The following is a 144,179-nucleotide window of genomic DNA, read 5'->3' as shown; positions in this document are numbered from 1 at the left end:
CGTCTTGGGCAGCGCAACCATGGAACTGTACAGTTCTCTATTCTTGGGGGTGTCAAAAGAGTGACCAGCAAAACTACTTTCTTGAACTTCCAGAGGGCGGACTTTGTTCTGTTCAGGGCGCTTGTAGCACGGGTCCTTGGGAGTTTCTTCTTAAGGGTAAAGGGGTCCAGGAAGCCTGGACGCTCCTCAAGACAGAAATCTTAAAGGCGCAAGAACAGGCTGTCCCTGAGTGCCGTAAGGCGAGCTGCGGGGGTAGATGACCGGTGTGGATGAACAGGGAACTACTGTTGAGAGTCAGGGAGAAAAAGAGAGTTTACATCCTCTGGAAGAAAGGACAGGCTAGTTGGGGAGATTACAAGGAAGTAGCTAAGGTATGCAGGAAGGAAGTTAGGAAGGCAAAAGCCCAACTTGAACTCAGATTGGCCACTGCAGTAAAAGACAATAAAAAATCCTTTTATATATATATCAATGGCAAAAGAAGAACCAAGGATAATTCTCATCCTTTACTTGATGCAGCAGGGAATGTGGCCACTGAGGACAAGGAGAAGGCTGAGGTCCTCAATGCCTTCTTTACATCTGCCTTTAATAGCCAGACCAGTTATCCTCTGGGCATTTTATGCCCTGATCTGGAAGTCTGGGACGCTACTCAGAAAGCACCCCCAGCGATTCAGGTGGAGACAGTCAGAGACCTCCTCCTCCATCTGGACTGTCACAAGTCCATGGGACCGGATGGCCTACACCCCAGGGTGCTGAGGGAGCTGGTGGGGGTGACTGCCGAGCTGCTCTCGGCCATCTATCAGTGCTCCTGGTTAACTGGAGAGGTCCCAGAGGATTGGAGGCTGGCTGATGTGACTCCCATCTTCAAGAGGGCTGTGAGGAGGATCTGGGGAACTATAGGCCTGTCAGCCTGACCTCGGTACCGGGGAAGGTAATGGAGCAAGTCATCTTGGGTGAGATCGCACAGCATGTGCATGGTGTCCAGGGGATCAGGCCTAGCCAGCACGGGTTCATGAAAGGCAGGCCGTACTTGACCAACCTCATCTCTTTCTACGACTGGGTGACCAGACTGATAGATGAGGGAAAGGCTGTTGATGTAGTCTACCTAGACTTCAGCAAAGCCTTTGACATGGTCTCTCATAGGCTTCTTCTGGGGAAACTAGCCGCCCGTGGCCTGGACAGGTACACACTCCTTTGGGTAACAAACTGGCTGGAGGCCGTGCTCAATGGGTGGTGGCTAATGGAGTGAAGTCCAGCTGGCGACCTGTTTCAAGTGGTGACCCCCAGGGGTCAGTACTGGGGCCTATCTTGTTTAATATCTTTGTTGATGACCTGGACGAGGGGATTGAGTGTACCCTCAGTAAGTTTGCAGATGACACCAAGCTGGAAGGTGGTGTTGATCTGCCTGAGGGTACAGAGGCCCTTCAGAGGGACTTAGATAAGCTGGATCGCTGGGCTGGGGTGAATGGAATGAGGTTCAACAAGGCCAAGTGCCGGGTCCTGCACTTTGGCCACAACAACCCCATGCAGCGCTATAGGCTTGGGGACGAGTGGCCGGATGATTGTGAAGAGGAAAGGGACCTGGGGGTGTTGGTTGATGCTCGGCTGAACGTGAGCCGACAGTGTGCCCAGGTGGCCAAAAGGGCCAGCGCCATCCCGGCCTGCATTAGAAATAGTGTGGCCAGCAGGAGCAGGGAGGTGATCATCCCCCTGTACTCAGCACTGGTGAGGCCGCGCCTCGAGTACTGTGTTCAGTTTTGGGCCCCTCACTACAGGAAAGACATTGAGGCCCTGGAGCGTGTCCAGAGAAGGGCAACCAAACTGGTGAGGGGTCTGGAGCACAAGTCTTTTGAGGAGCGGCTGAGGGAGCTGGGATTGTTTAGCCTGGAGGAGGCTCAAGGGGAGATCTCATCGCACTGTACAGCTTCCTGAAGGGAGGCTGTGGTGAAGAGGGGTTTGGCCTCTTCTCCCAGGCCAAACAATGAACAGGACACGGGGAAATGGCCGCAAGTTGTACCAGAGGAGGTTTAGGTTAGACTTAAGGAAGAACTTTTTCTCTCAGAGGGTGGTCAGGCACTGGAATGGCCTGCCAAGGGAGGTGGTGGAGTCGCCATCTCTGTCAGCGTTCAAGAGGCGTCTGGACGAGGAGCTGCGAGATGTGGTTTAGTAGCTTGTGGTAGCAGTGGTAGTGTGAAGACGGTTGGACTAGATGATCTTATAGGTCGTTTCCAACCTTGTGATTCTATGATTCTATGGAAGTAGCTGCCATTCTCAGTGAGGTCTCAAGGCGTTTGTCAGAGATTTCAGATACGTTTCTCCTGCACTTCCTCCTTGAAAACGGGTGCTCACAACTGTGCGTACGGCCTACAAGTGGTGACACGAATACGGTGCGCTGTGATGGCGCCGGGCAGGGACGGCTGCACTGCAAGCTGTGCTGGGCCATGCGGGCCAGGGGCCACGGGTCAGACCCTGACTTCTACCCTTTGCGGGAGCGGGATTGTGGAACTCAGTGATGACTCGATACGAGTTAGCAGCGAAGTCCAACTTTAATCAGTTAACTCAACAATATACACACCAACAAGTACCCTTGGCCGCGTATGACTGGTTATACAAGTCTGCGCATAACCTATCACTGCGCGTATCTGATCACTGGGTGAAAGCTGTCACCGTGACAACACGGAGCCTGTCACCGTGACAACGCAGAATTCCCCGGAGCCGCCTATTTTTTCCTGCCAAACTCCTCATGGGACACAACTCAGCAATCACTTGTTTACCGTAAATCCTCACAAACTCACCATGTCCCCAACATTCCCGAGGTGGCCCCGCTCCCCAAGCCACCTCTCCACAACCCTTCAGCTCTCAACCTGATCGTGGCTGTTTTTCAGAGGCAGCTCTTTGCAGTCCCCGTTGATTAACACGGAGGGCAGCTCTCCTGCCTCCCCTTCCGTGCCTTCTTTCTTCCAGACATCTCGTGGCGCTCCATTGTAGCGTCCCAGTGTGGTGGTTCGTCTCACCGCACCGCTGTGACAGGAGTTAGGTCATAGTTTTCTGATTGCACTGTAGCTTGTGACTCCTCCTACTTATTAACCGTGCTGCGTGTGTTGATGTGGAGATGCTTCAGCTGGGCTATCAGCCATGTTACCTTCTTGGAGAAGCCATGCTGAATTCCTCCGTTACAAATCTGAGGTTTGGCCATTTCCAAAAGTGACAGTGTTTCCAGGCTCTTTTCTATCGCTTGGAAATACACCCCCCTTCTCTCACCATATCCAGCTTGAAGCTCCATTAATCAGTCCAGCCAGCGTGCTGCCCAGAATTCTTGCCCCTCCTGGTCAGCTGCGTTTCATCCAACATCAATACGCCTGGTATCTCGAAGCTGTGTCCAGGAACACACTACCCATAACCCTGAGCAAGACACCATGGAGATTAGGAAGAATTTCTTCCCAGGAAGAGCGGGGAGGCATTGGAACTGGCAGCACAGGGAGGTGGTGGAGTAACCGTCCCCAGAGGTGCTCAGGGAACACGTGGACGTGGCACTGAGGGATGTGGTTAGTGGGCGCGGTGGGGATGCGCTGACGGTTGGACTTGATGATCTGAGAGGTCTTATCCGACCCTAATGATTCTATGGCTCTATCACACCACCAGCCATTCACCTGCTGGTTTGCCTCCTTCTTCCTGGGTCACAGTCGCCCAGCAGGAAGGTCGAGGAGAACTCTACCCATCTCCCTTCAGATTTTGTCATCTCTTTGTTGCATGTTGTCATGTGACCCGCCTTGAAGGAAAAGGAATGGATAGTAGTTGTCCGTCTTTATCAGACCCCACGACCTCTTCTGCAATTCTCTTCATGAACGCAGGCGCCTGGCAGATGGCAAACCTACTCGGAGAGATCATTAGGTGGCAGACGGCTGCCTGGATGCCTCTCAGCAAGTAGCCTCCAGTTGCTAACACCTTTTGCCTTTTTCTGCTGACACTGGTTTAGAACCGGTGGCACGAGTCCTTGGCTGGACCAGCTGAACGTGGCTGTAACTTCCTGGGTTCGAACTGTTACCTGCACACCCTCATCTCGTGTCTTTCTCACCCCACAGCCTCTCAGCTGTTGCTCCAAGGCACTTCAGGGGAAAGGGAGTGGCTCCTCCTCCTACTCGGAGCAGAGATGCGGATCCAGTTTCCCTCATCTTGTGAGCTACTGCCGTCTGCCTTCTCAGGGTTGGAAACGAGCTTATCTTCTTTGCCTCGCAGGGACTTATGGCAGGGCCGCAGGTCTGCCTGTGTCACTGCACGACGCTAAGCATCAGTCTCCCTCTGCGTTTCTGAATGAATTAATGAATAACAATGGGGTATCTGGTAGTTGACTCAGTAGCTTTTCTTTCACTCCTAATTAACCTGTCCTGCAGGTTCAACGTTTGCAGATCATTTAACTCCCACTGCTTTATGTGATGTTATGATGTGGAATACCGACAACAAAAATCACAAAACCACAACACTTGCAGTGGCAGGCAGCGCGCTCTGCAGACCACGCTCCAAGACACAGTAGAAGAGAGCAGCTATTGCCTGCTCAACGATGTTTTCTTTGTCAAGGCGAGAGGGAGAGGCCGTCCTGCTTGGATGCTCTGCTGGGAGCGGCTCAGCTCAGGGCTGGGACTTGTGGGGCTCGTACCCCACCTGTCTGATTCCTGTGCCCGGGAGTCTCCCAGTGCGTGGGGTGCTCCTGTGCCATGCACGTGCCCTGTGTCTTGTTCAGCACCCTGGAAATGGCATTGAAGAGGGGCTGGTGCTGGCCACATGCAACAGCAGAAGCATTTTGCTTTGCAGTCTTGCTTTGGGGTGTAGATGTGCCCAGACCACAACACCCACGGACAGGGAGACTCCCGGGCACCAGGATCAGATCGGTGAGGTACGATAATATAACAATATAAAAGCTGGACCCTCTTGCAGCAAAGTTGGAGACCTCATCTGCGTGAGTGGATGTGTTGTGGAGGACCTCGCAATTGCCAGGAAAGGCTCTCAAAATCCTCGCTGCAACCAGAGCTCCTGAGTGACTGCAGATCTGGTTGATGGTAAAGTACTGGGGCAATTGGTGATTTATCTTTCTTAATCCCTATAGTTAATCTTATGTAGCAATGGTTTGGTTTGTTGCCTTGTTCTCTTTTATTCTTGCTGTATCATTTCATTTACTATCTCATTGTTTTCAACGTAGGTAAAGACAAACTCACTTTGTTAACTTGGTGCCTGTGCCCCTTGTGCTCACCCCATCTACTGGCAAAACAGGCACTGATGGAAATGGATGGGACGGTATATCTTTCGCTAGAAAGTTAAAGAAAAGCAAATCGTTACCATCATCATTCACATCTGACTCTCTTGTCAACATTAACTATTTTGGCAGCAGTTCAGTTCATAATCATATTTGCATTGCTTTTGTATGGTATGCTTTTTGTGTATGCTTTTTGTATGCTTTTTCAGGAACAAATACCACACTGTGATGACCATTGTAATTTGTTCTTCCTTAAACTGGTATTTCACAGGCAGGAAATAAAGGCAGAACATGGCCCTACGATGTTATTTTGCTGCTAACTCATGCAAAAGGGGAGAAAACATGCAACGTGCATACTGACCGGCAAACACAGCCACTGATGGAGATGCTAGTGCAATTTCAAAAAATATGTCACTAGAGAAAAAAAAGCGTTCTAGTGATTGGAGGGAAGCATTCATCCTCATAACAAGAGCCATGAACTATCAACAGGACTAAGTCATCTGAACTTCCACATGCACCATCTCTTGTATTGTTGTCAAGTCTGTAAGTTGATAATATCGTACGTAAGAATCTTTCACTAAAGATCTGTTCTAGGTTTATGCTAATTATATGGGAAATAAGCTCGTCTGATGGACACTGAGTCGTGATAATGTAGATGCATATTTTACAATTGCACGAAGATGACTAAAAGTAAAGAACTTTGTGTTTATATCTATATTGTATTGTCTCAGTTTCCCATAAGACATCTCAAAGATGAAATGGATGATGAAACGTCATCAGGTAAGAAAACAAACAGAAGCTCTTTCTTTCATTCTGACTGAGACATACTGCTGTCCGTTGTTGAAATCCTAAGGACAGCAGAGAAGCTCAAGATACATGCATATGTTATGCAAAGCAAACCTTAAATGACAGCATGATTGTTTTAAAGTCTACTTCAGAATAATCCAGTTTATCAAGAACTTCTAAACTCCTGACTCCACATTCACAACAACCTTGTCAGAATCAATGGGACTGCAGCAATGATTTGTGGTTTGCTCGTTCGTTAGCAGGCTATGCACTAACTAACTTCATTTTGCTCTCCAAAATCATAAGTGGAGAAATTACTGCTAAAAACTGTGCAAGGGAGTAATAACTAATAATTGTAATAATCTGAACAGTGTAGCTTTTGGCACACTGCTAAATTCAGTCCAAATGCCACAGTCAGCTTTCACAGAGTCTTACAGCCAAAGTGATAAACTAAAAAGAACTGTATTGGCAACTTTCTCTTAGCTTTCCATTTTTTTCTGCTGAAACTCTGAGATTTAGTTTTCCAGTATCAATACTGGGGAAACGTGTGTCTAGAGTATATCCTTCTTTGAGTGACCTGGCATCCATACAGGCTGGAAGGAGCGGTCCTTTGAGAGCAGCCCTGTGGAGAAGGACCTGGGTGTCTTGATAGATGAAAAACTTAACATGAGCCAGCAGTGTGCCCTTGCGGCTCGGAAGGCAAATGGTATCCTGGGCTCCATCCAAAGAGCAGTAGCCAGCAGGGACAGAGATGATTGTCCCCCTCTACTCTGCTCTTGTGAGGCCCCATCTGGAGTACTGCGTCCAAGTGGGGAGCCCCCAGTACAAAAAAGACAGGGAGCTGTTGGAGAGGGTCTAAGCACCTCTCGTGTTCACCCCCAAGGAAGAACAGAAACTTACCCAAATGGAAGTAACTAAAAGTGAGGAAGGGAAATGGTATCTGTCAGATGGAAGGGAAGTCCTACCAAAATCGATAGCCTTTAATATTTTGACCAATCTACATAAACAAACCCATTGGGGAAGCCAAGGTCTGGTAGATCACTTTGCTACCAAGTATATGACTATAGGCCTTCACGATCTAGCGAAAAAGATCACTCAAGGATGTCCCATATGCTTGAGGATTAATAGAGCCGTACAAAGGCGGGTCCCCATGGGTGGAAGACCCTTAGCAGTAAGACCATTCTCCCGAGTCCAAATTGACTTCACGGAACTTCCCAAAGTAGGACGTTACAAATATGTCTTAGTCATCGTAGACCACTTTACCCACTATATTGAGGCCTTCCCTACCTCTAGAGCAACTGCCCAAACCGTGGTGAAGGTCCTTTTAGAACAAATAATCCCTAGATATGGAGTCACTGAAGTTATCGACTCTGATCAGGGCCCCCATTTTACATCTAAAACTATAAAGAACCTGGCAGAAGCCCTGGGAATAAGGTGGGAAGAACACACTCCTTGACATCCCCAAAGCTTGGGACGGGTGGAACGGATGAATGGAGAGCTGAAAAAGCAATTGGCTAAACTGACATTAGAAACCAAACTCTCATGGATAAGGTGCATTCCTTTAGCATTATTAAACATTAGGGCGCAACCTAGGGCCGATATAGGAATATCTCCTTTCGAAATGTTATTATGGAATGTCCTACGATGCAGGGGTTCCTGTTAATCATCCCAATATCACAGATAAGACCATTAATATCTATATCAGTGAACTAATGAGATATAGACGAGGGTTGTGGGAAGAAGGTCAAATGACCCAAAGACCTCCCCTTGATATTAGATTACACCAGGTTAAACCAGGAGATTGGGTTCTTATAAAATCATGGAAAGAAGCCACTTTACAACCCCGTTGGGAGGGACCTTATTTGGTGCTTTTAACTACCAATACAGCGGTTCGAACCGCAGAAAGAGGATGGACACATGCTAGCCGTATTAAAGGGCCAGTAAGCAATAATGAGTGGGAAGTTACTAGTCCAGCGGGAGATTTAAAGGTGAAATTATCCAGAAAATTGTAAGGAACTAAATTTAACTGAGAGAATTTACTTTATCACAGGAATTTCCACCAAGGCAACAACGTAAGACAGATAGGAGGGAACGACTAATACAGTCCCTCCGGAGAAGCCACCTCAGTTCTGCTAAAGAAGCTAAATGGTTGGGGCATGGTTTGAACACCTACCTTTTGCTGTACAGTGCTTAATAGGATTTATAATAGCATTAATTTTGTCATTAATTTTGTATTTTTTGTGGAAGGTTGTCAAGTGTGGAAAGGGGATTTGCGTTTACGAGTAAAAGAGAGGCACTAAGTGAGATCAGCCTACCAAGTCTGCTCTGAATACAATGGGTACACGGCTGTAAGGGTTGGCCGATTGTTGAAAAGGCTCCGGAATCAAACTCCAGAGACATTCTGTGGACAAGGGCCTAGATTACCCCAAGGGATTCAATAGTGAATGAAACAGACTGTGATGGGGAAAAGCCCACCTTCGAGTAGGTCCTCTGCTGCCGAGAAGATAAAGACCCCTGTAGCTGGCTGCAACCCAGTTGACAGGCGAGGCAGAGATGGACCTCGGGTGAAGGAACGATACTTGACCCCAAAGACAATCATTTTAATCTGTGCATCAGTTCTATTCCCAGAGGTACAGGCCAGCAATCCACACGAGCCCATGATATGGGAATTATTTAATATACAACAACCGGACCGCCCCTTACAAACCTGTACAAACCAAACCAGTGTAAATTTCACTATCCCAATGGATGATCTGATAATGGGATCGGGCAGGGGGTGTTCGGAGGTTTACGTTTGCCCTGCCTCTATAATAGAGGACGGAATTGGTGTAACTTACCTAATCATTATTTTTGTGGGTGTTGGGGTTGTGAAACATGGGCATCCGGATGGCCAACGTCTCCCAGTGACCCTCATATAGAAATGTGATGGGATTCCACGAATTGTACCCCTGCCTTACCCCAATGCTCACAAGGAGGTTTTGGACGGGGAGGCATTTGTACCTGTTGTGACGTACTCAATATAACAATTAGAAACCCTAGAGATGATGTGTGGTTAGTGGGAAGGATGTGGGGAATCAGATTTTGGGAGGAGGGTCCAGACAGAGGTGATATATTTAGAATAGCAAAAAGAAGTATGCCACATGATTCCCCACTGCCTATGGGCCCAAATATAGTCTTGGCACCACCCCCTTCTACCAAAAGAACCCCGCCACCTGCTGTTCCTACATCAACAATTACCCCTAATAGTATAGGTCGAAGGTGTAAGACAACATCACCTACATTCAGTGATCCACTATGGGGCATTATGCAAGCTGCATATGCCACCCTGAATAAAACACAACCAAACTTAGCTAACGAATGCTGGTTGTGCTATAGTGTTAAATCACCTTATTATGAGGCAATAGGGGAACTAGGCAGGGTCACATGGAATAATGGAACAAACCCTATTGCGTGCCCATGGAACAGTAATCACACTCAGGGGTTGACTATACAACATGTCACAGGGAAAGGAAAGTGTACTGGAACCGTACCAGAACAATACAAAAGTCTTTGTAACAGCACAATATCTGGAAATAGAATAGCGAACAAGACGAACGCAAAATTTAAATGGCTAATCCCCACAAAAGGTGCAAAGTGGGTATGTTCAGACATCGGAATGACACCGTGTATATCATTAGAGGTATTTAATAGATCTGAATTCTGTATACAAGTAGTAATTATCCCACGGTTAATGTATCATTCTAATGAAGAGGTTATGTATCAATTGGAAGGGAGCCTCTCATCAGACAGAAAAGAGAGCCTATAACAACAATTACTTTAGCAGCCCTCTTGATTGCCGGAGGTGTGGGTGCCGGGACCGGCATAGCCTCACTCGTCAAAAATACTGAGATACAAGCTTTACAACTGTAGATGAAGATCTAGACAGAATAGAACAATCAATTGATAAATTGGCAACTTCGGTTAAATCATTGTCAGAGGTGGTATTACAAAATCGAAGAGGATTAGACCTCCTATTCCTAAAAGAAGGAGGACTATGCGTAGCACTCCAAGAAGAATGTTGTTCATTTGTTGATCATACCGGGGTAGTTAAAGATTCCATGGCTGAACTTTGTAAAAGATTAGAACAATGAAAAAGGGATAGGGAAATAGGAAGATCCTGGTATGAGGGTTGGTTTAATGTATCACCATGGCTCACTACTTTGCTGTCTGCTCTGGCTGGACCTTTGATCACGATTATTCTGGGGCTAATATTTGGACCATGTATAATTAAATATTTATTACAACTGATAAAGAAGCGGTTTGACACCACAAAATTGCTAATCTTAACGCGAATGACTCCGCAGAGGGAAATAGAGAAATTGTAAATGGAGAAAGCTAAAGGACAAACATTCAGCGATAAAAAAAAAAAAAGGGGGGGGGGAAATTGTCAAAGAGGAGGAATGTTTGTCCAGGGCTGATGGGCAAAGCAACATGGTCGATCTTTGCTCCCTCCCCTTGTGTTTGCTCCCCCACTTCCCTCCCTTGTGTTCGCTCCCCCACTTCCCTGCCGAGTGGCTTGTTTGCTTTCATGTTTCCTCGCGCAGGCAGGGAACTTGCACGGGTATGATTGGGGGTTAGCGAGTGCACAGCGGCCAATGGGATTCGCCAGTGCGAGTGACGTGCCATGGATGGAAATCACCAGAAGGCGTCGGGGGGGGATACGGAGGAAAACTGCTTGCTTCGGTCCGCGCGGCCGCCAGGAGGCAGAATAAGACCCCCTAGTAACAACCGGATCATGCGCAGAGTACACCACAATAGGACATAAAAGGACCGCGTGCTGATCCAAACCTTGCGGCAGTTGGTGGAACGCAGAGTCCTCTGTCGCCCAGCGCTGCATTGCCTCTTTGTTCTTTGTTCATTATAATTAATAAATTTAATAATTGGCTTCTTGACGTTTGGTCCATTATTCAGTTGATAACACAGAGGGCGGCCACGAAGATGATCAGGGGACTGGAGCACCTCCCCTATGAAGACAGGCTGAGGGAGCTGGGCTCGTTCAGCCTGGAGAAAAGAAGGCTGCGGGGTGACCTCACTGCAGCCTTTCAGTACCTAAAGGGAGCCTACAGAGGGGAGGGGAACCGACTCTTTGAAAGGATTGATAACCGCAGGACGAGGGGAAATGGTTTGAAGTTGAGGGAGGGGAGATTTAGGTTGGATGTCAGGGGGAAGTTCTTTACCGAGAGTGTTGAGGTGTTGGAACAGGCTGCCCAGAGAGGGTGTGGATGCGCCGTGGCCAGACTGGATGGGGCCCTGGGCAGCCTGGTCTAGCATTAAATGAGGAGGTTGGTGGCCCTGCAGGTCGGCGGCACGGGGGTTGGAGATTCGTGACCCTTGAGGTCCCTTCCAACCCAGGCCATTCTGCGATTCTGTGAGACAGCTCAGGTGCCCGAAGGCGGACGGGCTCGTGGCAGTCCTCGGGCAGCGGGCAGCGCACCCACTGTGCGCACGTGACGGGAGGCGTCACAGCAGGGCCTTTTGTGACATGCCCATGGAACGCCTGGGGCTACCCGGCACCGGCACCGGCACCGGCAGCCCCGCATTGTCCAGGAGGATCGCGATGGGACAGCGCTGGAGCAGCGCGGCTCGCGGAGGAGCCCCCAGTTCCACCGATGGCGTTCTCCCAGAGTCCCGGCTCTTGCGTTCCCCGAGGACAGAGATCGAAGGCCGAGAGTCGTTCGAGGAGACCCGCGGTCTCCAGACCGGTGAGTACGCGCGTGGCACCGGGCCCGGCCAGCCTCGGCCCCGGCTCCGGGCTCCACGGCGGGCTGCGGTCGGGGCTCGACGGGGGCCGGATGCCACAGCACGGCGCCGCCGTGTCAGCGCCGCTACGCGTGGAGCCCGCCCGGCGAGCGAGGCTCTGAGTCGGGCTGGGAGGGACCGAGGCCAGGGAGCGCACCCTGCTCTACACCGGGAGCCTCGTTCCCCGCTCCGCCAGGGGAAGAGCGGGCGCCGGCGCGCCGACGCGGGGCTCCCCGCGTGCGGGGCGGCGGGCACGGAGCAGGAGGGGGCGCGGCTCTTTCCTGCGCCTCCCGCCGCTCCCACAGCTCTCCCCACTCCTTCAGTAGATGACGCTGCCGCTGCCGCTGCCTCCGGCGTCGGGCAGCTGGATGACAAGGAGAAGGAGGACTGCGAGTTCTTCTGGTCCTTCCTCGCCGACCGGGAAAAGGTAGCGATGTCCGACTTCGTCGGCGCGAGGCTCTGCCCGCCGCTCCCAGCCGGGTGCCGCCGTGCTTGCCGCCCGCGCCCAGGCTCTCGGAGCGCTGCTGGCTGCGCAGAGCTGCTGCCCTCCCGGCCCCCCGCGCCACCTCTGCACCCCCTCCGCGCAGCGGCCCCGCCGCCCGCGCGCTCTCACCCTTCCCGTTCGTCTCCCCGACTGTCAGGACCTGGACGCGAGGACGAGGTTCCTGGCCTCCCTCCGCACCGTCTGCAGACTGCGGCTGGAGGGGAGGTACCTGCCCGACGGCAAGCTGGAAGCGCAGCACGAGGTGAGCGGGCACCCGGCGAGGCTGAGGGAAGTGGCCGAGCTGGCCGGACGCCGGCCCGGCGGTGCGAACAGGGACGAGTGGGACAGGTCTCTTTGGGCGCAGACCAGCCTGCCGGCCAGGGGGCTCCTTCCCCGGGTGCCGGTGCCGGCGCAGGGACAGCGGTGCTGTGCCCGCGGTGCATCCTGGTGCTGGCCGCCGGCAGCGCCCGTGTCCCAGCTCAGCTGTGCCGTCCGTGTCTCCAGGTGCTACTGCGAAAGAAGTTCCCCAGTTACCAGTGCTCGGAGATGTGCCTGGGCAGGCACGCCGTGCTCGCCATCACTGCAAGGAGGCAAGTGCCCCAGAGCCCGGCTGTGCCAGGGCCTCTCCACAGCAAGGGCCCGATGGCAGCATGCATGCCCCAGCTGCCAGCATCCAACAGGTGTTTCCTCTCCTTGCAGCACTGAGATCGCAGCCCAGATCAAACGGCACCTCAGCCCCTGCATTAGCTACATCTGCTTTCTCGCCGTACAGAAGGAGCAGGCCAGCTTTAACACTTCTCTCTACAATGAGGTAAGCGCTGGCTGTGCTACGGAGAGCCTGCCAGCCAGTTCTGCATGTTTTTTCCTGGCTGCTGGAAGGAGACAGCCAAGGCAGACCCTGAGGCACAACAGGGCAGGCTCCTGGCTCCGCAGGGTGGCTGAATTCTGCTTCAGGTGGCAGGAGTTGAAGCCAGCTTCCCGCAAAGAAAGGGCAAGCAAAAGTGCACACCTGCTCTGTTCTTCTTGCAGATGCTGCAGTCTCTGGACAGTGTGCTGCGAGTGCTGCTGCGTCTTCCGCCACGCTCCGCCGCCCTCAACCTGGTGATCGTCTTGCAGGTCTGGCACGTGCAGAGAGCAAGGCTCACAGGGGCTCTTCCTTCCTCCAGAGAGAAGGGACACTCCGGGGTGGGCACCGTGTCCCAGAAGCAGGCACAGAAAGCGTGCCATGGGGTGGGGATGCAACCACCTGAAACCCAGTGGTTTGCACCTGAGCAGTGGAAGGCCGCTGAGTGCCCTTCCCAGATCCCGCAGCGGCAGCTGGCACTGCTGACCCACTGCCCTCCTTGCCTGCCTTGGTGGTGCTTTTCGTGCCAGATGTCAGCAAGGCCGAGGTCTGCTGGGATGTGGCCATCATGCAAAGGGAGCTCAGCCTTGAAACTTTCTTCTTCTGCCACTGTGGACACCCAGCAGCATGCCAGCCCCAAAGCCCTTCCCTCTTGGAGAAGGGGCAGAGGGCATTTTGTAGGAGCTGAGGGTGGGGATAATGATCGGTGACCGCAGCAGGTCTCCACTGGGGCAGCCATTCCTGAGGCTGGGCCTCCATTCCAGGCTCTTCTGTTCAGGGGAAGCCTGGGCACCTTGTCAGGTGCCTGGCAGAGCGGCCGCTTCAGGAGCTGCCATCGCATCTGTGGTTGACCAGCAGCTTTTGTCTTCTCAGGCCCTGCTGCCCTGTGCCAAATCTGAGAGTGTGAGAGTGCGCCAATGTGCCATGGAGAGGATTGCCAACCTGAGCAAGGTCCTAGTCCCTGCTTCGCTGATAGTGGTAAGGAGCCGGAGAGACAAGCAGCATTTAACCCCCTCTTGTCCCATCCTGGTGCCCTAGTAAGCTGGTAGCTCTGGGCTCTGGGCTCTGCAAGACCAGCACATCTGGGGCAGATCCCCCAGACACCAAAATCCAGCAGCCACTCAAAACCCTTCAACAGTTCCCACCAAAGACAGTCAGTGTGCTCCTAGATGTGGGTCTGCCACGGGTAGGCCCCTGCGTGGCACAGGGCAGAGCTGGCCAAAGCGCTGGCTCTCAACTCCTGTGGTGCTCAGCCCGCTGCTGGCTCTGGGGGGTCAGGGCTTTTGTCCCATGTGCTTCAGTTCAACCCAGCTACCTCTGCCTTTCCCTCGTTCCTCAGAGCTCGTCTCGATACAGTGAAAGCGGGGACAGCGATCGCTTCTTAGAAAAGAAGTCTGAGATGCTCGTGGGGCAGCTGTTGGGGCACCTCATCCTCTGCTGTGCTGAGGAGGATCAGGACATCAGGCATGATTCTATGGAGGCTCTGCATGACATCCACAGGATCCTGGCAATGCGACAGAGTAAGAGAGGCTGGGATGGACTGGGGTTTTCCATACAATAAGGCCCAGGCGAGGCAGCGCACCTCTTTGGCCGCCCTCCTTGCCTTGGGGAATCCTGGGGAGCAGCGGCATAGCAGGGCTTCTGTCCTTCAGAGCAGAAAGCTGGACCTAGTTCTCTCCTGCCTCACTGCAGCCTGAGAGGCGCTCTTCTTGCCTTCTCCCCGTCATTCCTACCACTCACTCTCTGTCTCTCCTGCTGCTGCCCAGGTTACAAGTTTGGACGTGCTAATCTCGAACTATATGCGGAGAGTGAATGCTGGGACTACTTCTGCGCCCAATATGCTGCCCTGAATACACCGGTAAGCAGCTCATCCCTTGCTGGGATGCTTGACCCCTCCACCCCCGTGGCAGGAGGCTCACGTGAGCCAATACTTCAGTAAGTGTGGGCACGAGGCAGGGGCTGTCTCAGCCTCTCAACAGTCTGGCTGCAGGGTCCAGCCATGGCTCAGCAGGGAGTAGTCAAAGGCTTTATCCCAGTGTCAAAGCTGTGACTGCAGCTGTTCTGGCTATCGGTGAGCCCCAGCTGCTTGCAGAGCCAGTGCTCTGTGACCCTGACTCCAGCCCAGTCATGGCTCTGCACACCAGCTCCCTCTCTGCACCCACTGAGGCCGCAGTCAGCCCAGCGCTGGGCTCTCCTGGGGCACAGTGCCAGTGCTGCCCCGGGTCTCTCTCTCTCTCCAGAGCCACCCTCACTGCTGCTCATGTGTGCCCCACCACCATTAAACACAGTGCATCTGGTCTTATCTCCCTTCCTCCTTCCCACAGGTAGTGGGCAGCTGGCTCTGCCCCGGCGAGAGGGGAAACTTCATCCTAACCGTCCTGGAGGGCATGACGCAGCCGAGGGTCTCTGACACCGAGGTGGTTACCAGGACACTGGATGTGGTCCTGAAAGACGCGAGTTTTCAGCTCTCAAATGTAAGCAGTTTTCAGCCAGACTGCCCTGTGCTTTTGCCCTCTGGGGCAGCTTTCCCTGACCTGAGAATGGAGCTTGGGAGCTCGGTTGGCTTTTCAGGCCGGTGAAGTGCCACGGGAGGGAAGCAGCAGTTCCCGGTGGCAGCTGTGGCTGTGGCTGTGCTCAGTGCCCTTGTGTCTTCTCCAGGTGCGACTGATCGTGCAGTGCATCTACGACCACCTCATGTTGGGCTGTAAGGAGTCGCTCCGAGACATCGCGATTCGGACCCTTGTGCAGATGACACGCTTGAACCCGCAGTGTGTGGTCAGCACTGTGCTGCGTGACATCCCATGGTGCGACACTTGCGGGGCCTGCCCACCTCATGGGTAGCTCAAGACCCTTGGGGCCAGCACAGGCCAAGGGATGGTGGCTGGGGCAGCCCCCGACACAGCGTGCTTTGTCTCTGCAGGTCTTCCACAATCATGTGGCAGACGATGGTCTCCGAACCCAGCCTTGCAGAGGTTGTGCTGGAGAGTCTGCTGCAGAAATGGCCAAAGCCCAGGCATGATGGCCTTGGCCCAGACCACAACTGCACCGGTTACCTGGCTGTGAGTATCTGGATGACACCTGGCTCACCCCTGGCAGGGCTGCATTCCGCACCCCTCCCCTCCTGTCCACTCCCTTCCCCTTCCTTGCTCTCTCCTCTCTCCTTCCCCCACAGCCCCTCTGCAGCTCTTTGTCCTCTCTTTCCTTGCCCTCGAACCCCAACACCTCAGCCCATGGCCTTGGGCAGCACGGCAGGGGCAGCTGTATACTGAGGGCCATCCTTGGGTGTTTTCTGCAGATAAGCCACGCCCTGCATGCGATCCTCCACCTGCCCTCCAGTGAAGGCTGTGCATGGCGGCTGATCCACAAGCTGTACATGGGGCTGCTCTTCCAGATCTTCTTCATGCTGCAGTGCTCACAGCGTGGCTGCTTCAATTTGACCACCAGTCATGTGGAGGGCATGTTGGCTGGGAACACCATCAGGTGCTCCATCCCCGCTGCCAGGTCTCTGCCCCAGGCCCAGAGCCAGGGCTCCCCGGGTGACGCACGCTTTGCTGTGCCTGCAGGTATGTGGTGGAGAGCATGAGAGCTCTTTTCCAACACGTGAGGAGTGACGGTCTGGTGGAGGACATAGAGCAGCAGGGTGGCTGGGACATGCTTATGAGCCTTAAGACCTACCACACAGGCGTGGCTGTGCTGACCAGGTGAGAGTCTCCCCTCTCGTCCCTGTCTCCCCAGCTCTTTTCTCCCGGAGAGGGGCTGCTGTTGCCTGGACTGTCTGAGAAAGGACTTGCAGGGCCTGTCACCTCCCAGAGTGCCCTTTCCCTGCGCACCGACTGCGGCTATTGCTGGGGCTGGCTCTGCATGCAGTGCGACGGCCTGTGCCAAAGCCATGTGGCAGAGCAGCCAGAAGGGTGGCCAACAAGTATGGGAAGAGCCCAGGGGCCTGGGAAGCTGAGGTGGTCAGCAGCGGGCGCCTGTGGGAAGACCACAAGTTGTTTGTAGGCGAGGCTTCTCTCAGCAAACTGAGTGTCTCTCTGCGTTCTTTCCCTGACCAGGGCGCTGCGAAAAGCAGCACCACTCTGCTGTCCCGCAGTGATTGAACAAACAGTCACAGCTCTCGTGCACAGACAGGAGCACAAGGAGATCGGGGCCATGGCTGTGTTCCTTGAGGTGGGCTTAGAGGCGAGTGGTGCCTCCTGGAGGTGCCTTTGAAACCTTAGTCTGTCTGGCAGAGTGGGGAGGGTCAGGTTGCATGTCGACAGAGCACCCCTGGGGACACCCCCGCCCTGAGGCCTTTTTCCCCATGAGTCTGAGGAAAAGGGTGGAAGCACATGCATTTTGTGCAGCTCCCGAGAGCGAGAGGCTGCACACGGCTGTGAGGGCAGGAGCAGCAGGCAAGGGAGCTGCGCTGTGTGCCACAAGACAGAACTGTGGCTAGCCTTCGCCTCCTGCCTTGGGCATTGCGGGAGGGTCAATTCAGCACAGGGATCCTGCTGACGGGGATGGCCTCTCATGGTACTGCTGGGTGTGTTTCAGCTGCTGGACTGCGTTAAGGTCACTGACATCGTGGCGTACATGAATGGCTACAGGATCCAGAGCCTCCTCCAGTCACACCTGCAGAGTCAGAAATCAGTGCTGCGTGACTTGGCTATCACCACCCTGGTCAAGCTGTCTGCAATACCCACGATGGTGAGCGGGTGGCACTGAGGCAAAGGGATGGCAAAGAGGGCAAGAGGGCCTGCAGCCCAGCACCAAGCAACGGTGCCCACAGAGGCTTGCCTGGACTTTGCCCATAATCCTGAGAGGTCTCAGCTGTTCCACTGTGCTGACACAAATGGCTGCTTTGGGAGTCAAAGGCAGCAGCCCTCCAGCCTGTTCCTTCCCATCCTGTCCTGTCTTGCTCCCATCCCATCCCATCCCATCCCATCCCATCCCATCCCATCCCATCCCATCCCATCCCATCCCATAGGGCCACAGTGTGCTCAGATCTGGCCCCAAACAGGTCTCTGCCCTGGGCTGTGCCATCCGTAAGCAGAGATGTTCTGCTGGGGTGGCGCTTGGGGTTTCTGAAGAAGAAATGTTGTGTTTGCCACAGGCAGTAACTCTGCAAGACCTGTTGCCAGAGGTCATGCAGCAACTGCAGCATGCCAACAGCAGCATCAGTGTGAAGTCCATGACTGTCCTCCACAACATGCTGCACCTGGCAGACCGACAGAAGGCGGTACCCATTGCCCTGCAGCTGCCTGAGCTCCTGCTGTCCTTCTTCTTAAACGTAAGGCCAGGGGGGGAGCGGGAGGCTTGGCTAGTATGACTGCAGAGTGTGTGAGTGCGTGGTGTGTTCCTAACTGGCCTGGCGTGCGAATTCTCCTCTTCCCACCACAATGCCTGGCTGCGTGCAGGAAACCTGTTGCTTGGTGCTTCTCAGGCTGTTGTGCGGGGGCAGCCCCTCCCTGTGCGGAGCCCTGCAGATGCAAAGCTTTGCAGTGGTGCACAGCTGCACAATGGTGCTGCCTGCACACTGGCTTACCGCAGCTCCCTGCTGTGAGCTGCTGCGTTTGGGTCCCTGTCGGCCAGCCCACTCCCCTGCTCAACGTGGGCTTGGCGGCAGGACTCAGTCCCTCCTTGTTCTGCGTCACCAGGAGTCCGCCCAGACAAGGCAGCTCTCCATCCTTCTCTGTAAGGATGCCATGGAGGTTGCAGGGGACACCCACAGAGCGGAGATGAAGAAGGAAGTGCGCAACATCCTCCTGCCTCTCTTCTTCCACCTGCACGACGAGGATCAGAGCGTGGCTCAGGTGGGCATTCTAAGCTGCATGGTCACTGGAGGAAGGAGGTGCTCACAGCCCTCAGCATGGCCAGGGCATTGGCAGGATCTGTGCTGCAGCCCCAGCAGCACCCAGTGCCAGAGGTGATGATTGGCCCACGCCTCTGCCTGAGCACAGAACAGATGGCTTTCCCCAGCTGCTGCATCTTCCTTCCCACCAGAGCCCAGGAAAGCCCTGAGCTGTGGCAAGGTGCAGGATGCACCAGCCCTCTTTGTCGGGCTTTGGAGGCATCTCCTGGTCTCTGTTCCTCTGCAGGCCTCCTGGGAAGCCCTTCTTTGCGCGGCCAAGCTGCTGAAGCGCAGGCACCTCAGCTATCTGCTGAAGACAGCGCAGCCGCAGAGGATTGGCGAGTGCCTGGTGAGGACAAGTGCCCCAGAGCTCCTGAGACCTGGCCCAGATGAGGCCTGCCAGCCCTGGCCCGGGGCGTGGGGCCGGTGCCCGTGCCCATGCCGCTATCACGGCGGCAGGCCGAAGGGCACAGCCTGCCGCCGTTCACACACCCCTTTCCCTCAAGCGCGTGGCAGCTCGGGCTCTTCTCCGGCCACCTCTCCCTCCCAGAGGCCCGGCCCGCTTCTGCTGGCCGGCTCTCGGGGCCAGCGGCCCGGCAGGTGAAGGCGGCAGATGCCCAGGCTGCACACGGTGCTTGCCTGCCCAAGGGGGAGAGTCTGCGCCAGCCCCATCCATGTGTGCTGTCTTCCAGCTGGTGGGCCACAGCAGCAGAGTGAACCAGTTCCTGGAGCAGAGCCTGTCCTACCTGTGGAGCCCCCAGGAACCCCTGCAAGAGGTGGCCGTCAGGTTCATTGGTGAGCCACAAGCCCCGACCCTTCTGTGCCACGCAGCAGCTCGGCCCCAGCACCGGCTGCTGCTGGCTGAGCCGCGTGCCTGCAGAGCCGTGCCGGCCCAAGGCGGGACCGGGCGCTCAAGGGCCTCCCTGCTGCCCTCCAGCAGCCCTGCCTGCGCAGCGGGTGGCGTGGGAGTCTTGCTGGGTGCCTCAGAGCCTCCCGGGGTGCTGCGGCCGCGTGGCCAGGCCAGCGGGAATGGTGGGGGGGCTGTGCTGGGGAGGTGGGCTGGCCAGTGGGATCTGTGACGGGCTGTATGTGCCTAGGGCTTGCTGGGCTGTACCTGAGAAATGGCAATGAGGAGAAGCTCATCAACAACACCATCGAGGGTGAGTGAGGGCAGCGTGGGGGTCAGAGCGGTGTGGCAGGGAGAGGAAAAGACCCTGGGTGGCGAGCTGCAACCCCGGTCCCGACCCAGGAGAGCTCCGCAACCTCTGCGGACAAGGGGCAGTGCAGGTGAAGCAGTGTTTGCTGCCAGCCCCTCTGCAGCTGACCCCACTGTCTCCCTGCTCCGTGCTGGCCCTGGGAAGAGCTGGGTGGGGTGGCCACAGCAGGAGGGTTTCCTGGCTTGCTTTGCACAGACAGGGGCTCTGATCTCCACTCTGTTCTCTTCCACATCAGTCCTGAGAAGTCTGGAGAGCAGCTGCCCTTCCATTTCCACCGTGGTGGCTGAAACTGTCCAGCGCCTGAGAACACCCACTGTAGTCAGCCTGCAAACTCTTCGCTACCGGCTCAGCAGCGCGTGGGAGAGGGGGACGCACTCCCTAAGAGCTGGCTGGCTGCGCTTCTGCAGCTGTGTTCAGGGCTGATCCCAGCTCCAGCCCTGAGGCCCTGCACACCCCTTCGTGTGCTCCTTGCTGGCCCCTCTGCTGGCTTCCCTGAAAGACACAGCCCTCTTGCTTCACCGTGCTGTTACTGAAGGAAACCAGCGCACCATCATCGTCACTCACAATAGGGAAGCTTTTGTCTTTACATCTACATCTATGTATTAACATCTATTTACTGATACAGAATAAACATCATCTGTATTATTCATGCAGTGTAGGTATCATGCAGTGATTTAACACTCCCGTTCGGTCACGAGGCTGCTTTCCAAACTCCCTGAAGCGTGGGGCAAGGAGCCTCTAAGTCCCGCTGAATCCACTCGTACTCGCAGGGCCGATCAAGGTTTGTGTCTGCGGGATCACAGGAGCACAGTCAATCTAAGCGAAAAGCTTAGCAAAGCTAACAAAGCCTAAACAAAGCATGAGGCAGTTGCTGAGGTCTATATTGGGCAGGCCCAAGGGGAGGTGAATGGAGAGGTGATGGAGGATTTGCCTAGGAGAGAGCCTAATTTGAGGCAGTCACCTCCACGCCTTGAGACTGCCTCTGACAGGAAAGAGGGAAGGGTGGTCGTGGTGGGCGACTCCCTTCTCAGAGGAACAGAGGGCCCCATATGCAGACCTGACCCGGTCCACCGGGAAGTGTGCTGCCTTCCTGGGGCTCAGGTCAGGGACATAACCGGGAAACTCCCTAAGCTGGTTAGGTCATCTGACTACTTCCCATTGCTCGTAGTTCAGGTGGGCAGTGATGAAATCGCTCAGACAAATCTACAGACTATGAAAAAAGATTTCAGGTGTTTGGGGCGTTTAGTTCAAGGAGCAGGAGCTCAAGTGATCTTCTGCTCTACACCTTCCAGGGGGCAGTAAGGGACACCGAGCAGGATTGGAAAGCACGAGCAATGAATAATTGGCTCGGAGGCTGGTGTTGAGCCAGAAACTTTGGATTCTTTGATCATGGGGCAGTTTACTTGGCCCCTGGCCTGTTGTCTGTCCGTGGAACCCGCCTATCTCTAAGGGGGCAACGAATACTAGCGCAGGAGCTAGCAGGGCTTATAGAAAGAGCTTTAAACTACCTATGAAGGGGGAAGGGGACAAAACAGGTCTCACAAGAGATGAGCCTAGGAGAACAATGATTAAGCTGGGGGGAAGCAGACAACTCCACTGAAGTGCATCTATACCAATGCACGCAGCATGAGCAACAAGCAGGAAGCCATTGTGAGTCAAGCTGATTATGACCTTGTTGCTATTACTGAAACATGGTGGGACCACTCCCATGTCTGGAGTGCTGTGATAGATGGTTACAAGCTCTTCAGAAGGGATAGAGGAGGAAAGAAGGGTGGTGGTGTGGTCCTTTATATCAAAGACTGTTTTCATGTTGAAGAGCTTGGGCTTCGTAATGACAGAGCTGAGTGTCTATGGGTAAGGATAAGGGGGAAGGCCTTGTAGTGGCGACATCTTGGTGGGGGTCTGCTATAGACCGCCTAACCAGGATGAAGAGTTGGATGAAGCTTTCTATGAGCAGCTCGCGGAAGTCACGCGATCGCCAGCACTCGTTCTCATGGGAGACTTCAACTTCCCTGACATATGTTGGAAGTATAATACAGCACAGAGGAAGCAGTCCAGGAGGTTTCTAGAGTGCGTGGAGGATAGCTTCCTCATGCAACTGGTAGGAGAGCCTACCAGGGGTGGGGCCTTGCTAGACCTGATCTTTGCTAACAGAGAAGGACTGGTGGGAGAAGTGAAGGCTGGGGACCGTCTTGGGCAGCGCAACCATGGAACTGTACAGTTCTCTATTCTTGGGGGTGTCAAAAGAGTGACCAGCAAAACTACTTTCTTGAACTTCCAGAGGGCGGACTTTGTTCTGTTCAGGGCGCTTGTAGCACGGGTCCTTGGGAGTTTCTTCTTAAGGGTAAAGGGGTCCAGGAAGCCTGGACGCTCCTCAAGACAGAAATCTTAAAGGCGCAAGAACAGGCTGTCCCTGAGTGCCGTAAGGCGAGCTGCGGGGGTAGATGACCGGTGTGGATGAACAGGGAACTACTGTTGAGAGTCAGGGAGAAAAAGAGAGTTTACATCCTCTGGAAGAAAGGACAGGCTAGTTGGGGAGATTACAAGGAAGTAGCTAAGGTATGCAGGAAGGAAGTTAGGAAGGCAAAAGCCCAACTTGAACTCAGATTGGCCACTGCAGTAAAAGACAATAAAAAATCCTTTTATATATATATCAATGGCAAAAGAAGAACCAAGGATAATTCTCATCCTTTACTTGATGCAGCAGGGAATGTGGCCACTGAGGACAAGGAGAAGGCTGAGGTCCTCAATGCCTTCTTTACATCTGCCTTTAATAGCCAGACCAGTTATCCTCTGGGCATTTTATGCCCTGATCTGGAAGTCTGGGACGCTACTCAGAAAGCACCCCCAGCGATTCAGGTGGAGACAGTCAGAGACCTCCTCCTCCATCTGGACTGTCACAAGTCCATGGGACCGGATGGCCTACACCCCAGGGTGCTGAGGGAGCTGGTGGGGGTGACTGCCGAGCTGCTCTCGGCCATCTATCAGTGCTCCTGGTTAACTGGAGAGGTCCCAGAGGATTGGAGGCTGGCTGATGTGACTCCCATCTTCAAGAGGGCTGTGAGGAGGATCTGGGGAACTATAGGCCTGTCAGCCTGACCTCGGTACCGGGGAAGGTAATGGAGCAAGTCATCTTGGGTGAGATCGCACAGCATGTGCATGGTGTCCAGGGGATCAGGCCTAGCCAGCACGGGTTCATGAAAGGCAGGCCGTACTTGACCAACCTCATCTCTTTCTACGACTGGGTGACCAGACTGATAGATGAGGGAAAGGCTGTTGATGTAGTCTACCTAGACTTCAGCAAAGCCTTTGACATGGTCTCTCATAGGCTTCTTCTGGGGAAACTAGCCGCCCGTGGCCTGGACAGGTACACACTCCTTTGGGTAACAAACTGGCTGGAGGCCGTGCTCAATGGGTGGTGGCTAATGGAGTGAAGTCCAGCTGGCGACCTGTTTCAAGTGGTGACCCCCAGGGGTCAGTACTGGGGCCTATCTTGTTTAATATCTTTGTTGATGACCTGGACGAGGGGATTGAGTGTACCCTCAGTAAGTTTGCAGATGACACCAAGCTGGAAGGTGGTGTTGATCTGCCTGAGGGTACAGAGGCCCTTCAGAGGGACTTAGATAAGCTGGATCGCTGGGCTGGGGTGAATGGAATGAGGTTCAACAAGGCCAAGTGCCGGGTCCTGCACTTTGGCCACAACAACCCCATGCAGCGCTATAGGCTTGGGGACGAGTGGCCGGATGATTGTGAAGAGGAAAGGGACCTGGGGGTGTTGGTTGATGCTCGGCTGAACGTGAGCCGACAGTGTGCCCAGGTGGCCAAAAGGGCCAGCGCCATCCCGGCCTGCATTAGAAATAGTGTGGCCAGCAGGAGCAGGGAGGTGATCATCCCCCTGTACTCAGCACTGGTGAGGCCGCGCCTCGAGTACTGTGTTCAGTTTTGGGCCCCTCACTACAGGAAAGACATTGAGGCCCTGGAGCGTGTCCAGAGAAGGGCAACCAAACTGGTGAGGGGTCTGGAGCACAAGTCTTTTGAGGAGCGGCTGAGGGAGCTGGGATTGTTTAGCCTGGAGGAGGCTCAAGGGGAGATCTCATCGCACTGTACAGCTTCCTGAAGGGAGGCTGTGGTGAAGAGGGGTTTGGCCTCTTCTCCCAGGCCAAACAACGAACAGGACACGGGGAAATGGCCGCAAGTTGTACCAGAGGAGGTTTAGGTTAGACTTAAGGAAGAACTTTTTCTCTCAGAGGGTGGTCAGGCACTGGAATGGCCTGCCAAGGGAGGTGGTGGAGTCGCCATCTCTGTCAGCGTTCAAGAGGCGTCTGGACGAGGAGCTGCGAGATGTGGTTTAGTAGCTTGTGGTAGCAGTGGTAGTGTGAAGACGGTTGGACTAGATGATCTTATAGGTCGTTTCCAACCTTGTGATTCTATGATTCTATGGAAGTAGCTGCCATTCTCAGTGAGGTCTCAAGGCGTTTGTCAGAGATTTCAGATACGTTTCTCCTGCACTTCCTCCTTGAAAACGGGTGCTCACAACTGTGCGTACGGCCTACAAGTGGTGACACGAATACGGTGCGCTGTGATGGCGCCGGGCAGGGACGGCTGCACTGCAAGCTGTGCTGGGCCATGCGGGCCAGGGGCCACGGGTCAGACCCTGACTTCTACCCTTTGCGGGAGCGGGATTGTGGAACTCAGTGATGACTCGATACGAGTTAGCAGCGAAGTCCAACTTTAATCAGTTAACTCAACAATATACACACCAACAAGTACCCTTGGCCGCGTATGACTGGTTATACAAGTCTGCGCATAACCTATCACTGCGCGTATCTGATCACTGGGTGAAAGCTGTCACCGTGACAACACGGAGCCTGTCACCGTGACAACGCAGAATTCCCCGGAGCCGCCTATTTTTTCCTGCCAAACTCCTCATGGGACACAACTCAGCAATCACTTGTTTACCGTAAATCCTCACAAACTCACCATGTCCCCAACATTCCCGAGGTGGCCCCGCTCCCCAAGCCACCTCTCCACAACCCTTCAGCTCTCAACCTGATCGTGGCTGTTTTTCAGAGGCAGCTCTTTGCAGTCCCCGTTGATTAACACGGAGGGCAGCTCTCCTGCCTCCCCTTCCGTGCCTTCTTTCTTCCAGACATCTCGTGGCGCTCCATTGTAGCGTCCCAGTGTGGTGGTTCGTCTCACCGCACCGCTGTGACAGGAGTTAGGTCATAGTTTTCTGATTGCACTGTAGCTTGTGACTCCTCCTACTTATTAACCGTGCTGCGTGTGTTGATGTGGAGATGCTTCAGCTGGGCTATCAGCCATGTTACCTTCTTGGAGAAGCCATGCTGAATTCCTCCGTTACAAATCTGAGGTTTGGCCATTTCCAAAAGTGACAGTGTTTCCAGGCTCTTTTCTATCGCTTGGAAATACACCCCCCTTCTCTCACCATATCCAGCTTGAAGCTCCATTAATCAGTCCAGCCAGCGTGCTGCCCAGAATTCTTGCCCCTCCTGGTCAGCTGCGTTTCATCCAACATCAATACGCCTGGTATCTCGAAGCTGTGTCCAGGAACACACTACCCATAACCCTGAGCAAGACACCATGGAGATTAGGAAGAATTTCTTCCCAGGAAGAGCGGGGAGGCATTGGAACTGGCAGCACAGGGAGGTGGTGGAGTAACCGTCCCCAGAGGTGCTCAGGGAACACGTGGACGTGGCACTGAGGGATGTGGTTAGTGGGCGCGGTGGGGATGCGCTGACGGTTGGACTTGATGATCTGAGAGGTCTTATCCGACCCTAATGATTCTATGGCTCTATCACACCACCAGCCATTCACCTGCTGGTTTGCCTCCTTCTTCCTGGGTCACAGTCGCCCAGCAGGAAGGTCGAGGAGAACTCTACCCATCTCCCTTCAGATTTTGTCATCTCTTTGTTGCATGTTGTCATGTGACCCGCCTTGAAGGAAAAGGAATGGATAGTAGTTGTCCGTCTTTATCAGACCCCACGACCTCTTCTGCAATTCTCTTCATGAACGCAGGCGCCTGGCAGATGGCAAACCTACTCGGAGAGATCATTAGGTGGCAGACGGCTGCCTGGATGCCTCTCAGCAAGTAGCCTCCAGTTGCTAACACCTTTTGCCTTTTTCTGCTGACACTGGTTTAGAACCGGTGGCACGAGTCCTTGGCTGGACCAGCTGAACGTGGCTGTAACTTCCTGGGTTCGAACTGTTACCTGCACACCCTCATCTCGTGTCTTTCTCACCCCACAGCCTCTCAGCTGTTGCTCCAAGGCACTTCAGGGGAAAGGGAGTGGCTCCTCCTCCTACTCGGAGCAGAGATGCGGATCCAGTTTCCCTCATCTTGTGAGCTACTGCCGTCTGCCTTCTCAGGGTTGGAAACGAGCTTATCTTCTTTGCCTCGCAGGGACTTATGGCAGGGCCGCAGGTCTGCCTGTGTCACTGCACGACGCTAAGCATCAGTCTCCCTCTGCGTTTCTGAATGAATTAATGAATAACAATGGGGTATCTGGTAGTTGACTCAGTAGCTTTTCTTTCACTCCTAATTAACCTGTCCTGCAGGTTCAACGTTTGCAGATCATTTAACTCCCACTGCTTTATGTGATGTTATGATGTGGAATACCGACAACAAAAATCACAAAACCACAACACTTGCAGTGGCAGGCAGCGCGCTCTGCAGACCACGCTCCAAGACACAGTAGAAGAGAGCAGCTATTGCCTGCTCAACGATGTTTTCTTTGTCAAGGCGAGAGGGAGAGGCCGTCCTGCTTGGATGCTCTGCTGGGAGCGGCTCAGCTCAGGGCTGGGACTTGTGGGGCTCGTACCCCACCTGTCTGATTCCTGTGCCCGGGAGTCTCCCAGTGCGTGGGGTGCTCCTGTGCCATGCACGTGCCCTGTGTCTTGTTCAGCACCCTGGAAATGGCATTGAAGAGGGGCTGGTGCTGGCCACATGCAACAGCAGAAGCATTTTGCTTTGCAGTCTTGCTTTGGGGTGTAGATGTGCCCAGACCACAACACCCACGGACAGGGAGACTCCCGGGCACCAGGATCAGATCGGTGAGGTACGATAATATAACAATATAAAAGCTGGACCCTCTTGCAGCAAAGTTGGAGACCTCATCTGCGTGAGTGGATGTGTTGTGGAGGACCTCGCAATTGCCAGGAAAGGCTCTCAAAATCCTCGCTGCAACCAGAGCTCCTGAGTGACTGCAGATCTGGTTGATGGTAAAGTACTGGGGCAATTGGTGATTTATCTTTCTTAATCCCTATAGTTAATCTTATGTAGCAATGGTTTGGTTTGTTGCCTTGTTCTCTTTTATTCTTGCTGTATCATTTCATTTACTATCTCATTGTTTTCAACGTAGGTAAAGACAAACTCACTTTGTTAACTTGGTGCCTGTGCCCCTTGTGCTCACCCCATCTACTGGCAAAACAGGCACTGATGGAAATGGATGGGACGGTATATCTTTCGCTAGAAAGTTAAAGAAAAGCAAATCGTTACCATCATCATTCACATCTGACTCTCTTGTCAACATTAACTATTTTGGCAGCAGTTCAGTTCATAATCATATTTGCATTGCTTTTGTATGGTATGCTTTTTGTGTATGCTTTTTGTATGCTTTTTCAGGAACAAATACCACACTGTGATGACCATTGTAATTTGTTCTTCCTTAAACTGGTATTTCACAGGCAGGAAATAAAGGCAGAACATGGCCCTACGATGTTATTTTGCTGCTAACTCATGCAAAAGGGGAGAAAACATGCAACGTGCATACTGACCGGCAAACACAGCCACTGATGGAGATGCTAGTGCAATTTCAAAAAATATGTCACTAGAGAAAAAAAAGCGTTCTAGTGATTGGAGGGAAGCATTCATCCTCATAACAAGAGCCATGAACTATCAACAGGACTAAGTCATCTGAACTTCCACATGCACCATCTCTTGTATTGTTGTCAAGTCTGTAAGTTGATAATATCGTACGTAAGAATCTTTCACTAAAGATCTGTTCTAGGTTTATGCTAATTATATGGGAAATAAGCTCGTCTGATGGACACTGAGTCGTGATAATGTAGATGCATATTTTACAATTGCACGAAGATGACTAAAAGTAAAGAACTTTGTGTTTATATCTATATTGTATTGTCTCAGTTTCCCATAAGACATCTCAAAGATGAAATGGATGATGAAACGTCATCAGGTAAGAAAACAAACAGAAGCTCTTTCTTTCATTCTGACTGAGACATACTGCTGTCCGTTGTTGAAATCCTAAGGACAGCAGAGAAGCTCAAGATACATGCATATGTTATGCAAAGCAAACCTTAAATGACAGCATGATTGTTTTAAAGTCTACTTCAGAATAATCCAGTTTATCAAGAACTTCTAAACTCCTGACTCCACATTCACAACAACCTTGTCAGAATCAATGGGACTGCAGCAATGATTTGTGGTTTGCTCGTTCGTTAGCAGGCTATGCACTAACTAACTTCATTTTGCTCTCCAAAATCATAAGTGGAGAAATTACTGCTAAAAACTGTGCAAGGGAGTAATAACTAATAATTGTAATAATCTGAACAGTGTAGCTTTTGGCACACTGCTAAATTCAGTCCAAATGCCACAGTCAGCTTTCACAGAGTCTTACAGCCAAAGTGATAAACTAAAAAGAACTGTATTGGCAACTTTCTCTTAGCTTTCCATTTTTTTCTGCTGAAACTCTGAGATTTAGTTTTCCAGTATCAATACTGGGGAAACGTGTGTCTAGAGTATATCCTTCTTTGAGTGACCTGGCATCCATACAGGCTGGAAGGAGCGGTCCTTTGAGAGCAGCCCTGTGGAGAAGGACCTGGGTGTCTTGATAGATGAAAAACTTAACATGAGCCAGCAGTGTGCCCTTGCGGCTCGGAAGGCAAATGGTATCCTGGGCTCCATCCAAAGAGCAGTAGCCAGCAGGGACAGAGATGATTGTCCCCCTCTACTCTGCTCTTGTGAGGCCCCATCTGGAGTACTGCGTCCAAGTGGGGAGCCCCCAGTACAAAAAAGACAGGGAGCTGTTGGAGAGGGTCTAAGCACCTCTCGTGTTCACCCCCAAGGAAGAACAGAAACTTACCCAAATGGAAGTAACTAAAAGTGAGGAAGGGAAATGGTATCTGTCAGATGGAAGGGAAGTCCTACCAAAATCGATAGCCTTTAATATTTTGACCAATCTACATAAACAAACCCATTGGGGAAGCCAAGGTCTGGTAGATCACTTTGCTACCAAGTATATGACTATAGGCCTTCACGATCTAGCGAAAAAGATCACTCAAGGATGTCCCATATGCTTGAGGATTAATAGAGCCGTACAAAGGCGGGTCCCCATGGGTGGAAGACCCTTAGCAGTAAGACCATTCTCCCGAGTCCAAATTGACTTCACGGAACTTCCCAAAGTAGGACGTTACAAATATGTCTTAGTCATCGTAGACCACTTTACCCACTATATTGAGGCCTTCCCTACCTCTAGAGCAACTGCCCAAACCGTGGTGAAGGTCCTTTTAGAACAAATAATCCCTAGATATGGAGTCACTGAAGTTATCGACTCTGATCAGGGCCCCCATTTTACATCTAAAACTATAAAGAACCTGGCAGAAGCCCTGGGAATAAGGTGGGAAGAACACACTCCTTGACATCCCCAAAGCTTGGGACGGGTGGAACGGATGAATGGAGAGCTGAAAAAGCAATTGGCTAAACTGACATTAGAAACCAAACTCTCATGGATAAGGTGCATTCCTTTAGCATTATTAAACATTAGGGCGCAACCTAGGGCCGATATAGGAATATCTCCTTTCGAAATGTTATTATGGAATGTCCTACGATGCAGGGGTTCCTGTTAATCATCCCAATATCACAGATAAGACCATTAATATCTATATCAGTGAACTAATGAGATATAGACGAGGGTTGTGGGAAGAAGGTCAAATGACCCAAAGACCTCCCCTTGATATTAGATTACACCAGGTTAAACCAGGAGATTGGGTTCTTATAAAATCATGGAAAGAAGCCACTTTACAACCCCGTTGGGAGGGACCTTATTTGGTGCTTTTAACTACCAATACAGCGGTTCGAACCGCAGAAAGAGGATGGACGCATGCTAGCCGTATTAAAGGGCCAGTAAGCAATAATGAGTGGGAAGTTACTAGTCCAGCGGGAGATTTAAAGGTGAAATTATCCAGAAAATTGTAAGGAACTAAATTTAACTGAGAGAATTTACTTTATCACAGGAATTTCCACCAAGGCAACAACGTAAGACAGATAGGAGGGAACGACTAATACAGTCCCTCCGGAGAAGCCACCTCAGTTCTGCTAAAGAAGCTAAATGGTTGGGGCATGGTTTGAACACCTACCTTTTGCTGTACAGTGCTTAATAGGATTTATAATAGCATTAATTTTGTCATTAATTTTGTATTTTTTGTGGAAGGTTGTCAAGTGTGGAAAGGGGATTTGCGTTTACGAGTAAAAGAGAGGCACTAAGTGAGATCAGCCTACCAAGTCTGCTCTGAATACAATGGGTACACGGCTGTAAGGGTTGGCCGATTGTTGAAAAGGCTCCGGAATCAAACTCCAGAGACATTCTGTGGACAAGGGCCTAGATTACCCCAAGGGATTCAATAGTGAATGAAACAGACTGTGATGGGGAAAAGCCCACCTTCGAGTAGGTCCTCTGCTGCCGAGAAGATAAAGACCCCTGTAGCTGGCTGCAACCCAGTTGACAGGCGAGGCAGAGATGGACCTCGGGTGAAGGAACGATACTTGACCCCAAAGACAATCATTTTAATCTGTGCATCAGTTCTATTCCCAGAGGTACAGGCCAGCAATCCACACGAGCCCATGATATGGGAATTATTTAATATACAACAACCGGACCGCCCCTTACAAACCTGTACAAACCAAACCAGTGTAAATTTCACTATCCCAATGGATGATCTGATAATGGGATCGGGCAGGGGGTGTTCGGAGGTTTACGTTTGCCCTGCCTCTATAATAGAGGACGGAATTGGTGTAACTTACCTAATCATTATTTTTGTGGGTGTTGGGGTTGTGAAACATGGGCATCCGGATGGCCAACGTCTCCCAGTGACCCTCATATAGAAATGTGATGGGATTCCACGAATTGTACCCCTGCCTTACCCCAATGCTCACAAGGAGGTTTTGGACGGGGAGGCATTTGTACCTGTTGTGACGTACTCAATATAACAATTAGAAACCCTAGAGATGATGTGTGGTTAGTGGGAAGGATGTGGGGAATCAGATTTTGGGAGGAGGGTCCAGACAGAGGTGATATATTTAGAATAGCAAAAAGAAGTATGCCACATGATTCCCCACTGCCTATGGGCCCAAATATAGTCTTGGCACCACCCCCTTCTACCAAAAGAACCCCGCCACCTGCTGTTCCTACATCAACAATTACCCCTAATAGTATAGGTCGAAGGTGTAAGACAACATCACCTACATTCAGTGATCCACTATGGGGCATTATGCAAGCTGCATATGCCACCCTGAATAAAACACAACCAAACTTAGCTAACGAATGCTGGTTGTGCTATAGTGTTAAATCACCTTATTATGAGGCAATAGGGGAACTAGGCAGGGTCACATGGAATAATGGAACAAACCCTATTGCGTGCCCATGGAACAGTAATCACACTCAGGGGTTGACTATACAACATGTCACAGGGAAAGGAAAGTGTACTGGAACCGTACCAGAACAATACAAAAGTCTTTGTAACAGCACAATATCTGGAAATAGAATAGCGAACAAGACGAACGCAAAATTTAAATGGCTAATCCCCACAAAAGGTGCAAAGTGGGTATGTTCAGACATCGGAATGACACCGTGTATATCATTAGAGGTATTTAATAGATCTGAATTCTGTATACAAGTAGTAATTATCCCACGGTTAATGTATCATTCTAATGAAGAGGTTATGTATCAATTGGAAGGGAGCCTCTCATCAGACAGAAAAGAGAGCCTATAACAACAATTACTTTAGCAGCCCTCTTGATTGCCGGAGGTGTGGGTGCCGGGACCGGCATAGCCTCACTCGTCAAAAATACTGAGATACAAGCTTTACAACAAGCTGTAGATGAAGATCTAGACAGAATAGAACAATCAATTGATAAATTGGCAACTTCGGTTAAATCATTGTCAGAGGTGGTATTACAAAATCGAAGAGGATTAGACCTCCTATTCCTAAAAGAAGGAGGACTATGCGTAGCACTCCAAGAAGAATGTTGTTCATTTGTTGATCATACCGGGGTAGTTAAAGATTCCATGGCTGAACTTTGTAAAAGATTAGAACAATGAAAAAGGGATAGGGAAATAGGAAGATCCTGGTATGAGGGTTGGTTTAATGTATCACCATGGCTCACTACTTTGCTGTCTGCTCTGGCTGGACCTTTGATCACGATTATTCTGGGGCTAATATTTGGACCATGTATAATTAAATATTTATTACAACTGATAAAGAAGCGGTTTGACACCACAAAATTGCTAATCTTAACGCGAATGACTCCGCAGAGGGAAATAGAGAAATTGTAAATGGAGAAAGCTAAAGGACAAACATTCAGCGATAAAAAAAAAAAAAGGGGGGGGGGGAAATTGTCAAAGAGGAGGAATGTTTGTCCAGGGCTGATGGGCAAAGCAACATGGTCGATCTTTGCTCCCTCCCCTTGTGTTTGCTCCCCCACTTCCCTCCCTTGTGTTCGCTCCCCCACTTCCCTGCCGAGTGGCTTGTTTGCTTTCATGTTTCCTCGCGCAGGCAGGGAACTTGCACGGGTATGATTGGGGGTTAGCGAGTGCACAGCGGCCAATGGGATTCGCCAGTGCGAGTGACGTGCCATGGATGGAAATCACCAGAAGGCGTCGGGGGGGGATACGGAGGAAAACTGCTTGCTTCGGTCCGCGCGGCCGCCAGGAGGCAGAATAAGACCCCCTAGTAACAACCGGATCATGCGCAGAGTACACCACAATAGGACATAAAAGGACCGCGTGCTGATCCAAACCTTGCGGCAGTTGGTGGAACGCAGAGTCCTCTGTCGCCCAGCGCTGCATTGCCTCTTTGTTCTTTGTTCATTATAATTAATAAATTTAATAATTGGCTTCTTGACGTTTGGTCCATTATTCAGTTGATAACACAGAGGGCGGCCACGAAGATGATCAGGGGACTGGAGCACCTCCCCTATGAAGACAGGCTGAGGGAGCTGGGCTCGTTCAGCCTGGAGAAAAGAAGGCTGCGGGGTGACCTCACTGCAGCCTTTCAGTACCTAAAGGGAGCCTACAGAGGGGAGGGGAACCGACTCTTTGAAAGGATTGATAACCGCAGGACGAGGGGAAATGGTTTGAAGTTGAGGGAGGGGAGATTTAGGTTGGATGTCAGGGGGAAGTTCTTTACCGAGAGTGTTGAGGTGTTGGAACAGGCTGCCCAGAGAGGGTGTGGATGCGCCGTGGCCAGACTGGATGGGGCCCTGGGCAGCCTGGTCTAGCATTAAATGAGGAGGTTGGTGGCCCTGCAGGTCGGCGGCACGGGGGTTGGAGATTCGTGACCCTTGAGGTCCCTTCCAACCCAGGCCATTCTGCGATTCTGTGAGACAGCTCAGGTGCCCGAAGGCGGACGGGCTCGTGGCAGTCCTCGGGCAGCGGGCAGCGCACCCACTGTGCGCACGTGACGGGAGGCGTCACAGCAGGGCCTTTTGTGACATGCCCATGGAACGCCTGGGGCTACCCGGCACCGGCACCGGCACCGGCAGCCCCGCATTGTCCAGGAGGATCGCGATGGGACAGCGCTGGAGCAGCGCGGCTCGCGGAGGAGCCCCCAGTTCCACCGATGGCGTTCTCCCAGAGTCCCGGCTCTTGCGTTCCCCGAGGACAGAGATCGAAGGCCGAGAGTCGTTCGAGGAGACCCGCGGTCTCCAGACCGGTGAGTACGCGCGTGGCACCGGGCCCGGCCAGCCTCGGCCCCGGCTCCGGGCTCCACGGCGGGCTGCGGTCGGGGCTCGACGGGGGCCGGATGCCACAGCACGGCGCCGCCGTGTCAGCGCCGCTACGCGTGGAGCCCGCCCGGCGAGCGAGGCTCTGAGTCGGGCTGGGAGGGACCGAGGCCAGGGAGCGCACCCTGCTCTACACCGGGAGCCTCGTTCCCCGCTCCGCCAGGGGAAGAGCGGGCGCCGGCGCGCCGACGCGGGGCTCCCCGCGTGCGGGGCGGCGGGCACGGAGCAGGAGGGGGCGCGGCTCTTTCCTGCGCCTCCCGCCGCTCCCACAGCTCTCCCCACTCCTTCAGTAGATGACGCTGCCGCTGCCGCTGCCTCCGGCGTCGGGCAGCTGGATGACAAGGAGAAGGAGGACTGCGAGTTCTTCTGGTCCTTCCTCGCCGACCGGGAAAAGGTAGCGATGTCCGACTTCGTCGGCGCGAGGCTCTGCCCGCCGCTCCCAGCCGGGTGCCGCCGTGCTTGCCGCCCGCGCCCAGGCTCTCGGAGCGCTGCTGGCTGCGCAGAGCTGCTGCCCTCCCGGCCCCCCGCGCCACCTCTGCACCCCCTCCGCGCAGCGGCCCCGCCGCCCGCGCGCTCTCACCCTTCCCGTTCGTCTCCCCGACTGTCAGGACCTGGACGCGAGGACGAGGTTCCTGGCCTCCCTCCGCACCGTCTGCAGACTGCGGCTGGAGGGGAGGTACCTGCCCGACGGCAAGCTGGAAGCGCAGCACGAGGTGAGCGGGCACCCGGCGAGGCTGAGGGAAGTGGCCGAGCTGGCCGGACGCCGGCCCGGCGGTGCGAACAGGGACGAGTGGGACAGGTCTCTTTGGGCGCAGACCAGCCTGCCGGCCAGGGGGCTCCTTCCCCGGGTGCCGGTGCCGGCGCAGGGACAGCGGTGCTGTGCCCGCGGTGCATCCTGGTGCTGGCCGCCGGCAGCGCCCGTGTCCCAGCTCAGCTGTGCCGTCCGTGTCTCCAGGTGCTACTGCGAAAGAAGTTCCCCAGTTACCAGTGCTCGGAGATGTGCCTGGGCAGGCACGCCGTGCTCGCCATCACTGCAAGGAGGCAAGTGCCCCAGAGCCCGGCTGTGCCAGGGCCTCTCCACAGCAAGGGCCCGATGGCAGCATGCATGCCCCAGCTGCCAGCATCCAACAGGTGTTTCCTCTCCTTGCAGCACTGAGATCGCAGCCCAGATCAAACGGCACCTCAGCCCCTGCATTAGCTACATCTGCTTTCTCGCCGTACAGAAGGAGCAGGCCAGCTTTAACACTTCTCTCTACAATGAGGTAAGCGCTGGCTGTGCTACGGAGAGCCTGCCAGCCAGTTCTGCATGTTTTTTCCTGGCTGCTGGAAGGAGACAGCCAAGGCAGACCCTGAGGCACAACAGGGCAGGCTCCTGGCTCCGCAGGGTGGCTGAATTCTGCTTCAGGTGGCAGGAGTTGAAGCCAGCTTCCCGCAAAGAAAGGGCAAGCAAAAGTGCACACCTGCTCTGTTCTTCTTGCAGATGCTGCAGTCTCTGGACAGTGTGCTGCGAGTGCTGCTGCGTCTTCCGCCACGCTCCGCCGCCCTCAACCTGGTGATCGTCTTGCAGGTCTGGCACGTGCAGAGAGCAAGGCTCACAGGGGCTCTTCCTTCCTCCAGAGAGAAGGGACACTCCGGGGTGGGCACCGTGTCCCAGAAGCAGGCACAGAAAGCGTGCCATGGGGTGGGGATGCAACCACCTGAAACCCAGTGGTTTGCACCTGAGCAGTGGAAGGCCGCTGAGTGCCCTTCCCAGATCCCGCAGCGGCAGCTGGCACTGCTGACCCACTGCCCTCCTTGCCTGCCTTGGTGGTGCTTTTCGTGCCAGATGTCAGCAAGGCCGAGGTCTGCTGGGATGTGGCCATCATGCAAAGGGAGCTCAGCCTTGAAACTTTCTTCTTCTGCCACTGTGGACACCCAGCAGCATGCCAGCCCCAAAGCCCTTCCCTCTTGGAGAAGGGGCAGAGGGCATTTTGTAGGAGCTGAGGGTGGGGATAATGATCGGTGACCGCAGCAGGTCTCCACTGGGGCAGCCATTCCTGAGGCTGGGCCTCCATTCCAGGCTCTTCTGTTCAGGGGAAGCCTGGGCACCTTGTCAGGTGCCTGGCAGAGCGGCCGCTTCAGGAGCTGCCATCGCATCTGTGGTTGACCAGCAGCTTTTGTCTTCTCAGGCCCTGCTGCCCTGTGCCAAATCTGAGAGTGTGAGAGTGCGCCAATGTGCCATGGAGAGGATTGCCAACCTGAGCAAGGTCCTAGTCCCTGCTTCGCTGATAGTGGTAAGGAGCCGGAGAGACAAGCAGCATTTAACCCCCTCTTGTCCCATCCTGGTGCCCTAGTAAGCTGGTAGCTCTGGGCTCTGGGCTCTGCAAGACCAGCACATCTGGGGCAGATCCCCCAGACACCAAAATCCAGCAGCCACTCAAAACCCTTCAACAGTTCCCACCAAAGACAGTCAGTGTGCTCCTAGATGTGGGTCTGCCACGGGTAGGCCCCTGCGTGGCACAGGGCAGAGCTGGCCAAAGCGCTGGCTCTCAACTCCTGTGGTGCTCAGCCCGCTGCTGGCTCTGGGGGGTCAGGGCTTTTGTCCCATGTGCTTCAGTTCAACCCAGCTACCTCTGCCTTTCCCTCGTTCCTCAGAGCTCGTCTCGATACAGTGAAAGCGGGGACAGCGATCGCTTCTTAGAAAAGAAGTCTGAGATGCTCGTGGGGCAGCTGTTGGGGCACCTCATCCTCTGCTGTGCTGAGGAGGATCAGGACATCAGGCATGATTCTATGGAGGCTCTGCATGACATCCACAGGATCCTGGCAATGCGACAGAGTAAGAGAGGCTGGGATGGACTGGGGTTTTCCATACAATAAGGCCCAGGCGAGGCAGCGCACCTCTTTGGCCGCCCTCCTTGCCTTGGGGAATCCTGGGGAGCAGCGGCATAGCAGGGCTTCTGTCCTTCAGAGCAGAAAGCTGGACCTAGTTCTCTCCTGCCTCACTGCAGCCTGAGAGGCGCTCTTCTTGCCTTCTCCCCGTCATTCCTACCACTCACTCTCTGTCTCTCCTGCTGCTGCCCAGGTTACAAGTTTGGACGTGCTAATCTCGAACTATATGCGGAGAGTGAATGCTGGGACTACTTCTGCGCCCAATATGCTGCCCTGAATACACCGGTAAGCAGCTCATCCCTTGCTGGGATGCTTGACCCCTCCACCCCCGTGGCAGGAGGCTCACGTGAGCCAATACTTCAGTAAGTGTGGGCACGAGGCAGGGGCTGTCTCAGCCTCTCAACAGTCTGGCTGCAGGGTCCAGCCATGGCTCAGCAGGGAGTAGTCAAAGGCTTTATCCCAGTGTCAAAGCTGTGACTGCAGCTGTTCTGGCTATCGGTGAGCCCCAGCTGCTTGCAGAGCCAGTGCTCTGTGACCCTGACTCCAGCCCAGTCATGGCTCTGCACACCAGCTCCCTCTCTGCACCCACTGAGGCCGCAGTCAGCCCAGCGCTGGGCTCTCCTGGGGCACAGTGCCAGTGCTGCCCCGGGTCTCTCTCTCTCTCCAGAGCCACCCTCACTGCTGCTCATGTGTGCCCCACCACCATTAAACACAGTGCATCTGGTCTTATCTCCCTTCCTCCTTCCCACAGGTAGTGGGCAGCTGGCTCTGCCCCGGCGAGAGGGGAAACTTCATCCTAACCGTCCTGGAGGGCATGACGCAGCCGAGGGTCTCTGACACCGAGGTGGTTACCAGGACACTGGATGTGGTCCTGAAAGACGCGAGTTTTCAGCTCTCAAATGTAAGCAGTTTTCAGCCAGACTGCCCTGTGCTTTTGCCCTCTGGGGCAGCTTTCCCTGACCTGAGAATGGAGCTTGGGAGCTCGGTTGGCTTTTCAGGCCGGTGAAGTGCCACGGGAGGGAAGCAGCAGTTCCCGGTGGCAGCTGTGGCTGTGGCTGTGCTCAGTGCCCTTGTGTCTTCTCCAGGTGCGACTGATCGTGCAGTGCATCTACGACCACCTCATGTTGGGCTGTAAGGAGTCGCTCCGAGACATCGCGATTCGGACCCTTGTGCAGATGACACGCTTGAACCCGCAGTGTGTGGTCAGCACTGTGCTGCGTGACATCCCATGGTGCGACACTTGCGGGGCCTGCCCACCTCATGGGTAGCTCAAGACCCTTGGGGCCAGCACAGGCCAAGGGATGGTGGCTGGGGCAGCCCCCGACACAGCGTGCTTTGTCTCTGCAGGTCTTCCACAATCATGTGGCAGACGATGGTCTCCGAACCCAGCCTTGCAGAGGTTGTGCTGGAGAGTCTGCTGCAGAAATGGCCAAAGCCCAGGCATGATGGCCTTGGCCCAGACCACAACTGCACCGGTTACCTGGCTGTGAGTATCTGGATGACACCTGGCTCACCCCTGGCAGGGCTGCATTCCGCACCCCTCCCCTCCTGTCCACTCCCTTCCCCTTCCTTGCTCTCTCCTCTCTCCTTCCCCCACAGCCCCTCTGCAGCTCTTTGTCCTCTCTTTCCTTGCCCTCGAACCCCAACACCTCAGCCCATGGCCTTGGGCAGCACGGCAGGGGCAGCTGTATACTGAGGGCCATCCTTGGGTGTTTTCTGCAGATAAGCCACGCCCTGCATGCGATCCTCCACCTGCCCTCCAGTGAAGGCTGTGCATGGCGGCTGATCCACAAGCTGTACATGGGGCTGCTCTTCCAGATCTTCTTCATGCTGCAGTGCTCACAGCGTGGCTGCTTCAATTTGACCACCAGTCATGTGGAGGGCATGTTGGCTGGGAACACCATCAGGTGCTCCATCCCCGCTGCCAGGTCTCTGCCCCAGGCCCAGAGCCAGGGCTCCCCGGGTGACGCACGCTTTGCTGTGCCTGCAGGTATGTGGTGGAGAGCATGAGAGCTCTTTTCCAACACGTGAGGAGTGACGGTCTGGTGGAGGACATAGAGCAGCAGGGTGGCTGGGACATGCTTATGAGCCTTAAGACCTACCACACAGGCGTGGCTGTGCTGACCAGGTGAGAGTCTCCCCTCTCGTCCCTGTCTCCCCAGCTCTTTTCTCCCGGAGAGGGGCTGCTGTTGCCTGGACTGTCTGAGAAAGGACTTGCAGGGCCTGTCACCTCCCAGAGTGCCCTTTCCCTGCGCACCGACTGCGGCTATTGCTGGGGCTGGCTCTGCATGCAGTGCGACGGCCTGTGCCAAAGCCATGTGGCAGAGCAGCCAGAAGGGTGGCCAACAAGTATGGGAAGAGCCCAGGGGCCTGGGAAGCTGAGGTGGTCAGCAGCGGGCGCCTGTGGGAAGACCACAAGTTGTTTGTAGGCGAGGCTTCTCTCAGCAAACTGAGTGTCTCTCTGCGTTCTTTCCCTGACCAGGGCGCTGCGAAAAGCAGCACCACTCTGCTGTCCCGCAGTGATTGAACAAACAGTCACAGCTCTCGTGCACAGACAGGAGCACAAGGAGATCGGGGCCATGGCTGTGTTCCTTGAGGTGGGCTTAGAGGCGAGTGGTGCCTCCTGGAGGTGCCTTTGAAACCTTAGTCTGTCTGGCAGAGTGGGGAGGGTCAGGTTGCATGTCGACAGAGCACCCCTGGGGACACCCCCGCCCTGAGGCCTTTTTCCCCATGAGTCTGAGGAAAAGGGTGGAAGCACATGCATTTTGTGCAGCTCCCGAGAGCGAGAGGCTGCACACGGCTGTGAGGGCAGGAGCAGCAGGCAAGGGAGCTGCGCTGTGTGCCACAAGACAGAACTGTGGCTAGCCTTCGCCTCCTGCCTTGGGCATTGCGGGAGGGTCAATTCAGCACAGGGATCCTGCTGACGGGGATGGCCTCTCATGGTACTGCTGGGTGTGTTTCAGCTGCTGGACTGCGTTAAGGTCACTGACATCGTGGCGTACATGAATGGCTACAGGATCCAGAGCCTCCTCCAGTCACACCTGCAGAGTCAGAAATCAGTGCTGCGTGACTTGGCTATCACCACCCTGGTCAAGCTGTCTGCAATACCCACGATGGTGAGCGGGTGGCACTGAGGCAAAGGGATGGCAAAGAGGGCAAGAGGGCCTGCAGCCCAGCACCAAGCAACGGTGCCCACAGAGGCTTGCCTGGACTTTGCCCATAATCCTGAGAGGTCTCAGCTGTTCCACTGTGCTGACACAAATGGCTGCTTTGGGAGTCAAAGGCAGCAGCCCTCCAGCCTGTTCCTTCCCATCCTGTCCTGTCTTGCTCCCATCCCATCCCATCCCATCCCATCCCATCCCATCCCATCCCATCCCATCCCATCCCATCCCATCCCATCCCATCCCATCCCATAGGGCCACAGTGTGCTCAGATCTGGCCCCAAACAGGTCTCTGCCCTGGGCTGTGCCATCCGTAAGCAGAGATGTTCTGCTGGGGTGGCGCTTGGGGTTTCTGAAGAAGAAATGTTGTGTTTGCCACAGGCAGTAACTCTGCAAGACCTGTTGCCAGAGGTCATGCAGCAACTGCAGCATGCCAACAGCAGCATCAGTGTGAAGTCCATGACTGTCCTCCACAACATGCTGCACCTGGCAGACCGACAGAAGGCGGTACCCATTGCCCTGCAGCTGCCTGAGCTCCTGCTGTCCTTCTTCTTAAACGTAAGGCCAGCGGGGGAGCGGGAGGCTTGGCTAGTATGACTGCAGAGTGTGTGAGTGCGTGGTGTGTTCCTAACTGGCCTGGCGTGCGAATTCTCCTCTTCCCACCACAATGCCTGGCTGCGTGCAGGAAACCTGTTGCTTGGTGCTTCTCAGGCTGTTGTGCGGGGGCAGCCCCTCCCTGTGCGGAGCCCTGCAGATGCAAAGCTTTGCAGTGGTGCACAGCTGCACAATGGTGCTGCCTGCACACTGGCTTACCGCAGCTCCCTGCTGTGAGCTGCTGCGTTTGGGTCCCTGTCGGCCAGCCCACTCCCCTGCTCAACGTGGGCTTGGCGGCAGGACTCAGTCCCTCCTTGTTCTGCGTCACCAGGAGTCCGCCCAGACAAGGCAGCTCTCCATCCTTCTCTGTAAGGATGCCATGGAGGTTGCAGGGGACACCCACAGAGCGGAGATGAAGAAGGAAGTGCGCAACATCCTCCTGCCTCTCTTCTTCCACCTGCACGACGAGGATCAGAGCGTGGCTCAGGTGGGCATTCTAAGCTGCATGGTCACTGGAGGAAGGAGGTGCTCACAGCCCTCAGCATGGCCAGGGCATTGGCAGGATCTGTGCTGCAGCCCCAGCAGCACCCAGTGCCAGAGGTGATGATTGGCCCACGCCTCTGCCTGAGCACAGAACAGATGGCTTTCCCCAGCTGCTGCATCTTCCTTCCCACCAGAGCCCAGGAAAGCCCTGAGCTGTGGCAAGGTGCAGGATGCACCAGCCCTCTTTGTCGGGCTTTGGAGGCATCTCCTGGTCTCTGTTCCTCTGCAGGCCTCCTGGGAAGCCCTTCTTTGCGCGGCCAAGCTGCTGAAGCGCAGGCACCTCAGCTATCTGCTGAAGACAGCGCAGCCGCAGAGGATTGGCGAGTGCCTGGTGAGGACAAGTGCCCCAGAGCTCCTGAGACCTGGCCCAGATGAGGCCTGCCAGCCCTGGCCCGGGGCGTGGGGCCGGTGCCCGTGCCCATGCCGCTATCACGGCGGCAGGCCGAAGGGCACAGCCTGCCGCCGTTCACACACCCCTTTCCCTCAAGCGCGTGGCAGCTCGGGCTCTTCTCCGGCCACCTCTCCCTCCCAGAGGCCCGGCCCACTTCTGCTGGCCGGCTCTCGGGGCCAGCGGCCCGGCAGGTGAAGGCGGCAGATGCCCAGGCTGCACACGGTGCTTGCCTGCCCAAGGGGGAGAGTCTGCGCCAGCCCCATCCATGTGTGCTGTCTTCCAGCTGGTGGGCCACAGCAGCAGAGTGAACCAGTTCCTGGAGCAGAGCCTGTCCTACCTGTGGAGCCCCCAGGAACCCCTGCAAGAGGTGGCCGTCAGGTTCATTGGTGAGCCACAAGCCCCGACCCTTCTGTGCCACGCAGCAGCTCGGCCCCAGCACCGGCTGCTGCTGGCTGAGCCGCGTGCCTGCAGAGCCGTGCCGGCCCAAGGCGGGACCGGGCGCTCAAGGGCCTCCCTGCTGCCCTCCAGCAGCCCTGCCTGCGCAGCGGGTGGCGTGGGAGTCTTGCTGGGTGCCTCAGAGCCTCCCGGGGTGCTGCGGCCGCGTGGCCAGGCCAGCGGGAATGGTGGGGGGGCTGTGCTGGGGAGGTGGGCTGGCCAGTGGGATCTGTGACGGGCTGTATGTGCCTAGGGCTTGCTGGGCTGTACCTGAGAAATGGCAATGAGGAGAAGCTCATCAACAACACCATCGAGGGTGAGTGAGGGCAGCGTGGGGGTCAGAGCGGTGTGGCAGGGAGAGGAAAAGACCCTGGGTGGCGAGCTGCAACCCCGGTCCCGACCCAGGAGAGCTCCGCAACCTCTGCGGACAAGGGGCAGTGCAGGTGAAGCAGTGTTTGCTGCCAGCCCCTCTGCAGCTGACCCCACTGTCTCCCTGCTCCGTGCTGGCCCTGGGAAGAGCTGGGTGGGGTGGCCACAGCAGGAGGGTTTCCTGGCTTGCTTTGCACAGACAGGGGCTCTGATCTCCACTCTGTTCTCTTCCACATCAGTCCTGAGAAGTCTGGAGAGCAGCTGCCCTTCCATTTCCACCGTGGTGGCTGAAACTGTCCAGCGCCTGAGAACACCCACTGTAGTCAGCCTGCAAACTCTTCGCTACCGGCTCAGCAGCGCGTGGGAGAGGGGGACGCACTCCCTAAGAGCTGGCTGGCTGCGCTTCTGCAGCTGTGTTCAGGGCTGATCCCAGCTCCAGCCCTGAGGCCCTGCACACCCCTTCGTGTGCTCCTTGCTGGCCCCTCTGCTGGCTTCCCTGAAAGACACAGCCCTCTTGCTTCACCGTGCTGTTACTGAAGGAAACCAGCGCACCATCATCGTCACTCACAATAGGGAAGCTTTTGTCTTTACATCTACATCTATGTATTAACATCTATTTACTGATACAGAATAAACATCATCTGTATTATTCATGCAGTGTAGGTATCATGCAGTGATTTAACACTCCCGTTCGGTCACGAGGCTGCTTTCCAAACTCCCTGAAGCGTGGGGCAAGGAGCCTCTAAGTCCCGCTGAATCCACTCGTACTCGCAGGGCCGATCAAGGTTTGTGTCTGCGGGATCACAGGAGCACAGTCAATCTAAGCGAAAAGCTTAGCAAAGCTAACAAAGCCTAAACAAAGCATGAGGCAGTTGCTGAGGTCTATATTGGGCAGGCCCAAGGGGAGGTGAATGGAGAGGTGATGGAGGATTTGCCTAGGAGAGAGCCTAATTTGAGGCAGTCACCTCCACGCCTTGAGACTGCCTCTGACAGGAAAGAGGGAAGGGTGGTCGTGGTGGGCGACTCCCTTCTCAGAGGAACAGAGGGCCCCATATGCAGACCTGACCCGGTCCACCGGGAAGTGTGCTGCCTTCCTGGGGCTCAGGTCAGGGACATAACCGGGAAACTCCCTAAGCTGGTTAGGTCATCTGACTACTTCCCATTGCTCGTAGTTCAGGTGGGCAGTGATGAAATCGCTCAGACAAATCTACAGACTATGAAAAAAGATTTCAGGTGTTTGGGGCGTTTAGTTCAAGGAGCAGGAGCTCAAGTGATCTTCTGCTCTACACCTTCCAGGGGGCAGTAAGGGACACCGAGCAGGATTGGAAAGCACGAGCAATGAATAATTGGCTCGGAGGCTGGTGTTGAGCCAGAAACTTTGGATTCTTTGATCATGGGGCAGTTTACTTGGCCCCTGGCCTGTTGTCTGTCCGTGGAACCCGCCTATCTCTAAGGGGGCAACGAATACTAGCGCAGGAGCTAGCAGGGCTTATAGAAAGAGCTTTAAACTACCTATGAAGGGGGAAGGGGACAAAACAGGTCTCACAAGAGATGAGCCTAGGAGAACAATGATTAAGCTGGGGGGAAGCAGACAACTCCACTGAAGTGCATCTATACCAATGCACGCAGCATGAGCAACAAGCAGGAAGCCATTGTGAGTCAAGCTGATTATGACCTTGTTGCTATTACTGAAACATGGTGGGACCACTCCCATGTCTGGAGTGCTGTGATAGATGGTTACAAGCTCTTCAGAAGGGATAGAGGAGGAAAGAAGGGTGGTGGTGTGGTCCTTTATATCAAAGACTGTTTTCATGTTGAAGAGCTTGGGCTTCGTAATGACAGAGCTGAGTGTCTATGGGTAAGGATAAGGGGGAAGGCCTTGTAGTGGCGACATCTTGGTGGGGGTCTGCTATAGACCGCCTAACCAGGATGAAGAGTTGGATGAAGCTTTCTATGAGCAGCTCGCGGAAGTCACGCGATCGCCAGCACTCGTTCTCATGGGAGACTTCAACTTCCCTGACATATGTTGGAAGTATAATACAGCACAGAGGAAGCAGTCCAGGAGGTTTCTAGAGTGCGTGGAGGATAGCTTCCTCATGCAACTGGTAGGAGAGCCTACCAGGGGTGGGGCCTTGCTAGACCTGATCTTTGCTAACAGAGAAGGACTGGTGGGAGAAGTGAAGGCTGGGGACCGTCTTGGGCAGCGCAACCATGGAACTGTACAGTTCTCTATTCTTGGGGGTGTCAAAAGAGTGACCAGCAAAACTACTTTCTTGAACTTCCAGAGGGCGGACTTTGTTCTGTTCAGGGCGCTTGTAGCACGGGTCCTTGGGAGTTTCTTCTTAAGGGTAAAGGGGTCCAGGAAGCCTGGATGCTCCTCAAGACAGAAATCTTAAAGGCGCAAGAACAGGCTGTCCCTGAGTGCCGTAAGGCGAGCTGCGGGGGTAGATGACCGGTGTGGATGAACAGGGAACTACTGTTGAGAGTCAGGGAGAAAAAGAGAGTTTACATCCTCTGGAAGAAAGGACAGGCTAGTTGGGAAGATTACAAGGAAGTAGCTAAGGTATGCAGGGAGGAAGTTAGGAAGGCAAAAGCCCAACTTGAACTCAGATTGGCCACTGCAGTAAAAGACAATAAAAAATCCTTTTATATATATATCAATGGCAAAAGAAGAACCAAGGATAATTCTCATCCTTTACTTGATGCAGCAGGGAATGTGGCCACTGAGGACAAGGAGAAGGCTGAGGTCCTCAATGCCTTCTTTACATCTGCCTTTAATAGCCAGACCAGTTATCCTCTGGGCATTTTACGCCCTGATCTGGAAGTCTGGGACGCTACTCAGAAAGCACCCCCAGCGATTCAGGTGGAGACAGTCAGAGACCTCCTCCTCCATCTGGACTGTCACAAGTCCATGGGACCGGATGGCCTACACCCCAGGGTGCTGAGGGAGCTGGTGGGGGTGACTGCCGAGCTGCTCTCGGCCATCTATCAGTGCTCCTGGTTAACTGGAGAGGTCCCAGAGAATTGGCTGATGTGACTCCCATCTTCAAGAGGGCTGTGAGGAGGATCTGGGGAACTATAGGCCTGTCAGCCTGACCTCGGTACCGGGGAAGGTAATGGAGCAAGTCATCTTGGGTGAGATCGCACAGCATGTGCATGGTGTCCAGGGGATCAGGCCTAGCCAGCACGGGTTCATGAAAGGCAGGCCATACTTGACCAACCTCATCTCTTTCTACGACTGGGTGGCCAGACTGATAGATGAGGGAAAGGCTGTTGATGTAGTCTACCTAGACTTCAGCAAAGCCTTTGACATGGTCTCTCATAGGCTTCTTCTGGGGAAACTAGCTGCCCGTGGCCTGGACAGGTACACACTCCTTTGGGTAACAAACTGGCTGGAGGCCGTGCTCAATGGGTGGTGGCTAATGGAGTGAAGTCCAGCTGGCGACCTGTTTCAAGTGGTGACCCCCAGGGGTCAGTACTGGGGCCTATCTTGTTTAATATCTTTGTTGATGACCTGGACGAGGGGATTGAGTGTACCCTCAGTAAGTTTGCAGATGACACCAAGCTGGAAGGTGGTGTTGATCTGCCTGAGGGTACAGAGGCCCTTCAGAGGGACTTAGATAAGCTGGATCGCTGGGCTGGGGTGAATGGAATGAGGTTCAACAAGGCCAAGTGCCGGGTCCTGCACTTTGGCCACAACAACCCCATGCAGCGCTATAGGCTTGGGGACGAGTGGCCGGATGATTGTGAAGAGGAAAGGGACCTGGGGGTGTTGGTTGATGCTCGGCTGAACGTGAGCCGACAGTGTGCCCAGGTGGCCAAAAGGGCCAGCGCCATCCCGGCCTGCATTAGAAATAGTGTGGCCAGCAGGAGCAGGGAGGTGATCATCCCCCTGTACTCAGCACTGGTGAGGCCGCGCCTCGAGTACTGTGTTCAGTTTTGGGCCCCTCACTACAGGAAAGACATTGAGGCCCTGGAGCGTGTCCAGAGAAGGGCAACTAAACTGGTGAGGGGTCTGGAGCACAAGTCTTTTGAGGAGCGGCTGAGGGAGCTGGGATTGTTTAATCTGGAGAAGAGGAGGCTCAGGGGAGATCTCATCGCACTGTACAGCTTCCTGAAGGGAGGCTGTGGTGAAGAGGGGTTTGGCCTCTTCTCCCAGGCCAAACAACGAACAGGACGCGGGGAAATGGCCGCAAGTTGTACCAGAGGAGGTTTAGGTTAGACTTAAGGAAGAACTTTTTCTCTCAGAGGGTGGTCAGGCACTGGAATGGCCTGCCAAGGGAGGTGGTGGAGTCGCCATCTCTGTCAGCGTTCAAGAGGCGTCTGGACGAGGAGCTGCGAGATGTGGTTTAGTAGCTTGTGGTAGCAGTGGTAGTGTGAAGACGGTTGGACTAGATGATCTTATAGGTCGTTTCCAACCTTGTGATTCTATGATTCTATGGAAGTAGCTGCCATTCTCAGTGAGGTCTCAAGGCGTTTGTCAGAGATTTCAGATACGTTTCTCCTGCACTTCCTCCTTGAAAACGGGTGCTCACAACTGTGCGTACGGCCTACAAGTGGTGACACGAATACGGTGCGGTGTTTCTCTCTGCTAATATAGGGCCACTGCTGTGATGGTGCTGGGCAGGGACGGCTGCACTGTGAGCTGTGCTGGGCCGTGCGTGCCAGGGGCCACAGGTCAGACCCTGACTTTTACCCTTCAGCTCTCAACCTGGTCATGTGTCTAGAGTATATCCTTCTTTGAGTGACCTACATGCTGTGTGTCTTAAATCTTAGTACAAACAGAAATGTTTCCTTCTCATTAGGTCATGTACATGCAGAATACTGACTGAATTACAGGTCTAATCTGGAGGTCATTTAACATAGTAAAAAAAAAAAGAAAAAGTCACTTAACTTTCTGCCTGAACTGAAAACTGACTACTGAATCCACTGATGATGCTAAAAAACATAAGAAGGGAAACAGACCTCTAATAGTCTACATTCCACAATCTCATAAGTACTTTCTATTCAAAGAGCATCCTACAGGAGCTTTCTGAGAGAGAGGAGCCAGAATTCAATCCATTCATCTCATGGCTGCAATATTATGTCACTTTGGTGAAAGAGACATTGAGAAAAGTTATCTTGTAGCCTGCACATCAATTGGGAAAGAGAAAAAAAATTACATATTGCAGAGAACATGCTGTCTAGTGTCTAAGGAACTTCACCGTACTTTAAAAGTAGCTGAAAAACTTTTCAGAGCAAAAGCCACCAGGATAGGACACCATACTGGAATATGGAAGAGACAGTGAAATCCATGGCTTTATCATTCCTGTGTATCCCTGGGCAAGTAATCCAATCTTTCTCTCACAGGTGAAGCTCTGTGGTAGTGAAGTCAGCTCTCATTTATCTTCTTCCCCTGGCATTTCCCAGGAGGGACTGGAGGAGAGATCGTGAAGGCTGTTGGGTTTTGTAGGCACTTCTGAGAGGTGTTTGGCAGCTGTTTGTGCAAGGGAACAGGTCTGGAGACTTGTGGAGCAAGGCTTATGGTATGCTGTCCCCCTATGTTTATTGTCAGGCTCTAGTCAGAGGGGATTTTGAGTGTTCTCTGTTTGCAAATATTGGCCTCCCTATCTGGCACTGTTTTTCAGCTGCAGGTGCCTTCTTACTGAATTGCTGCCTGCTTTTCTTTCCTGGGCTAAAAAATAAAACATAAAAAAATGAAAAGCAGGGCACTTACAAGAGACCGAAGTGCAGCTTGAGAGAGAGGTTCCTTGCAACATCATAGAACCCTTAGAGTTGAAAGGGACCTCTGAAGGCCATTCAGTCCAACTCCCCTGCAATGCACAGGGACACCACAGCTCCACCGTGTCGCCCAGGGCTTGATCCAGCTTTGCCTTGAAAGTCTCCAGGGACAGGGCATGAATCACGTCTCTGGGCAACATCTTCCAGTACCTCACCACCCTCACTGTAAAAGACTTTTTACTATTATCTAACCTAAACCTGCTCTTATTGAGCTTGAACCATTTCCCCTTTTTCTGTCACCACAGACCCTGCTGAAGAGTCTGTCCCCTTCTTTCCTGCAGCTCCCCGTTACATATTGAAAGGCTGCTATCAGGCTACCTTCACTTCTCCAGGCTGACCAGCCCCAGCTCTCTCAGCCTGCCCTCACAGGTGGTGTTCCAGTCCATGGGCCATTTTTGTGGCCCTTCTCTGAACGTGCTCCAGCAGGTTTATATCTCTCCTGTGCTGAGGACTGCCCATGCAGTACTCCAGGTGAGGTCTCACCAGTGCAGAGTAGAGGGGCAGGATCACATCCTCGACCTGCTGGCCACACTTCTTTTGATGCAGCCCAGGATATGGTTGGCTTTCTGGGCTGTGTGGGCACACTGCTGGCTCACGTCCATCTTGCCATCCACCATTACCCCCAGGTCTTTTTCACCAGGGCTGCACTCAATCCTTTTGTCCTCCAGCTTGTATTGGTTTGCCCCGACTCCGGTGCAAGTTCTTGCATTTGGATTTGTTGAACTTCGTGATGTTCACCTGGGCCCTGTGCTCAAACCTGTCTAAGTCCCTCTGAATGGCACCCCATCCCTCTGGTGTTGAGCGCACACCGCAGCTTGGTGTCATCAGCAATCCTCCTGAGGGTGCACTCAACCCCACTGTAATTCTCGGTGTCACTGATGAAGATATTAAAGAGTATCAGCCCCAGCACCAACCCCTGGGGGACACCACTTGTCACCACTCGTCCATCTAGACACCGAGCCATTGACCACCTTTCTCTGAACTCAATCCTGCAGCCAGTTCTTTGTCCACTGAACAGTCCCCCCATCAAATCCATATCTTTCCAATTTGGAGAGAAGGATGTTGTGGGGTACCATGTCAAAGGACTTAGTAAAGCCCAGATAGATTTTTTTCTATAACTTGATGTTTAAACACAGGCTGCCTTGGGTCTGTGTTTTTTTTTTTTTTCCTTTGAAATAACCTGTCTCTTACTATTTAGTTGTGCACTGGAAGGAAGTTATCTATGTTAGTTTATTTCCTCCAGTAAATAACCTGTTTTCATTATTTCCTTATGTTTTAACATGTGCAATTTTGTGCTTCTTTGTTAAATATATCTCTCAAAGTTTGCTGTCTGTACCCACACCTTAGAAGTAAAATATGAAGATCATCTTATTCTACTCACAGTACTTTGCAATAGCTGTCTCTTTGCATGCATGCACAGACACATAAGCATGGCACAGCCACAGTTTTCTGCACTGCCAGACACATGATGTGGCTCCTACTTTGCAGGTTTTTGAGCTTTAACAGCTATCTGTATGCATCTACAAACAAGGTTGTATTCATATCTGTTGTTCAGGCCTCTTTTCTTCCCTTTCAGACCCATATGATTTTATTTTATCTTATCTTGGAGCAGTATTACTGACTTACCAGAGTTACTTAAAAGCTAGCTCAGTGTTCTAATGGCCTCTGGATTTCTTATCTGCTTCCCAAATATACCCAGAATAAATCTTTTCCTTCCTGCTGCATGCTGTTTGGTGGTAAGCATACTACCAAAACACCTAGTAGTTAGAGTGGGAAAGGAAGTGTCTGTGCAGATGTCAAAGACAAAGAGCAATGTTCTGCTCAGGAAACAGATGTCTTGAGCTGGTATTTATAGCAGTCCATATACGTTACACAAAAAGAGCCCAAGCTACAAAAGCTGGAGTATCTGGGAAGCTGGAAATGCATTATTAAATGTATGCAAGGGAGATTGGTGCATGCTGCATATGTATCATATGTTATTTTTATTTGGAAGAGGTTATGTGGCACATTAAGAACCTGTGCTATTTGTCCTGACTGCAGTCTCTGATACCTGGGTCAAAGTTATGCATTTACTGATCAATATAATGAAGAAATAATGGATAAAGTAAGGCAATATGTTTGGTGTATGCAAGAAAGTGATATGACAGTGATACTGTGCAGAGACAGAGGATGAATTGTAGGTCAGCCAATGCTGGGGCTTTTTTTACTTTTGTAATCTATATTCAATACATTTTTATGTTTGACAGACATTTTGGTCAGAGGCCGTGTGCTATTTGTGTTATTTCTCATGCACAATTACCTACTTACTTAAGACTTAATCTTTGTACCCCCAAATGCACTTATGAAATGAAAAACAGGATTATACAAAGGCTATGTATGTAAGAGGGTATACTTGGGCTGACGTACAGTTAGAAAGACATTTCTGATGTTTCAATATGAAATGTCCTGTGATTTGAGAAAATGTTGTATCATTGAGGAACCATTTCATGACGGACAGTTAAGCCTGGCACTTTGATGCTCGAATGCAGAGACTACATTTTTCATAATCCTTTCTGTCCAATTTTCATCAAGTAGTCTTTTAAAAGGTAAAAAAGAATGTCTGTGGTACCATGAGCTGAATCCGACTCTACCAGCAGACAAAAGTTGTCCCACCACAAGATCCATCCACCAATATGTAATTCCTGCCTGGCACAGGATATATTCTGACATTGCTGTAATAGCAGGTGATAAAACATACAATGAACTGCCTCTCAGACAGTAGAGTTTGAGACAGTTACCATTTTGTTATAATTAAGAGGATTTGGGAGGTGTTTTTTTTTTGGTTTTTTTTTTCCCTGCTGTCATTTACATTTTGTTATGCCATTGATCTTGTGTCAGCCTGATGTTACAAGATTTGTGAATGATTGTTTCATTCATTCACTAGATCTAATCTTTCCTATCTTGTTTCTACCTTGTTCATATACCAGCTACGTCACGTGTAGTTATTTTATTCATCTGCAATCTAGCACACTGGTGCATTTGCCCATGGAGACTGAAGGGCAAATGAGATATTACTAAAATGCGACTTCAGTAAAGCAGAACAAAGCACAGTCCAGTGCTCCACTGATGAAATAAAGCGCCATGCTTGCAGTTGTCATACTGTGTGTATCCAGATGCTGTCCATCCCAAACACCTGCAACAAACAAACCAATCAGCCAATCACAAAAACAAGGCTCTTAGCAAATGATTCTCATTCATTTTGGATAATGATTTCATTCTCCAGAAACACTGAGAGCTGTGCATTGTGAAACTCAAATTCACTACTGCTCTCATATACTGCTCTCAGTTTCTCAGGGACATGATTTAGTGGAGGGTTGTTAGTTAGGGTAGTATGGTTACGTTGTGGTTGGACTCGATGATCTTTATGGTCTTTTCCAACCTGAGTAATTCTATGATTCTATGATTCTATGATATGCCCTATTCATCATCTTTGATACAAATCTACAGGACTTACACACAGAAGTCTTATTCTACAATCTCTGTGGGTGAGTGAATATGAAAATCAGCCCCTAGTGCACCATACACCATTACTGCGATGCACAGTGGTCATTTGCAAGTGACTTTACTGTCTCCTTTTGACCAGAAATTTCCCAGGGGGCAAGGGAAAGCCTTTCTGACAAAGAATGTAATCAAATAGGCTTTGGACTGCTGTTGAAAGCTGTGGTGAACTGATATTTTCTGAAGATGTTTGCTGAAAAACCCCTGATCAACTCTAAAAATGCTTATCCTCTGTTGACAGAAGCCTGACTTTGACTCATGCGAGGGGATCTGCCTGGAGGTCTATAGACCAAACAGGAGTTATGGCACCTGGATTCTATAGCTGCTAAGGATACAAATATAAAAGGTACACACTTCAGCCAGATGAAGGTCACAGAAACAGCATTTCTCTCATAGGAATGACATCACAGTGTACCACGTGTAGGCTTTGAGGCCTTAGGTAGGAGACAATCTACAAATTAGGAACAGTAAAAAGAGCAGTTTATACATGAGTTCATCTTCTCCTGGGATAATACATTCCAAGCACTGTTTTTCATGCCTGCATCAAGTCAGCAATAGCATTTGCACTCCAGTGTGCTCAGAGCATGAGGAGGAAGGAAAGCAGTGTGTGTAGCTCTCACTCCAAATACCCAGGCCCTTCCAGCTGTACTAAGCTATCTGGGACTCAGCAGTGGTTATCTAACAGATATTTCTAACCAGGAAACCTCAGTGTCTTTTGGCACCTTGATCTTATCTCATTTAGTTATCTCCTGTTGCCCTACAATACTGGTGTAACTTGATTCAGTGCCTGCTGTATATGAGTACCCTCCATAGAAAGAAGCCCAGCAGTGTAGGTGAATCTTAAATTCCCACTGGTCACATCCAGCCAGTTCTTTCTTCCAAGATTTGACAGCATTGATGGTATTTACACCTTAGTCTGTTTCAAATCCTTTCACAGTTCAGATTCATCCCCTGCTACAACTAGACATTAAATAGCTACAGTGGCCTTTACTGATCTCCAGTGGCTCAAGATCACTAAACATGCTTTTACATTTTATTCAGCAGTGTTCTTTAGGACTGAAACTGTCCTTGAAGCCTTTGCCCACAGCTGTCACACAAGACAAAAAGATTCAGGTGATTCATTTTAAATGCGACTGCTAAGCATTAAGACCTTTCAAACATGTGGTATGCTTGCTTTTTCAAGATGCATATTTCTCCTTCAGAAATTCAGTTGTTTACCCCACACTTCTGCCGCTGCATCACCACAGTCAATGCTCATCATATTCTCAAAGGTACAGATTACCAATCTGTCCTGAGCTTATCCACCACATATAGGATCTCTTTCCCTTAAACTCTCTTTCAGCACACAGGCAATTGCAGCACATGTCTCTTCTCACTTCATATAGATTTCTTATACACACAGAGATGATGGGAGACCTGGTTATAGGCACTGCTGTTCACGGCTGACAGATATTTTTGGAGGTTTGGTTATTTCTTTAAACAACAGAGTTCAGGTCAGCTAGAATGCGAGGTTTATTACTTTAGCTCAAAAACCAAAGCGCTGTCAAGTCACAGATAAGAACTGTGGAAAGAAACTCAGAATTTCATTTTTGTAAAGGGATGCTCTTGTTATTTCAAGTTGTATTTTTTTCTGATCTCTCTCACTTGGCTTCGTTCTGTCCAGTAGTCTGTGCTTGTCCAAAAGCTGTAAGTAATGTGCATGGGGCATTTGGCCATCTTAGTGTATGCTAGCTGCACTGCCAAACATGACATCACTCCGAAGAGTGACCAAAGAGAGACCTGCCTATCATTTAAGTACAGGTATCCAATCACTAAGTAACTTCCAATAGCTCTGCTAACTCCACTTCCCCTGCAATAAGGACAGGACTAGCAAACCTATAAATGAGGTATCTAAAATGGGTGGGATGAATCACACTCGGGAAGCCCCTGTGGATTCTTCTATCGACTAGAAAGGAAACTGAAAGTTAAAAGTACAGTGAAAAACAGACAGAAGAAACTGCAAAGAAGTAACTCCATTGTATGTCATCAAAATCCTCTTGGCTGTCCATATTATTTACCTAATAAGTATGCAATTGCAGGAATTTAATTGGCATTATTTCAGCACTGTGGTACATCTTTTTTCATGAGAAAACTTTATTTGGCAGACTTCCTCCAACTTCCCAGCCACAGGAATATATTCTCATGTATGTGGATCTTCCTTATCAAACCACACTAGTCTTCAATTCAGGCTGGATATTAGGAAATACTACTTCTCTGAAAGGGTGGTCAGGCACTGGAATGGGCTGCCCAGGGAGGTGGTGGAGTCCCCTTCCCTGGAGGTCTTCAAGGAACATTTGGATGTTGTGTTGAGGGATATGGTTTAGCGAGAACCATTGGTGATAGGTGGATGGTTGGACTGGATGATCTTATAGGTCTTTTCCAACCTTAGTGATTCTGTGATTCTGTGATGATAAAGCAAATGCAATATATTAATGTTTCAGCTTACGGCTGCTTCCTAGCCTGCTTTTGATGTTGTGCTGCATTTGACACACCCACAGGATGTATTGATAATTTACAAGAAACAAAAGGAATTCAATAAGATGCTGAATATTTACTTTCTCCAAAAGGTTCCAAGTGAATTAAATAAAAGGATTGTGACAGCTTTGAAAGAGCATGGTCATGGTCATTTGGTGACCCAAGCATATTGCCAGTGTTTGGCAAGTAACAATAAACAGTAATTTAAAATTGCATTTATGCTTTCTGAAATTGCTTTTTCTACGTATTTTAAATCTGAAAGGGGACTACTGAATAAACATTCAGATGAATGTCTGTACTGAAATTCTGATGCTGGATACTGCCTCACTATCAAATGTATCTAGATAAAACCAAATAACACCTAAAGCTTAAAAGAGTGAAATATGAGAAATACTTAAACTTAGCGTTTTCTATTAACAGTGTCTTTATTTCCTTTTTACAAAAAGTAGAAATAAAAACAAACAAAACTTACTTGAATCAATGCTTTTGCCTCTGTCTCATTAAAGAGCTGAGCAGGCAGAGTCCTGACTGAAACTTTGACAGCATATTTCATTGACAAAGGGAACAAAAGATATATGACAACATATCCATGCAAGAGACAAAGTACAAAATGTGTTTTGTGGCCCAACATTTTGGAGGTTGCCTGTGTCACAGCAATTCTCAAACTGTTGCTTTTGCTCACCCATGCCTTTACACAGTACAGTTTACAAACGAGTTACATATACACATATATCATAAAAAAAGTTCTGAATATGGTCTAACTGCTACGAATTAAGGCATCCTAACAGTTGCTGTTTTGCTGGTGAGGGATATGTCTCATATTAGTGTTTCAAAAGGATTCATTTCAGGCATTTCAGACAAAGTGAGACATCACAAGATATGGTTTAGAGGAAGAATTCCTGCAGCTCCATCTCTTCTGAATTCTTTTGACTGTAAGACTTCTGGCTTTTCCTACTGATGTTATCATGCCTGGAGAAAAAAAAGAAGAAAATTACTCATGGTGACACTAATAATATTGAAGGATTTGTCCTGTGCTTGTTTTTCCTATTTTATTTATTTCATTTGCAAATATTGAACTCTAAGTTGCTTTTTTTTTTTTTTAACACTATTTATCTAGACAGGTATTACACACATTAATTTTTAATACTGTAGATTATTACTGACTTTCATGTAGCTCCTATTCTGCAATCAAAGATGGAAAGCAATAGAAAGATGAGGAGCTTTTTAAGTCAGAACACTAATTAGTATGCTGCCAAGTGTTCTGGAAATAATGGACAGAATGTCTAAAACCGCTTATATTTTTCAGGAAATAGCAATACAGAGACGAAAGCTTCCACTACAACAAACAGAACCAGTGTTTTGTTTGTTCCTTACACTACATGGAAGGAAGTCATCTGCAGAAGGTGCCTCACTGGACTTACTTTATGTATCTGCTTCAAGAAGTAGGGAAAACATGCCTCTTTTTAATGCTGGAACTACATCACATTTAACAATATAATTACGTATTAGTTGAAACAATTATGAGTTTTATTACATACACAGAAAACAATTATTTATCTACAATATATCTTCATTTCCACCGTATGTAAACTTTAATTAAAACAATTAATTGTAGAATCTATCAATTGTTTACATGACCCAAATGTTATTATTCTAGTTAAGTTAGGAAAACTAAATGCTATTTCTTCAGTTCCTTTCACATGCCTTTTCCTGAGACCCCAACTATTCTCCTTCTCTTCAATTAACCTTTCAGATAAAGGATTTTGGACCAAGCGTCCAGCCCACAGCAACTTTCAATGAAGTTTTGCCTCCTTTTCAGAAACTACTGCAGTAAAGCTCCTACAATGCAACCACGACAAGCTGGTTAGTGGTTGAAAGGATAAACCCTGATGGTTAAAAACCTGGACCAAATGGCAAGGTTGTGTACAAAACATTTGTCTTAAACTCAGAGATCTGTGTCTCAGAAAAGAACATCAATTAATCCTGTGGGCCAAGACTTAAATTATTTTTACACTGATTTTACAGTCACTAGTTTGAATCATAACTAGTTTATTAGATGTAGAGATGAACATCTTTTTCCTAGAACTCACATTTGGGATGAAGATGGAATTCTTCCAGCACTAGATGTGGCAGTGAGAAATTTTTAAGGTTAGATCCACTTGCTATTTTAGAGGCATGCCCAGCATACTGTCTAATAGAAACCTAATAGTAGATTCAGCTGATTGATCCTGATGTATGAAGCAATTTTAGCTACTGATAGCTGCAGCTAATAAGAGGCTTTGTATTGATAAGGTGAGTTACTGATATAATGCAGATCTTCCATTAGTTAGAGAGTAGGAAAAAAACAGTTTATTGGCATACATGAAAGATGGAAAAAACTACAAGCATTTGCTTGGCATCGTAATATGTAAGCAACAAACCATTCCTTCTGAAAGGGGAAAACATAAGATGTTTCACACATCTCAAATTCACTCTAGAACCTTAAGAAAAATAGTGTCTGAATGTTCAAAAGGACTCTAGAAACTTTGATATTATTCTCCACTGTATTATTCACTGTAACCAATTTGAATAAAATAAACTACATGGCCTGGATGTACCTGGGTACACCCTGAAACAATAAAACAAATGAAATAACAGAATCTGAAGAAAAAGAACCTAATAACAGATGGACAAAAAATCATTTGATTCTAGGTAGATTTTGCATAACAATTTCAGATTTCAGAAGATGCTAATAAAATCCCAAATACAAGAGATCTAGATTTAAAACAATTTCATGACTGTGTCTAGTAATAAAGCCCCTGAATATAACTATCTGCCAGGTATTAAACACCAAAAATTGCACTGTTTTCCAGAATGGCTGTTTTGTAAAAACATTTCTAAAATGGTAATTACACAGACTTCCCAACACACCCCAGGACTGACACTACACCGGAGGGTGATGATTTTCCATTACTTAAGTTTCACTGGGTAGATAGAGGTCAGCACATAGCAGTCTAATGACTAATGAGTACCACGAAGGCTGGCTTGGAAATTCTGAGAGGCTGCATGACTGCATTCTGATTTATGAGAAGAGGAAAAGATTCTTACATGAACTTTAGAAATCTTATGCCACTTAGTCTGACACACAGTCTACCCACTTCTGTCCTAATCTCTGGGTACAATAACTGCACCTTGAAGCTGAGTTCTAAGAAAGTGCACACTCCTTGTTTTCTACTCTGATTTTCCATAGCTCCACTGCCATGGGAGCATGGAGAAGTAGAGCAGCTCCAGGGCACGGTGTGTGGATCATGGTGCCTCATGGATGGCAACATGTGTGGGCCTAGCTGCAGCCAATCTCTCTTACTGCTTTGGAGGAATTGCCACCCTGCTCACATAAGAGTTTACATAAAGCAACAGCAAATTACAGCAACTGGCGAAACCTATAGAATGGCTCCAATAAAAGGACAAGATTATAGCTGTGTATGGGCTTGGACACACTGTAGGCACTGGAGACTGTCCACTGATGCTCCCTCAAACTGCTGCTCTGCAGGAAGCTTTCTATGCTGGAATTTCCCTTGTTTTCACAGCACAATTAAGGTTCTAGGAAACTTAACAGTTCTGCTTCTGGATTCACATAAATTTTGCTGCTGATTTCAGAACTTCCCTTCCTTCGCTTTATGGAAATTAAGTTTTTAAACGTGGAAAGCTCCTGACAGTAGGAAAAAAAAGAGAACAAAAAAATTTATTAGATCTTTAGAAAAAAAGTAACTTGAGAGGAATTTAAGGTTCTGAACTGCAGCATGATTGGCTTATAATTTTCTCATAAGTTTCTTCAAATGGATAATTTTGGAGAGAAATGCAGTCATTTCCAGGTCTAATGAAAGGAATTATGTCTCAGCCTAACAAAAAAAAATGATCATCCCATTAATTTAGAACTGAACAGTCAAAAAACAACAACAGCTAATTTTTACAAATAATTTGCTTATAGAATAAACATATATTTTGTTAAAAGACATGTTTTCTCCAACATGTCTTTATGTATCTTGAGGGACTGGACTCCATCTGCCTGATTAGCCCTTATGGAATACATTAAAGAGTTTAAATGCAGTCAAAATCATCAAACTTTTCAAAAGCAGATTTAACTTCAAAGTCTGAGGAAGAGTAAGAAAAATCTATAAAACAGAAGAACACTGGACTTTAAAGTAGAGCATCCTGCCTCATGTTCTCTATATTCTTCATTTAGAGAAGAACTGTGCAGTTTCTGTTCACCTCATGAGAGGAAATTTAGTTTCCATTGTCATCTGGTACTTCACTTCATTCAACAGAGGCTGAGTACTCAGCCAAAGTAAGCTACACTCTCTAGTGGATTTATGAGTGTGACTATTTTTTATGCCTGCTTGGAATTGAAATCTTCTATCCAGCTCAGCGGTGACATCAGCAAAAATCCATCATAAATTTCTGCTTTTCTAGGAATTGAGATGTTCTTCTACTCATCTATTTCCCTTCTTGTGCATCAATCAACTGTTATTTCAGTTATGAAGTTAGAAAACACATGCAATTTGAGCAGACAAAGCAACAGAGATGATAAATATCTCCATGCACATACCAAGCATAGTTATACAGATGTTCTTCATTCAGTGTGCTAGAGGAAAGATTGGTGTGGCTGAAGCAAGGTCCCTAAGGAAGTACAATATCAAATCAGTTAGAAACATGCATTGAGCTTCCCACATGCATAAGTAGGAAATCTATCAAAACATGCAGTCAAATGGCCACAGCAGCATTTTAACAGATTTCTTTTTAAGTCAGTAAATCAGGCTGAATCTGTTACTTCTTGGAGGTATATCCTGTGGTCCTTTAGGTAGGTATGAAAATGCATTCCTTCTATAATTCTGATGTTCATAACAACAACATGCAAACAGAGTTTTCACAAGTGATATGCATTTCACAGTGTGACAATACAGTTAGAATTATCTCACTCAACTCTTTAAACGTGTTTGGGATCTATGAAAAACACTCATGAGATTGTACTTCATCACAATGCCTTTGAAGAGAGACTATTTATCACCACAAAATTGGAACCATCCTTTTGAAAAATAAATTGCCACTGCGTTAAAAAAAGACTTCTATGGCAATTCAGTTGACTGATATGTAAATTAGCAGTTCATACCTCGACTCCAACTGAACGTTAATAAACACACTTCCACTTCAATTTAGCCTATTATAGACCTCCTCTGCAATTTTCAATTCATTTCACATTCGGATATCATGCGCTTTTAGTAGTACCATTAATATGGATTTGTTACTATTTCCCAGTTCTCTATTTCAGATGTCCCTTTTCCATATTCATGTTGCCTGCTCTGTGCCTAAGATTTTCCTGTTTTTCTCCCATTACCTCATCATACTTTTTGCAGTATATAATTCACTATTCCTCTTCCTACATCCAGTCTGCCTTACATTCTTTTTTTCATCTTGAACTTATTCTTTTGCCTCATGTCTTTCCATCCACCACCCTTCCACACAGTCTTTCAGAGAGGATTAAATTATCCACCATTCCCTTTCACTCATTTCCTTATTAGATTTCCAGATACCTGAACTTCTCTATGCTCCACAAACCCCCTGTGCTCACATTATTTCCTACCTCCAACTCTCTCATTCAGTAACTCTTCCTTTATCTTGGAAGATACATTTATTCAAGTTATTTTCTCCCTTCTTTTGAGCAGGAGAGCTACACCTATAACTGGATACATCCCTCATTCTGCTGTGATCCCCCAAAGCACACTGCCCACTGAAGAGAGGGGACTCAGTCCATTTTGCTATAGACCAACCATATGCTCTGCTAAGGGAAGATGGTGTGCTCTGGGGAGGGGATTTGCAAAGGAAGTTGGGTACTGACAGCTTAGATACTTAGGGGATGGCTGTAGCTTGCATAGAAGCAGGGAGAACCTCTTCTGCTGTTTTTACATTCTGCCACTAATTTTCATCCTGCTGGCTTAATTATGTGTATAGGGCATGGTTGGTCTAGTCCTTCCAGTATTTACTCTGCAGAAAATCCCATGCATTTGAATATGGCCTTCTGTTTTTATGACCTGTCACTCAGAGCAACATCTAATATCAATTCCAGATGAATTAAGTCTGTGTGGAGAGCTTTCAATACAGAATATGTGCACCATGTGCACTGAAAGTATGGACTATGTACTTTGGTAGTGTACTGCTACTCCTCAAAAAAGCCTTCTAAAATTAAAACAGTGGATTGGTTTTCTACTTCTCAAATACAGTAAATTATTCGTGTATATCCTTTTGCTATAGGAAGGTAGGAAGAAGAAGCTGTCAAACATTTATTACTTAAAAAGAAGGGAAAAAAAGGCCCTTCCTCCTTTCAGTGCACTCACAGGCTTGTTTCTTCCTTTTGTCAGAACTGCTGGGTTTCCCTTGCTGTCTGCTGTCTTTCTTCCTAACGATGAAAAAGGCAGCGTTGATGAGGTTTTGATCAGGTTTGCCGTTTGACAGTTGTTGTTATTATTTTGGTTACCACTCAGTGTCTCCATTATGGATCTAAAGGTTCCAAAAGGCCTTTTTAGCTGGTCCCCTGATGGTTCCCCAGTGCTGGGTGGAGCCCGTGAAAGTGCTTTGCCCCGTTCTTTATCCTTTTCCTCATTTAGTTCTGCTTCAGCTAGCTCCACCTGCACCACAGGCTCCTCGAAAGTCACTCTGAGTTTCAAATTTTGCGAGGTTCTGCGTTTTGAAGATGGAGACTTAAGTGCACTCTTAGGGCTTGTGGCAACCTTTTGAGCAGCAGCACCGTCTGTGCTGGAAGGAGAGCTGTCTCCACAAAACTGGCTCTGAGGTACAGTACCAGACTGATACTGGGCCTCGTTATCTGGATCGCTGCTCTCTGAAGTAGGGGAAGGGCTGTGGCCATCCACTGACTTAGAAGCTCTGGTACCAAAAGGGAAGCGGCGCCCTGCTGCTGAAGTGTGCTTCTTAATCATCAGGTGCAAACTCTCTGTGCTCTCAACACTTTCCACTATGGGTTGAGGCCTTAATTTGTCAGTTCTTTTCACAGGGGTGTTCTTATGGTCCTCAGAATTAGCTGAGTCTGTGTCAGACTCACTCAGAGACCTCTGCATAAGCTGCCTCAGTCTGGCTAACTTCAGCTCCCTTTTCTCTGGCAAAATCTTCTTCACGTTCTTGGAGGATGCATGAGCATCCTGAAATTCCAAGGTCAGCTTTTCCTGCATACAGACATTTTCAGAGATTTCCTTTCCCAACAACTGGCGCAAGATTTTATCTGAGTCCTCATCTTTTATCTTGGCTCGAGTGCGACTAGAAGTTCCCAAGCTGCCAAGAATCTGAATCCCATCTTGGGCGTTCAGTTTACTTTTCGGTGGAGACAATTCATCTGCTTCAGATGGTTTCCACTGTGGTTTGCCAGAGGCAGGGGATGATGGTGAGCTTAAAGAAAAAAAGAGGAGGAAATACCACGGCCAAATTAATGCACATATAAAATGCAAAACTGTCATTTCCCATTTACAAGTCTATCTCAGCTTATTGTTACTTATCCTCTTTCTCACTACTCACGTGGAATTCATTACTATGATGCTAGAATGAAGATTACAGAAAGAAGGATGTAACCCTGCTACCATTTCTAATTAGAACTTAAGTCTCTTCACTTTCTTTTACAAAGGAAAAACCTTAAAAGAAAAATAAAGAATGATGTAAATGCCAAAGACTTGTTTATCAAGGAAACTTTTGCAAAACTACTATCGCCTCTTTGTGGGAACTCACATAAATTAGAAGGTGAAAAAAAAGCCAAAAGGGCAAACACCTAGTATTCAAGTCACCCCACAATACAAAAGTGGCTTATTTTAAATACTGCTAAGTATTAGCTCTATATTAAGCACCTATTTAATCAATATAAGCTTCATCTGGCAACAGCCAAATAAGACTTCATAAAAATTCATGTATGTTCACACTCAAACCTCTTCAGACATGAAATACTGAAAAGCAAGTGAATAGTGACATTAATTTGTTTCAGTGTTATTAGATCAATAAATTAAACTTAGCACTGCAAATGATATATAGTAAGGAAGTGGAAATAGAAATAGAAATAGAAATAGAAATAGAAATAGAAATAGAAATAGAAATTACACAGGCCATTTCTTTTCCCATGATATATACCAGAGATTTTGATGCTCCACATTCTTATTTTAAGCCAATTTTTCTCTAAACAAGGGTAAAGTGGAAAAATTAAGGTTGATGTGAAGCAGTGAATCCACAAATCTCTTTTTTTTTTCCTTTTTTTCCCTGTTATCTATTTTTCTTCTCTGCCAAGTCCATAAACTGTGTACAGAATTCACATGAATATAGTATCCACTTCACCTTCAGTCCATTTTGAATTCTCCTTGTGGGAAAATGAGCAAACCAAAATAGATACTCAAGAATTTACACGTATATAAAATAGATAATTCCATCAGGTTAGTTAGATTCTCAAAGATTAGCTTCTGTCTATGATGCCTATAAGATGACAATATCCAAGTCAGTTCTAATTAGAAGAAAAAGTAGCAATTAGCCATGAAAACAAATTTAAAATAATAGGTTCTAATTTTCAAACTCACTTACTTAACTACAGCCATGTTGAAACCTACTCTCTTACAGAAAAAATGAATGATGAGAGATCTGCTCTCACCTGTTCTTGTCTGATACTGAAAATGAAACAGTCCTGGTGCTCACAAATACTCAAATGAAAGACCACTTGGAAAGTCCAGTCAGCAAAAATCGCAGAAACCAAATGAGCTGGAAGACAGCATTTGGTCTCATTGTCCCTGCTGAGCTGGCAGACATGGAGTACAAAGACCATGAGTCTATTAACAAAAAGGACAAAAAGACTCTTTCCAGTGTGGTTTTGTGCTTCAGCAGGAATTTGGATTTTAATCCCTTTTGTAGCCAAAGTTCCTTTAAAGAAGTGCATTGCCGGTCCCATTGTCTTTATTACCTATTTTGTAACTACTTGCACTTGTCTGAAATACTGACAGATGAACTTCAGGGACATGATGTATTTGTTCAAAGCAATGCATAAGATTCTGTAAGATCAAACAGAAAACAGTCACTACTCCTACAAGTTCACACACAACATCCCAGAGTTCAGGCCACCAATGTCAGTGGAAGAAGTTTTAATTAAGCTGGCCTTCTATTTTTAACATATATTTAACTCCCTCACGACTCTGTGAAATGAGGGAAAACACTGTGTGTACCTTCTGCAGAGGAAAGTGAATTAGAAGGTAATTGTAAACTGAGCCCTATTTGCACCTGAATTACTTTATTCTTTTCAGTGTCATCTTGAGAGTGAAGTTGTGTGCTTACTTGATTTCCATGCACCACACTGGAAATCTATAGCAGAAGTTAAGAGATACATCAGGAGACCCTAAGCTGTGTGTCTGCTGGAAGGGTCTCTTTCTTCCTCTTTAAGGTTGTGTCTACTTCTGGGACTTGCATGGACAGAGAATAAACAAGACGTAAAATTTCTAGAGTTTTGGCCTTTTATAAGAGCTATGGCAGGCAAAAGATTTAATGAGCTTAAAGATCTTATTACTCTGACAGCATGTTTTGATGGCAACTGGCATTACAAGTAACAGCTGGCAGGTATGGTAAACCAGCACACGGTCATACTTTCATATTACGTTTGTAGGGGTTTCTAGGATTTTCTGCTATTAATCTAATATAAGATACAATCTATTCCACTGTAAATCTGATTTTAACGCAGGTGAAAAACTGAAACTATTAATTCCATAATCAGTATGTCCAATATTTATATAACACACTTTCAAATTCTCAGCTTCAAGCCCACAGAGTAAAAGAAGCACATTTACTTTGACAGAACACATCTACTATTTAGACGGATCACGACTTCTCATGATAACTGTGCAAATCCATGCTACAGTGAAATTCCAGTCACATTACCTTGTGGATGTGGGCAGAGACTTGCCCTCTGATCGCTGGGCTTCTAAAAGCTGTTGGAGTTGGGTCTGCAATGTCACACGTTCTAGTGTCTGCCTGCAAGGCAATGTGAGACTCTTTATCTTGAATTTAATAACTGTCAATGTTAGTAATCTACAGGATAAATTGTTTAACACTGCATTTCAAAGAGAAGCCTTCTTCACTAAGATTAGTGGATAAAGACACGAGTTTATAAATAATACCATGAACAGAGTTTCTGTACTTCAGTAAGTCGCCTCCAAAATCCTGAGGGCATTTTGTGATCACTGTACAATGCCAACACAGAGATGCTTGTTTGTGAGAGATTATTTATTAAACTTTGTACAAGGACAAATGTAGGATCATAAATAGCTCACGGGAACTAAGTGACTCACAGAAAATAAAATTCCAGAAATGAACATATTTCAGAGCAACACAGAACCATGTGGCTCTTGATTGTGAAAAGGAAAAACAATGGGACAGATTAAGAAATTACTTTCTGTATTTGGTGGATAGTTTTTACTCAGCTAAACAGTGGTTCAAACAACCACGGTGTCCTTTTCTCCCTGCAAATGTACTGAGAAAGGAGTCTTAGCCTACTGGAAAGGGCTGGTACAACTTTCCTCAGCTACACAACAGAGCTCACTTCTCCAGAAGAGTAGGAAAGGACACATCTGCTTACTGCCCAACCTTACAAGGTCCTGCCTGTGCTCTACATCCACATCATAAGTAGTATTATACACCCTGCAGTCTATTGCTTTCAGCGTGGCACTGATTTGCAAGTAATCTTAGAGGCCAATGTTATAGAAATTACAGTGGTAGATATAATTTGGTAATAATATGAAAGTGACATCCATATCAGAAATTCAATTTACCACAGAACTGTAAGAACATTACCTATTAAGAACAATAATTACAACAAATTCTTATGTAGCAACTATCTAAGAACAATACTTATTTTTATAGGACTCAGTCTAGTAAGTTAATCTACAAATCTTCAAGCAGTGCTATGAAAATGAAGGAACAGATCAGTTTATCACAAAAATTCTTATCATCATCTCCACCCCTTCCCAATCTTGATCCTTTATTCTAATATCAAAACATCCCTCTAGCTTGTTTACCACAAGACAACATTCAGTCTTGCTTGGTAATGTAAGTTTCAGTGCCCCTAAATACCACAGAGATAGATAGAATTATTGGGAAACTACAAGAAAACAGTAATTTTCATTTCAGCTTTTCATTAGTGCATATAAGCTGTCTTTCACCTGGGATATAATTTGTACCTTTGGTTTAATTACCCGATCCTGATCAGAAAAATAAGAACCCAACAGGCAAATATGACCTCGTCTGTTTCATCCATATTCTACCTTTGTTGCTGTAGAACTAATATGTTTTTAGTACTTTTGTTCACATTAGACTTACATATTCAATATTGTTCTCCAGCACTGATTTGGATTCTTTCTCAGTTCACACACCATCAGCAGAAGATCTAACTATGTTCCAAATGCAGTCTTAATAACTTAATATAACTGGCAGTGTCAAAGTCAGAAAGAATCCAAATGGCTGTACTTTCAGGGCTGACAAAGCTGTTTTACTTCTAACATATCAGTTACAAGTAAAGTGTGGATCTGAGAAGTACTAGAGAAATAAAGGTGGGACTTTGACATACTGCCTTGCCATCACTTTTTACAACATGATCATGTTTTATCTAGATATTTACTTTCTTTAATTTTCTGTCTTCCTTTTTCTTGCCTACACACTTCCTTACACTATTTTAAAATCACTCCTACCATCTGTCAACATTGGCTACACTGCAACTCCCCAGACACTGTCATTTGAGAGCCAAGAAAATTTTCCTTCAGATTAGATTGTGATACGGTTTATCTGTTTGACTTTTTATGTGTTCTTCAACTTCTATTTCTAAATATCTAAATCTCAAACATTTAGCTTTAATGGAAATGTATGACACCTCTTCTACAGTGTTAACATCCTCTTTGCAGTTAAACATTTTATTGTGCTAAAAGACTTAACATCTCCTTATTTTCACAGTTCAACTAGTTAATGGACACCCTACAAGTACTGAAACACACACATCCTGCCAGACATTTCTCCAGAGAAATGTAACATACATACCTGTGATAACTGAAAACGAGGGATCTTGGAACAGCAATATTACTAAGTGTTAAAATGAGTCTGATTCAGGAGACAAGACCACTACAGAATCACAAGTAAGAGAGTCTTTAAGGTATTCAGGACCAAATTCATAGGGTTGTATTTTAGACAATGTTCCCACTAGGTACAATGTGAGGAACCTGATACTTCTCCTTAGATAATTCTGAATCTCTAAATGAAATCAGAGTGTTTAGTTACTGAATAGGGAATGCAGTGAGGCAATATCTAATGAAGTATCATCATTCATGGTATATTGCCTTATTAAGAGCTAGAAAATAGTATCAAAGAATCAGAATATTCTGAGTTGGAAGTGATCTACAAACATCATCGAGTCCAACTCCTGGCTCCACACAGGACCACCCCAAATCCAAATCCTATGTCTGACACTGTTATCCAGACACTATTTGAGCCCTGGCAGCTTGAGGCTGTGACAACACCTCTGGGGAGCCTGTTCTATGCCCCTGTCCCTCTGCTTCCCTAGGTAGGATGATGTGGGCTGTGATGAAGCCCCCTCTCATCTCCTATGGGTCAAACAAACCAAGGAACCTTTTATGTTTTGTCCTCTAGACCCTTCATCATTTCTGTAGCTCTCTTTTGGATGTTCTCTAATATTTTCACGTCCTTCCATACCCAAGCCTGCATGCAGTACTCAAAGTGAGGCCACACCAGGTGGAGCAGAATGGGACAGTTCCTTCCCTTGCCTGCTGGTAGTGCTGTACCTGGTGCATCATAAGGTATGCTGCAGGATCACATTTAACTTGTCATCAGTCAGAGCTTCAGATCCTTTCTACATGGCAGATTGTAAAAAGGCCTATAGAGTTGCGTGAAAGCAGAATGACAACCAGCATTTTGTATAGGATCTGTAAAAAATTTTTGTGACTATACTGGGTTCTCTCAGAAAATTGTTCAGAAAATTGTATTGGTTTGATCAAAGTTCTATAATTAGCAAGAGATAAAAAACCAAAGATTTATTTTGAAGTTAGTAACAGATTTATTTATTTATTTATTTATTTATTTTTGTGGGCTACTTTCCTTTTTAGCTATGAAAAGTTTTTTTTTGTTCCTTCCTTTTCTTGGGACAATCTCAGTTAATCCTCCTTTGAAGATTTAATCAAAATTTTCTAGTTAGAAATAGTTTCCTTCTTTCATAAAATCTTTATTCTCTGAAAGGAGACTTAGATTGAACTCAAAAGTTGTTGTTGTTGCAGTTTTTCATCTTTAAAATGAACTCCTTTGGATCAAAGATCTGTGAGATGTGAAGACTTTGGCAGACTGTGATTTTACTGTTTTGCTTTTGTGACTTCTTTTCAGGAATGACTCCAGAGAGTGTGATGGATTAGGGTGATTTCTGAATAGAACTGTTTTGTGTTATCTGGAAGAGCTCGTAAGAAGAGAATGAAATATATTACTCTCTTCTTTGGTTTCAGACTACTGAAGAAAGATCTTATAAGGTGTTGATTTAAGACAGTTTCTGTACTCTGTTCTTCTTGCACAGCATCAGCCATTTCAATCTTCTTGTGGCTGGGGGCATACAGTGCTCCAGAGAATTTCTTATGCCTGGTTGATAAGGAGCCCAGAAAATTAAGCAGTGTGTGCAATCAACTTATGTTTACAGCAGTTGAGAAAAAGTAGGGAAGCAGATAAGGGTTTAGTGCATTGACAGTACTACCCTGAACAGTCAAGTAATCCATCATGATCTGGATATAATTAGAAAAATGTCCATGAACACCAGCAGAAATAGGTGATCATTACAAAACAAGCTTAGCTGCTCAAGTAGGATCTTTTCATACATAAGAACAGTTTAAAGTGACTTAGATTGTAAACTGGACTTTATTCAGATGCTGTTGGGATTTTCAGAGGTGCTGCAGCCAATAAGCTCTCCTACATTATTAGAGGTGAGGCTCCTTGAGAAGTTGCCCCAGGCATGCGCTTCATGTTATACTTGGATTTTTATGCAGAGCTGTAAGGATACAGAACTAATACTACCCATTCTCTTCTAAAAATATTACAAAACAGGTACCTGATTATAATAAAATGGTACTATTTGATTATTTTAAGTTTCATTATATTATGGTAATAAAAACTGAATTGTTGTGGTGAGTTGGCTCTGGCTGGCAGCCAAGCATCCACACAGCCACCTCCATGGGACAGGGGCAGAAATTAGGAAGAATAGAAGTGTGTGTTGAGATAACCACAGGCACATCACTTATCAGCTACCATCAGAGGCAAAACAGATTTGGTAAATTTAATTTATAGCCAATTAGCATGAATTTTCATTGATTGACTTATGTATTGGGAAACAAAAATAGGAAAACATAAAACACCTATCCTCCCCTTTTCCAGGCTTTTACCACTTTCATTTGTGCTCCAAGCACCTCTCCTACCTCACTGTCAGGCTTCACTCCAGGCAACTCTCCTATCCCCTTGTTATCACTGCAGGTTACACTCACTCTTTTCAGGAATGCAGTGAATGACATAGGTCTGAAACAGTGTGTAGCAGCATCTCTCTTTCCTTCTCACTCTTCCTGTACTCTAGTGCTTTGTACACTTCAGTCTATTTGGGATGCAACTGATATGGCATAGACTTATGTGAGGGCTCTACTCCCCTCAAAGGGTGTGCCTGCTCCTGCATGGGCAACATGCAGGTAGCATGTAGGTGTTTTTTCCTTATCACAGATCACCTGCAGCTCCTCTGATGTTTTCATTACCTCAATCTCTCTTTGTTCTCTCCTCCCTGACATATTCTGCCCTTTTTCAAGTACATTTCCACAGAGACATCAGCAGCTTGGATGATACACTCAACTGTGTCCTTCAGCTGGTCTTTTGTTGGAGATGGCTGAAACCACCTTTGCATGATGAAGGACAGCCCCCTGGCCTCTTGTCACAAAGGCCACCAGTTTTCAACCACATGCAAATTAAACCATGGAGTTTCCACTCAATACAATCGTTCACACTGCCAGGTATTTTCACTGCCAGTGGTAGGTGAAAACTCTGCTATTTGTTTCCTTCTAACATCAAAAATCAATATTACAACTGTGAAGAGCCACCAACTGTATATAAAAGGAAACATGCCATATGAACAAAAATTGTGATTAGCAATGATGTCATCTCAAGGCACTCAATGGGAAAAAGGACTGGATTGCTTATGTATATATTTATACTTTATATATTCCCCTTTTCACTCCCACTCCCTTCATTTCAGTTCAAAAAAGATGCCAGAAAGAGAACAACTGGCAAACTAAAGGTGAAGGAGTGAGAAAGCGTGGCAAAATAAGGGAGGAATATGACTCATATGAGAAGCAGAAAGTGGACACTGCTAACAAACTGAAAACAAAAAATGGTATTAAGAATGAACCCTGCTAAGAACTGAACACTTACTCCTTTAGTTGCTTTGTTAGCTTCACAACCTGAGAGGCCAATGACATACAGGTCTCCACCACCACTAGGTAGCGGGAACACATGGTGTGCCCATGTCGCTCAGCACTTTGTGAGGGTTTCTCTCCCATGTGGTTTTGCATGGTGACATTTGCTCCATATTCAACTAATGTCTGTAAAGTCAAGAAAGGAAACATTGACATCCATAAGCATGAATCTCTACACATGACTAAAATCTATTACACAGGAGTAAGGGTAAAACAGCAGTGTTCTGTGGTTAAAAGGCATTGTAAAAAATTTGCATTTTTCCTTTTTTTTTTTTTTCCAATTCTATTAGTTTTCTGCTCGTTTGTTTCTGTGAGATAACTTCCAGCATTCATACTGAGTGAAAAATGTGAAAAACAGCAAATGAAAACAGAATACTTAAATTTAAGCAACTAGTAATTCACCTCTGAGACAGGCAATAAACTTTTTCAGATGTCTATGCTTTGCTGAACATTGTGCTAACTTTGAACATGGTAGCCTTAGAAAAGGAGACATGGGCAGCTGCAACTGAGAGGCATCCTTGCTAGAACCTCTGTGTCTGAGATCATAAAGGGTAGTGATGAGCTGTAATAGTTGGTTTAAACACTCAGTGGAACAGTCTCAAATGTCTTCAGAGAAGCTGTTAGAGAATTAATGCTTGGATAGAAAAGGTGCAGTAGAGTCTTCCCAAAAGCCCCTTTGGTTTTGATGGGCTCAACATTATTCAGTTTGCAGAAAGAAATCTGTTCAAAGAGTTTTTCAAACTGTTTTCATGTTGGAAAACATCTCATTGCTTTCCAGCTGCTGGGCTACCCTCTACTATCTTCTCAGAGAATACTGAAGTAGTTGTCAGCTTCTAGTCTTTAGGCCAAAGAACAGCTCATATTCTGATGCTTATCCCTGTGTGTCACAGGCATACTAGTTAGCTCCGTGATGCTCCCTAACGAAGCTCTTTAAGAGCAGAAAGAGAGATTCGTTCTAAAAGCTAAAAAGCAGCTTTGCCCTCATTCTCCACCAAAATCTGTCACGGAGTTAACTAGATCAATCTATGCCCGTGACAGGGGGCAGTAGGCCCCTGCCCCCCACACCCCCAGCACCACAAAATGGGAAGGAAGGAAGGGAGGAAAAAAAAAACAGTGGCAACAATCTATGGAGGAAAACTTACTTTACTAACTATGATATCGGAATGCAAGATAACACAATATAATACAGTCTAATTGAAATTGAGACTAATAAATCAAATAAGATAGGAGAGAGAGAGTTCCTGAGACCAAGTCAAACCTGAAAAGCTTGGAACGGCTAGGAAAGCACCCTCAGCACCCACTGCCAGGCAGTAAGAGACCGCCCCACCAGGAAGGGTCAGATCCCATGATTTCTGTAATGTATAGGAATAGGTATCTGGAATTGGAGCATTGACACTTTAAATCCCAGTGCCCTACATGATGTTATGATGCAGAAAACTGAAAACCAAAAAACGTAAAACCATGACACTGTTGTGTCACACAGAAGTGAAACTCCAGCTTATTGCTAGGAAATTGTCCAGGTAGTGAACACCACCTCTGAATTCTGGAATTTGAATCCAAAACATTGTAAAAACAAAGTTCTGTCGAGCTGACTTCAAGACTTGGAAGAGCTAAAAACAAACCCTCACTCTTTCTTCTAGTTTGTGATAATCAGTGTTCCAAATTTTTCATGTACAGAACGAGAGTTAGGTGCATGCAGCAGTTTTTAGTCAGGTTTTTCTTAGAGCACTCTGGAAAAAAATGCTGAACCAAACCATAATATATCCCAAAACAGCATCATTAGCTGCAGGGGGTGTGGGTGGTTGAGCTCCACCTAGGGTGACTGAATTATTCAGGAGCATATGAGACCAGCTAGGGTTTGGAGTGACCTTGTAGAATCAGAACAGCAGGCACAGAGACCTTTACTGCTGACCAAGCAGAGGAATGGAAACTTATGAACACTCTTGAACTGTATCCAACATAAAAATAAAAATAAAAATAAAAATAAAAATAAAAATAAAAATAAAAATAAAAATAAAAATAAAAATAAAAATAAAAATAAAAATAGAAATCTGACATTAACTTGCCAATATAGAAAAACAAGCAGGAGGAGTTACAAATCTGCAAATAGCATTATGTGGTTTGTAGCATGATGATCTACTCTTCAAGCCACTCCCCAATAGCTGATATGTTTCTCAAATATCTTTTTTTTAGCTGTCGGAATAAATCTTATTACTATTTCTTCTCCAAACAGCTTTCATTCAAAGTGATCCCAACACCAAATACTAGAATGTACTCCTGTGACTAATGGTTCTGTTGACTCTGATGGACAAAGGGTACATTTGTGTTCTTGATTCAAGACAAAGTGAAGATGGTGTTTTTTTCCAAGCGCCATCCAATTCAACCATACAGCGTTTTTGGCTTGTCTACATTGAACACTGGTACTGAAGAGAGATATCCAAAATGGTTTATTCAGATCTGGCTCTCAGAAACGCTGTAGCCATACAAGCCTTTTCTCAACAGGTCAAATTCCCTTTAAAGCAGCTCTGTATAACAAAGCTATATTGCTCTTCATGCTAAATACAATTTGTTTAAGAAATCACTATCACACTATTATGTTTAGCATAGACACACTAAAAGATTACAACTCTGGAAAGGATGATTTGCTCAAGGTGGAAATCCTTCCAAACAAAACAAACTGCATCTGTTAGACTTTGCTAAGAAGAGCTACAACTTTTCATTGGAAAAAGAAACAGAAGGAAAACATCAAAATCAGTAAGAAGATCATATCTATTTTGGCTGTCCTTTTTTAACAGAGCAACACATGTATTAATTGCTTGTGCCTAAACTAAATAATCACGCTTTCCTCTGGAAACACATTTACTTTAGGTTCAAAATAACATAATTGAGAATAGAATTTTAAAAAAGAACTTTCTGCTATTTTAGTCTGAGTTCTATTTGTTTATTCCAGTATATCTTAAGGAATCAACAACTAGTTCTACGTGCAAAGTTTCCTGTAAACATTTTAATAGTTCAATAGCTCATAATTCAGAATTTATTTGATTTAAACTACATTTTTGATATAGATAATACTCTACCTGTATACATCCTAGATAGCCATGCTGAGCAGCTATGTGAACAGCAGTATTTCCATCCTGATCAACTTCATCCAGTGAAATCCCTTGTTCTTGCATAAACTGAAGAAGCCATAAAAGGATTTTCTCCTAAGAGAAGGTGTGAAAGAGATGCCACAAAGATAAGGAATAATAAAAATGGACAGGTACTAGAGGAATGCTGGTACTGTCATCTGGTACTAGCACTGACCAATAACTGCTTTTGCAAGACCTTGCTTTCAGTCTCTCTTACCTTTGCAGGACTTGGTCTATCAGAAGCCTGCCTCTAGATGCTTTTTATTTTTTATTTTTTTTTCCCACAGCAATGCACCACAATACTGTATTTGTTTTATAAGAAGACACTGCATTACAATAACACATTTTCACAGACTGTACGCGGAAAAGCATGCATGCCTACATCCTGGAAAGGACTCCTGATGTAGCACAGCTTGTATGCCAACCTGAAAAACTTGTTTTGACACTTGGTGGAACTTCATAAGCATCTTTGGGAAACTAGAAGAGGAGTATGCAGACATCACCGAGATGAGCAGACTTGTCATCGTGCCTTAACTACTGTGCAAGAAGAGAAGCAACAGAACTAAAATCAGGAAGTCTGCCATCCTGAACTGTCAGTGCACTGACTTGTTAGGGGAAGGATGGAACCTTTGACTTTTTAGGTGTCCTCAAAGCAACTCCATCCATTCAAGCACCTGAATCTCTGCTTTCTGCTTCGGAGGGCTACAGTGTCTAGAACTTAACTTCTTTGTATTTCAGTTTAACAACAATTTCTTTTTATTATAGGGTAAAGGAATAGGTATTTATATTTCTGAATGGCAGCTGATATAGCTGGCATATATAGTTGATAGCCAACATGGAGAGATGACTTGAGATCACATATCCCTTTAAAAATACTTCAGAGTAATTTCTGGAGCTGCCTGTGGTGTTGGCGAGCAGCACAGGAAAATTATGCTACTCATGTGAATTGTGCTTATGTATTAATAATGAAAAGAATAATATTCTAGAGAAATTCCTCTGTCTAGAAATTATGTATTTTTTCAGAATACATTTCTTCTGTAATGAAAATATTGAGCATGATCTGTAGTTTTACAATCCCGATCAGCACTGAGCAAATTATGCTCTTCAGTAATTTATTTTATCAACACAGAAATCAAGTACTATGATGGGTAGCTAAGTGACATCATCTCTAATTAGAGAACTTAGAACTGATCACAAGCACACCATTAGAGGCCTGCTAAAATAGTTTCTGTTTCCCCCAGATGGCTCTGTATTTTAACAGATGTATCTTTGACATCACAACACAGGGAAAACAACTTTCTTCTTCACTTACAGAAGAAAGAAAAATCTTATATTAAAGTTATTATCATTTTAGTAACACATATATTTGGAAGAGGGCACTTAGAAATAGGCTTAACATCATTGACTCAATTTACTCAGACAAAATGAAGAATAATAACATTAATTCGTAAGATTTTGATAAGGTAAAATAATCACATACTTGTTGTGTAACAGGACCTGATAAATAGTGTCAAATTATTCAGCATATCTGATCATTTTAAGACTTCCAACAGTCTTATTTTGTAGCAATGGTCAATATCACGCTGGCATATTTCAGACCTAACAATAATACAAACTCTTATAAAAATAAAATCTAGGAAAATATCATAAAACATATTGGGACATTATCATAATACATATCATAAAACATTTGGGACAAGCTGCAGACTTTGTCTCCATCAGCTGGCTTTTGAAATAGGAAGAACAGTTGACTACAACTGTCCAAATTGTTAAATGGACTACAAATGGAAGGAGCATGGTAAAGAGTACTAACTCTACAGCTAATCTTTGCCCATTACTTGATATTGATTAATTAATAATGTGCATTTGTGTGTCTGTGCTACATACTCTCCCCAGCACATTGTGATTTCCAGCAGTACACCACTGCCCAGAAAAAAACTTTTCAGTCATACTGTAGCTCTGGTTTCCTGAAGCCCCTCCTGATTCTCTTGCACCTGAATGTGACAAACACTTGGCATTTCCCCACACTATGTCTCTTCTCTATGTTGTCCATGTTGGAAAGAAACTATAGCTCTTCAAAGCCAGTACTAAATACACGTGCCTGAGGCAGAATCAGATGTTATGTGATGTGTCATGCACCAACAATCTGTTATGAAAAGCCATGTCAACCATGGTTGTTTCTTGCAAGACCTCATGAAAAGGCTTAAAGAAACCCTTGGCAAGAGGTATGCAGACCAGGCTTCAGGTTGGTTACAAGCTCTTCTTCCATTAGTTGAACATATGTAGTTCCTCTCTCACTGGACAAAATACAGCACTGTTGAGATGCTTTTCGAATCTGGCCATAGCTGTGGTTTGATGATCTTTAACATAGGAGCTCTGTTATGAACTCACTTTTGCTGCCCATTCTAAATGATAGTTATTCAAGAAAAATACGGTGTGCATTCCTAATGCCTGGAGAAACAATGGATGGGCTGACTCATAGAAAATGATTCTGTAACATGTCTTTCTTGTAAAAATATTACTCTTGTAATTCTGCCAAAACCAGTGTTTACATGGATTATCTCTCATGTAAGTAATGGTAAAATAAATTAAAACTTTGAGGATAGTGCCAACTACACATTTGAATATCTAAACTTCTTTCTTCTTAACACAGTTGGGCAAGATAATCTGGCTTCTCTTCAGCCTCAACATTCCTTCATGTTTGCAAGACATTTATAAAAGAAAAAAAAAATAGCTGATGTTACACATGAACTTTATTTGGCATTCAACTAGCTAAAAAAATTTGACAGCACTTTTTATATCACCTTTCTACTTTTCGTGCATGGTTAACTGTAGCTGGAGTTTCTTAACTGCTGGAGCTTCCATTCTGCTCTAAAAAGAGTATCTGGATTAAGCCTGCCAGATCTATTCCTGACAGTAGACAGCATAGCTCGCTGAAAAAAACTCACTGGATTTAGTTTGTATAAACATATTTAGAGATGAGGAAAAATTACGTCAGTAAAATGAAGACACGAACCTAAATTCATATGAAGCTTTCTCTTCGAAACTTTTTTTCTAGTAACAGATAATCTTTACTCAAATCCAATTCTGATGGGGCTCCCAGCTTCCTTATATTCAGTGGAAGTTTTATAAGTTGAACTTGTTACAGAAAGCAGGACAATTAATCAGTATGTCCAGCAGGTTGCTAATTTGCACTACTGACGTGCATAGCAGGTGAGCAAAGAGATACAGAGGACTTAGCACAGCATGGGAACAAAGGTGTCTGTGTTGGCTCAGGATGCAGCAAGATAAAGAGTGGGCTTCCAGATTCACAGCCATCCAGATATGCTCCTCTTTTTTCACCCATGTCTGCAAATCTATGCTTGGAAAAAATCAGTTAACAGCAGGAACATGCCACGATATTTTTATGGCATAGAATGAGATAACCATGCTTGTACTGGAAAGAGAAAGCTAAGTTTCTTTGGATCAACAAAAGCACTAGTACAACAATAGTATATTTTCTGCATTTCTCCTTAATGTCTTTTGAAGAAAATGGGTGATATGAGTGGCTCATCTTCCAAAAACATTAGAGAAGAATAACCAATTACTATTCCTTGTATAGACTATTCTAGAGAAGATCTTTTGAACAGGGGTTACTGTAAGGTCTGCTTAGGAAAAACAGACTGTAAGAGGAGAATGTGGTGCAGTCGAGTGGTATATGTTTCCCCAGACATTAGCCAAATACCAAAATGCTGTACTTCTGTGGTTTCTCATGAGTAGATTTATATGTAAGCTAGGTGCGGAATAGGATTGGTTTGCAACACATTTTTATACATAATTCTCAATAAAACCAGAGTTGTACAGATGATGTTCAAGTTTTACCATGCTTCACTTAACTGCCAGTATAGTGAATTCCTAGATTGTCACAATGTGCCAATTTTCTTTCTTCCCTTTTTTTTTTTTTTTTTTTTTTTTTGATTAATCTCTCCTGGAAAAGGAATCTGAACTATCCAAAAAGTTTGATGATTTTCTGACGTGTCCTAGGAGAGCCCTAAGGGATCATGATACCAAAAAAATGACTAAAGAAGGAGAATCATGAAAAAGAAATATAAAGTGGGAAATGTTCTTTCAACATTAGAACTAATTACAAACATCTGTGCTTAAGAACCACAAAATAATAAAGATTCTTTAAATTGAAATTCCTATGTGAATAACTCAGTAATCATTTTGAAAAAGTGAAAATCATACCTGACCATAGCAGCCAGCATAATGAATAAGGCTTGGGTGATCTTTTGAGCAACTTAATTCTGCAATAGCTTCTGTTTCACTCACCATCCACCGAACGCACTCCAGCTGACCATTCTAAACAAATAAGAAAAAATAAAAATCTTATCTGTTTCAATGCAAACATGTCTACCTAACAGGAAAAAGCTTGTTAGAATTATTAGCATGTTATGAAATTCCAGTTTCTTTGAAAGTTCATCTTTTAACTGTTCTCAAGTATTACGTTTGTTTATCTTATCTAAGTATTACATTATTTACAATATGCTATCAGCTTATACTTGCTCTGGAATGTCCATCTTCTCATTCCTAAAAGTACAGCTGAATAAAACTACAGTACAGAATATTTGCTGAATGACACCACAACATACATCAGTTCAAGAGGCAGTGAAATAATATTACACACACAATCTGATGCCTCTTAGATTCTCTTAGATCATAAAGAACAAAACTGAAGCTATGCTTCTGCAACCCATACAGCAAAACTCAGTGTCTGGAGCCAACGTTCATTTGCCAAAGTACATTAAACAATGTATTTCCCTATAAGGTCTAATTTTCATTTATCAGTAATATAGTGCTTGCAAGATTAAGCTAGTATTATATTTAAGTCATTTTGAAAGTAATGTGTCCTATTTATTTCAATGGAAACTACAACAGTTACAAAAAGCACAATAACACCATTTAATAGAGCAAATTCTCAGCTACAAAACACTATTTTTCAACACTGTCACCACCATAAGCTCTGCATTTTCATCAGTGTTGAACAAGAGCCTGCATGCAAAGCTCACAAAAATGTGTGCCATTGGAGGTAACCATTGTTGCTGTCATCACTGCTGAAATGCACCACCTATCATGTCACTGTGCTCACATTCACTGTTTGGTCTCCATAAATGTTCAGCAAGCATCAATGAATGTCAATCAGGGCCAACCTTTTTCCCATGGAGGAATTCAATTACACAGCTTAGCTTCTTATGCACTTCCATGTCAAACACCATTTTGCCAGATTGCCCCTCTGTTGCCATCTGTTACATGGCAAGAAAATGTAATAGAATATTGGTTGGAAGGTTCAACCTCTACTGCCGTATCACGAACATCTGCCTAGGACATCATCAGCCAACATATTAAAAAAAAGGAGGCATTACTTTTGGAGCAGTAATACTTTTTGGAGCACACACTTTTTGGAGTATACGTTGTATCTGAACACTTAATCCTTATGGATTAGGACCTGGGATCATAGAATCATAGAATCACAGAATGGTAGAATGACCCGGGTTGGAAGGGACCTCAAGGATCAAGTTCCATTCCCTCATGCCACAGGTAGGGCTGCCAGATGCTAGACCAAGGCTGTATGAGGCTATCCAGGGCCACATCTGACCTGGCCTTAAAGACCTGCAGGGATGGAGCATCCACAATCTCTCTGGGCCACCTGTTCCAGCACCTCACCACCCTCACAGAGAAAAACTTCTCACTGACATCTAATCTAAATCTCCTTTCCTCTAGTTTGAAAGCACTCGCTCCTGTTCTGTCACTATATACTTGTATAAAGAGTTGATTTCTCTCATGTTTATAAGCTCTCTTTAAATACTGCAAGTAAGTAATGAGGTCTCACTGCAGCCTTCTCTTCTCCAGACTGAACAAGCGCAGCTCCTTCAGCCTGTCATTACAGGAGAAATGCTCCAACCTTCTTATCATCTTCATGGTTCTCATCTATGTTAGAGATATTAAAGAGTACTGGTCCAAAGATGAATTCTGAGGTCACCAGTTGGTGACCTTCCAACCAATTCTTTATTCACTAAATAGTCCACCCTTCAAATCCAATTTAGAGATAATGATGAGGTAGGGAACCAGGTCATAGGCCTTGTAGAAGTGCAAGTAGATAGCATCTGTTGCCTTCCCTTTGTCCACCAAAGCCATCACTCCATCATAGAAGGCCACCAGATTGTTCAGGCACGATATTCCCTTTGTGAAGTTGTGTTAGCTGTCTCAGATGTCCTGCTCATCCCTGTAGTTCCACAGATCCTCCTTCCTCCCTTTCTTACAAATGAGAATGATGTTTCCATTTTTCCAGTCCCTGGGGACTTCCCTTGAGACTTTTCACGATTTTTCAAATATGATGGAGATTGGCTCAGCAACCACATCAGCCAGCTCCCTTGGAACCCTGGGATGCATGCTGTCTGGCTCCATAGACTTGCACATATTCAGTCTCATGAGCCAATCTCAGACGTGCTCTGCCCTTACAGTGGGGGGCATTTTTCTCCCCCAGTTCCCCACCAAGAGTTTAAGGGATGTGAGCATCCCGGGTGCCAGTGAAGACTGAGGTAGAGAACTCAGTGTACCTCAGCCTTCTCTGTATCTTTTATAACAAACCTCTCTCATTCATCAGAGGAGGGATGCTCTCTTTGGCCTGTCTCTTCAGACTAATGTACCTATGGAATCCCTTCCTTACTGTTATTAACATTCCTCACCAAGTTCAGCTCCATCTGCGTCCTAACTTTCCTGATCCATCTCTGCAAGTCCAGACAGCATCCTTGTATTCTTCCCAGGTGATGTGACCTTGCTTCCACTCCCTGTATTTGCCTTTCTTTTCCCTCAGTTTGATCAGCAGGTCCTTGCGGAGCCATGGTGGTTTCCTGTCTCCCCTGCTGGTTTTCCTGTACTGGGAACAGAGAGCTCTTGCACTCTCAGAAAGGCATCCTTAAAGAGTAGTCAGCTTTGTTCCAGTCCTTAGTCTCTGAGGACAGCTTCGCAGGAAATCATAGAATCTTAGAACGGTTTGAGTTGGAAGGGACCTTTAAGATACCAACCCCCTGCTATAGGAAGGGATGCCTCCCATTACACCAGGCTGCTCACAGCCCCATCCAACCTGTCGTTGAATGTTTCCAGGGAGGACAACCTCTCTGGGCAACCTGTGCCAGAGTCTCACCACTATCATAGAAAAGAACTTCTTCCTAATATCTAGTCTAAATCTACCCTCTTCCATTTTAAAGCCCTCTTAGTGTCACTACCTGTCCTTATAAACTGTCCCTCCTCAGCTTTCCTGTAGACCCCTTTCAGGTACTGGCAGGCCACTATATGGTTCCCCTGAAACCTTCTCTTCTCCAGGCTGGAGAACCCCAGCTCTCTCAGCCTGTCCCCATAGGAGAGGTGCTCCATCCCTCTGATCATCTTCATGGCCCTCCTCTGGACTCACTACAACAGCTCCATGCCCTTCTTGTGCTGGTGGCCCCAGAACTGGATTCAGTAATCTAGGTGGGGTCTCACAAGAACAGAGAAGAGGGGCAGAATCAACTCCCTTGACCTGCTGGTCACACTTCTCTTGATGCAACCTAGGACACTGTTGACTGCCTGGGCTGCAAGCAGACACTGCTGGCTCGTGCTGAATCTTTCATCAGTCAACACCCCCGAATCCTTCTCCTCAGGGCTGCTCTCAAGCCATTCTCCGCCCAACCTGTATCTGTGCCCCAGTCCAGAAGCAGGACTGTGCTCTTGGCCCTGTTGAACTTCATGAGGTTGGCACAGACCCACCTCACAAGCCTGTCCAGGTTTTTTTGTATGGCATCCCTTCCCTTTAGTGTGTCAACTGCACCACTCAGCTTGGTGTCATCTCCAAACTTGCTGAGGGTGCACTCGATTCCACTTTCCATACCACCTACAAAGATGCTAAAGAGCACCAGTCCCAACACTGATCCACAAGGAATGCCGCTTCTCACTCGTCTCAAAAATTCCTTAAACAGCCTCAAGATTGGTCTCCTGAAGCTCAGGTTTCTGACTCCACTCTTTTCCAGGTCTATTTCTCTTGAGTTCATGAACTCGACCAAAGCATGGTCTCTGCAGCCCAGGTTGCTTCCAATCTTAATGTCTTTAATGATCTCTTCCACACTGGTGGTCATCAGGTTCACCTCTGGTGGATCTGTCCAATATTTCAATCTGCAAGTTGTCATCAATGGACTCTGGGAATCTTCTGATTGCTTGCACCTCATCAAATTGTTTTCCCAGCAGAAATATGGGTGGTTGAAATTTCCCATCAGGATAAGAGTCTGTGAGTGCAACATTTATTTCAGCTGAAGCAGGAAGGCCTCACCAGTAGGCTTCCCTCGTTCAGGTGGCTTGTCGTAGACCCCAACCACCAGCTGCCCTTTAGTAGTCCCATCCCTAATTTTAACCCACAGGCTCACAAAGTGTTCATGACTGTTACACAGCAGGAGCTCCTCACAGCCTACCCACTTTTTAATATAGAGGGCAGCTTCTCTTTTTACTCCTTCGGCCCGGATCCTAGTCTCCAACTGAGGACTGAGAACACTATCCATGCTCTCAGTCCCCTCAACACCTTTCCAAGGGATATAAATCCTTTATTGATATTTTTCAATTTCCTGATTACAGCCTTGTGTGAGCCAGCTTGAAAGACCAGGAAGGGAAAGTAGTCATCTGGCATTATCATACCCAGTATCCTCTTCTCGAGGCAGCAAACCTCTCTAGAGAAGTGATGTGGGAGGCAGATGGATGCCTCAGTGCCTCTCAGCAAAGAGTTTCCAATTACTAAGATCCTTTGCCTTTTTTTAGTGGCACCAGTTGTGATCAAACCCAAACAAGGAGTTGGTTCTTGTTTCGAACACCTTTTACATCCCACTCTCAAGAGTCCTCAAGTGCTATCCATACTCTTACAGCAAGTTTCTATGCAGGTGCTGCAAAAATAGGGGGATATATTTTCTTCAGAGCTCACCTGTGGTTTGGTGTAAAGGTAGGAGGTTTTAGCAGCTTCTTGTGCTGCAGTTTTTCCCCTTTCAACAATGGTACCTCAGCAGATGCAGTTTATCACAACGCACACTCTGATATTTTCATGAAAGCTATTATATTCTTTATACATAAGAATTTATATTTCAAGCACTCAGTCAAAAAACACTCAGCCAGCAGAGAGAACATAGAAAGCTTTCTGAATGCATAAAAAGGAAAAAGTCATTGTGCAAAGGAAAGAAATATCAATTTCAAGTTCCAGATTTGTTTTTACAAAAACAAGGATGTAAAAAAAATTAACCCATTTCAAATTATTTGGAAGAAAGAAAAAAACAGAATTAATTTTATAGTTATTTTATTTCTTCCATATATAAGAGTGTGTATACACATTTAAGTGCACATTGTTTAACTTCACCTACTTTCTTCTCTTTTTCTGAATATCAGTAAGCACTTACTGGTGAAATTACTTGTATTCTTTTCATCGTGTTAGAAAAATCTTCATCACCAAATCTATATTCAAATATTAGTAAGCATGCCTAAATGATAAAGTAATTCCATTGTATCATAATCACATAAAATTTTTAATATATTTAAATATAATTAAATATATTAAATAATTATATTTAAATATAATGAATTAATGGAATGACGTACCTGGTATGTAAAATATTTTTCTTCTAATTCATGGAGATTCTAGACGGTTATGAAAAATAAGCCATCAACATGACTAAGATGCTGGCCACAACATACCATTACATTTTCACCCTGTAGGTTTTAGCTCTATGTCAGAAAGAAGTCCTGCATCAAAATAACTTGCTATAATAATTCATTATTTACTGGCAAATGCTATTTGTCACCACTAAATTATCTGCTGAAACTACCTTTCATAGAAATGTATGTTCCTGCATACAAGCTTTTTTTCACTCTGATAATCATTATTCTTGTGGAACACAGACACGTGTCCCACATGGTATATCATTATCTGAGTTACAGGACAAGCAAAAAGAATAAAGTCCACTCTATTTGGTGCTAGAGTATTTTGGAGTAAGGATTAAGAGCTAGTTATGCCAGATCACTTTAAGGCTCTTGCATGTGACCAGCCCAGCCATCATGCAAGTCTTCATTAGAAACACTCGGGCCTGAGCACTCTCATTTACACGAATAATTCCATTATATTTACACATTTTTCTAGAAATGCCAAAGCATGCTCAGGTGTTACAGAACTTTTACAAAAACTGGTTATTAAACAGCAATCGTTCTGGAGAAAAAGTCAAACATAACTATGTTTGATCTACCGATATTGAAATAACAAGAAAGAAAACCATTTCCAAGTAAAACTGTAAGACTTCAAATTGGCAGAGTATAATTATTAAGGTTGGACATGGGCCAGGGTACTGAAGCTAAATATATGACTTTTATAACAGCAATTCATTAGTGCAGCTAACTATCTGTTTAACTTTATTCTCATTAAATGGAATAAAATCCCTGAGACCGGCATGAGATCATCAGGTCATTGGAATGACCTCTCCAAGATACAAACCTGCAGGCTGGAATCTACCAGTTGTCTGTCAGTTCCTCAAGTTTCCCAAGAAGCAAACAATTAAAAAAAAATGAAAAATCAGAAACAGCCATCACCACTTCCATTTTTAGTTCTTAAGATATTCAGTGACTAAGAGGAATGGTCTTTGACCATCCAACCGTCCTTATGAACGACTCAGGGTAAGTTTGGCCCAATTACCAGCCTTCAGTACACAGCAGGTTTTACTTTAGTCAAGAAACACAATTCAGTTCCATACTTTGCTATGCAGTAGGTTTCCCAGTAAGCTGTTAATTTTTGCAGTTTCTTCTGGATTGCTCTGTGAAAACGTAGATATTAACTTTGATGCAACTGTTCCAGACAGCCAGGAAGTTTCAAGTCCAGATGTGGATCAGTTTTTTCATGCTTTGTAAGCACGGTCCCACATCTCTCTTTCAAGATCCCACATATATTTGTAATAATTTTTATGTTCCCTAAATATACAACTGAGCACAAATTATATGAATGTTCCTATGAACACTGCAATTTTTTAGTCAGTTAATTGATTAAAATATATATTCAGTGACAGCAACATACAAAACATCAGTGTTATTTGTATAGCTGACATAGTATCTCACATCGTAACAGACTTATTGGCTTAAGTGGCACTGTTCTTTTTCCATTTAACAAGAAGCTTGAAAAATAACATCCTGCTGGATCTATTACCTACTCAAATCACAGAAAGAAGCTAAATTGCCCTTATGTCACATTACAATAGAGACAGAGATTGAGTTACCTTTATTGCTAAACCAGCTGGAGTTAGCTGCTCCATGTTTCTTTCATTCAAACAGTCTTCACCCATCAAAGAAGTAAGATGCTGCAGGCATTCTGCATGTCCCTTTGATGCCGCTACATGCAACAGATTGTTGTCACATTCATCATGAATCTTATCCAGATTATCTGCTGCTAAATGTGGCTGTTAAAGAAGGTGTTATGTTAGTTACAACTAAGGTTAAAAAGATACTGTGAAGTTTAAGCCTTAGAACCCAAGATACAAGATAAAGACATTTTCCCATAGGTATGTTCTTTTATATCTCAAAATCAGAAGCCTTTTCATTTGTACAGCACCTGGCTACCATTAGCAAAAGGACAGAAGCAGGTTCCTCATTGACTAGATTCACTGCTTAGTTTCTTTCCTGGTGCAAATGGCACATAACAGCGCAAGATCTTCAGTAGCTTTAGCTTCTTGTTCAACAAAGAATTGGTAAAAACATCTGCATTTTCCTAAGTTCTGTCTATTTACAGTTGTTTTCTCTCTCTCTTCTTTTTTGGCATTATAATAATGAGTCATTGAATAGGAAACATCCATGACTGACTCCTAAAATGTTGCTGTTTAGTTTTGCTCATCACAACAGTGTCAGCTTGTATTTAGTGTCATCTAAAACACAGTTAAAACATGAGAAGTCCTTTATTTGGTAGCTTGTTTCCATTACAGAAATAATTTGTTGGAATATTTACCCAAAGTCACAACCATGACTTAATACACTACTCCTGCCCAAGTCTAATTTTCAGACAAAACAATTGGATTGATAAACTCCAGTAACAGTAGTAAATTCCTAGAGCTGTGCAGACTTGCCAGACCACTTGCTGATGAATACACTTGACTCAGAGGTTTTGACTTGTTTGCAAAAAAAAAAAAAAGTGTTTTCTCCCACCTACCTACCATTATTTTTTGTTTGTCTGCTTTGTTTTTACCAGTTACCAACATTTCACAATTTGGGGCAAATTTTCTCTACTTTTATTTCTTGCAGAGCATTCTAATGTACTCTCCTGCCTAGTCTTTGAATGTCTGCCTTTGTTTTTGCTGCTATGCAAACACATGCCTTTGTGTTTGAGCTAGACCAATAAACAGAGAAGCTAAACAAAAATCTAACAAAAACAGTTTTATGGATGCTGGACCTCCTCCAGCCATTCTGAGTGGGGATCACGTGTTCTGCATCACTGTGTTCACTTGCATCTCGTTACTCCGGGAAACATCATTGACAGTGTCTGATCACATAGCTGGAATTACTGAAAACTTCATACGGGTCAGAGGCCAATGGGGTGTTAGAGAAAACTCCTGCCTGAGAATGCTGCTGCAACAAGTCAGAATAAACACTCCTGAATAATAATCAGAATACAACAGAAGGTCCTCTGTTCCCACTGTCAGCCCCTAAATAAAACTGAGATAAACCACTAATAATTGAACAAAGCAACCCACAAATGTTTTGAAAAACAAAACCCAGTTAAGACTTACATTTGATATACAAATGAACTCCACAATTACGCCTACAAGATTTCAGGATATTACATAAACTAGCAATCTTGTATGTCATCTTTGCTACACATTTGAGTTAAAGATGAAAACTTGCCGTCTGGAAGACCATTCACCCAATTTCTAAGGAGCATGTAAGATAAAACGAGTGGTGATGCAAAATGCACACTTTATAAGATTTTGCCAGCAAAACAACCACAGCACAGAACTCCCCTATTCTATGTGGTTTATGAAAAAAGATGATACTTACCAGTAATGATATTTGCCCCTCCTTTACAATGTTTAAGATGCTCTTAGATTTTTTCACCTCTTCACTCCTCTCTTCTGGCCCCCCTGCCCTGCTCCAGCTCTTATTCAGTTCCTCAAGCTGCTTGCTCTCTGCCACTGCTGTCTGCAGGTGAAAAGTCCTTAGGTGGCAGTTTGGCATAGTCTTCTCAGTTTTGTGAGCCTGAGGACCAACAAATGTCCTACAGAGGAACCCTTTGCCCTGGGCTTCAGATTCATGGACTGAGCTACACTTCGCTAAAGGCTGGGAAAGCTCTAATTCTTCTGTTAAATGCTTGTGCTGATCAACAACAATGGACTGCGTTTTTCTCAGCTGAGAGCCTTTCACAGGAGAGAGAACACAGAACTGTGTCACCCCAGCAGGCTCTGTGCTCTCTGCAGAGCAGGTCTTGCCACTCACACCATTCACTGTTGAACATACACCGAAATTTTTTTTCTCAGGGGCTACCTTTGTGAAAGGAACAAGTTGTTGATTTGATTTAATGTAAGGCACATCCAAAATTTCATCCATATCCAGGTCATAGTGCTCCAGCTCCCCAAGCAGAACGGTAGGCTCAATGTTTTTACTTTTAAGGTTTTCTCCTTCTCCTGGGCTCTGGTCATCATTTGGAGGTGCAGGCTGAGAGTCGCTGCCTTTCTGGTATTCACCCTTCTGGTTCTTTTGGTCATCACTTTCATTGTTCTCAGAGCTCTCTGGCTGATGCTTTAATGGGGAAACCCTCTTCACTGGTCTGAATTTATTGCACGCATCTGCAATTCCTGTTGGTTTCTGTGCATTTCCAAGAAGAGCTGAGCCACCACAGTTCCAGCTGCTGCTGGAAACTAGAAAAATAGATGAGTATGACTTAGAACTGCTTATCATTACCAGATGAGTGGCATGATATAATACGCTTCAAAGGGACCTGGCTAAGCACCAGAAACCTGAATAACACAATACTGTATTTCATTCATACCTTAGCAGATTTATTTGCAACTCTATGAAAAGTGCTGAAGAATTTGACACTCTAGAACTGCAGTCTTCAAACAGGACATGCACTGTAAGCTTTTGTAATCTAAAGCAGGTTGAGAGGAGGGCCACAAAGATGATCTGAGGGCTGAGCACCTTTCCTATGGAGAAAGCCTAAGAGAACTGGGCTTGTTCAGCCCTTCAGGAGAAGGGAAGGATCCAGGGAGACCTCATTGCGGCCTTCCAGTACCTGAGGACAGCTTTTCAACAGCAGGGAAGCCAAAGTTTTATACTGTCTGATAATGACAGAACAAGAGAGAATGGCTTTAAAATAAAGGAGTGGAGATTTAGGTTATATGTTAGGTGGGAAATTGTCACTGAGAAGGTGGTGAGGCTCTGGCACTGCTGCCCAGAGACACTGTGGGTGCCCCATCCCCGGAGGCATTCAAGGCCAGGTTGGGTGGGCCCTGGGCAGCCCAATTTGGTGGGTGGCATCCCTGCCCACAGCACGGGGGCTGGAGCTCACTGACCTTTAGGGTCCTTCAAACCTAGGCCATAGTGTGATTTCATGATTCTATGATCATTTATAAATAAAGCAGTTTGAGTCAAGTAATGACATTATTAACAAGACTAGCGGCATTCACAGTGGCTTTGCACAGCTATTATTGGTTGCACTGCTTTTTACAAGTATCACATTGCACAAAGATGCTACAGAGAAATAAGATGCCTTTCCTGGGAGGCCAACAAAAGACTTGGTAAAAAAAATTCTGTTTCAGCAACAGCAACAACAATATGTATTTCTGGAAGATTCATATCATTTTCATATGAGAATGAGAAATCCTGTTTGCATCAAAACAGAAAGTGAAGAAAGCTGAACCTTCCTCTCCGCTCAGCCTCAGCAAGACCATACCTTAGGTGCTGGGTGCACTTCTGGGCTCCCCAGTGCAAGAATGAAATGGACTTCTTAGAGTAAGACAGGCCTAGAGACACTAAGCTGGTTCTGGGACTGGAATCTCTTTCATCTGAAAAGAGGCTGAAGGAGCTGGGACTATTCAATCTGGAGAAGGCTCAGGAGAATCTTTTCCATGTGTATAAATAAATGATGGGAAGAACAAAGAGCCACGGCTCACTCAATTGTGCTCACTGACCAGACAGGAGATACGTGCTCAGCTTTGCTGCCATCTGAACATGCAAGATGGAAAGCAGCAGCTGTGTGCCCTCACTTAGAAGAAAACACTTTTTTTTTGCTGCAACACTGGTCCTGCAAACAGTTGCCCAGAGTCTCAGTCTGTGGAGCTACTTAAAATTCCACTAGACATGGCCCTGGGCAACTTACTCTAGCTGACCTTGAGTAAGCAGAGAGGTTGGGCTTTGTAACTTCAGGAGGTCCCCGCCAACATAAACTATTCTATGATTGTGTGATTTGAAAATTAACACCTACTTATTCAGGTTTAATGTTTCTTTTTCCATTTCTCCTCTGTACACTGGGCTTCTCGGTCCAATTTTCCATCCCTTAATGTGTACGCATGCGTGCACAAATACACACACACACACACACCCCTATAGCTCTGGACCTTCCAGAGCTTTATTTCAGCACATTGGAGTCTGATTAGTGAATATGACTTGCAGAGAAGAAAGAGAGCTCGAATTCTTAACCCTATCAGACCTGCACTCTTCCTTACAGTTCCAGTTGGTGATATTTATATTCTCTTTAGTTAGTTGAACTCTGATAAACAGTTTTCTTTATTTTGTTATTTTCAGTAGAGGGGCAGCACTAAATTCACTAAAACCTCTAGGCATTTTCTCCTTTCTATACACTTACTGTACACTAAGAGTTAATGCACTCTCAAAGTCAAGAATGCAGCTTAAACATAGCAGATTTATTACACATGCTAACTGCATATCAGGGGGATCTAATCCGTGGTCAAAACACACAATTTGCCATGAACACCTTCCTAAGGAAACAGATATATACACTTTCGGTGCAGCATTAATGTTTGAAGTGAAAGATTAGCACAGCTTAGTAGTTACGGATGTCTGAAAATTACCTTAATACTTTTGGAAGTGCTTAAGAATACGTTTCCGAAAAAGAAATAAAAATAATTATAATCAGAAGGCGTGTAACTTTGTGGGCCAATACAAAGAACGCACTGTACTGACTTATTTATGTATTGTATAAGATTCTAGGTTCAAAGGCCTACACTTTTATGTTGGTTTTATTTACATGTGAAATTTTTTCCAAGTGATACAGGCAAATGGATACCACATGTTTCCCAGCTGTTTTGTTCTGACAGGAACTATTAAGCACTCAGTATGGAAATGAATTCTGTCTGAGTTTTAAGAAAACACTGTTTTCAACACAGGGTCTAGACAGAGGGAAAGGCATCAACATTTTGTTTGTCATCACTTTCTATAAGCTTACATTTATTTTGCTGCTTCACTTTTTCCACTTTCTAATCTTAATAACAAGCATTTACAGAAACCACCGTTGATAAAACTGTAAAATCAGACACCACAAAGAAGCTATGACCTTTGTAACAAATCTGCCCTGGACCATTGCACAGTCATATATTTCTTTTTTATTCCACCACAACGGGAGAGGAATAAAGCCATTGCATTTCTTCATTGTTTTTCTTCCCAGCATACTGGAGGCACCTCTTTACAAATGCTATCTCCAGAAAAACAAACTGGGACACCAAGAACAATGATCAATATTTCCACTGGCTTATGAATGTGTTCTGTGCTTAATTGGGATGATGAATTTACACTGCACTTAATAAAGGATTAGAATATGGCACCCAAGCACATAAGCAGTAGGGAGGAAAGCACTTGGATGCTATATATTCTGCATTATTGTTTAGGCACTTACAGCATGGTGTCCCACTACAAAATACTGAGAACATTGGCCAAAGCAGAGCAGGGCATTGCTAGACACTCTTCCATCCTGTTTTCAGTTGTTTGCTCTTGGAGAAAGCAAAAGCAACATCTATATCTTCCAAAACACAGGTATGGCAGGAGTTACGTGCACCATCTTCAACAGCTGCTCCTGCAGAAGAGCCTCTCATTCATTTCTCCACGCTTATTTATGAACTCGGACAAGGGCCACTGCATGTCTGGGTCAAATAAATACTGTTTGATTATTTTATAAACAGTAATAAAATATGTCTTGAGCTAAAAGCAGTGGACCAGAAAGCGGAACAGCTAATGTGATTCCAGAATGGGACACATAGTTCTGATATATTCTTGGATAAGCCCTATCTCTTCCATGCACCAATATTTCAAATGCAAAATGGTGACAACAAAGTGTATTTTTTCCAACAGTGTTGTCAATTTTTTTCCTTAACTTTATATCACTAACATGAGAGACTTTGATGATCCTACAGTTGTGCTTGTGTAGTAGACAAGGAGAGGAACAGAAAAACTGGGAAGACTTTTCATTGTCATCAGTATAGAAGTGTAGGTCTGATAGACCTGAGGTACTGAAGATTTTCCTCAGCATGGAAAGAAATAGATTTTCCTGAGGAAAATCTGGAAGGGTAAAATTTGTGACAGTAGTTCTTCACCATATATTATGCTCTGTGCTTGCCTTGAGGAAGAGAAAACACAAGATTTGAATAAAGAGGCCTGAAGGCATATTTACAATTTCATTCACTTAGAGGCACCCTAGAACTGTGGAGGGCAAATAATTAGAAAAGGGGTGATGTAAAAGGAACTCCTCTGGCAATTCAATCACTTTGTCATATTTGATTTTAGGAATTAGTTCAGAGACATCCTTATAACAAGTTTTCAGTTGGAAGTGTCTGCTGACTTAAGAGTATTTTTCAATGTTATTTAAGTATTGAGGGTATGAAGAGCTATGATGGAAGAGTTTTACCTGACATATGAGCATCTGAGGAAAAACAAGAGTAATATGCCAGTGCACAGATTTTGGATAGGCAATTAAGAGGGCAGAGCTGGGATACATGCAACCTGCAGGCAGACATTAGAATTGTCTTGACTTGACCTTTACATTGTCTTGACTCTAATGAAAATAACAAAAAGCAAATCTTTTCCTTCAGGTCTCTACAGAAACTACAGATGAAATTCACTTCTGAAATTCACAGAAGAGCCTGTCTCCCTGGCATAAGGGCTCAGTAACATTCTTTAACTGCTGATGGGTTCCTGATGTTTGCAGCACTTGTAATAAAGTGGTGACAAAGGCTTGATGCCAAAAAGTACATGTCCAAATGAAACTGACCATAATGCAGAGTGTTGTTTGTAGATGATCTACGGAAGATCTTCGTGGATCCACCTAACAGAAAACCCGGAACAGTTCACCTTTGCAGGACACTGACTGGCTGTGGATCTGATTAAATGGTCAAACCTTTAGAAGTGTTTTTCTGCCCATCACCATGGTCTCATTTAGATTAATGCTTTGACTAAAGGTCTGCTACTAATGAACAGCTGGGATATACAATGGGCAGTAGTACAGGCAAACAGGAAATGGCTGTAAAGATAAGGGTCAATTTTTACATCAGTTGCCATTGAATCCACATTGTTCTACTAGATCATTAGACAGACGTTTGTTTAATACAACTGAAAAGGTGTATTAAATCATTCCTCTTCTATGGGTGACAAGTGGTGATCCTCATTATGATCTTATATCACCATGGAGCCTTTTTAGCTGTCTCTCTCTTCTCAGGATAGACAGCAGGATCTTACGGTCAGCTGTGTTGAACCACTGTCCAGCAGAAGATCTGCATGACTTCCTTTTATCCAAATAGTTATCAGTAATCAATGACACTAATGCTATGTTTGTCCAGTGACCTGAGCCAGACTGTAGTAACTCTAAATTTTCTATATTTCAGCCTTTGTTTTCTGTAAAATCCATATCTACGTAGTCAGAAAACAGAAGGAAAATTGTGAGTAATTGAGAACAGCATTTTGCTTGAGCTCTGAATTTGATAGTCCTACAGTATGGTAAGGCTATCTCCTGTTTTAATCATACCTAGTTGGCCTTTCAAAGGTCTATGAAATTCTGAAGTTGAATACGTTTATAACTATGATTGCTTCCCTAATAACACTTTCTCAAAGTATCCTGGTTGCAAAGTAGGAGCCATCTGGAAAATAGATCCTTGAGCAAGCTGTTGTAACTAGACCTACTCTGAGCAGGAAGTTGGACAAAATATCCTTCAGATTTGCCTTCTGACTTACTTATTCTGTAAAGGAAAATGTAATGACTTTGAAAGAACAATTCCTTTTTGCAGGTAGTAGCAAGACTGGAAATAACGTAAAAAACCGATAGAAGACAGAAGAAGAGACAGCTTTTGCCACAAGAACTTTTCAGTAAGTATTTGAAAATAAAGGGAGATACTCCCTGCCTTTGCTGAGAACACAGTGAAGAGCTTCTTTAACATTTAGGGTATGACTGCTTCTAAGAGCAAACTTTGCTAGGTTGGCTCTGTTGCCAACAAAGGATGAATGCATTCCAATGACCTTATTTGAAATACTTCCTACTCTACAAGGAAAACTTGGAGTTTACTTTCAGTCATCACCATTAAGGAAGCTTCAGATTACCATTGAGAACTGCCCATATCTATTTTTTAATAGCACTGCATCACTCTATAATTATTTGGGGTCACTATATATAAAAAAAGGTTCATATTGGGAATTTTACTGTCCTCTGAAATAAAACCTGACCATCTTCCTTGCAATATGACTTCAATAGAGCATTTTGAGTCAATTAAGTCTTGTACTCATTCCAGATCCATTTAGGGCACTGAGATTCTGATCTCATACAAGACAACAAGATGTTGTCTACATGAGGGAAATTTTTAGAAAATTTCTCACACTTTTTAGCATTCATTCATTCATCTCCAACACTAGCAGCAATATGGAAGCTCCAAAAGGTGAAGAAAGAGATGCCCCATGTTTATCAATATATAGTAAAAGCTTGTTCTGAATAAGTACCTATTATGATTTCATTAATATAACTGAAATAATATTTAACAATTTTAACAGAAGGTGGCACTGTTTTACAATTTTAATATATTAATAACCTTCAGGAGTGCATTTTAGACTTCTTTAATGTAAGCTCTAAGGCAGGAGAGTCTGAATTAAAGAACAACTGTGTTGACAAAATGAATGTGGAATTGTTCCCACTTAAGTGGGATAAAAAGAAAGAAAGGCTCTAGAAATGATAGAAACAAGGATAAATAATAATTTATCCTTTTAAATAACAGTACATATTTTCCAGGTCATCAAAACATTAATAAGAGTCTCAGTGAATAAATACTCTGCCTCAAAATGAAATTTTCGTTTAAATTTTTTTGTTACAGTTAACAACCACGAGCTTGAGATAGAAATTGTCTCCCATATTATGTTCCTTAGCAATTTATACTAATTTCATTTTGTTAAATAGAAAACCTATCTTTTGAACTCTTTTGTGAATCTGTAATGATGGCCTTGGGCTCTGCAGTAAGATAACTGTTGGACACTAAAGATGAACTTGCTTTCATCTACAAGCAAAAAAAGAAGATAAGTGAAATATTGTTCTTATTTTAGATATACACTTTAAGGACAATCAAAAGTCACTGTAGCTGACAGAATATTCTTCAGCACAACGATATGGTTCATGGAAGTCTGCTGAAAAACAGATGTTAGACTTGATGATCCTCCCTGAGGATTGCTTCAAACTCAGGATATTCTATGATTCCGTGAGATGTCTTGAACCATTTGCTCAAGCGGCCGTAGAAAATCTGCCCAGAGAGAAAGCAAGCAATTTCATGCTTAATAACAGAAGCATAAAGGACTGATTTCTGTTGCCAGAAATCAATGGGCAGGCCAGCTAACACTTCATTTGGAAATAAATAAATAAAAAGCTGGGTTGATATTTATATTATACTCTTTAATTCTCTGTTCCTGAAGAAGAACAATGTCCTTCTTAGAGGTTATTATTCCAGCTACGGTGATCATTTTCTTTAAGGATAATGGAAGAAAAGCTGATTATTCTTAATCTCACTTTATAGTGGATAAAACAGGATTTGGCCTACAAATCCTACACCTACACCTCTGGCCTACAGCTTCTCTCCCATCCTGAAAACCTTTTACCTTGTAATCTGAGGGCACTGGCAGACATATTTCGGTTCCAGGAGTCCCCTGGAATTTTCCTGAGTCAGAAATCCCTCACTCTGAGGAAGGACATAGAGAAGTTATGCTGAGATTGTATTGCACAGCTTTCACATGCATCTTGCACAGAGCACACCTCCTGTGTTCACAGCCAGCCAGTATAGAAAGGGAGGGGAGAAGGCAGAGTGAGTGTAGGGAGAAAGGACCACATGGAGGAAAGTAATCTCTCTGACTTTCTAACCTGTTCTCATCCAAAAGAACAAGAAATTCAACCAAAGGTGAGAGACAGAAAGAAACAGTTAAAAAAAAAAACTGATGAAAAATTTACAGGAGATGGACGAGCAAAGATGCTGACTGGTAGACATCAGTGTGTTTTCCTAGGATTAGAAGTGTTTAGAGCAATTTGGAAAATGTAATCAAACACTTTCATGTATTACTAACATTTTATTCAATGTTTAGTTCAAATGTGGAAAAAAGAATGGTACTTATAGGGCTATTTACTAAACTTACCTGAGAACAAGGAATAGTTATACTTCCATATAATCAGCCATATGATTAAAAAAATGTAATTCCAGGAAGAGGAACTGTCCTTTAAATTTGTTAAATCAATCTTGTGATGAAAATTATTGTCTTCATATTTATGTACACATTAAAGTTGAAACTTATTTTTTACCTACACTTCTTGCTTAATTGCTTTAGTGCACCAAATATTTATTTCTGAGCTAAGGCTGAAATAGGCCGCTGTTTTTTTAGGGTTTTAGGGTCCTGGCATGTCTACTCTGACAGCTAACACATCATATTTAAATTTCTTTTACAAATAATCCTTGTAGAGTTCTACCTTCACAACTGTCTCTGTTTTAGAGAAAAAAGTCTAAGCTCTAACTATACAGGTGTCCATAAAAGGCAAGAAGATGGATAAGTTCTTTGAAAAATCTGTTTTTCTCTGTGTGATTACTTTAATTGCCACTGAATACAAACACAAAATAGCAGAAACATTATGCACACTAATATGATATAGTTTATCCTCATCAAAAACTGTGAACAGTGGCAATTATTTGTGGAACTTTCTTAATGGCCCATGAATGCAGGAGGCTGCATCAGAAGCAATATGAAAAATCAACAGATTGAGCCTAACACAATGCTTACTGATGCAGTTCCTATAATATTTCAATGAAATCTGTGCAGAGATGTAAAGCGGTATCTTCCTGTACAACACTATGCGTGTGTATTCAGTGATTAAGAAAAAAATAAATAGACTTTAGTACCTTTTCCAATCCATAAACTCACAACTGATAAGTAGAGTGAAAAAAAAAAGATTTCATTTCTGCTTCCAGTTTGCCAATATTGTTATCAGTGCTAAAGGCCTATTTTTTTGACTCCAGAATTTTATCCAAAGCTCTGAATTAACTTCCACTGGCAGACTCCCCAGCACTGCTACTGTCTTCCAGCAATGCCTGCATTTACTTCTGCCAGCTCTTTTTCAAGGCAATGGATGAGTGGAGATGTAATTAAAATCATCACTGAAAAATGTTTGACTGCAGAGGCAGTCATGAAACTACAGAACTACAAAATGTCAGTATCCTGTGGTTTTAAGGAAGAGCTCACAACCAATGCTTCATCCTGCTACCTGTCAGCATTTTACTCTAAAAAGAAGACACTTTTCTACCCGAGGGCAGAGATGCTGCCACTCTGGCTGAGCAGTACTCATGACAGAGCAAGGAGCACAATGTTTCTTAGGGGTTATTCTTGCTTTCTTTATCTTGTTCACTTTGCTCTTGAAGTGACTGGGTGCATAAATGATTTTAACTCTATGTGAAAAGATGATATAATGCCGTACCACCAAATGATCAGCTGTTAATACTGATAATGCTAACATACTGTGAGAGAAAATGAAGGGGGAAATCATGTGCACTGAGAATGGAATAAAGGAAGCAAGAAGGAGAGTGCTGACCACTACGGAGGAGAGTGGTGGGGATGATGGTGAGAAGAATGGGAAAAAGAGGGGTCTAGACATAATGTAGAAGGAATATTGGGAAAGGCTTGGTGGGATAAATGAGGGGACTATGCGAGGAGGAATGGGACAAAATGTGAGTCACATGAGGAAAAAATGGGGAAAGAGGTTGGGGAAAGTGAGAGAAAGAGAAGGAAAGAGATGGGAGTGTAGGATGAGAAAAGGAGAGAGAGTATAGGAGAAAACTGCAGGGAAACTGGAGAACAGGAAGGGACAAAAGCAGAGACAACCGTTGGGGAGAAGGATGTAGGGCAGAGGATGTACATAATGTGACAACAGGAGGGAGGATAGTGGCAAGAACGTGGGAGAGGGACAGCAAGGATGTGGGATATAAGTGGGGAGGGCAGGGGAGGTCAGAGGAAAGATGGGGCATGGATGGGACAGAGAGAAAAGTGCTGGTGAGAAGACCGGGGGTCTTCTCCCTTATTCCTCACATCTCTGCTTGCAAGAGGTAACTTTGGGAGCACAATCACTGCTGTCCTCAGGTGTGGCCAAAAACTCCGCAAGAACGTTTGGGGAGGAAAACTGTTCTTTGCTACCTGGAGCAGTGGCACAGGGCTACGAAGATCAGACTCTGGCAGAGGAACTAGCTCATGTAAAGATTTAGCTTAGTAACACCCCTTGGAAATCTACAGTACTATGAAAGGAAATCAAGAAATGAATATTTGCCAAAGTAGAGCACAGCTCCCAAAGTCTTTCATCATCCCACAAATTCCAAGTCTGCCCTTTCTGTTATAAAAATCTTTTGATTCCACAACATCAATGAATACTCAATTAAAACATCAAATGAAAGCACAATAAATTTCTCATAGCTCAACAAAAATGCTCTTTCACCAATTCATTTCTCCTCCATCAGGAAGAGAAAAACAAAAAGGGATTAATCTGATTAACAGAGTGAAAAATAGCTCTGAATGCACTTTTTATCAGGGGGAGGGCAGGAGGATGGAAGGTCCCCAGATGGTTCTCATATATATGCCATGATTCTTCATTTAGTTTACACTATTAAACTCAAAAACTCTGCTTTAATCTTAACTATTACAGTATGCCTTAGAGTAGATTCTATCATGTAGCATCCTTGATACAGTTTCAGACTCTGGCAAAACATCATCCCTCAAACTGGTCATGGCCATATGGGTAGTAAATGTATCCAACATTTTTTCATTGGCGCCTACATTATTACATCTTGTCACCAATGGTTTCTCAGGTTTTCAAGTAAATTGTTGCATATACTGTGGTTTGGAGCTGCTGAGATGAAGCCCTACACTTATCTGTATGCAGCCAAATCTTTTTTTGGAACTTTTTTTCCTTTTAATGAACTAACATCTGTTGAAATTAAAAAAAAAAAAAAAAAAAAAAAAAGTCATGCTTCCAGAAAGCTGTACAAAAATGAGAGAAAACAAAACAATAGACTACTGCCAAGAAGAAACTGTTGCCAAGTTGTAAGTGATAAAAAGCAGCCTAGAAAGTGACGGGTGGACAGAAGTGGGGATCATACCTGATCTGTCTTCATTTTGTGAATCACACCTTCTACATAATTCTGGGATAGTCTTGAGAGAAGTGATTGAGTACTGTAAAAAAGGAAAAAAAAGAACAAACAACAAAAACATCAAGTAAATAATTTAAGAAAATGAAAGGGAAGGCTTTCCAACAGGTTGTGATACCATTGGTAGTGGCTAGATCTACCAGGTTGAGGGTACTTCAGGCAGTCTGATGGTACCCTCAGATAGCATGAGAAGGCAGATGGTGTCAGCTTTTGTGTCCCACAAACAGATTTCCAAAGACACAGGAAAGTATCTCTCCACCACAGCAATGCCTTTTGCTGTACATCACATTGTTCACATCACAAATATATTTTATACATTCTTTCCATGGGATGTATAGGTACACCAAGTATGTGAGTAAATTAGGCCTCACAGTAAATCTGGACTTCACTCTGCCCACCATGACTTGTATTGTGGCATTTATATTGCAAGATATTTCATGATTAATAATTAGAATTCAAACTTTCAAAAGGCAGTATGTAAAATTAATGAAGAATATTTGCACCTTAAAGGTCTGTTTTCAGAGAGAGGTACATATGCAGTCATGTATCAGACCACAAGGTTCATGTCTGGAATTTAGACTTTATTAAGGTAACTCGTGTTGTTCCTTCGACATGACAGGCTACATACACCTGACTGTGATCAGTATGTTCTCTCACTGAAGCATTAAAAGAGAGAGGACCAAGGATAATGTACGCATCTTACTAAACAGAAATCTTTCTCTTTGCTTTATAAACTTGAGGAATGCCCTAACTGGTACACATAACCCAGAGTTATACAGCTACAGATTCTGACATACAGGAATTAAGTTACTTCATACAAAGCCTTCCTTAACCAAATGCTTAAATGTTACAGACTCTTTGCTTAAAGAAATGCATGTCACCATCCCTGTGAAAGACCAATGACTTTGTCCATTAAAGCAAAACAAAATCTCATTAAAAACTTTTTTTTTGAAACTAAGAAAAAAAAAACACAATTAGTAGAACTGAACATTTTTAAGGAACCTATAAACACCATGTGTTTTCAAAGAAACAAATATTTTCAGTTGGTGTGTGCATAACAACTACACCCTCATTAGCCTTCCACGCAAAACTTAAGCGGTCAAACATAGTTCTAGCTTTAGCTGACAGTTTGTCATTCAGAGTTTGACTTGCCCTGAATGCACAGCTGGGAATCCACTTCAAAATAATCAAAAGTTAACCTTGTGATCAGCTGCAGAAGTTATTTACTTCTCTGATGCAAGTTCAAGTAAGTCTGTTGCTTAGTTGATTGCAGTTTCGTTGGAGAGCTTCACAAACCTCCCAAGCCTCAGTTTTTCCCATGATGGTCTGATCAGATATGAATTGATAAACTTCATCTACAACAAGTACTTCCACGAAAAACACATCTTACTAATTAAAATATTTAGGACAGAGCTGCCTTGTGAGTCCCATCCATATTAAACAAGGGAGTAACTATAGGGCTGTGACTGCACCCAATCTGACAACTTGAAGCAAAAACAGCAGAGGAACTGACATAGGGAGAAAGAAAGATGCTGCTATAATACAAATTAATATAAGTTAAACACACACAAGCACAAACACCATATGCTTTACTTCACTGTAGTTATTGTTTAATAAAGATCAAGTTGTTAAGCTATACATCTTGCTATTTCAGCACAAAGACTCTGAAGGCAACGTTGAACTGGCCTAGTAAGATTCTTAAGAGAATCCAAGAACATGTCTCCAAGGAATATGGTAGCTTCATAAGACCAGCTGGTGCACTTTAAACTATTACACAGTTTGTAATTCAATTAGAACAAGGCCTTTTGTATTCCACCGCTATGTGCTTTGTCAGGCATCCTCAAGAACAGGAAGACTTTTCTCTTTTTGTCCTTTTTTCTGTTCTTCCTGGAAGAACAAATTTTCTTTCAGGTTCAACACTAAACCAAAATGTATCCAACACCCACAACATTCCCTAATAACAAAAAAAGTTTAGTGTTATGAATTTATTTATACATTTTAATGTATTAGTCATATTGGTTTGATATCCTTAACAGGTTTCCTCCCACTCATCTCTGCCCTCAGAAAGACTTTTGCACACCTACATTTCTGTCATATTCTGTCTTTTCTGATCAAGAAGTGGAGAACTCACTGAAACTACCCTTTTAAAAGGGACCCTTCCCAACCCTAAGTACAATGCACTGTCAGCTCTTCCCTCTACAATTACTTTTTTTTTTTATACTCATCTCTCATTCATCAATTAATTTTGTTAGCTTTTCATCAACAGAGAGCTTCAAGGCTACTAGAGGTGATAGCAAAAGAGGCTAACACTGTAGCTTTTCCCTAGAACGTCATTCAGATTTACTGCTACTCAAATTTTGAGTTCATTATTTCCCATTTTTCTTTCTACAGTCTTAAAGTTGTTTCACACAGAAAATGTAACCCACTTCTCCCAGTTTCCCAGTAGAGCAATCAACTAAAGCAAGAGCCAAGGGCCGTGACCATGGACATGAGTATCAGTGAAAGATAAGGAGATCAGTGTGTTTTGTTAGTCAGTGTATGTGCTTTTTGCTAATTAACAAGTGTGTGTTGTTGTTGACAGAGAAATTCAGTAATGGCCGTCTTCCTCGGACAAGGTATGTAATGACCTTTTTGACTGCGGACTGGCAGTTGGTGCCTTTTTTTCCCTGACTTTTATGGCATGCCAACGGCCAACCTGTCTTAGTTTATTTCAGCACATCCTTAAGGACTTTGTAAAATGGAAGAACAGTATTAAAAGCAAACAAGAGATAAGAGGCAGGCACAACTACTCCATGCGAATATAAGATATTGCCAATTTTCCAATTCACGGAAAAACAGAATCTCCCTTAACAGCTTATCTGACAAACACTTGTAAGTCAAGTGCAACTGGGCTACAGAATTTGAATGAATGCAAAAGTCAACATTTTGAACTTCAGCTGGTTTGCAAATTTTAACTCAAAGAATTTTAAACACAATATAAGAGAAATAAAATTTCAGTCTCTGTTGAGACTGCAACTTCTCTGCCTCTTGCAGACTCTCATATCTGAGAAACACCAGAGAGAAGAAATACTGTATTACGATGTGTAGCAAGAAAAAAAAGTGAAAATAACTAAGTTTGCATTGTAGAGAATACATTTAATGTCTCCAAAAATTGAATAAAATGGCAAAGTTGGACACAGTGTGTGACTCTCAGACCACGTCATCAGAATGTGATATCCTCAAAACACTCCAGAACATGTCCTGAATCATACCAAACTCATCAGGTTCATGGACACTGGATAAAGACCTCAGTGATTGTGTCCTGATCTGAAATTTGCAGCTCACTGTTTTTGTTTAGACAGAGAAAGCACACACCTCCCTTCATTATAATGTATTTGTTTAGAATTGTTATTGCTGTAAGCCAACAAACAGTCTCATTTCATTTTATTTGCTATATCAGAAGATATACCACTTAATCACTATTCAAATCCCCTTATTAAAACTTTTATATTTACATTTTATGTGAATTCTATGTTACATTTACAGAAGGGGTTGTTAAGCACTGGCTCCCCAGAGAGGTGGTTGAGTCATCATCCCTGGATGTGTTTAAAAACAGTTTGGATGTGGTGCTCAGGGACATGATTTAGCAGAGAGTTGTTAGAGTTAGGGTAGTATGGTTAGGTTGTGGTTGGACTCGACGATCTTTAAGGTCTTTTCCAACCTGAGTGATTCTATGACTCTATGATTTGCAATATCACCCTTTTTCCTAGACACTTGAGAACAAGTAAGCAACAATGCTTGGCCTAAGGAAGATTTTCTCAATAATTTCTAGAAGAAAAATGGGGAAAAAAGAAGAAAATGAAGATTAGCCTAGAATTGTGTTTGTGAGAAGTAACCCTCCTTGGAAAATCTCTTAATGGATATGATCAGCATTTTCAGAGTACCAATTTGTGCTGTGTACTGTTTACCTGTGTGTCCCTCCAAAAGTAATTCTTCCTATTTATTTTCATGGAAACTACAACACATACAAAGAATACCATAACTCCATTTAATAGATCAAATTCTCAGCTACAAAACGCTATTTTTCAACACAGTCACCACCACTAGCTAGGCATTTTCACCAGCTATGAATGAGAGCCTGCATGCTGTGCTCATAAAGATCTCCACCAGCTGTGCATGGCAGTCTGGAACATGAGTTGTCTTTCAAAGAATCACAGAATGGTCTGGGTTGAAAAGGACCACAATGTTCATCTAGTTTCAACCCCCTGCTACGTGCAGGGTTGCCAACCAGCAGACCAGGCTGCCCAGAGCCACATCCAGCCTGGCCTTGAATGCCTCCAGGGATGGGGCATCCACAGCCTCCTTGGGCAACCTGTTCCAGTGTGTCACCATCCTCTGAGTGAAAAACTTCCTCCTAATATCCAACCTAAACCTCCCCTGTCTCAGTTTAAAACCATTGCCTCTTGGCCTATCACATCTCTATTGTCTGCAACTGAAATTGAATTCACATTGAATTCACACTGCCAACTGTGAATTCAGTTCCACATCTTTGCTTCATCTGCACTTCTGCGTCAGGTGCCATTTTGTCAGACTGCTCTCTATCACACAGCAACAGAATGTAACATAGTCGTGGTGGGAAGGTTCAACCCCACCTGTGATTCCACCACTGTTCACCTCTGATGTCATGGGCCAACATCATAAAACAGGAGAAATTACTTTTGGAGTGGCTTTCATACAATTTTACACGTGTATTCCATGTTACTCTTCTAATTTTAAAGCAAACAACACTGATACTATTGCTATGGAAAGCCTGAATCTAATCTATATATATTTCTGCTCCTGTCTTGGGCTCTGCCAAGCAAGGATGGACAGAAAGAAGCTTTTCGACGTGTGTCAACATATCTGGCAAGTTGACAGCTTCTTAGTCATCTCCTCAGTTACAGGTAAAATAAAAAGAAGAGGGAAAAGGGAAGTTTAAAACATAATTTTACTTACAGAGCTTATCCGTTGTTTTAATGAAATGTAAAGGTGTTAACGTCTGTTATTTCATCATTTTTGTGTGAACTGTTATTCAAGAATAACAAAAAATATTCAGATTGGTTGCTTCATGTTACTAAGGAAATAATGCTACTTTCGCTTAATGTAAGCAAGAGTCCCATAAATCTATTCTGCTGTATAAACTACACTGAGATATGCTGAATCATACATATCTGATACTGTGCCATCCTAGTTTTCAAAATAAATATCATATTTCAGAGATATGTGCAGTTCCATTATGTAAAAACAACAGTGTTCAACAAAAAAAGGAACTGAGACCACTTACATATCCAGCATTTTTTAAACAAATCCTAGACTATCTTCGATATCTATTACATTTTTATCATTTTTGGAGAAGGGGACTCTACAAGGAACTGTGACAGCACAGTGCTTTCCAATTCAGGTACTTTTACAAGGTCATCACTCTAACAGTCTTCTTGCTGCCATTATTTTTGACCAGCACTTTTCTGCACTGGATTAAAACAATTTAAATGGTTACCACCAGTGATGTGCAGCTGCTCCTTCCTCCCAGGCTGGTGGTAAAGTGGGCAGGCTGAGTATCTCTGAATGGTACGTGGTAATAAGAACAAGAGCACCAGAATAACCAGGAATTCTCTTATTAATCTGGTTCCTGGCAACAAATCCTTCATTCCCTTACTTGTGAAAGTAGAACTAAAAGCACCACCTCCACAATTGGTGCTGGTTTTTAATTCAAGACTAAGCATCCAATAAGTGAGTAGCACATTACAGCAGGCAGCCTGAGCCACTCAGTGGAAAAACAAGTAACCTAACCCAGCAGTATGCAGCAACAGCCACAACGGGAGAGACACAGAGAGGTTATATCCCTTATGTTTTACAGTCCTGCAAAACTGAGTGTAGAAACAGACACCAGGACATGATCTACTATAGAACAGTAATAAAAAGAAAGTTGCCCCAAAATAAAGAATTCTTCCAAGACTGGCTTATTGTCCTGTTATTTTTTGGGCATTTGCCATATTCCTCTTTAATAAAAAATCAGTGTTACAATAGATAAAAGCAAAACCCTGTTCAATAGAACCAGTCTGTGAATACAGCACTTGGAATGTTTTAAAATGAATCAAGAGTCCCAAAGGCTCAAGGAAAAGACAGGCCCTTTTGTTAAACGAGCAAACAAACAAACTACAAAGCAAGACAAAACAAAACAAGAAATCCAAACCAAAATAAAGAAGAACCAACACCTTCAACAAACAAACAAACAAATTAAAAATGCTGCCACCAATCCCATTACAGTCAGAAAGAATGTTGAAGGAAATCAGACTTGAAAATTGAATTTATAAATACGTACGGTGTATTCGAGTCCCTCATTTACTAGCTAGCCAACATATTAACAACTTTATTCCACAAAATGCAGGAACATTAGCAGGAGGAACACTGCTATGAATAATGGGACAGACTGTGTCAGCGGTTCCAACAATACAATTTATACAGTTTATAGGAACAGCCTTTTTGCTCTCATTTACAGTCAGAGCTATTTTAGGTGTGACATGAAGGAGCAGCACAATGAGTCCCTGGAGGTCTGTCTGCCTCTTGCAGCACTCTACTGCATCACAATTAGCACAACTATGCATAACATCTTGCTAGCTTCTGTCAGAAGGGGCAGAGCTTACATGGAGAAAGAGCAGTCCAGACAGGAGAAAGGCAAGAGGGTTTTTTACAGTGGAAGTACATTTGATTAAAAAAATAAAAAAAAAAAACAAGAAATGTGAGCTGTCACTTTGGTGTCTAAGGCCAACCCAAGAGAATGTGTAACTCTTTCAAGACAATCATAATGCATAAGCAACCCAAAAATAAAACCAATATATTAATTTGACTCACAAACTCTTTTTACTGAAGGTAGAACGCTTAAGCTGATTAGTCTTTCCTTACAGAATACCAAATTTAATTCTAGATCCAACATTTTAAACATTTCCATGGGCGTGGTAAAAAGAAATGTGGCTTGTGCCTTTTTGTTGTTGTTGTTGTTTTGTTTGTAATATCAACACTAAGATATCTAAAATTGTCTTAATTCATATAAATAAAATAAGACTAGTACTTACCGATATATCATCACTAAAGTCTATCTCATCCAAATCCAGGTATTCAGGGGCTTCCATTATTCTTCTATGGACATTTTTGGTGACTCAGCATAGTAGTAAAGACCTAAATAAGAAAAGAAAAATAGGCAATCTAATGAAGTCAAAACCACATAGAAATATTTTAATATAGCCACTTGATCATTGAAAGCATGTGAAGTACACAAGCACAAGCAGGTCTTCGGAAGATCAATCCTCAAAGCAAAAAACAGTTTTTCTCCTGTACTCTGCATATTATGGAACATCACTCCTTTGCTGCCCAGAACACAGCTCGTTACTCCTGTTTTCCTCTGCTCAGAAGGCATACAAGAAATGAGAAGCACGTGATGCACAGAAACCAAAATCCTATCACACCTCATCTCCACTCCTCCGTACGAGCAACAAGACAACACAGATGGTCGTTTGCAGGTGATGATTTTTCTGTCCTCAGTGTCTATCTGCACTTCTTCCCAAGCAATAACCAAGGCACAAACAGAAGTGTATCTATCTATGTCCACTGATTCTCAGAGATCTTCAGTACATCCTCACAGCAAAGGGAAAAAGAAGATAAAATTCTCTTTGCAAAGCAAGAAATTTGGCTATGAAATTCAGTATGTACTTCTGAATAAAGTGGAGCTTAAACAACCACATCAAAGACAGCAAAACACAACTTTCCAAATCCTAACAAGAGTGAATGTGTTATCACTAAAGATACATACAACAGAAGTGAAAGAGGATGCTATTTTAAAAGCCGGTAAAAAAGTGATAACTGTTTTTACAAGATGTGAGTCACTATGTGAGTATTAGGTATTATGACGGGAGCAAAAACAAACCTTGGTAGTACTTGTACATAACACCTGGAAATGCCTGAAGGAAAGTCCAATTTATCCATATGACAGCTGCCAAGAAATACATTTATGAAGAACGACGTGTCATCCGTACAGTCCAAATAAAACAATTGCATGAGTGATTTACATGTGGTTAAGACTGTTGTAGGATAAGAGTTTTGAAGAAAATCTGTTTCTGCAGGTGTGACACTCGTTGGCAGACAAAACTGCAATCACAGATCTCCTCAGCAACACCCCATACAAGCTCATAGTTGATTCTAAGACAGCTATTGTTGGAAAGTCATTGAAAGAAGAACTAAGAAACACATTTGCTTTTTCAAGCTAGAAAAGATGGAAAATGAAATTTTTATATCTCACCAAGTTACTGAAAATATTTTTCATTACATTTTCTTCTTGAAATGGAAATAAACAAAAATCCACAAATCCCCCGCAAAAATCCACAAATACCTTCTTTACTGTATTAGGATACTTCTTCTACTTCCAGTGTAAGGAAAGAAGTCCTGGAGAGGAAAAAGCAAGGAGGAAGGCAGCATGGAAGAACAACTTCAGCTATTTATTTTTGACTCTCACTATTGCTATTGTGTAAAGCGGTATAAAGGAGATAGCTACAAAAAGGTAAGAACAGAGGTAACACATGCAAGTCTATGAATTCTTCTCCTTGTAACTGATTTTGCTTTCTTGGCATAGATTTTCAATATTTTCCTTAAGGTTTGTGCTTTAGCACAACCTTTTTAGTTTGTATATGAACAACATTACAGTTTGTTTCTGGCATCATCATAACAACCAAGTTCCTTTTGCAAGCATAAGACCACAGGAAAAAAAACAATTTCTGCACTGTTTGTTTACACATATAAACAGATAGTAATCACTGTTGCACAGGCACAACTTACACTTGGCCAGATGATACAACCATATTAGAGTGAACAACTTAAGGGCTGAAGCAGTTTCCATGGAGCTCCTAGAATCTCCTCTATGTTGTAACAGAGCAGAATAAGACAAAAAAATGGGACAAAACAATTAGTATGGATTCCTGTTTTAGTGATATGCCCAATGGCATGTATGAAGCACAGAAAAGAGTTTGAAGTTTCCCTGGAATTAGATTTAAAAAAAAATCCAGCATGTTGAACCTAAACAATTAATAATAATTATAATAATTTATATTAATAATAATGACATATTTTTTTGCGGTTAGAACTGATTTATTCAGGAAAACCACCACCTTCCCATGCCCAAAAACATTAAAAAAAAAAACGTAGCTTTGATAAAAGATCTATATTCTTGACTGCCATATACATCAAGATTTCCAAATGAAAAGATCTCGATTTTTGAACTTTTTAACCATAATTTCAAGAAGTCATAGGAGCAAAATATCCAAACAACTGTTTCAATCTGTGCTAATGTAAAGATTGCATTTCACCCAGAGAGATACAAGATTCACCATTCCCATCTGCACTCCTGAAATGTTATTTCCACAAAATGTTATCTACTGTCTTCCTCAAAACACAAAGGCTGTGAAGCACAGAAAGGCTGAAGAGAAAGTCAGTAATCAAAACAAAGATATTTCTCAACGGAAAGCTTCTTTTTCCAATGAAAGTGCTCAGTTATGTGTAAAGAAAGGGTAAGAGACTCACACATTGAGGATTTTCTCCATGTAGTGAAACCAGACATCAGCTTAGAGAACGCACGTCAAATAAGGTTTCCCTTGACTATACTTGGTGTCTTATTCAAAACCTTCTGAAACAGAGTAGAGCTACAGTATGTGTAATGCAAACCATATGGTAAGGATAGCACTCAGGTTCTGATTATTTTAAGACCTTTGCAATAGCTGAATTCAGCATTCAGCAGAGGTATAAACAAACCAAATGCTATTCACTAGGAGATAATAGGCAATCTGGTCAAATGCAAGGTAAAAGTAATTGCAACCAAAGCTGCAATTTCTGCTGCCAGCAACAGATGATAAGAGACAAAACATCATCCACAAATACTAAAGAAAGGTGTTTTTATGGTTTCACGAGACACTGCCATCAGGAGAAATCATACAGCTAAAAACCACACAGAAATGTGGCGATAGTAATACTGGTATAATAACATCTCGCATAAATTGCATTGCAACTGATACTAATTAATGATTATGCTGCAAAATAAAGCAAAACAGAAAAACTACCATCCTTCTCCTTTTCAAACAACAGCAGCAATTGTCACCGATTTTCCAAATTAGACTATTTCCCCTGCTATTGTTCTAAGTTAAGCCTGTTTGTCTGAACCCTTTTCCTGTTTCTGAAAAAACACTCAATATGACTAGGTAAATGGGGGGAAAATGACAAAGAAAGCAAGCCGTAAAATTTAAACAAACAAAAAAAGCAGTTAAATACTAGATCCCGGGAACAAATCTGATGATTTCTGCAAGAACTAAAACTCACTCTAGGCTGATGGCACGCATTGCCTGTGGGTGAAAAGTTTACATTGTTTAAAAGTTTATTTTTTGAGCTTCATCAAGCCTTGGGTTTGTCTCACCACACAGCCTCAGAAAAGTCACACCAAAAGCAGTATCAAGGGACATGCCATGTAAGGATGAAGAATATTCAATGTGGGAATGGCAGGAATGCTTTAAAGGCATTTCTGCTATTGACTTTGCATTGTAATGCCAGTGGCTGCCATCTTATCTATGCTCTTGCACAATAACAAGAGGCTGCAGAGATGAGCATTTGACTGTCATTTACTTAGTGAATGCAAAGACTCATAAGGGAAAAGAAAAGTAAATTGCTGGATGGATGGGACAAGTCCAACTGCATGACATCCAGAAGGCTAAATGCCAACAGCTGCAATTTGGGTCATAACAACTCCATGCAGTGGTAGAGGCATGAGAAATAGTGCCTGGAAAGCTGCCCAAGCAAACATAAGCCAGCAAGTGTGCTCAGGTGGCCAAGAAGGCCAATGACATCCTGGCCTGCATCAGAAATAGTGTGATCTGTAGGACCAGGGAAATTACTGTGCCCTTGTACACAGCACTGATGAGACCATACCTTGAAAACTCTTCAGTATAACAGTTCAGCTTTGGAGCCCCTTGATACAAGGAGGATCTCAAGTTGCCAAAGTATGTGCAGAGAAGACGTCAAAGCTGGTGAAAGGACTAGACTGGAAGAGTTCTGAGGAGTGGTGGAGGGAAATGTGGCTGTCTAGTCTGGAGAGGAGGAGGATGAGAGGAGACTTCATCACTCTCCACAAGTACCTGCAAGAAGGTTGCAGTGAGGAAGCTGTCAGTCCTATTATTGGGTGACAAGTGATAGGACATGAAGAGACAGTCACAAGTTACACCTTAGAGGTTTAGGCTGGCTATTAGGAAGAATTTCTTCATGAAGAGGGTTATCAAGCCTTGCTGTGGGTAGTTTGGGAAACGGTGGTGTCTCCATCCCTGGAGGTATTTAAGAGACATGTGGGTGTGTCACTGAGGGACTCTGTTCAGTGATGGGACTTGGTATGTCAGGGTGATGGTTGGACTTGGTGATCTTGAAGGACTTTTCCAAGGTAGATGATTCTATGACTGTAATTTTGAATTCTCTCTATCACTCTTCTATGAATTCAGTATCGTTTTAAGACAGTAGACATGCAAAATGTGTATGTTTTTGTAACTGCCTGTTCAGTCTGGTATCTGTACTGTCATTCACATAGGTTTTACTCTGATTACTGTAATTTTTAAAAACAAACAACAACAAAAAAAACCTCATGTTAATATAAAGGGTATTCATATTGTGCATTAATTTGAATCACTGATTAGAAGAGTCTGACACATGCAGGTAGTGTATTCTTTCATTGCCCAACGTTTACAAGAGTTTCAACTGACTTCTGAGTAGTAAGAATATACTTGTAAGACATATTTTTTAGACAGTAAGGCACCTAAGACCACATTTGTCAGCAGTAACTATATGCTGAATTAACACTGTGATGCAGAGCTCTCTTTCAGACTACACAGCTATGATAAAGATCAACAAATCAGTTGAACACCCGAACCCCATAAGGTTCTCAAATTCTGCAGTACTCCACAATGAAAATTATGGGGTTGAAAACACATTCATCTGTGTAGAAGGATATATGGACCAGAAAATCCTTTTTTTTTTCCTGTTTATTAGATGTAGTGTCCTTTTACCTTATAACAGGTGAATGGAAGAAACTGGAGCAGTTGTGATGTGAGTAATCTCTTTAAAAAGTTGCAACTGGCACTAACTTCTTCTGAACTGCCACCTTTTCCTGGAGCTGGAACAGATCCTACCTGCAGAATGGCTGCTTATTTCAGTGTATGTGTACATGGGAAAATAAAGTAGCAGGATATATACTTCTTTGTTGGAATACTGAAATATCAGTCACACAACACTGCCTAGCCAGTTGCATTTATTTCTAGTAAAGTGACTACACTTGTAGTTTGGTTTCATGCCAAGGCTGACAGTGTGCTTATAGATGCAGAAAATTATGTTAATAAAATAGAAATTATAGTGCTACTATTCACAAGCACAGACTTTTCTATGACAGTATTGTTTACTTAAAAGTAAACATTATAACATTAATGCTAAATTGCTTGCCCAGATTTTAAAGCAAACCTAACCAATCAGTGTTTCTGCTTACTTGTCAGTTGCAGATAACTAAATATTTGCTTGTGAAGCCATGCTGCAGGTCTGCCAAATGCTCTCATTTAGTGTTTTTTCCCCTCAGTAAATAGATGCATTCTTAATTTCTCAATTTATTCTCTGACACCCTCCTAGATCTAGAAGCAGAAATATCGCCTGTTATATTTTTTTGTGAAAACAACAGCACTAACAAGAGCAAGAACAACCAAAAAAACACAGGAATTGTACTATTTGGTCTCAAATACTTTCAATAATTAACATATTTTTGTGATTCTGCGTTTCTGTGATTTTACTAAATATAGCAGCCCCTCTTGGTAGGTCCATTAGCCTTTTGCTACAGAAGGGCTCAAGAGTGAAGTGCAGATTATCCAAGTGGAGGTGTGGAGGAATTGGGGAAATGGAAATGGAGAAGACCAAGAGATCACCATTTCTTTGCATGATGAGCATACAGTTTATTTATCTTAAATTACACTGCCTTTCAGAGGTACTCCTGAGCGATATGGTTGCATAATTTCACTTCTGAAGGCTGTTAACTAGGAGTCAGACTTGGAAACTAGCTAAGAGCAGGTCAGAGTTGTCCTTCTGACCTCCCTTATTGCTCCACTGGACAGAAATGTAGTTGGTGTGGAGCAAAAACGAAGCTACCGGTGAATAAAACACTCACTGCAAATCAATCAATACTGATTCTTGTTCCATTCTTTTTTTTTTTATCACTAAGTCGTCTGCTCATCTCTATTAAACTCTCTACCTCTCACTGTCTGCCTTCACTATGCAGTTTGATGAACACTCCGCTCCTTGTTCAGCAAAGTTTGAGTATATAAAATTGAAGTAAAATGGTTCTGAAAGAACCATTCTTGTTAATTTGAAATTTTGGCATCATTGTCCCATTTTTTCATCCACTTGAGGCTGATTTTTGAGTCATGCAGCTTCTTTGTAAGCTTGAACAAAAGGCACGTGACTGTTACGGAGGCAAACATTTCCTTACCTAGCTCTAATTTTTGTCACCTTTGTCCATGTATGCTTTTGATTCTTCCAGACAACAAGGCTGTTTTTGGCTCCTTCACTTCTTTCCCATGTGTCCTTAATTAACAGTGACACCCACTAAGGAATCAGAGTCCTTTAGGCAGAGCACTTAAAATCCTGGCTTTAACAGAGTCACATGTAATGAAGCAGGGGAATCTGAATAGCTGTCTGGAGAGTAGAATCCTCGATGGAAAGTAACAGAAGCACAAATGAAAAGGAGTTTTTCTATTTGTTTAAGTAATTTATAGCATGGAGTCAAACCCAAGAGATAGATTTTAAATTTAGCAGTAGGATGTCTGTGGTCTGGTTTCCAACTGTAGTAGCAAGTCATTGTGGCCAAATGACATCCAAAAAGTTAAAAATACCGTTGCAATATTTTGCTTGTGGTAAAGGAAAGCACACTGGTTTAAAAACTAGTCTTACCATCTGTGGCATGGAGGACACTGGTTATAAATTTCTGTACGCTCATTAAAGCTCTGATTTTTTTTCTGCATTTTCTGCAGTTGTTCCCACTAACATAGAGGAAAGCACTGGTACATCAGAACAAAGGCACTCTGTATCCATGCACAAATGTAGTAAATTTTACCAGACAGAAGTGCTGTCCTTCTCTCCTAGTTCACTATCTGTATCATTTTTTAAACACATGATGGGGCCCTGGGCAGCCCCATCTAGTGGTGGCAACCCTGCCCATGGCATGGGGGGTTGAAGCTCAACAACCTTTACAGCCCCCTCCAACCTAAGCCATTCTCTGATTTTATGAATTCATGCTTCTATGACTTAATGTGCACAAGTTTTAATAGGTCAGTGCTGCTCCTGTGTCTGGAAGATGATGAGGGATGCCTGTTTATCTATCTTTTTGTATAATCCTGATGAAAGAGCAGTTAGAGAGAACCTGATGTATGCTCTCAGACACAACACGCTTGGCCCTAGCAGAGTTCTGTTACCATTCTAGTTTTAGTAAAAATAGGCACTTGCAGTGGACGATACTGATCACAGAGCTCTGCAGAAGACTAATTGCTGGGTGTGCACTTTGATACATGAAAGGGCTGCATTTAGAAATTTTTTAAAGATGTTTTTTGTATATCATTTTTCTCCAGTTGCATTCAAAATGTTTCCATGTCTCATGTGATCTGATCTCTTTCTTTAACTGAATAGTCTTGCTTGATGTGAGAAAATGAAGGCTCAGAAAAGAAGCTGCAAAGAAAGAACAGCAGAGAGAATCACACTGTCCATTTTAGATTATAAAGTGATCTGCATTGCTCAAATGGTGAAGTTTTTAATAATTTTCATCAATATTAGTGTTCCAGTTCAGAAATGTATGAATTCTTGAATGAATGTATGTTTCTAATGGCCCAACTTTATACGCCCCGGATTGAACTGAGTGACAGTTAGCTTTGGAGCTATGTTGACCTGTTTGTGTTCTTTTTGATCTATCAATCAATAGTAATAAAAAAAGTAAGATCAATTTCAAAACCTCTTACAACCGAATAAAAAATAACAACCATATTGACCTCTCTAGTAATTGTCCTGGAAGAATGACAGTAATTTAACGACATAACAGAATGAAACACATTTACCAATCTGTGCTCGGAATAATGCAGTAGCAGCACAGGGTCTGGATGTGAACTCTTACAGCCTCTTTCACAAGGGTTATGAAAGGCTAAAATAGCACAGAAAATAAAAACTGCATAATACCTGTAGGAAAACAGAGACATTTCAGAGGAAATGCAAGGACTTCTGTGTTAATCTAGCAAGTTCCTTAAAAGGACATGAAATATAATCTGTTGTACATATGTTCCAGATTTTATAGAAGAGACTTCGTGAGAAATATTTTCAGAGCCTGCTGGGATATAGTCAATATTGTGGCAGTTTCCCATAAGAACATGTGTTTACCAGCTCCAGCTTCCTTTTAAACTTTTGAAACACTGTAAAGAATTGCTTTCATGAATATTTTTTTTTTCTTTTTTTCTTTTTGTTTTTTGAACAGGCAGAACAAACAGGATGTCTTGGTCATGAGCAGCACAATGCAGTGAGCAGTTCATGCAGCTTGTCTGTATAATGGTTATGCTCACAATTATTTATATGGATATTCCTGGTTCTGTACACTCTAAAAAGTATTTAATCACTATTGTCTCTTTTTTTGTTCTTCTGTTGAATACTTCCATCCATAAGAAGGGGTAGTAAAATGGCAAGTACTGAAAACATGACAACTGTAAAAAAAAATGTATATGGAGTGCTAAATCAGTGTTTATCTCTGGTTTGGTTTTAGTTGTCAGTGATGGATAACTGACATTAACTGCGTTATGACAGCCAGTAAGCATCTGAAATACAAGGGCTACTCTGAAAGTAAGGCCTCCTATATTATTATGTTGGTATATTGGTCCACAATGTCAGAGACAGATGTTGCCCTCATGACAGTGGACCTTGAACCTTCCCACCCAGTCCCATTACATATGGTGGCTGTGAGCACAGTGGGCAGTGAGTAGTGCACTTCAGCAGTGGTGACAGTGACACTGGTCACCTGTGCTGCCGCAGCTTTGCATGAGTGCGGCATGCAGGCTCTTGTGCATTGCTGGCAAAAAGGCATAGCTACTGGTAGTGACTATTGAAAAATACTGTTTTGTAGCTGAGAATTTGCTCTATCAAATAGCTGTCCTGGTTTCTGTATCTGTTGCATTTTTCAAGGAAATAAAAAGGAGGCACTGTTTTTGGAGTAACCTATTCCTTTTATTTCATTTCATACAAATTTACATGCTAACAAAATAATAGAAAATAATGAAATAATGAAGAAGTAAATGTTAGCAGCATTCAGCTGTAGTAGTCTGTGCATCTCTTTACATATCTACTTTGAAGAATCCCATGGATTATGACCCTGAAGGGAAGTGAAGTCTAAGACTACTGGTCAATATACAAGGATCACCTCAAAGCTCAAGTAAAGTCCACTCCAACAAGTAGGAGTTCAGGCAAAAGTGGCAGGAGACTTAAACTGTGCATGAAGCTCCAGAGTGAACTCTGGTACAAGGTGGAAGCAGGGACAAGTGACCCAGCAGAGCTGCAGTCTAATATTGCAGGGTTAGGAAAGCCACGATCAACCTGGAGTTAAATCTCACAGGGATGCAAAAGACAACAAGAAAGACTTTCAAAATACATTAACAGCAAAAAGAAATATAGGGGAAATGTGAGGCAGCTGCTGAATGTAGTGGAGAAGTGGTGACAAATGGCATGAAAAATGCCAATGCATAGAGTGACTTATTTGCCTTGGTCTTCTCCACTGCAGGAATCCCAGACTACTGAAACTGGAGTAAAATTCTGGAGCAAGGGAGACTTGCCCCATTTGGAGCAGAACTAGGTTAGGAAGCAGTAAAACACACTGGAAGCACATAAGCCCATGGTGTCTGCTTTTTTGTGGATATTAGTGTTGCATATCAGTGAATGATCTCAGAGTGAGACTACTCTCTATTATCTTTAAAAGTTTTTTGCAACTGTGCGAGATTCCTGAAGATCAGAGGAGAGCAAATGTTACCCCTGTCTTCAGGAAGGGCAAGAAGGAAAATCTCACAAACCACACGGTTCAGGCTTGCCTCAATCTCTAGAAATTGGTTGAAAAAAACCATCCTGTTAAGCACTTGCAAAGAGGTGAAGGCCAAGCAAGGGATCTAGAGTAATGAACATGGACTTATGAAGGGGAAACCACGCCTATCCAACCTGACATTGTTGTCAGCTACAATACGGAGACTAACTTGGTGGACGATGGCAGAGCAGTGGATGTTGTTTACTGAGGCTTGATGATACCTCACTTAACAGAGAATCATGGAATCAAAGAGTCATAGAATGGCTTGGGTTGGAAGGGACCTCAAGGATCAACAAGTTCCAACCCCCCTGCAACAGGCAGGGCTGCCAGCCACTTAGATCAAGTACTCAGCCCAGTGCCCCATCCAACCTGGCCTTACACTTCCAGTGATGGGGCATCCACAGCCTCTCTGGACAACCTGCTTGAGCACCTCACCACCCTTACAGAGAGAAAAACTTCCCCATGACATCTAATCTAAATCTCCCCTCCTTTAGTTTAAAACCATTCTTCCTTGTCCTATCACAATCTACCTATGTAAAAAGTTGACTTCCCTCATATTTATAAACTCCCATTATATACTGGAAGGCCACAGCAAGGTCTCCCTGCAGCCTTCTCTTCTCCTGACTGAATAAGCCCAGTTCCTCCAGCCTATCTCTGTAGCAGGGGTGCTCCAGAAATCTGATCATCCTCCTGGCCCTCCTCTGGACCCTCTCCAAAAGCTTCACATCTTTTCTGTGTTGCAGGCCCCAGACTTGGATGCAGTATTCCAGATGGGGCCTCACATCCTCATAGAAAGCTGATTAAAGGTGCGGACATGAAAGTGGATTCAAAGTTGGCTGAACATCTTGGCCCAGAGTGTTACGATCAATAGCGCAATCAATGTGTAGTTGAGGGCAATATCCCCAGGGCCACTTAAGCAGATCTGAACAGTGGAAGAGAGTGCACTCTAAATTTGGAGATGATAAAATACTGGAAGGAATGGAGGGCACACCAGATGAATGTGCTGTCACTCAAAGGTGCTTGGGCAAACTTGAAGACTGGGCAGGTAAGGAGTGCCCTGAAGTTCACCAAAGGGAAATAAAAAGTCCTGAATCTGGGGAGCTATAACGCCATTCACCAGTGTGCACTGGAAACTCACCAGCAAACAAACTCTTCAGGGTCTGAGTCCTTCTGGCTGTGAGCTAGCCCTTACAGTAAAGAATGCCAGAATTTTAAATTTAAAGATATTTTAAATCAAAATAGTATTTCTCCCATACTAGTAGTCTCTACATTGAGCAGAAATGCTTCAGCATCATAGATCCCCCGTCCACAATTTAAATGTGGAGGGTGGATCCAAAGCAAATCATAACTAAAGATAACATGAAGTTAAATATATATTCATAGAACACTTTAAAGGGAGAAGTAGGAGCTCATTACCATTTAAAGACCCTTTTTGAACAAGTGAAGGAAATAGCTGCCATGACCAAATACAGTCAGTGCCTGGCAGGAAGTAGTATTCTGCAGCTTAGGTAAATGGAATTAAACTATCAATGTAAATAAGTTAAGTAGAACTACATGATAATTTCTACACTTGAGCAGTTTAATGCCCTTTGATAAAAAAAAAAAAGTCCAAGACGAATGACCAGCACGTTATCTTCTCTCAGGAGTAAAAGCTCTTTTTCTTATATGCAAAATTACTAAATAGGGAACATATAGAACTTACTGGTTAAATGCAATTTATGGTTGAAAAAGATGAAAGTATTATCAAAACCATAGCCCTGTGTTCGGCACCTCTGTGAGAGCACTGCTTTTCTTACTAGCACGAGCTGGTTGGTTGAAAAGTGGCAGAACCAGACCCAGTTCAACTTCTAATGCAAAAGTCTCTTGGAAGTAAATAGCATCACCTGCACTTCTTACCATTTGGTTTTGGATTGTATCAAAAGCAGCACCTGCATGTTTTGCTGTAAGGGTGCAGTCTTCAGTACAGCTAATATACTACTATGTATGGTTTTTCTAGATCACTGCAAACAGTAGCATTATGGAAGTAAGTTACAGTAATGGATGTAGTACAGTATAGCATGCAATACTGCTGTGTGTTGTGGTGTGTTTGCTGACTAGTCTTTGCCTCCATTTCTACATGCATGTGCAGCTGTCATTTACAGAAGTGAGTTGTTTAATCTGTTTTTGTTCGGCATGTTTGTGAATCTTCATGACCACAGAAAAAGATAGCTAGTGGGAAATAACTGCAACTATTGCTATATGAGCTTCTTATGATGAAATAAGAATGCTAATGTTGCACAGCTGTAGGGTATATCACATTAAGAACTAATAGGTATGTAGTAGTTCAAAGGGAAAAAACTAGGCAAATATAGACAAACATCTCATTTTTGACAGATCAGTCGACCTCTTATTTATTCTGATTTTTTCATTAGCAATAAGCAGACAGCACATTAGCTTCTCTTCTAGTTTGAATGACATATCACACAGAATCACAGAATCACCAGGGTTGGAAGGGACCACAAGCATCATGAACCTCCAACCTCCATATGCTGTTTCAGTTTTAAAATAACAAATAATGATTTCCAACTCCAAAGGTTTTCCCTTCAAGGTTGATTGAAACAAACATACTTATTTTTCTAGGCCTCATTCCAGAAAGCTCCATTGCATGCATTCCAGTTTAATGCTCAGAGTCCAGTTTTCTTTCTGCTTCAATCTTGAAAGAAATATAAAACTACGGGGAGGAAAAGACTGTTTTATTATGAGAAATCTGGAGTGATTCTCACTGAACAAATGCCTTTCAAGTTGTGCTCATTACTAACAACTCCTCAGTCAGATCACTTAATAACCTGAATATTGATCACATTGTTGCTAAATTACTGTTTTCTTCTGGGAATAAAGAAGTGGACTTGCTGTCTTTTAGTATTAAATGTGATGGTTGTTTATTAAAGCACTAAGTGCAGAAGTATTTAGAAAAGTAAGAGGGAAGTAATTACCAACAATCAAGTAGATACTCCTTGCCCCAAGTTGGGTAAAGGCCTAGTCACACAGCTATTAATGAAAAAGTGGATCTGAGATGTCATTCATAGAGTAAGTCTTTGCTCCTGGAATAAGTTACATGGAATACTATCCAGTGCTTTAAGAACAAAGAAATGAACAAAAAACCATGAGGATTGTCAAGAAGAGTGCTTTACCATCACTGTGCATCCAGATGCATATGTGACTGGTACAGTGCCAGTCACTGTAGCTATTACAGATAATTGATGTTAAAGTACCTCAAGTTGAGAAGGATTTTCTGTGCATTTCATAAGAGTAGAAGATTAAGCAAGTGAACCACACAATATTACTGACCTTAGGATGACATCTTTAAAATGAACTCACCCAAGACTGCACTGGATTGCAAGGCTGGATGACTGTGTGATCTTGAGATCTGGGTAAAAGAGTCTCTTTAAATTGGACCAGAAAAAAATACATTTGTTCTCATCTAAAAATCTGCACTGCATATACACTGACTTCATTAGGTACAGAACCAGGCTCAGTATTTGTACCTCTGTAGGGCTGCAGGTGGGCCATTCCTGCTTGTCTGGAATGCAAGGATTTCTAAATCTTAATCTTAAAGTTTGTATATTTTAGGGTTTTTTTTGGAAAATCATTGTGCATTCCTTCTTCCCGCCCTATCGGTGTAGCCTGAGCAACGATGATAACTGTGTGCTGATTAAAAGCAGTGCTTTTACTTTGACTTGCTTTAGAAGTTCCATACTGCTTATAAATTGCTGCTGTGAACTTTTAAACTCAGGAAAACTTCTGAATAAATGTGATAAGGGATAAAGCAGTCCCAGTCTCAGAATTAATTCTTTCATTGAAATTAATCACACTATTTTTCAGTCTCACTGTTAACTTCTCATTTTTTTCTTACAACAAGTTGTTATTTTAAATTCAGCTTTACTCTTTAAAATCTCTTGCTCCTGTTGAGCTTTCCCCTTCATATTTTTATATTTTAAAGTTGACTGGACAGATAATTTCCTTTGCATGATATATTTTTCTTGGCTTACATTGAAGGAAGGAAAGTAGATAGAACAAACTCATACAAGAGGGGTTCAGTCGGTGAGAGACAAACCAGACACGGAGTAGGACAAGTAATACAAAAAAAATGTTATTACACATAATTAGAAAAAAACTTTGGGAGCCCTAAAAGGTAAAAAAAAATTGGTTAATGCTTCAGACTGCATTGTAGTATCACAAATCCTTCTATGACTTAGTTGTGTTAACATACTCTAACTATATCAGCATGTCATTTTATTTGAATGCATAAAACTGAAGTGATATTCTTCAGAAGCTGATGACTCTTCATTGTGATGCAGTATCTCCCTTTACACTGCTGTCTGTTTTAATATTTACTGATCATATTCAGGTAGTTTTCCCCTTAAGAGTTAATGAAGAGAATGTGAAGGGAATATGAATGAGAAGCTAGCATGAAAGTTTGCAGATGACACCAAGTTGGAAGGGAGTGTTAAACTGCCAGAGGGGAGAAGGGCACTAAGAGGGACCTGGATAGACTGGATCAATGGGCCAAGATAAAATGTGAGTTTCAGTATCAGTATATGAGTATTCAGTTGTAGTGTCGGGTCCTGCATTTTGGTCACAACCCCAGGCAACCCTACTTGCCTGGGGAGGAGTGGCTGGAAAGCTGCATGATGGAAAGGGGCCTTGGTGTACTGATGGACAGTCAGCTGAATATGAGCCAGCAGTGTGCCCAGGTGACCAAGAAGGCCAATGGCGTCCTAGCTTGTATCAGAAATGTAGTGAGCAGGACTAGGGAAGTCATCCTGCCCCTGTACTTGGCATTGGTGAGGCCTCACCTCAAGTACTGTGTTCACTTTTGGGCACCTCAGTACAGGAAGGACATTGAGATACTGGAGAAGGTCTAAAGAAGGGCAACAAGGCTTGTCAAGGGCTTGGAGAATATACCCTATGAGAAGAGACTGAAGGAACAGGGGCTAGTTAGTCTCGGGAAAAGGAGGCTGAGGGGAGACCTTTTTGCTCTCTTCCAGTGCCTGAAAGGGGCTTATAGCAGAGCAGGGTTGGTCTCTTGTCACTGGTGACAGAACGAGGGGAAATGGCCTCAAGTTGCACCAGGGTAAGTTTAGGCTGGATATCAGGAAACACTTCTTTACAGAAAGGGTTGTTAAGCACTGGAATAGGCTTCCCAGGGAGATGGTTGAGTCACCACCATCTGGATGTGTTTAAAAATCATTTGGATGTGGTGCTCAGGGACATGATTTAGCAGAGGGCTTTTAGAGTTAGGGTAGTATGGTTAGGTTGTGGTTGGACTCAATGATCTTTAAGGTCTTTTCCAACCTGAGTGATTCTATGATGCTATGATTCTATAACTGGATTATGCTTATACTGAGCAGCTCTGCTAATTGACAAGGACAGAAACAGACACAAAGAGACAGACACTATACCTTTCCAAAAGAACGGAGTCTTCAATAAGAGACAACGTGCAGCTAGACAACAGGGAACATACGCAGCAGTAAGACAGGTGTGATGGCTGCACAGGCAGTGGTCTTAGCCAAGATGAGATGTGCTAGGACCCTGCTCTGTGCTTGGGCCAGAAAGCCCCAGTTTTCTTGATTTCATTCCATAATGCAGTTAATGTATTCACTGATTATGGCAGTGTTCCTGAATGTGTTACAGAGCTTTCCTTAGGTTATATAAAACAGCAAACATAGTACAAAGATAGATTAATTTCTGGTAGAAGTTCACCATTACGGTGAAATATGAAGATGGCAGAACTAATTTCAGCATTCGGGATATTTCCTACTGCTGACATACAGTGTGCCTTCCTGAACTGCACGTTTTAACTCAGTGATAGGCTTTTCACTGCTATGTATTTAACATAATGCAAAATTACACTGTTCTATTTGTTGGACAGAAAAAAAAGAAAAAAAAAAGAAAACGTGCTTTGATTCTCTTTGTGTTTCTTAATGTCAGGGAAAATAATCAGATGCTTACCAGATTTCAAGCATTAATTGAAACATATTATGTGCTTACTTTAAATATATAAAACCTCTCCTTTCCAATGAAGCTTGTTCATTTTGGGTTACTATAGCATCTGATACTTAAGGAAGGTTAATGTGTTTACTTCTTTATCTCAAATCTGCAACTATAAAATGTAATATTATCACCTAATGAAAAAGCAACCATGATGACATTCTGAGAATTAAAGTTTAAGCCTTTAATATTAACTGTGGTTAAGGAAACAGTTTTTGCCAATCACTATAGAAGTATTCACATCTGATTTAATTTATATTTGTTTGAAAGTTCAAGTAAATCCTCAAATATTTTGGTTTAATAATTATGGAATGTAGAAAATAAAATCCCATGTGACTTTTAGCTGGATTTCTGATTTACAGTTGAAGTAGCCATTTAATTGACAATGAATCATAGAATCATCAAGATTGTAAACACTCTTCAAGATCACCAAGTCCAGCCATCAACTGAAGTGGCGCCGAGTCTCTATCTATCAGATGGGTTTTACTGTCCCTTACAACCCCAGCCTTTCTGTGATTCTCAAGCAGAATGACAGTCTTGTCTAACTTGGTATCATCTGAGAAGTTACTGAGGGCACACACAATGCTCTCACCCAAGTCACTGATTACAATATTAAGCGTAACTGACCCCAGGACTGAGCCCTGAGGAACACTTCTGGTGACCAGCTGCCCACTGGACAGGACTCCATTCATGGTTGCTCTTTGAGCCCAGCCATCCAGATATTTCTTCACCCGGTGAACTGCAAGCCTACCCAAGCCATGAGCATCTAGTTTCTCCAGAATACTGTAGGAAACTTTGTTGAAGCCCAAATGAAAAGCATTCACAGTCTTTCCCTCAAATACTCGTGGTTTCTCTTTCATAGAAGGAGATCAGGTTAGTCAGGCAGAACCTGCCTTTCATGAACCCATGCTGCCTTCAGCTGTTCACCCAATTGTCTTCTGTGTGCTCTGTGATCATGCTCAAGATGACCTGCTCCATACCCTTCCCCATACCAAGGTCAGAGAGGCAGGCCTGTAGGTTGTTCAGCTTTTCAAACTCCCAAAGACTAAACACTATCAGAAGCACAGATGAGACTATGTTCTGCAGCATTAACTTTCACTGCAGATTTGCAGAGACACATGCAGAGCCATGGGAATTACTGAATTTTCAGATAAAGCAAATACTAAGCTTATGACTTATGGTATAGTTTCAGTAAGAGATCAGTCCTGTAGAGCTGTAACTATTAAATCAATAATCCTGTAGTGGATAGATTCAAATGGTGGCAGAGCCCATCACCAAAAATACTCATTAAACCTTTTTTTTCTTTTTCTTGCAAATGACTTAATTTCCTACTTATCCACAAGTTAGTTAAAGCTTGTACAAATTCTCTAAAAATGTAGCAGGACCTTTTAAGCAGCTATCTCCACTTTGAGGAAACTGCATCTTAAGAAGATCTACAAGGTCCTTCAGAATCAGATGGCAGGCCCCACAGAACAGGAAATGCATGGTTGTGTTTTTGTACATATACAGAGAACAAGAGTGCACACAACAAGTAATCTTACAGAATATCTGTCTAATACACTACAGAGCCTAGAATTCAGACTAAAACTGAATGGATTTGCTGCTAAAGCTATTGAGATTCACGTGCCAGCCTGCAAAACAGCACTGCCACATCAAGCAGGTTCAGAAACTGAACTCAGAGGAGGGGAATTGAGGCCCTAGAAGTTATGACATACATTCGCTTTTTCTGTTCAGAACTTTGAAAATCTCTCTCTGAATATAAGAAAGAGGAGTCACTGTCTATATTCATGGTTTTACCAGTGACAGACGTAACAGTTTTGGCACTGTCTGCACTGGCTGCACATCACCATCTCCTTATAAAAGGGGCACCTTATAGGATTCCAAAGGGTGTGAGTGTGAGATGCAACAAAGAAGACTATTACTTCCTTAATGTACACTAAATTTGGTTTTCAAAGCAAGAAAGAGAATAACATCTCTCTGCAGAATTACGGTGATCTATATACAATACTGGCAATTTTTTCACTTTCTCAGTGTTGTGGAAGCAGTTTTCTTCAAAACCAATGTGTTACAATGCCGTCCAAGAGAAAAAAAAATGTGATCTACAAATATTTTTAAAAGATTTTGTACGTATACTAATTTTTCAAGCATACTGCTTGGTTTCGCCATTTAGGAGAAAGGAATTTTTGTGGCTGTTGATCCTGGTGAAACTTGCATTTTTCCTGCTGCAGTTGGAAATCTAAAATACACATAGGGAACATTGCATTACACCATACTTGTGGTTCAAACATCACTTCACTTTCTTCCCTTTCACAGCAATCAATCCAAACATGTTTTTAAAATCTAAAAAGAAGAAAAATAGTTGTTATTTGTTCATTTTCTCTTGGATCACAAACTCATGTTTCAAGAGCCAAAACTATAGCAATAGGTTGATAGTGCACTATTTTCTTCTGCAGGTTCTCATAAGGTTGAATTTATGATTAATGACACTGCACAGTTTCTGTAAGCAAAAACAAACAAACAACAACAAAAACAAAACAAAACAAAACAAAACCCTCTGAAACTGTAGGATTTCACTACTAAGTTCTGCTATTTTTTCCTTTGCTTATTGAAATAGTGAAAAAACAACAATGTATAAAGCTAATGGACTAAAACTAAAAAATAAGGCCAAACTAATGACATTTCATACCAAGATATGAGTAAGAATAATTTATACCAGAAGCACAATCTGGCTTAATTGGTAATAAAACAGAATGTGTGTAATGATGGGAAATCTGCCACTGATGGATTTTGGAGCTCTGGGTGTACAAGGACTCACATTGTAATTGGACAAGTGGTAACACGTTCATTGAATTCTTCTGTGCTTTGAAAACAAGGAATCTTCAAAGAAGTCTTTGTATATGTTTGCTTTGAATGGCAGTAATTTAATACTGAGTGTGGGTTAAACTAATGCGTACAGATCAGAAGACTGTATACGGTGAAATTCTCCCTAGAAAATTATCACTGAGTAGAAATGTTGGGAATTAGCATTCCTCAGTCACTTCAGAAACGTGAAATTTGTCAGAAAAAAACATCTTAACAAAGCAAGTTTAAAAGATAATCCATCTTTTTTCCTGTACTTCCTGAAAAAAATTAGGAAAGAAAAAAAGACACTTTCTCCTCCTAGCTGTGACTCCTCTGAAAAAAAGACCACATATTTGTGATTACAAGAAAACCTCGCTGAAAATGGAATTTGCGACCTTACAAGTGGAAATACAGTTGCAGAACTAAGAAAATCAGGTTGAGTGATGATCTGTTGTTGTTTTTTGTTGTTGTTGTTTTGTTAGTTAGTTAGTTACTTTTCCATAACTGCCTCTAAAATCAGTAAATTCTACGACACAAAGAAATTTTATTTCATGTTACCTATCTGTTCTACTTTAAATATCAGTGGTAATGCAGGAAGTTCATAAATGTGAATACTCAAGAGGTTTACACGCATCACTGAGAACAGTAAAATGAATGGCTACACATCTGCAGTCTGAACTTTGAGATGAATACAAGCAAATCGTGAATGCGCATTTTTCAAGTGATTGCGCTCATTATTTTCCATTGACTCATGACTGTTGGCAGAAATGAATAATACATTTTAATATAGCATAGAGGTTCAACAATCAAATCCAGAGATTATGCATGGGTATATATCCATCTTCTGTGCATACATAATGTTAAAGCTATAGGTTGTCATCTGTTTTTAATACTAAAACACCAAATAATTTATAATGCAGAACTGTAAAATATATATAGAACACTGCATCAATCATGTACAAGTACTAGTGCTGTTCAACATTTCTGTAAATCCTCCATTAAACTTAGATTTGAGACTGAACCAAAGACTTATATGCATCAAGTCATGGTTGCTTGGAACACTGAAAGAGAGACATAAAATGCTGCTCTATTTCAGGTCAAGATTACTTACAGTTCACATCGTTATTTCAAAGAAAACCAGTGACTGAAATACAGCACACTCCACATTAAAGACAGTGCTTATTTCTTCTCCTTAATGCAGGATGCAAACTACTAAATGGCAACTGAGATATCGGCTGACTGGACTCCTAAATTATTTGATGCCATCAATACTCTCCTAACATAAGTAAAAAAACAGTAAAGCTTTATGCAGCTATTTAGTAACACTGTCACATAAGAAGGAACAAATATCTGAATACTAACAGTCTTGCTTTGCATTTATGCATTCTGTATCAAGCCCACAGTGGACTGTAAACCATTAGTCAAGACACCTCTTCTACATGCAAAACACACAGAAAAATTAAACTTCAACTATTATATCTTCAGTGCCTGCTAGGGGTGCACAGCTCACGTATCACCTAAAATGATTCCATAATAATTTAATATTTTACCAGCATAAAGAAGAACCACATTGGAACTTGTGTAGTGTGCCTGTATTTACTTGAGCAAAGCTTTCAAAAATGCTGATTTTGGGGAAAACTAAATGTAAAACTGAGAAAAGTACTGGTCATGTATTCATTCCCAATCAACTTGAGAAGAAGGGGATCCATGCAAATATGCACGATGTATTGCTTTAACAAGTTTACTCCAGGTACAATTCTAAAAGTACTCTGCCATAAAAACGTTCACAACTTCTAAAGTATTTTGGCAAAAGTAATAAGTATTCAACATCTGTAGAGCTGTTGCAAGTTCCTGAGCTACACAAATAATGCCTTCTTTTGGTAGCCTAGTTCTCGTGTAAAAATCTTAGTAATAGCATCCACAGGGAACCAGAAACTTGGCCCTAAAGTAAGATGGAGCAGCAAAAGGCTTATTTCAAGCACCACTGCTAACGTAGGCTCCAACTCTCGTGTTAGGATGAAATCAAGCATAGCAGAGCTCACTCTTTCCAAACCATGTGTTGGCTTGGGGGGAGGTGGGGAATTCTGTGTCAACAGTTTTAATAGAGCAGATGTGACTCACTGCACACTCATTTAAAAATCAGAAACTCAGGTCTCTCTTTTTTCCACTGAATCAGTGGCAGCAGAACTGGGGGCTCCTGCAGCACAGGAGCAGCAGTCCTTTAGAAGATGTTTCTGCTGTTAGTAAAATCAGTTAGATTAAATCACACAATCTGATACTGCAGTTTCGCAACGTGGAACTCAAACCTTGGCTTTGTTTGTCTCTCTCGTGCCATGCAACACCCTTACTCGACTCATTTTCTACAGCTCATATCTTCTGTGATTCATGGATCACAGAAAAAAATCTGAAATTAATTTAATCAGTACACCATCCCTATAAATCTTCCTAATTTCTTTTTCTTTTTGTCACTGAAGAACACACTTCATTTATAAGTGTTGTCTCAACAAACCAAATAATCTGAGATGTCTTTGCTCAACATATTTTGAATGCTGACAGCATCCATTAGACCACTTTGGGTTTTTTGCTTGTTGTCTATTGTAAAGATCAGGAAAAGGTATTTTTCATTTTCTTGTATCTTTCATTTTCTCATTTAAATTCCTCAGCCCAATTCAATAATCATCCATTTGAATTTCAACACCATGTAGTCCCACTGTGACCCATTCAATTAATTTCAAAAATATCTTGGGAAAATACTAATGTCAAATGGTACCCTCTTAAGTTTACAACATTCAAATGCTGTATTAAAAAATCGCAACTTAGAACTTGCCTCATTTACATTTGCCTGCCAAAATATATATCCTGCATTTAGTCCCATGGTGACTTTTTGTTTGTTTGTTTTGTTTTGTTTTTTTTTTTTTTTTTTTTGCTTCATGTTAGCTTTAATTATAAATTCAAGGGAAAGCTCCTATACAAATAACATTCCATTCCAGGGTGACAATGTATGGAGTGTATCCTGGGATGCTGGAGTGCATGGGGGGACCTGATGAGTCATCAGCAGTACTCAGTCTCTCATCTGGCAAATTGGTCAGCCGTGGGCAGGGCACATGGTGCAAAGCATAACGTGTAAGGAGACTGTAGTGAGAGGCAGCCCCAAGCTAAGCAGTGCAGTCAATACACTCGAAGGAAGGGAAGCCATCCAGAGAGATCTGGACAGGCTGGAGAAGTGGGCCCATGAGAACCTAATGAGGTTCAACAAGGCCGTGTGCAGGGTGCTGCATTTGGGTCAGGGCAATCCCAGGTGTTTATACAAACTGGGGGGAGATCTCCTTGAGAGCAGCGCTGTGGAGAAGTTCTCGTGGACAAGAAACTGGACATGAGCCAGCAGTGTGCGCTTGCAGCCTGGAAGGCCAACTGTGTTCTGGGCTGCATTAAAAAATGGGTGGCCAGCAGGGAGAGGGAGATGATTGCCCCCCTCTCCTCAGCTCAGAGTAGAGGTTGAAGGAACTGGGCTTATTTAGCTTGGAGAAGAGAAGGCTCCAGGGAGACCTCATCATGGCCTTCCAGTACTTGAAGGGAGCATATAAACAGGAGTGGGAATGGCTGTTTATGAGGGTGGATAGTTATAGGACAAGAGGGAATGGTTTTAAACTGAGACAGGGGAGGTTTAGGTTGGATATTAGGAGGAATTTTTTCACACAGAGGGTGGTGACACTGGAACAGGTTGCCCAAGGAGGTTGTGGATGCCCCATCCCTGGAGGCATTCAAGGCCAGGCTGGATGTGGCTCTGAGTAGCCTGGTCTGGTGGTTGGTGACCCTGCACGTAGCAGGGGGGTTGATACTAGGTGATCATTGTGGTCCTTTTCAACCCTGGCCATTCTATGATTCTACGATGAAAGGAGCAGACTCTGAAGGAAAAAGCTTTTTCCTGAAATTCACTCTCCTCGTTACTTAGAACAACCCTTTTTCATTTGAGATTACTCAGTTAACTACATGAATTCAGTTGCATGCATGTAATACTATGGGTAAGTGCTTTTAAAGTAAACAAATACTATTAGATAAGACTTAAGCATTTTACTGCAAATAGAGATATCAATTTATGTCACAACTAACACTGGCACTATTGACATATCTGCATATATCTTTATTTTGATTTAAAAAACTTACAAAGGACAAAACCGTGGTGATTCTGACATTTTACTCTCTAGACAGAGCTTATAATTGCTTGCTAAAATTATGAGTTAAATGGTGTGAGCTACTGCAAACTTAAATGTTGTCAAATACAAATTATGATTTCTGTTAGTTTCAGGGAAATTTCAAAATCCAGAGAAGAAATTGTTCTTGAGAAAAATCTGTAACCTGAGATCAGAAAGTTCTAAAACTGTCATTTATTTTCAATTAAATGATCAGAAATAGATCACAACAGCACTTGGTTGCTGTCCTCTATAAACCACTGCTACTTTGCTGCTGCTGCTTTTTAGATAGTACAGGCAGCAGATATAACTCAAAATCAGTGAAACACAACAGAGTTGTAACAAAAGTAACTCGTAACTACAGAAGCACTGCTGTTATTTTAAGCTCTAATTTTGTAGTGTTGTCTCTAACACATTCTAAAAACTCTCTGAAAATTAAATTTTAGTTTTGAAATAAATATGTGTCACTGCATCAAAAATTAACACCTTATAAAATGTGTGCATTTGGGGCATTCCTTTAAATATATTGACTATGACACAGAAACTGATAGAATGGATCCATTTCAGTATTATCCAAAAAGATGTTTTCTTCAAACAGGCCATAATTAAGGCTACTCAGAAAATCAGGCAGTTATTATCATTTCTTCTTCCTCCCATTCTTCCTCCAGCATTTTACCAGCCTAAATCTTATTGCCTTAGCCTGTCCAAGCCCTGTACATTCACATCTTCACAGTGCTTTCGAGGATACTAAGCAGTATTGCTGTACTGTCTTAGTCATTCAGCATCTCTATAAAAAATGAGAAAGCATTATTAATCATGTCTAAAAACTGGAAAAGAGACAGAAGGATGCATGGCAAGGCACAGAATTGGCAAGGCGTAGAGAAGGGCAAGGATCAGAAACAGCATATGGAGTATCTCTTTATATGTTTCTATCTCCAGACCATCTTGATTATTGCCAGAAATGGGGAGCAGCTCTCACTGCAGTACATTTCTTCTATACAGCAAAAGCAAAGAGATTTAATTTGGGAACCAAGTGCTCAAACATGCAGCCTTTGTGGCCAGTTGCCTTATAATGAATTCAGTTTCTTGCTTAGCAACATAAAAGACCCCATCACAGAGACAGGGACATGAGCTGGTCAATGTTGCCTTGCCTGTATTAATTACAATGACATCTCTTTTTCTTCTGTGCTTCTTACTCCATTACCTATGTGCTTTCCACAACCATTAGCAAATGAGTCGAGGTATCTGTTAAGCATCCCTGGCCACCACATAACCTGCCAAAAAGGGGAAGAGTAAGGAAAGCACAAAGTAGCTCTACCCCTCCCTTTTCTAATTTGTGAGCACCTGACTCTGTAATCATCAGAACATCTTTGAGCTATTTAGGTAATGTCCAACAACAGCTGTTTTTTCCTTAGGAGCACAGAGCCAGCTTTGTGTGCAGAGCCCATTCCTGCAAGAGGACTTCTGCAGCGTCATGCAGGATAACTAAGATGAGTGAAGAAGACAAAGTACACCAAGAGTGATGCACTTAAACTCTAGCACCTTCAAACTATGTGTGGATGCTGTTCAGGAAAGGGCTATATCTTCTTTATAATGCTAGATCATATTAGAAAAAAACATGCTATTAACAATTCTGCTAGTCTAGTTTCTTAATATACTCTCTGCTCATTTTATAGTCTGGTAAGTGAAAAAATCTTAGAAAACTCATTTAAGATCCCCTCGTGCTAGAACTATGCTTGGCAGGTCAATGCTCATGTTATTCTGCCCCATTCAGCGTAGCAGTGCTGTGCTTCTCCCTCGGGAGAACATCAAGGACAGCCATAAGACATACCTCCTTTCTTTTTTTGCTTAAGAAAAGATGAGGAATATTTTATTTCATTTCATTCATTTAACTACACAGAAAATAGTTTCTTGGCAGATAAGTAAGCTGTTACATTCTACCAGGCTGAAAAGATCAGCTTCACCTTATTCTTTTCCAGCATGCCTCGTGTCATGGGAACACATGCCATGTTAGAGTCTATTTTGTACTGCTCTTTGTTTGACACTATTTGCTTACATGTGAAATATTTTTATGGCACCAAAAAATTTGCATGAAATCATCTTTCAAAGTCCTAGCTTCAATTCCAAGTCATCTTTTTTTCTTTGTTAAATAACAAAAAAATTGTACAGTAAAGTAACTGATACTCGGCACAGCTTCTCAGCCTGTATCCTCAGATGTAGATTAGTTTCACTGTTTTCTGACTTTTGTTCATTGGTTGATCAGAAGAGAAAGTACATTTGTCAATGAAAACATTAAAATCTAATGTGGAAGTATATTTGTTTGCTGGTAAGCTTTGCTTGTATAGCACAACACCTTAATTGGAAGCACACTTCATTGAGAAGTCTGTGGGGTAACTTAATATTGAATCTGACAGAGCCTAAAAATAACCCTCATTACATGCATTAAATAAAGAAATAAAAGAAAAAATCAGAAACAACTTATCTTAAAAATGCAATGAAGTCAGTTTTCTATACGTAATAACAAATGTGTAGTAGTTGTGTTAGTGTCATCACTAATATTTTTCCAAGATTTTTCTTTCTGATTTGGAAGAGACTCTAACAGGAATTTTGCAGTGGAAAATTGCCAGAATTCTCTCCCAACTTCTGATGCCCTCTCTATAATTCCATACAGGGGGAAATTAAATTCCAAAATAAACAACTAAACACGGTGGAGAACAAAACTGGACAGTGTCAGTGCAAAGGGACACACACGCAGATGCAGTGCAGTTACAGACAACATAGTAGAGAAGGAGTGGGCATGCAGTCATGAGAGGATTTCAGCATGTGTAGGAGTATTCTTGGCAGTGTTAATATAGACAGCACAATTAAAAATAGCAGTTAAGACAGATGAAAGCAGCATGGCATGACAACCTATCCAGAATGTTTGGATAGTACACCCTTAAGTCCAGGTTGACAAGTTTTCACATTGCTTACAGATTAAAAGTAGAATCACTGACTCATTTACACTGGAAAAGTACTTCAAGATCATTAACTCCAGCTATCACGTTTGGCCTCCTGAAGTGCCATGTCCATACACCTCTGCACCTCTGGAATACTTTTTTTTTTTTATTTTTTCTTTTTAGTTCTCTTGTAGTCAGTGTCAGCTTTGCTGTCATAGAATCACAGAATGGGCCAGGTTGGAAGGGACCTCAAGGATCATGACTCTTCAGCCACCCTCCACAGGCAGGGCCCCCAAACTCCACATTTAATAACAGACCAGGCTGCACAGGGCCCCATCCAGTCTGGCCTTGAACACCTCCAGGGATGGATGGGGCATCCACAGCCTCTTTGGGCAACCTGTTCCAGCACCTCACCACTCTCTCTCTCTGTAAAGAACTTCCCCCTGACATCTAACCTAAATCTTCCCTCCTTCAACTTAAAACCATTTCTCCTTGTCCTGTGGTGATCTACCATTTCAAAAAGTTGAAAGTCATCTGCTCCTAAGTAGTACAGATGTGTCCACATGAGCTACATTCATGCTACTCAACTTCAGTGTAGACAAATCCAGAAAAAAATGCTACTACAGACACGTTCATCTAAAAACTGTATTTGCAAAAAGAAAAAGCACAGTGTAAAGCATATGGGACCTGATGAAGAACACATGCTTGAGGGAGTGTCCATTTTACTAAGCTGGATCAGGACAGCTCACTTCTCTCCCCACACAAGCTGCTTTTCTTGAACTCCTGAAGAACACAACATGAAGTTGCAGGTTGGCCTTTCCTGGGGGGATTGGTAGATTCAGGCCAGACTAATTGGAAAGTTCAGGTACAGCTACTCACCCAGTTTCACTGTATAATGAAGCCAGAGTGTTACACTCTACAGGCAGATGGAGGCAACAGCGTTACGTGTAAATGGCAGTCATTCATCTTCATAAAGCACTAGTGCCAGAAGGCTGAATCCTAATCTAAGCAGGCACTTTAGTTATTCACTGCTTCAAGGCCAGTTATTTCAGAAGAACATCAAAACATCAATAACATCTTCATCCACAACTGCTGTTAGCAGGGGCAGAACAGACTGTAGCACAGCAATCCAGTAGTTGATCAAGCCCTTTACTGTCAGCTCCTCATCTCCTCAAATGGTGGTTTGCTGCACAGGGAGCAAAGATTGCTGTACAAGCATGAAGTGACAGAGGCCTCTCAGGGATGGCTTACAATAGCTTGTCCAGCAAGTGACCAGAAGGATTTACACACGTTCCTAACCTGTATTCTGAACAATACACTCCAGGGAGATGTTGCATGCATTTTGCTAAATTACAGCCAGCACACAGGTTCAGAAGCAAGGGTGCTCTTTAGCATACTTAGCTGCCTTATGAGGAGAGAATAAAAGCAAACAAGCTAATTCTGCCTCAGACAATTGCAGTTCTGGCTGGAATCAAATCAGTGCAGCAGGGATTGCATCTGGGCTAATTTACCAAGGGAAGAAGAGAGTGAATGAAGGACAGAGAGTTCTGAGCAGAAGGGTAAGAATCCTGTGCTGCTGTCTCTCTTTGGAAACCCTACAGACATGCTCTGCCATGCTCCACATGGCAGCTCAGACCTGGGCTCATGAGCACAACTGAAATTCCAGGCACTCAGGCAGCATTACTCAAGACATTTCATCTAAGAAATTTTTCTCGAGTTGCTTTAACAGAAAGCATATAGAGCCAATACATTATCTTGTCTGCAGCGGGAGCATCACAGAAAAGAGCAGGGCTGCAGTGTCCATTGCATTGTTTGCTAATGTGTTTATCTGCAACCCTCAAGGAGCAACTGTGAGGAGGTGGCAGAGAGTTCCATTTCTATCTCTTTTCAGTCTTGGAGTCTGACATCTGAAGTCAGACAAAGATGGCATGGAGAAACCTACTCAACATATGTACTTTACCAAAGCTTTTCAAACGGCTGGGCAGCTGAGTCCCTGCTGCATATACCAGCAGGAAGCTCACAGTGATGAGCAACAACTCCTCTCGTGACTAATTGCTTTGCCATCATCCTTCCCAAGATCTAGCCTGTTTCATCGAAATAGGACCTACTATTTTATCATAATTAGAATGTAGGAGGTGGTTCTCCATCTCCTAAGGGTATCCTAAGATGCCACACACAAATAACTAGTACAAGCAACAAATATATGGAGCAATAAAAAACAAACACAATTTTCTAAAAATTGTGCTATCGAATTGCTGTGATGAAATAGGAGATGAAGATTTTGCAGTATGTATCAATATTCAAAAGGACAGTGAGCAAGTGAATCTTCCTGTGTCTGACACACCGCCATTCCATTAGCAGGCTGACTCTCCATGCATCTGCCACAAGAATGCCCTTAAAGGTTCTACAGATAGGAAGTAAAACCTTTGACACCATTGAAGATTGTGGTACTTGAATGATAATATCCCAGTATTTAATATAATTAGTGCATTTACCCTAAGACTGTCTGAAAGTATAAGAAAAGAGAAAGTCAAATGAGTACATTTAGAGTAAGAGAAATAGAAGTGTGGATTGAAGAGGATGGCATGATCCTTCTGCTGTGCTGACACTCTCCTTCTACTGAGTGTGCTATAATTCCTAATTTTGTTTTGCCTTTTTAAAGTTATTGTTATTTTCTAAATGTTGGACACAGCAATTACAAATATTTAGATAAATCTCTCACCATACTGACAACCGCAGCATTACAAACCTGGAGCCAAATCCAAAGCTCTTCTTAGGCTTTTTTATTAAAATGTATGACTGTGACTACAGCCAGAACTGAGAGTGTAGCGTGCAAAAGGCAGAATATTTACAGTTGTACATTACTGAACATGAGATATGAATATGCACATGTAAATATGCCAGTGATTATATGTTGTTAGTCTGGATTTCCCATTTCCTAAGAAAAATGGCAGTGCTTATGGCCAGATCCTGCAGAAGTGCTCATGGATGAACAAGCAGAGCAGTATGACTTCAGATTACAGTTCTGAGCAGAGAGCTGTCATGCACATGCAAGGAAGCTATGCAGCATAGGCTGATTTTTGCTCACAGATGTAAGCACAGATTGCTAAAATGGGGGAGCTGAAGGGAAGTGTTAAGTTCCTGACTATAGCTGCATTTTCAAAGGACAAGTTCCAGATTGATATAGTAATAATAAATGGGGAGGAGAGGAAGGAGAGGTCATGCAATGCGTTGTATTGAGTTTAAAGGTAAATGAGACAATGTCTTTTTCTCCAGTACAAACAAGGGAAAACAATGCAAGCATTTCAACTGCAAACTTAAAATGAAATGCTTAGAGCAAACATTACAAAGCTAATACAATGCTTCACCAGCAAAATATATTTCCACGTTTGACTTGATAATTATTTATAAAGTCAAACACATCCATATTCATAACAAATTTTTGTAAATACTTCTTGACTCACATGAAAACAAACCCAATGAAGGATTTCCCAGCCACCAAACGGTGACAGCTGAATGGCACTTTCCTTCTCTTAAATAGCTGCAGGTCTCCATACTTCTGGAACTTGATTTTAGAAGTGGAAATTACAATTCCATCTCAGGCAGGTAAGCAGCAAGTGAGATTTCTGCTACAATAATTAATTAATTTCTTTTTCTCCATCAGTTAAAAAGTCTCTTGGGATCTTAAATCAATAAGGCATCCTGATGCATACGTTCTATTCTCTTGTTTTCAATGGTTCCATTGTGCACATAATTCCACTGCACAACCACATTTGCATTTAAAGATGAATTCCCTGGTGTTTGCTGTGCACCTGCTCCATGCAAGCCTATCTCCTCTGCCTTCTCTGAGGAGCAGATACATCTGCCAGGAAAAAAGCAAGCCCAGACACAGTCTTCCCTCAGATGCTCCAGCAAACTCTGAGGATTATTCACTTCACTTTGGCCATGGCCCTGTTCTGACCATTTTTGAGAAGAAAATCTTTGTGCCCTTCCAAAATCTGTTACTTCCCAACATGTTTTTAACAATTTTTTGCTGCTACAGGGAGGAAAAAAAATATACATTGACAGTAAAAAAATCACTGTATTTTCTAGGTAATTTACAGGAAAGTACTGGTAAACCGGCTCCTTGCAAATATTTGAATCTGAAAAATGGGAAGTTTTCTTTCCTTTACTTGATAATAATCAAGATGGCTTTATAAGGGAAGACGAGATGTTCCTTCTGCCATTCCACTTTTAAGTGTAGCCCGAATAGACATAGCTTTACTCTCAACAAATGCATCAAGATTTATTTAATTTAAACAAATTTAAAATCAAACTGTAAATAAAGCTGGAATCAAAATGGGAGGTGTTCCCCTTCTGCCCCCTCCTCCCTCCTGCAGTAAGCCACAGATGGCTGCTGGAGCTCCTGGCGGCAATAGAGGCAGACAGTGTGGAAACACAGCTCTCCTGCACACCACCCCATCTTCAGCCAGAGCAGTGAGAGAGAGAGTGAGGGGAGGCAGCATGCTGCATTCATTGCTCAGCAGCTGCTGGTCCTTGTGCATGTGCCCATACAGCGTCACTCTGCACCCCATGATGCCACAACCACGACTGCCAGCATCCCCGCCCCACTGCCAGCACATCACATCTGTGCTGCTCTGTGACAGCTGCGTGTCCCACGCAGGGCTGCACTGATGTTGGCACCCCAGCACAGCATCAGGACAGCATGACTTGCAAGTCTCCATTTCAGAGAGCAGGCACTAAGGCAGGTGCAGCAGGGCTGCCATGCTTCCCACTTCCTGGTTCTTCCTGCTATCCACACAGGAAGGAGCTGCTGTGAATGCAGACAGTGCAGGGATGCACTGTGAAAGAAGGTGATCTGTGCCACTGTGAGAGGCATGCTACTGCAAGGATGCATGGGAAGAAGAGGTAACCCCAACATGCTGCATCCACTGTATGCTACAGAGCACATGGGGACAAGTGGTAAGGCCGGACAGTGGAGAGGCAGAAGGGCAACAGGACAGACTGAGTTGCTCTGTTAATACATGCCAAGAGTGATGAGATATTTATAGAACCACAGAATATCCTGAGGTGGAAGGAGAGGACCCCCCGAGTCCCACCCCTAGCCCACACAGCATCATGTGTCTGAGTGGTGTCCCAGTTCTCCCTGAGCTGCAGCAGTTGTGGGGTGCCCACTGCCCCAGTGGGCTGTGTCATACCACAGCCTTGCCCTCACCTGGCTCTCCTTGACACATTCTCTGAGAGACTAATCAGTGTGGCCTTGCAAAACCTTACTAAAGACAGTAATTGTGAAAGAACAGTGCTGCTTTGTAGGATGATTGCTAAATGTGTGTATGTAGGTACTTGGGATTCTGGTTCACAGAATCACAGAATGGCCCAGATTGGAAGGGACCTCAAGGATCATGAAGCTCCAACCCCCCTCACCACAGGCAAGGCCACCAACCTCCACATTTAATACTAGACCAGGTTGCCCAGGGCACCATCCAACCTGGCTATGAACACCTCCAGGGGTGGAACCTCCATTGGTTCCTCAATAACAAGAAAAAATACACAAAAACTTGCCTATCACTCATCCACAGTATTGCGGGAGCTGTTCCGAGCATGCAGCAGTGTCACTTGGCCACCCAGTGCAGCTGGTCTGCCTTCCACATGTGGCTCTTTGTCAACGCACAACTGAGTCCGAAAGAAATCAGGTCAAACTTACTTGCTTACCACATCATTTTCTCTCCTTAAAAAAATAATGCTGCTGAGGAGAGGAGCTTTTTCTATCTATGTGAATGTAATTCACCGTCTTCTCCAAGACCTCCTCACCTGAAAGTCTGCTTATCCCAACAAGCTGCTCTGGCAGGCCAGTCCCTCAGAGCTTCCCCAGATATGGAGGTGAAGCTTCACTGCCCCATCCTCTGAAAGAAGTGTCCCCATTTCACCAGTCTTTTCTACAAGCCACATTTCTTTTTGCACTGCATGGAGCAAACAACATAGATCAAAAACCACAAAGGTCTGGAGAAGGATAGATCTGCTGGTTTATGATACTGTTAGGGAAATGGTGTGCAGTTTCTGACAGAACATGCAGACAAAACACACTACACCTTGTGAAAGATGCCGAAAATGATTATTTTTCACTTTAGATGTGGGTGCTCTGTGCAGAAATTACTGTATAACTTGTGAACTCTCACTGGAATAGTGATACAAGTGACAACAAGTCAGACCGAATTCCAGCTATACTCACATTCAGCCTTTCTCATCAGTTCCCATTGAGGGTCCTTTCAAGCCTGCTCTCAACAGCAGGGCTCTTGTTCGGATGTAGAAGCCTCAGGTGTGGCTACAGCATGCCATACCCAAAGCCTAGCAGTACGAGAAGCCCAGTGGCTTCCTATGCTCTCCGAGCAGCCCAGCCTGTGAGCTGCCTGCAGCAAGTCCTGGGTTGAGGATGCCCACACTGACCAGCAAGGCAATGGGCCTCAATACTTATAGCTCGTTGGGGGCACGTGCAGTACAAGATGTAGCAAGACGACTTGCCTCCATGGTTTCTACAGAACCACAGCAACTAGCAGGCTTGGGTTAAGTTTTTTGTTTCTTTGCTTTGTTTCATTTTTTGTCGAGAAGTGGTGCTAACTGATCAATGCGTCTTTAAGCACTGTGGCTTCGAGCCAGCAACTGAAATGCTATGAGGTAGCAACACCGACAGCGAAGCCCACGTCTGTCTGGGAGCTGATTTGTGCACCGTCCTTCCCGTTTGCTCATAAAACAGCTCGAACAGATTGCTACAAGAAAGACGTCTGATCCCGGCTTCGTGCTCTCGGACCGCGGTTGACCCAAGGTGCTGTTTTTCTGCCGGAGAACTCCCTACAGGCTTCCTCGCAGCTACAAACGCGCAACTTTTGCTCGGTTTCCCCCCCCGATTCCGATGCCGGGGCTGCTGCCCGGAGGAAACGCCGGGGCTCGCAGCGCCCGGGCTCCACCGGGGGAGGTTGCACCCGGAGGCGCCCGCGGTCGAACACCCGGCCCGGGCTGCACGGCGCGGGGCTCCCCGCCACCTTCCCCGCTTCTCCGCGGTCTCCGTTCCGCACCCCCTCCCGCCTGCGGGCCCACAAAGCCGCTCACCTCGCCTCACCCCACGCCGCGCTCCGCTCCGCCGTTCAGCGGCCGCCGCCGAGTGATGGAGCCGGGGAAGGACCCAGGTGCCGCCTCCCAGCGCCGGTGCGGGCTCGGGCCCCGCCCTCCTCCGCTTCCCTTCCTCCGGGTGGCCCCGGCGCGGCCCGGCGCTCTCCGCTCTCGCGGCGCCGTTGCGGACGGCCGCGGCGGTCCCGCTGCTGCGTCACGGTGCGGTCGCGCCGTGCTCCGGGGGCTCGGGGGCGGCCGCGATGCGAGCGGCGGCGGTGTGGAATAGCGCCCGGGGGTCTCTCCTTCACCCTATCCCCCCACCCTTCCCTTTATTTTCCGCCCCTTCCCCCGTTTTCCCTCCTTTCTCCGCCCTCTTCCCCTCCCATTTCCCTCTTGCTCCCCCCTTTTCCTCCCCTTTTCCCCCTTTCCCCTTCCATTTTTGCCAATTTCTTTCCTTTTTACATTATTTTCATTTTTTTCTCTTTTTCTTCCCTTCCCCCGTTCTTCCTCCCTTTTCCCGTTTTCTTTTCTTTTTTTTCCCATTCCATTTTCCTTTCTTCCATTTTTTTCCTTTTTTCCCCCCATTCTTTTCTATTTTTTTGCCATTTTCCTTTTTTCTTCCTTTTTCCTCCCTTTCCTCCCTTTTTTTCCTTTCATTTTCTGCACTTCTCCCTTTCCTTTCTTCCATCTGTTACTCCCACCGCCCCTCCATCCCCAGCCAGCCCCCTTTTCCTCCCTCTCTCCTGCTTCCCCCCTGCCCCTTATCCCCACTGCTTCTCTGCCCGATGCCGCAGGTGCCGTCTGCCCGCGGCGCTGAGGGGATCTCCGCGTTGCTCGCTGCCGTTCCGCGTAACCCCACTCCCCTCACATCCTCCTCTCGCACGTCGGTTTTCGCAGCGTGTAGGAAGGAAGCCTGGATGAGGTCTGCTATGAATTAACTCGCGTTCTCCAGGCAGGGGCCGCGGGGCAATCTCAGCCCCCCACAAACATCCGTGCTGGCTGATGGCGAGGGGGAAAGGTTTGTTTTGGAGACGTCCCTCACTGCTCCATCATTTGCTTTTGTGGATGGGCACACATGGACGTGACACGTTCCACACTTGCACATACATGGAGGTGAAGTAACGATTTGGGGCAGTTGTAATGCATTTGATGAGCTGGTTTGGTACAGGAATGCCAGTCAGCTCTGTGCGATTAAATTGTTTGGAAGGAATGCAGGTCAGCTGCAGAATATCACATCCTGCAGCAGTGTGGCCTGCAAGGCGGGGGTGGATGGAAAACCAGAAGGGCCTTATTTTAATTTGGAGACCATAAATGCCATCCATATGCAAATGCAGCTTTTAGCTAAAGCCTTGCCAAGTATCTTTGTGTGTGTTACATATGAGAGCATCTCAATTAGAGATGATACTGCTGCTTATCACAGAACTGTGGGAGTTGAAAGGGACCTCTAGGCATCATCATGTCTAACCCCCAGCTAAAGCAGGTTCCCTGCAGCAGGTTGCACAGGTAAGCATCCAGGCAGTTCTTGATTAGAGGAGGCTTTACAACCTTGCTGGGCAGCTAGTTCCTGTGCTCTGTCACTTCAGCAGTAAAGAAGGTCTTTATGTATCTACTTCTGAGCTCATTGCTGAAAATACTGTTTAAATAAGAAGTACTCATTAGGTTGCATAGCTGCATACGGGTAAATTATAAGATACAACTTCAGCTCCTGTGTAAAATCAGGATGGATTTTTACTGGCATTTTTGTGGTACCATCCTTTCCTTTTTTGAAATGTTTAAAATAAAATGTTCTCTTTATTCTTATTGTCTGTGCAAACAGATAAAATCACTGAATTATTTGGGTTGGAAAAGTTCTCTAAGATATGTAGTCCAACTGTCGACCTACCACCACTAAACCATACCTCTGAGTGCCACACTCACCCTTTTCTTGAACACCTCCAGGGATAGTGACTCCACCACCTCTCTAAGCAGCCTGTTCCAATGCCTGACTGTTCTTTTGGAGAAGAAATTTTTCCTAAGATCCAACCTGAACCTCCCACAATACAACTTGAGAACATCACCTCTCATCCTATTGCTGTTAACCTTGGAGCAGAAGACAACCCCCACCTCACTACAGCCTGCTTTCAGGAACTTGTAGAGAGTGATAAGATCTTTCCTGGCCAGGATGCTATTGGCCTTTTTGGCACACTGCTGGCTTATGTATAGCCATGCATCGATCAAGATCTCCCAGGTCCATTTCTTTCACACAGCCTTCCTGCCACTCTGTTGCAAGCTACAAAATTTTGCTGAAAAAGAAAATTCTTCTCATTGGTTATTGTATCTCCTGAGGAGATGGATCAGAAATGTGTTGCGCGTTGTTTTTCCAGCAAGTTTCTACAGGACCATCTTATTGTTTGCTGAATGTCTTTATTCCCATATGGTAAAATGAGGCTGGTGTTTGAGCTTATCACATGGGCAAACAGTGATAGAATAAGGGGGAATGGTTTTGAAGTGAAAGAGAGTAGGTTTAGATTACAGATAAGGAAGAAACTCTCCACTCAGAAGGCAGGGCAACAGCTGCCCAGAGCTGTGGGTGCCCCATCCCTGGAGGTGCCCCAGGCCATGGATGGACCCTGCACAGCCTGAGCTGAAGGGGAGCAAGCAACCATGGCAGGGATGGGGCTGTGTGTGCTGTGAGATCCCTTCCAACCCAACTATGCTGTGATTCAGTGATAATCCTGTGATTCCTTAAATATGAGAGAAAAACATCACTTTTGTAACTCCTACAAGGGGTGACATTGAGACAGGTGTAGAAGTGTGCTGTTAATAGTGCTGCTCATGAAGACAACAATTATTCATCCAAGGCATGGAGCCTATAGAGATGTATCCTGCAAGAGTTTGGCTGCTCCAGCACAGGGCCAGGAGACCTGTATGTGTTCCAGGAAAGGTGCAGCAGTCCTGAGATAGGAGTAGACAGGAGGCAGCAGAAGCCTGAGAGGTGAGTCCAGGAAGATATTGTGCATTGCTGCAACACAATTGGTGTCCTGCTGTACAAATAACTTAAGCAGTTGGTAGTGTGCAAGGGTGTTTAGAGTAGTTCATAGTAAAGGCAGCCTACAGACTTCCAGATGGTGACCCCACCAAGAAACATCACCAATAGTATCGTATTAAGCAAAAACTAGCAATTACAGAGTAAGTGTATCTCCTGAAATAGCAAATAGCGTTATGTTGGTCAAATGATGGCCTGTGATGAGTCACAGCCATTCAAAGCAGTTCCTTTGGCACTTAAATGTTCCCTTAAAAATGAAAATTCAAATTCAGCATGGAGGTTTAGCAAGAACAAGTATACCACTTTTAGAGGAGTTTATCTACTCATCTCAAAAAAAGCGAGCCCAAACCAGATGCTGTTCCTGCCTTCAGATTCTGAGTGGAGATCTATGGGATTCCAACCATGTTAACCCTGCCTCTGGCATTCTAAAATTGCTCTCAGGTTTCCCACCTTCATTTTGTCTTGCTCCATTTGAGAAAATATTTTCATTCTGAAAGCCATGTAAACACAGAGCAAATAAAAGTGTGGGCATACTTATACTACCTCTGACTTCTGAAATCTCTACATCTGAAGAAATCACAACTGCCATTTTCTCTCTCTCTTTTTTTCTTTTTTCTTTTTGCTCTATTCTTGTACTGTTTTCAGTGTTTGTGATGTCTGAACCAGATCTGTTAGCCCACTGCAGAGCTTACTGCTATCAATAAATTTCAGAGAGCAAGAGGTTGCCTTGAGAAGAATACAGATGGGGTCCTCATCCATGAAATGGGAAAGGATTAAGAAAGCTTGAATACTGTATTGGAAAATGGTTTCAGATTTGTTCCTGGGACTGTGTGTACTGATGTTACTGCATTCTCAAGAGGCCACTTAGCATCTGGCATGAGAGGAGGGGAGGCTCAAGCCTGGGGTTTATCAAATGCTTACTGATTTGATCTGTTCTGTTGGGTGAATCAGATAGATCATTTCAGCAGGACACCACAGGACATCACAGATTCAGAAGAATTGTGCAGAAGAACTCCACATCACACACATGGCTGGAAAGCTAGTACATAGCATTATGGCTCAAACAGTCAGAGAAAATTATCATAATCTGCTGCTTTAGCTTCTGGCATAAAAGCCCGTTAATGCCTGGATGAACTGGAGAACATTTTTCAGACAGAGATCAAACTTCCATCACGATATTCCTTATAACATTATTATAATAGATAATTAGTTTCCATGTTAAATTATGTATACTTTGTCTGGTTTGTCTGGCTTCTCATTTGTCTATTTGAGTTTTCACATTCTGACACTGGCTTTAGTTTTATCTTTGCCTCCTTTAAAAAAAAAAAAGAAAAAAAAAAAAAAAGTTCTCCAGACTCACTGATTTTGTATTTATTTATTTATTTATTTATTAACGTTCATATATCTCCAGTACATTTTTAACCATTGGTTTCTGCATTAGCTTATGGTGCCAGAGCTTACTTGTGGGACTGCTTGGCTGCAGAGTCATATCAGGAGTACTCGTATAGTTGGCTGTTCAGGGTTAGACTATGCTTTATGCCTGCCATGTGTGTGTGACCTGCAGGCTCTGATATGATTTCATTTAAGAAGAAAAATAAGGAAAAAAGAAAAGTAGGAGGAGATATTTCTCTGTGTTATTAGGACATATAGATGTGGTGTGTTGCCAGTTTAGAGGTACGATAAAAATCAAAAGTTTTGGAGGTTAATGCTGATTTACACATATCCTCTTAAATTCAATGGGGGTATTAGTCATTGGAGGAAGTCCTGACCAAGCAACACATTAAATTGGATTAAGACCAAATGCTGTGTTTCGAGTGAGCCTTAAACAAAATCTGTATTGCCATACATGCTTTGCAAGAACTATCAGTGAATTCTACTCACAGCAGTCCTACAGACTAAGATTTTTTACAGCCATAGCCAAGTTGCTACTAGTGATTTACTGTTCTGAAAATGTCCTCATTATTAACACAATTCTGAGAAATTTTAAATTCATAGATATTGTCAGTCTCTTGGCAGAAGGCTCCATCTCCTGAGTTAGGTCAAAATAAGACATTTGAACAATCAAATGACGTGAAAAACATTTTTAGAGAAATCCCAGGAAATCAAATAATGGCCTGAAAAAAAAGGCAAAGTAAGTCTCCCAGTCTATTTAATAATGATGTTCTACATGAAAAAGGGAAACTGTTTCTTACTAAATTCTCAGGGTGCAAAAGCCTCTGATTCAGTTGTTGTCTAAATGCCTACACTGGAGGTACATCCCTCCTGGATTGAAGAGTTTTGCAATAAATCCATGTGAAAGTAGCTTCAGGATCACAGAGACAAGGAGTTTCTTAACAGTTGAAGAGCTGACTTTTCTTGTCCAGCTGAACCTCAGACACACAGATACATACATCTGTGTATATCTGTCTACATATATGAAAGGAACTTGTCACAATGGTAGATAAAAATAGCCATGAAATGTTAGGTTACCTCAAAGAAGAGTGCACAGTGATCTGCTTTTTTTCTTGTAGAAGCAAGGTTGCTAACAGTGACTACTCCACCCAGCGTCCTAGACCAAATGTTGTGATGCCTTCTTAGACAGCGTTTCAAAATACACCTGAAACTATCAAAGATGCTACTTTGTGTAAAAATAATATCCAATATCCAATATTGAGAGGGATGATAGCAAAAGATCTTGGAAGTTGCACTAAAGTAAGGGCATTTCATTTATGAGCTATTTCATTGGCAGAAAGTTATGCTCACTTTTATTAGATTTGCTACTTTGCCCAGAAAGCAGCCACTTCCTTTGTAGCACCAAAGAAAAGGCAGCCTCATTTTCATAATCAGCCATTGAAGTTTTCAACCTCTTGAATGGCTGACACACAGAAGCATAGAATTATTACGTTGGAAGGGACCCTTAACGGTTATCTAGTCGAACTCCACTGCAATGAACAGGGACACCTACAGCTCAGCCAGGTGCTCAGAGCCCCATCCAGCCTGACATTGAACGTCACCAGGGACAGGGCATCCACCAGCTCCCTGGGCAACCTATGCCAGTGCCTCACCACCTCTGGAAAACAAAACAAAACAAAACAAAACAAAA

At 44.3% G+C, this 144,179-nt stretch overlaps 3 protein-coding genes across 8 annotated transcripts; 2 read left to right on the top strand and 1 right to left on the bottom strand.

Annotated features, from left to right (window-relative positions):
- Positions 1-11,068: 11,068 nt before the first annotated feature.
- Positions 11,069-23,522, top strand: LOC149912946 (maestro heat-like repeat-containing protein family member 7). Of its 2 annotated transcripts, none has more exons than XM_090132453.1 (22): positions 11,069-11,772; positions 12,136-12,236; positions 12,451-12,555; positions 12,798-12,883; positions 12,993-13,104; positions 13,323-13,409; positions 14,011-14,115; positions 14,477-14,657; positions 14,904-14,995; positions 15,462-15,611; positions 15,796-15,941; positions 16,058-16,196; positions 16,433-16,617; positions 16,701-16,838; positions 17,193-17,307; positions 17,674-17,826; positions 18,233-18,409; positions 18,777-18,932; positions 19,218-19,319; positions 19,663-19,765; positions 20,068-20,130; positions 20,423-23,522. In XM_090132453.1, exons 1-22 carry the CDS (start codon positions 11,553-11,555, stop codon positions 20,608-20,610), a joined length of 2,904 nt encoding a protein of 967 aa, XP_089988579.1. In that variant the 5' UTR covers positions 11,069-11,552; the 3' UTR covers positions 20,611-23,522. The 2 variants fall into 2 exon arrangements, with proteins under 2 accessions (XP_089988579.1, XP_089988578.1); XM_090132452.1 differs by having other exon boundaries at positions 12,133-12,236.
- Positions 23,523-33,448: 9,926 nt separating this feature from the next.
- LOC149912945 (maestro heat-like repeat-containing protein family member 7) lies at positions 33,449-44,900 on the top strand. Of its 2 annotated transcripts, none has more exons than XM_090132451.1 (22): positions 33,449-34,152; positions 34,516-34,616; positions 34,831-34,935; positions 35,178-35,263; positions 35,373-35,484; positions 35,703-35,789; positions 36,391-36,495; positions 36,857-37,037; positions 37,284-37,375; positions 37,842-37,991; positions 38,176-38,321; positions 38,438-38,576; positions 38,813-38,997; positions 39,081-39,218; positions 39,573-39,687; positions 40,054-40,206; positions 40,633-40,809; positions 41,177-41,332; positions 41,618-41,719; positions 42,063-42,165; positions 42,468-42,530; positions 42,823-44,900. In XM_090132451.1, exons 1-22 carry the CDS (start codon positions 33,933-33,935, stop codon positions 43,008-43,010), a joined length of 2,904 nt encoding a protein of 967 aa, XP_089988577.1. In that variant the 5' UTR covers positions 33,449-33,932; the 3' UTR covers positions 43,011-44,900. The 2 variants fall into 2 exon arrangements, with proteins under 2 accessions (XP_089988577.1, XP_089988576.1); XM_090132450.1 differs by having other exon boundaries at positions 34,513-34,616.
- Positions 44,901-54,810: 9,910 nt separating this feature from the next.
- SNCAIP (synuclein alpha interacting protein) lies at positions 54,811-139,058 on the bottom strand. Of its 4 annotated transcripts, none has more exons than XM_090131392.1 (12): positions 138,073-139,058; positions 104,893-104,995; positions 97,754-97,826; positions 86,160-87,016; positions 84,392-84,571; positions 77,316-77,429; positions 73,038-73,163; positions 69,917-70,086; positions 64,352-64,444; positions 60,784-61,846; positions 59,001-59,071; positions 54,811-55,384 (listed from the first exon to the last, which is right to left on the bottom strand). In XM_090131392.1, exons 2-12 carry the CDS (start codon positions 104,947-104,949, stop codon positions 55,300-55,302), a joined length of 2,889 nt encoding a protein of 962 aa, XP_089987518.1. In that variant the 5' UTR covers positions 104,950-104,995; positions 138,073-139,058; the 3' UTR covers positions 54,811-55,299. The 4 variants fall into 4 exon arrangements, with proteins under 4 accessions (XP_089987518.1, XP_089987519.1, XP_031465984.1 ...); XM_090131393.1 differs by lacking the exon at positions 138,073-139,058 and adding an exon at positions 107,387-107,405; XM_031610124.2 differs by lacking the exon at positions 138,073-139,058 and adding an exon at positions 106,646-106,724.
- Positions 139,059-144,179: the final 5,121 nt, after the last annotated feature.

Source organism: Phasianus colchicus, chromosome Z (assembly GCF_987193195.1).
Source record: "Phasianus colchicus chromosome Z, bPhaCol1.hap1.1, whole genome shotgun sequence".
In the NCBI taxonomy this organism is placed as follows: Eukaryota; Metazoa; Chordata; class Aves; order Galliformes; family Phasianidae; genus Phasianus; species Phasianus colchicus.
The sequence above is the reverse complement of the archived record's forward strand: the minus strand, read 5'-3'. Positions and strand labels throughout refer to the sequence as shown.

Bases quoted from the DNA above. Each gene is read 5' to 3' on its own strand.
- LOC149912946 (XM_090132452.1), top strand. From the start codon at position 11,553: ATGCCCATGGAACGCCTGGGGCTACCCGGCACCGGCACCGGCACCGGC. The intron at 12,884-12,992 runs GCAAGTGCCCCA...CTCTCCTTGCAG, and splicing joins CTCGCCATCACTGCAAGGAG to CACTGAGATCGCAGCCCAGA. The intron at 17,308-17,673 runs GTGGGCTTAGAG...GGTGTGTTTCAG, and splicing joins CCATGGCTGTGTTCCTTGAG to CTGCTGGACTGCGTTAAGGT.
- SNCAIP (XM_090131392.1), bottom strand. From the start codon at position 104,949: ATGGAAGCCCCTGAATACCTGGATTTGGATGAGATAGACTTTAGTGAT. The intron at 73,164-77,315 runs GTATGATTTTCA...ACCTTCTCTTAG, and splicing joins ATGCTGGCTGCTATGGTCAG to GAGAAAATCCTTTTATGGCT. The intron at 55,385-59,000 runs GTATGTGCATGG...TTTTTTCTCCAG, and splicing joins CATCTGTATAACTATGCTTG to GCATGATAACATCAGTAGGA.
- LOC149912945 (XM_090132450.1), top strand. From the start codon at position 33,933: ATGCCCATGGAACGCCTGGGGCTACCCGGCACCGGCACCGGCACCGGC. The intron at 35,264-35,372 runs GCAAGTGCCCCA...CTCTCCTTGCAG, and splicing joins CTCGCCATCACTGCAAGGAG to CACTGAGATCGCAGCCCAGA. The intron at 37,992-38,175 runs GTAAGCAGTTTT...TGTCTTCTCCAG, and splicing joins CGAGTTTTCAGCTCTCAAAT to GTGCGACTGATCGTGCAGTG.